This window comes from Bos indicus x Bos taurus, chromosome 21 (genome assembly GCF_003369695.1).
Source record: "Bos indicus x Bos taurus breed Angus x Brahman F1 hybrid chromosome 21, Bos_hybrid_MaternalHap_v2.0, whole genome shotgun sequence".
Taxonomy (NCBI): domain Eukaryota; kingdom Metazoa; phylum Chordata; class Mammalia; order Artiodactyla; family Bovidae; genus Bos; species Bos indicus x Bos taurus.
This window is the reverse complement of record NC_040096.1, coordinates 21,882,622-22,026,800: the sequence shown is the minus strand read 5'-3', so window position 1 is coordinate 22,026,800 and position 144,179 is coordinate 21,882,622. Positions and strand designations below refer to the sequence as shown.

The window sequence follows — 144,179 nt, the reverse complement described above, 5'->3', positions numbered from 1 at the left end:
AATAAAGTCTGACACTGTTTCCACTGTTTCCCCATCTATTTCCCATGAAGTGATGGGACCAGATGCCATGATCTTCGTTTTCTGAATGTTGAGCTTTAAGCCAACTTTTTCACTCTCCTCTTTCACTTTCACCAAGAGGCTTTTGAGTTCCTCTTCACTTTCTGCCATAAGGGTGGTGTCATCTGCATATCTGAGGTGATTGATATTTCTCCAAGCAATCTTGATTCCAGCTTGTGCTTCTTCCAGCCCAGAGTTTCTCATGATGTACTCTGCATATAAGTTAAATAAGCAGAGTGACAATATTTGGCCTTGACGTACTCCTTTTCCTATTTGGAACCAGTCTGTTGATCCATGTCCAGTTCTAACTGTTGCTTCCTGACCTGCATATAGGTCTCTCAAGAGGCAGGTCAGGTGGTCTGGTATTCCCATCTTTTACAGAATTTTCCACAGTTTATTGTGATCCACACAGTCAAAGGCTTTGGCATAGTCAGTAAAGCAGAAATAGATGTTTTTCTGGAACTCTCTTGTTTTTTCGATGATCCAGCAGATGTGGCAATTTAATCTCTGGTTCCTCTGTCTTTTCTAAAGTCACCTTGAATATCTGGAAGCCAGCACATCATAGGTACCCATAAATATTAAGTTAGTAAATTGTGTCCATGAAGTCCCTTCCTACAGTGAACAGGGCTGACTGGTGTGACTAGTAGGGAACTGTGGAAGTGGCAATGTATGACTTTCAAGCCTCAGTGGCCATGGCTAACAGCCTCCTCCTTTGCCTGTTCCAATTTCAGGTTTCAGAGAAGAGGAATCCAACCGGCTTATGTTGCCTATTTGTACCAAGCCATAGATTTTCAGGACGCCCTATAAACTGGGGGCTTTGGGGAGAGCTGTTTGCCCACTTGGATCATTAGAAAGGACTATGTCTATAGTTAACAGTCTAGTGCAATGGGATCACATCTTACCTGAGGGCTGGACTCGAAATCTCCAGGTAAGGCTTTATCCCGGATAGTCACTGTTGTTCATGTGTGCCTGCGTAATGTGTTCAGTCGCTCAGTCGTGTCTGATTCTTTGCGACCCCATGGACTGTAGCCCACCAGGCTCCTCTGTCCGTGGGATTCTCCAGGCAAGAACACTGGGGTGGGTTGTGATATCCAACTCCAGGTGACCTTCGCTACCCAGGAATGGAACCCGAGTCTCTTACGTCTCCAGTATTAGCAGATGGATTTTTTTTCCCCTGGGAAGCCTTAGAGTTACTCATGAACATCTCTTACGTTACCCTTAAAATTCTCCACCGTCTAGTACCACCAATCAAAAATCCAGTTCAGCCAGTTTTTTCCTTTAACTGGGAAGATACCTGTTTCTTTGGTTGTGCACACGAAGTAGCTGGTTTACCTTATGGGTCTTATTGTATGAAAAGCACATCTTTAGACTTTTAGGGTCATGATGAGATGATCACATATAAGGGGCACACGGGACCCTAGATTCTTGCAGAAAACCACAGTTTCCGGTCACATCAATCTCTGCTTATTATGGGGTATGTGCTGTCTGAGTAGAAAGAGAGGCAGAATCTCCAGCAGTTTTAAAATCATCCTCTCTTCTCCCCTCCCTTCCTCTCTTTTCTGATTACTTCTCTCTCCTCACTTTTGAATGAATATATACTACAAGGTTTAGTGATTACAAAAAAAAAAAAAACCCATCCACTTGCGCTTATTGGATTTACACATGAATTGCAAGGAAGTCTGGATATAAAAGGCATAAAACTAATCTGATCCCAGGGAGAAAAGCCCCAAGCACGGAAGTAAAAGAAGAAAGCAGTGAAATTGTACTGATAATCCTGTTCTCTGAAAGGGATCACTCACGTGAATTGAAAGAAGGTTTTAGAAAACAGCTATTACCTATTCTCAGGGCAATCAGGCAAGGACAGTGCAGGGCAAGGGGGTGCCCGGTCACGTTAGCTTGTCACTGGAACCTGTGATTAATAGGGTTAGAGGAGGTTGGATTATTAAATGAGGTAGGTTAGAGAAACCTATGTGGCAAGCAGGAGAAATGCATGGAGAGAGGGAAGGAAAGCTAGAGGAAAATGCTGGCCATTTAGGATAAAGTGTGAAGATTTAATGTGGGGGAAAGAGGCCCTGAAGGGAATTCCCTGGAGGTCCAGGAGTTCAGTTCAGTTGAGTCGCTCAGTCGTGTCCGACTCTGCGACCCTGTGAATCGCAGCACGCCAGGCCTCCCTGTCCATCACCAACTCCCGGAATTCACTCAGACTCACGTCCATCGAGTCAGTGATGCCATCCAGCCATCTCATCCTCTGTCGTCCCCTTCTCCTCCTGCCCCCAATCCCTCCCAGCATCAGAGTCTTTTCCAATGAGTCAACTCTTCACATGAGGTGGCCAAAGTACTGGAGTTTCAGCTTTAGCATCAGTCCTTCCAAAGAAATCCCAGGGCTGATCTCCTTCAGAATGGACTGGTTGGATCTCCTTATAAAGTGTGAAGATTTGATGTGGGGGAAAGAGTCCCTAAAGGGAATTCCCTGGCTGTCCAGTGGTTAGGACTCCATAATTCCAGAATAGGGGATACAAGTTCGATCCCTGGTCAGGAAACTAAGATCCCGCAAGCCACCCTGCACGGTTAAAAAAATGGTCCCTGAAATGTCTAAATAAATCAGTGGAACAGAATCAGTATTCAAAACATGTCTGTTTTCTCTCTTCTTCTTTCCCTCTCTCTCCCTCCCTGCCTCTCTCTCTCTCTCTGTCTCACTCACACACATACACACATGGGCAGAGAGTTTTTTGTATTTCCTTCACTGCTGTCTCCCCAAAACTTAAAACAGTGCCTAACAAGTAGTGGACCCTTAATATTTGCTAAATAAATGGTTATAGTGAACTGAGATGGGTCATCTTGTACCTATCTAAATGAGAAGCCAACTTGACCCTAAGATACATCCTGGTGAAATTCCTAAACTTGTTGGAAGTGTGAAGATTTAATGTGGGGGAAAGAGTCCCTAAAGGGAATTCCCTGGCTGTCCAGTGGTTAGGACTCCATAATTCCACAATAGGGGATGCAGGCAGAGGATTTGAAATTTTAGGAGTTGAAATCCTAAATTTCAAGCAGAGGGATCAACGTCAGGTGACTTTCAAAAATATTGATAATCAGGACAGCTTTGAACTTCACCGGGCAACACTCACTGCCAGAGACAATAGAGTGAAGACTATAGAGACCTTAGGGGATGAGGGCTCCCCAGGACTCCTGAAGCCAGGAAGACAATCAAAGGAAATCTAGGACCTGGAAACCCAAGGAAATGGCCTCACGGGCCATTGGCAAAACACAGAGACTAAAGGACACCTCGAAAGAGAGAGCCCTTTCTCACTCTGCTGATGCTTACAGGGTACCATCAACACAGCAGTCTTTTCATGACCCTAAACTGTGGGCCACCTGCTCTTTCTCCCCGGCCTTGGCTTCTTGCGAGAGGAGACAGTCAATGAACAACGAAAGAACGATGGAATCAGCACAGGGAGAGCAGGGTTGGACCTGCTGCCTTAACTTGGCCCAGCTGGTGGGGGCAGCCTCAACCCTCCCTGTGGGACAGCTGGGAGGTCGCAGCCCAGCCCACCACTGTCACAGCTCTGTGACACTGCAGGTGCTTTGACCCTGGGTGATGACCAGAGGGATAGTCTTCCTAGACCCCACCATCCCGCTGCACCGATGGGAAGGGCTTGGCCTGGACACTCTCCCCACAAAAGAACTGCAGAACAGGCAGGGACATAGGAGGCCATGGAGCCCAGACCAGCATGTTTGTTGTGATGAGAAAAGGGCAGCCCAGGTCCCTCTCTCAAATCTCCGGGGCTCCCACCTTTGTGAGCTCCACCCTGAAGCTGCCTTTAGTCCTTTGCCACAAGCCAGACCAGAAGGCAGCGAGCTCATGCCCATCTCCTCCTGAGCCTTGGCCCATCGGGGGCAGGCACAACTCAGGACTCTCCCCAACTCCATCCAGGTGGATGAGTCACATGGCAGGAAAGGCAAAATCAGGGCCCACTTGGAAATGGGGGAGACCCTGAAGGTCAGGACCTGGCCCTCTGCTCTCTCTCCTCCTCCCACTCCTGGGGCCCAGTTATATCCATGGTACTTGTTTGTGTGTCTCCGCCCTTTCCAGGATTGATTACCTGCTACACACTGCAAGCTGGTGGAGATAACAGCCTCAAAACCCGTTGGGACTTCCCTGAGAGTCCAGTGGCTGACTCTGTGCTTCCAATGCAGGGGACCCAGGTTCAGTCCCTAGCTGGGGAACTAAGATCCCATGCCGAAATTAAGAGTTCACATGATGCAACCAAGACCCTGGCACAGCCAAATAAATAAACAAATTGATAGATAAATAGTTAAACATTAAAAAAACAAACAAACAAAAAAACCCTGTTGTTGTGGAGTTTTTACTCCACAGAGATGACAAGGCAGAGCCCTACATGGATCACCTGTTCCCAGGTCTTTGAAGCTCTGGAGTAATCACCTTGGACATCTCACCCCATCAGTGCACAGTAAGAAAGGAGGTAGGAGTTTTTGTACCTTGGGGACAAAAATAAAAACCAAGTCACTTAAGTGTCACTCTTACAGCAACATAGAGTTCATGACTGAAGACAGAGGGAAAAAAAAAAAACCGTTGTCTGAACAGAGACATATGTAGTCAGTTTTAATTCCCATCCCTTTGGGGGGGGAAAAAACATACTGAATGCCCCCTCCCCCAAATAGGATAAAAATAAATTTCCAGAACAGATACAAAACAGCAGCTGACTGCCTTCAGTACCAAGCATTGTCCAGTGGCTGAATCACCCAGACTTCAGATTATGCCCAGTGGACAGCAAAGGTGGTGATTTACCTCCTGGGCAGGGAAGAGGCGGATGGAAGTGCAGGGACGTGGCGGGGGCCAGGGTGTCCTCTCCCCGTCCCTTTGTCTTTTGGCCTATCCCTCTGTCTTTTTTTCTTACTGTGTCCCGTGTCTATCCTTCCATCAGTCTTGCTGGTTGTCAATGTCCTGACCTCTGTTGATCTCTGCCTGCTGACCTGTCTCTCTCAGAACATGAGATCTCTCATCTCTGCTTCCCAGTACATCCACTTTTCTCCTTCTCTCTCTCTCTTTGCCTCTGGACTGGCCTTCTCATCTCTGCTGCAACATGGCAGTCTTTTCATGACCCTGCACGTCGGTGCCTGTACTAACTGATCCTGTCTCTAAGTGACCCAATTCTTGATACCCAGGGCAGGGAGGGGATTGGCTCAGCCTCTGATATGCTTCCTCTGGGTGGCCCACCTCTCTGTTCCATGGCTCTGTGAACATGTGTGTGTGTGTGTGTGTGTGTGTGTGTGTAGGTGGAGGGCATGGTCCACTCTTGAGAATGGCCATGGATGTGAAAGTTCTCAGATAAAGAAACAAACCCTGGGGACACAGCTCAAAAAATTCTATGTTGCAGACAGGTGTTCCTGGAAACTCCTGGGACAGACCCCACATGTAACGTTCCCTTTTGCAGATTTTATACATATATAAATCCCTAACGCTTGAAAAAGTCATGTATCACATATGACTGAGATAAGAGAGTAACAATAGATTTCTGTTCTACAGGATTCAGGCTGAAAGGTTTTCTAAATGCAGTAGGTTGCGTTAGCATCTTCATGCAGGCTCTTTCTAATTTGAAGATACTATAATTATATACCATGCATTGACATTGCTAGAAATCTGTGTAAAAACTTGGCCCAGGAAGGACCTAACCAAGATAAGCAATTTCCTTGATTTAGACCGGCCGAGATTGTGTCTGAAAAATTCCACACATTGTCAGAGACACTTCTGTGAACAGGGCTTTTCCCTACCTGCTTTATCAAGACCTCCTCACAGCTCTATGAAGGACCAGGAAGGTATATTTTCAGGAGAAAATATCTCAAAAAGACGCAGCCCCTTTTAAAAAATTTTTTAACACTGGAAACATTTTGTAGTGGCATATAACTGATGAAAAACATTGTGGTGATATCAGGTGAACAGAGAAGGGACTCAGCCATAAATATACAGGTATCCATTCTCCCCCAAATCCCCTCCCACCCAGGCTGCCACATAACATTGAGCAGAGTTCCATGTGCTATACAATAGGTCTTTGTTGGTTATCCGTTTTAAATATAGCAGTGTGTACATGACCTTCCCGTAGTCCTTAACTATCCCTTCCCCCCACCAACCATAAGTTTGTTTTCTAAGTCTGTGAGTCTCTGTTTTATAAATCTGTTTGTATCATTTCTTTTTAGATTCCAGATATAAGGGATGTCATATGACATCTCTCCTTCTCTGTCTTACTTCATTCAGTATGACACTCTCTGTGTCCATCCGTGTTGCTACAAATGACATTATTTCCTTCTTTTTGATGGCTGAGTAATATTCCACTGTATAGACGTACCACATCTTCTCTATCCATTCCTCTGTCGATGGACATTTAGATTGCTTCCATGTCTTGGGTATTGTAAACAGTGCTGCAATGATCATTAGGGTGCACGTATCTTTTCGGGCCATGTTTTTCACTGAATATATGCCCAGGAGCAGGATTGCAGGGTCATATAGTAGCTTTATTTTTAGTTTTTTAAGAAACCTCCATACTGTTCTCCACAATGGCTATACTGATTTACTTTCCCACCAACAGTGTAAGAGGGTTCCCTTCTCTCCACACCCTCTCCAGCATTTGCTGTTTGTGGATTTTTTTTTTTAAGATAGCCATTCTGACCGGTGGGAAGTGATTGTCTCACTGTAGTTTTAATCTGTGTTTCTCGAATAACTAGCGATGTTGAACATTCAAAAAGATGCTTCTTAAATGGCAGGAGGCTGGGGGTGGAGGAGGCAATGACAGTTCTTAGGTTGCAGGCAATACAGCCTGGGTGGCGAGGGGAGGGAGGGAGGGATTCTAGCTTCTTCAAGATTCTGAGTGCTGAATAAACTACCAAAGGAGATGTCTGCGTTAGCTTCTCTATAGAAACTAAATACGGCAAAATTCTCTCACCCTGAATCACAGAAAGCCTAATTGTTGTTTAAGCGGCTGTTTCTCATCCAAGGCATTTGGCAGCTCTGTCTTGTTTCCCAGGAATTTCTTGAAACCATGGTTTGTCTAGTTTCAAATTATGCTGTGAGCATGCCAGGGATGGGCTGGGGCCAGGGTCTGCCCTCCTAGCCCATGCAGAGAGACTCTGGTTTGATCTGTTATTTATTTTCCTAATTTAATTTTTATTTGGTCAGTTATACAATAAACATTGTTTGAATAGCAACAGTTCCCTCATCCTGCCCTGCAAAGTTCAAACTCTCAAGCCAGTTCTTTTGGTATTTACCTCCCTAATTCTCAGTTAATATGCATCTATGATTATTGACCGATTTTTTTTTCAATGTAAACCATCATCTATCTACTGATTTCCATCCCCCTATTCTCAAAGATGAAGGTGAAGCTGGCTTATCACTCACCTCTCCGCCTGTACACTCTTGCACCCACACACCCCACACTTGCCTTTTTCTTTCCTTATCTTCCTAAGACCGTTCATCCCACTTTTAACTAAATCAAGAGTGTTTATATTATTATGACTGCAGAAGAGGCTACTAATGCCCTGTCCATCAAGGGGAGGGCACCTGACTCTAAGTGAGGATCAGGAAAAGATATCTGGAAGGAGTTACAGATTGAAGTGACTTCAAGGGATTTCCCTGGAGGTCAAGTGGTTGAGACTCCATGCTTCCATAGCAGTTGGTGTGGGTTCGATCCCTGGTCGGAGAACTGAGATCCCACAAAATTTTTAAAAATTAAATTAATAAAAAAAGAGAGACTTCAAAGACTAAGCCTAAAATAGCAAGGGGAGAAGGGAGCCTGGGTAGGAAGTGCTCAGGCCTAGAGATGGAGGGAGAGTGTGGCCCACCAGGGAAGCCAACAGAGCCCGGTGGGCTGGATCAAGGCCTGATGGGTGGGGGGCAGTGAAGGATGAGTTCGGGTGTCAGCAGAGGGTGGGAGCCACTGGGGAATTTGATGCAGAGTAGTGTCAGGATCAGATTCGCATTTTAGGAAGATGCCTGTGGCTGCCCTGGGAGGATGAATGGAAGGGGTGTGCCCAGAAGCAGTTTATCTGGGCAAGAGACGGCCCTGGCCTGGAGGAAGTTGTCTGGAAAAGCACAGACACCTGGTCGAATGAGGATGTCAATCATGAGAGTCAAACAAAGGAGAGACTGGCTTAAACGGGAGGGTGATGCTTTCTCTCTGTTTCGGCATGTTGAGTTCAAGATGCCTGTGGGCTTCATGGGTCTGGAGCTAGGAGAAAAAAAGCCAGGGCTGGAGCAAGATGGATAAATACCTTTTTAAATTAATAGTTGGCTCGGTAATTTCTGTTATAAATCATGCTAAGGGCTTGTTTTAGAAGGTGACATACCCACTCCCAGGAAGGCCTGGGTGTCAGTAGGTCTCAAGATTCAGAGGAGCGGGGAGATGCTTCAGATAATGGGGAGGCAAGTTTTGTGGTTGCCATGGTGAAATGAAAGGTAAAGAGGATAGCGGAAGGCTAACATAGCCTCCCCCACCCCACCGAAACCTGTGGCAAAGTCCAGGAACCCCACAGTGTGGTGCAAGTAAGTGTCGTGAGGGGAGCGAAGAAGAGCGCAGGACTGAACAGATTCCACGGCTGGAGTGACACGGAAGGTGGGGAGGTCCCAGCGGAGCTGCCTCATGGGCGCCGAGACCCGGCAGAGCAGAGGCGGAGGGAAAGGAGACAAAGAAGCAAAGCCCCGAGTGTAGACGGCACCAGGTGTAGACAACGCTCTACACTTCAGACTCTCGGCTCTGAAGGCGCTTCAGGAGCTCCGTGGTTAAATTCTCCTCCAAAGGCCTAAAACCCCTTTAATACCACCAGTAACCTATGTTGTTTTCTTTTCTTTCTAGAAAGAAGAGAGAGAGAGAGAGAAGAAAATTGTGACTGTTTTTTAAGATTCAAAGGCTCACCGAAACCTGTGTTCCTCTTTCACACAAAGACATATTTGGACATCAGCGGTCCAAAATGAATATGGAGTGTTTTCAGAAGTTCCTAGTGAAATTCTTGTTCCCAAACTGTGCCAATTACTGCACAGAGAGCGGCCTGCCTTGATGAGGAACTGGGGCTTCGATCGGAGTGTGACCCCCCTCTCTGAAACAGGTTGATTGGCTCTGGACAGTCTGGGGCAGCTCCCCTAAAAAGTTGGGGATCCAATTCTCCCTGGATTATTTTTTTCTTTTGCTCTCCTTTATTTTGTTCTTTTAGATTTCATTGTTATTATTAAAGTACAATTGCTTCACAAGGCTGTGTTCGTTTCTGCTGTATAACAGAGTGAATCAGCTATATGTATACGTTCCTCTCCCTTTTGGATCTCTTGACCACGCCCCCCAACCCTCTAGGTCATCATGGAGCGCTGAGCTGAGCTCCCTGCTATACAGCAACTTCCCACTAGCTATATCTAGCTATACGGTGGGGTATATATGTCAGTCCCCATCTCCCAATTCAGCCCACCCTCCCCGTCCCCTCCTGTGTCCACACATCCATTCTCTACATCCGCATCTCTGTTCCTGCTCTGCAAATATGTTCATCTGTATCATTTTTTTAGATTCCACTTGGATGCTTTATTATATGATGTTTGTTTTTCTCTTTCTGACTTACTTCAGTCTGTATCTCCCTGGATTATTTTTAAGTACACCAAAGTGAAGACTGTACAACCAAATCTGCATGGTGTTGTTTAGGGAGAAAAGGGAATGTAGAATAAACCCTTTGGACGGCTCTCTAGGTGTCTTAGTATCTAGATGTTTTCAAGTCATTTCTTATTTTAACAGAACTAAAAATTAGACTGAGTGTAGAAAAGGGGGATCCTTCTTGCTTATGTATTGATATAAGGAGAACAGCAGAGTGATTGGAAGGAGCGAGAGGAGTGGGAGGAGACAAAGGGGAGACCGATGGGAAAGATCTGAGCTTGTTTAAAGGCTAATGAGAAGCACACAGGGAGTAAAGAGGCTGAAGACAATGAAGGGTACTTACTGGTTTTGAGGTTGCAGAACCAAGGGGAAGGAATGGGTTGAGAGCTCAGGAGTAGGGTCTGGCCTTAGAAGGGAAAAGGTGGGTGTAGGTAGAGAGAGGTTGCTGAAGGATTGGGTTGGGGTTGAGGGGGAGCAGGAGGTTGAAAGAAGTCCTAGCTGAGTTCTCTTTGCTCCTCAAAGCAGGAAGGGAGGCTGTGTGTTCAGAGTGGCACCAGGGAGATGGAGGCGGTGGCAGCGGTGGTGTTGGAGGTAAAAGCTGACATGGGCAAAGAGAGTCAAGAGTTGACCAGGGAGGCACGATGGGGTGTTCTGATAGGGAGTGGGGGCCCCCCAGAATGCATTCCCCCTTCTTCCACGGTGGTAGAAGGCTTAACGGTCAGCCAAGGGCCAGGGAGCCCGCCTCCCAATGCAGGAGACACGGGTCAAATCCCTGGGTTGGGAAGATCCCCTGGAAAAGGTAATGGCAACCCACTCCTCTATCCTTGCCTGGGAAATCCCATGGACAGAGGAGTCTGTGGGCTACAGTCCACAGGGTCGCAAAGAGTTGGATACGACTGAGCAACTAAACAACAACACGAACCCAGTGTAAGGGAAGCAGAACAAACATACAAGGAGAGATGAAGCCCCTGGAGTGTCCTGTCTGACTCCATCCCCCCAGCCACCAGCCTCCAGGCCCCTGGCACCTTGAATTTGGACTGTATCCCTCGCTCTCCACCATGGCAGCCCAGTGTGGTGGGTCACGTTGCAGGTGGATGAAGCAACTGCATCATAGCACTGCCCTGACAATTAGGAAGAGAGATTGTGGGAGCAACAAAACTCTCCTTTAGAGATAAAAATAGAGGAGTTGCAGGAGCAGAAACCTGAAGCAGTCTGTCACGGATACATCAGCTCTGACACAAGAAGCGACGAGTTTAGTGAGTGGCCATCTTAGGACACAGAAGCCTGCGAGGGGACAACCCACAGGACGATGACACGGTTAGGGATCTGACCCCTCCCAGCTACTCCTGGCCAAGGGTTCCCCAGTACCCAGGTGAGAGGAGTGACCATTTAATAGCAGGATGAAGTGGCAGCCAACTTGGCTGAGAGGCTGGTAAATTGCACTCAGTCCATCCCATGCTAAGGGGTTATTACTAATAGTTTTTCCTAACAAGTCAAGACTCAGATGGTTCTCCCCACCAGGCTCATGTTTGCATCAGGAAAATAAAATGGATGGTTGGGCCGTCTTGGAGCATTTCCTAAGGGACAGATGAGCGAGAGGCTGTTGGTTGACATTTAACTGTAGCTCCAAATTTGTCAACTTCTCCTTGCAATATGTCCACGTCAGCCTGGAACTAGACTGGACTTGGAGGCATGAGGAGCTGCCTGTCCTCCCAGCAGTGCAATCAGCACTCTCCCTCATCCCATGCTGGGCACAGGTCACCTGCTTGTATTATGGGGTCAAGTGCCCGAGCACCTACCAAGGGTGGTTCTCTGTTCAACGCGTCTTTCTCCTCTCTTAGTCCTTGGTATGGGTCACAAGGTAGCACAGCTTGAGCTGCCATAACAAAATACCATAGATGCGGTGCCTCAAAAACAGACATTTCTTTTCTCACAGTTCTGGAGGCTAGAAGTCCAAGATCCAGGTGCCAACAGGTAGGTTTCATCCTGAGGCCTCTTTTCTTGGCTTGTAGAGGATGGCCACCACCTCCCAGGTACTCACCTGACTCCTTTTTAAAAATGTTTACTTCCTTCCTGGCTGTGCTGGGTCTTAGTTGCTGAGCCCGGGCTCTCTCTAGTTGTGGTGTCTTGGTGCACTGGCTCAGCTGCTCCGAGACATGCAGAATCTTCCCAGACCAAGGATGGCAGGCGGACTCCCACACACTGTACTACCAGGGAAGTCCCTCACCTGACTTCTTATTTGTGTGTGTGAGCAGGAGGGGGCTAGAGAGAGAGCTCTGCTGCTGCTTCTTCTGATAAGGACACTAGTTCTATCAGATTAGAGCTCCATCCTTACAATTTAATTAACCTTAATTACATTTTGCTTGCATGCTAAGTTGCTTTAGTCATGTCCGACTCTTTGCAACCCCATGGACTGTAGCCTGCATGGCTCCTCTGTCCATGGGGATTCTCCAGGCAAGAATACTGGAGTGGGTTGCCATGCCCTCCTCCAGGGGATCTTCCCGACCAGGGATCGAACCTATATCTCTTTTGTCTCCTGCATCGACAGGCGGGTTCTTTACCACTAGGGCCACCTGGGCCTCCATCTCCAAATATACACACTGGAGGTCAGGACCTCAGCATATGAGTTATGGGAAAACACAGTTTGGTTCACTACATGTGAATACCCAACCACCTGCTCATAATCTGATTTTCAGTGCCACAGAGAGTGGAAAGAGTAGATTTTCTGTAGGTGCTGGAAATGGTCTGTGTGGGTGATAGTTATATAAGGCTGTGCGTGTGTGTAAATTCTTTGACGTGTGTGCTTAATATTTGTGTACTTTCATTGATTTCTTCTATTCTGTTTTCTATCCGTTGACTTCTTCTTTTTTGGATTTATTTCTTTATTTGGCTGTGTCAGGTCTTAGTTGTACCACTCGAGCTTCTCTCGTTGCTGCGCTTGGGCTTAGTTACCCGCTGGAATGTGGGATTTTAGTTCCCCCACCAGGGATCGAACTCGAGTTCCCTGCATTGGAAGGTGAATTCTTAACACTGGACCACCAGACAAGTCCCTGATTTCCTCTTTAATCTTTGTTATTGCTTTCTGTTTCCTTTCCGTAGACTTAACTTACTCATCTTTTTCCAGTTCTTTAGAGTAGAAGTTGAGATCAGTGACATGGGATCTTTCTTCTTTTGTAACATAAGCATTTAATGCTATGAGAACACAGGTCCTTGATGACATTGCTGACCACCGGATCAAGCCTCATTTGAGGCCAGCCTAAATCCAGACTGGGCTTCTCAGGCGGTGCTAGTGGTAAAGAACCCTCTTGCCAATGTAGGAGACACAAGCAACCCGGGTTGGATCCCTGGATCAGGAAGATCTCCTGGATGAGGGTATGGCAACCCACTCCAGTATTCTTGCCTGGAGAACCCCCATGGACAGAGGAGTCTGGCAGGCTTCAGACCATATGTTTGCAAAGAGTCGGACATGACCAAAGTGTCTTAACATACACATACTCATTAAATTCAGACCAACAGTTCTCAACTCTTTCAGCATTAGAACCACCTGTGCCTAGACCCCACCCTGGGCCAATGAAGTAAAAATCTCTAGGAATGAGCTTCAGTGTGACTAGTTGTCAAAACTCCCCAGGTGAATCTAAGGCATAGCCAGGATTTTGAATCACCACACTAGACCAGTGCTTCTCGAACTGTCTTGATAAAGGCAGTTTTGGTTTCCATTTCCAGTTTTATATTTCTATTATCCCATTGACTGATACTTTCATAACATGCAGCAAAAATGAACCATATGGTATCTAGATGTTTCCCTTATGAAAAGTATTTCCTTTGCCTCGGAAACTCAGGTGCTCTCACTATTCTTTATCATTATCAACAATAGAGGAAAAGAAGTTTGTAGAAAGATGACATAAGGGAACTTCCCCAGTGTTGCAGTAGTTGAGGGTCTGCCTTCCAATGCACGTTCAGTCCCTGGTCAGGGAACTAAGATCCCACATGCCACAGAGCAACTAAGCTAATGGGCTGCAACGCTCGCCACAACGAAAGACCCCACGTGACTCATCGAAGATCCTGAGTACCACAACTGAGATACAACGTAGCCAAATAAATAAATTTTTTTAAAAAGTGATGGATGAACTACAGACTGTTCAAGATGGCTGTTCTCTTGCTGTCTGTGAATCTTCTGCTTGACCAGTCCCTGCTTCATCTACACCCTATTCACATGACCGTCCAGTCCTCTTAATCATAGGGCTTAATCAGTAACTGCCTTCATGCTTGCCCCCTCAGCTGCTGGTTTCCTTGGTAACTGATGAGCCAACCTGATGTCAATTTCCCCTATAACCAGTAACCTCCCCTCTCCCTGCTGAATTTCAAAGACTGCTGCTGTGTCCTGCTCGCCATCTGCTATACATGGTGGGGTGTTGCTCCAGGACTTTGCTTTGGACGCATAAGATACCCTGTTCAACCCATCACTGAAGTCTCTGTCACTGTCCCTGGGCTCTTTCTTCGGTCTCGCACCTGGGCAATTACAAGGCTTGCCGGCCCGCCGGGTGCAGCCGAACAGATGACCGTGCATGTAGTTGCTTTGGCCGTGTAGTTCTGTCTCAGGACTTCACTGGCAGTCCAGCGGTTGACTCTGCACTTCCATTTCAGGGGGCGAGGGTTCAATCCTGGGTCGAGAAACTGTGATCCCACATGCCACTGCAGTGTGGCAAAAAACCAAACCAAACCAAAAAAAAAATGTAGTTCTATCATTGTGGACCATTTGAGTCTATGTTTTTAGGAGTACTGTCTAGATCTCTTGGTTATGAGTCAATAATTGCTTTGTACTGTTTAAACTTACTTGAGTTGGGTTTTCAGTTATAAGAGGAAGATTCCAACTGAAGCACCCTACCATAGACACATCCATCCATTCTGCCATCACTTGCTCACACACTATTCTCTCTTTCTAACTCTCTTTCCCACACAAAAGATGAAACCATCCCAGACAATGGCTGTGCTTTCTTTGAAGAGGACTGTGTGATCACTCTGTACCCTCACCTTTCTGGAGCAGCTTTCCTACAGGACATGAAGTGTTAGTCGTTCAGTCGTGCCCAACTCTTTGTGACCCCATGGACTGCAGCCCACCAGACTCCTCTGTCCATGGGATTTTCCAGGCAAGAATACTGGAGTAGGGTGCCATTTCCTTCTCCAGGGGATCTTTCCAACCCAGGGATTGAACCCGGGTCTCCTGCATTGCAGGCAGACCCTTTACTGACTGAGCTATGAGGGAAGCTTACAGGACCTTAGCCAAGGCCATATAAACTTCCTTTCCTCCACTGTTGATAATGCTAAAGAAAAAGTGAGAACACTTAGGTTTAATAAGCAATGGAAATATCATTTTTTAAATAAAGAAAATCTCTAAAAGCTGCACAATTGCAGATACAAATTTTGGCACATTTGCATTGTTCCTTTTGATGTTTGAATTATCCCTTATGTAACCACAGGGAGCCTCTTCAGGTTGGCTCCTGCGTCCTTTTAATCCAGCCTCATGGTCTCTGACACCTTCCCTGCTCATCTGTCCCAGTCCTAGAACTGCTGTTTCTTGGGAGCCCTGGTTCCTTTCAGTGGAGAATGCTATTTAGAGACTAAGATCTAGCAAGATAGATACACTTTTTAAACACAGAAATTACATGAATTTCAAAAGATCTGTTTTTTTTACCATAACCAGTGGTCTTTTCATTGTCAGTTAATGACCTGAAATCATCAGGTCACTTGGGATCTAGGGTGGGTTTGGATTAAAGCAGTTTCTCAACCACAAAGCTGGGAAGTGCTTTACTGCGGACACAGTCCTGAGCCTTGTAGGGTGTTCAGCAGCATCCTTGACCTCTACATACTAGATATCAATAGGACCCTCCCAGTTGTGACAACCAAAAATGTCCCCAGACTTTGCCAAATGCCCCTTAGGGTGACAAAATCATCCTCCATTAAACATACTAGATGCAATTCTAAAGAAAATAAGTCCTGAATATTCATTGAAAAGACTGATGCTGAAGCTGAGGCTCCAGTACTTTGGCCACCTGGTGTAAAGCACCAACTCATTGGAAAGGACCCTGATCCTGGGAAAGATTGAAGGCAGGAGGAGAAGGGGGCGGCAGAGGATGAGATGGTTAGATATTATCACCAACTCAACGGACATGAACTTGAGCAAACTCCAGGAGAGAGTGAAGGACAGGCAGCCTGGAGTACTGCAGTCCACGGAGTCTCAAAGGGTCAGACACAACTTAGCAACTGAACAACAGCTATAACAAAATTCTAATTTCAGTGAATATAGCAATTCTACTTTAATGTATTTGGAGAAAATCAGTCTATGCCTAACATGTAACTCACCCCACCTCAAATCAATTGTAAGAAATGTTCTGTCAAAGAAAAATAAAAAAGAACCACTGAATGGCGGCTGTGGCCTGTGGCTTCTACGGAAAACATCCCGAAACAAACCAGAGAATCTGGCCCCCAGTGTGACATGCTTGACACCTTCCTGCCTCTATTTCCCCATCTGTCTTTTGGGACACAGGCTACAGGAATAAAGCAACACATTGTGGGAAGCAATTTGACTGGCAAAGACTCATTGGCGTAAAAGTGAGGAGCAGACATTACGTCATAGACACCACCACCCCGAAGCCGCATGTCGGGTTTTTGCCAAACCTTGCTGAGACGGTACAGCTTTCTGATTGAACTGCCTGGAGTCCTGAAGATTGCTCAAACTCTTGTGTTCCCACCAGGCCTCTTTTTAATGTCAGCCTTGTTTAAGACCTTTCATTTTACTGTCACCGAGAGAAAGTCCCGTTTAATTCATACCAGATGCTGAGTGAGTCGTCATGAATCAATACAACATCATCCAAAACCCACCAAAATGAATCATAAGGACAAACAGGACTTTTTCTCCCCACAAAACAGTGACTAAAATAGTGTTTTGCCCTTTTAGAAAAAAAAAGAAAAAGTAACAAGGTTAAGATGAGGCTTTGGGCCCTGCTTGTGTAACACACGTGTCCGTGGGTGTGAAGTGGTTAAACTGTGTGTCTCCAGCAAGACAGCGTTTGGGGCCTCCAGCCAAGCCAGACAGAGGCTGGGGAGAGGAGATGAGACTTGGACATCAGGGGCTCTAGACGGGGGGTCCAGCGATGCCCAGAAACTGTTACATAATCCTGTCTCCATCCAAGTGGCAAGGGTGTCCGAGACTCAGAGTTTAGGAATCTCTATCATGGAATGGGGCTCTTGGGAACTGTGGAGGGTCTTTCAGGAAATGAGCATCTAGAATCTTCTCCTGGCAGAGCCCACTCGATCCCTAACCCTTGTTTACTCAGTCCTGCCTGTTCTCTGGATTCTGGGAACAGCAGTTGGATTACCTATGGGAGTCAGAGATTGTGTCTGTCCTTCTTGGGATGGGAGGGGCTGGGCCCACTGAGGCACTTTCTCCTGGACTCTGACCCTTGAACGGAGAAAAGCAAAAGCAGAGAAGATGCGGGGGCTGACACACCCCCGTAGTGGCTGGATGAGACTCTCAACTGGGGCCTGCTTCTGTCCCCAAGACTTCCCTGGCTCCTGTCCTTTGCAGACTAGGTTCTTCAAGTTTCCTCTTTTTTATGGGTTGTTGTTCAGTAGCTAAGTCATGGCCAACTCTTTGTGACCCCATGGACTGTAGCCTGCCAGGCTCCTCTGTCCTTGAGATTTCCCAGGCAAGAACACTGGAGTGGGTTGCCATTTCCTTCTCCACGGGATCCTCCTGACCCAGGGATTGAACCCATGTCTTGTACACTGGCAGGTGGATTTTTTTACCACTGAGCCACCTGGGGAGCCTTTTGTTATAGGAGGGACTCCTACCCTTCCAATGGATTTCCTTTGTGACAAGGTCAGTGACTGTTGCTTAACCAACACAGCACCAAGTCACTGCTGTCAGAGGCACTGAGGGCTTCGTGTCCCACTCCATATCTTGAAGACTCCTTCGGGAGCCTGAGCACACAGGCTGCAGAGCTGTGCTCGACGATATTCACAAGTTACAGTCAGGTCTCCCCTCAGTGAAGGCAAAATGAGAGTGATGGAGGCCGAGAGCTCCCTGCAGTTACCGTATCAACACTGATCGAGGAAGTGAATCATCACATGATATCACATATATGTGGAATCAGAAGCAGACTCACGGACACAGAACAGACCTGTGGCTGCCAAAGGAGAAGCGAGGAGGAAGGGGTAGACAGGAGGTTGGGGATTAGCAGGCGCCAACCACCACATTTAGAATGGATAAACTGCAAGGTCCTCACCGGGAACTGTATTCAATAGCCTGTGATAAACTGTAACAGAAAAGGATGCAAAAAGACAAGGCATATTTGTGTGTCACTGAGTCACTTTGCTGTACAGCAGAGATTGGCACAAACATTGTAAATCAGCTATACTTCAATTAAAATAAATAAATAAGTAAAATTATATTTATCAAGATTTTTATACTCAAAAAAAAAGGAACTGAACCATTGATGCGGGTGGGTGAGGGACTCTGAGGTGGACTGCTGCTGCTGCTGCTGCTATGTCGCTTCAGTCGTGTCTGACTCTGTGTGACCCCATAGACGGCAGCCCACCAGGCTCCCCCGTCCCTGGGATTCTCCAGGCAAGAACACTGGAGTGGGTTGCCATTTCCTTCTCCAATGCATCAAAGTGAAAAGTGAAAGTGTAGTCGCTCAGTCTTGTCTGACTCTTAGTGGCCCCATGGACTGCGGCCCACCAGGCTCCTCTGTCCATGGGATTTTCCAGGCAAGAGCGCTGGAGTGAGGTGCCATCGCCTTCTCCGCTGAGGTGGACTAGTGGACACCTAAGACCTGTGGCACCAGAAGAAGAGCAGAGAGCCCCTGGGGCCCTCCGGCAGTGCTCCGTGGAGGAGGCTGGGCACGCAGGCTCTGCCGCAGGACCCCGAGCCCGTGTGCCCTGCAGGGGTCTGCCTGGATTGTGCCTTTGGACCCCTGCATTGTCTGGTTGTTGGCAACCCTACCATGTGTCGCCTAGCTCCCCACTCCTACAAGGACTATTTCCATTCTTCATTCTTTCAAATCTCCATGGCCCTCCCATGCGTCTCATTCCCAGCAGAAGGTGAATTTCTAACTCCACAGAAAAAGTTTAGACCATCATATGGGGACTCTTTCAACTTCCCAACACCAAACGTGCACGGTCCTGCCCTTGAACTTGCCCTGACCTGTGCTGTTTTGGATATGTAGCAGCATGCCTGGCCTTGTACTAGATGAGCCCTGCTTGTAGCGCCTCCTAGAGGTGTTGATCAAGCACGTCTCCAGACATTGCCAAATGTCCCAGGGGTATTAAGTCATCCAGGTGAGAACGCTTTTTGTTTGTTTGTTTTTAAATATATATATTTTTTTATTTGGCCGCGCTGGGTCTTAGTTGTAGCATGTGAACTCTTGGTTGCAGCATGTGGGATCTAGTTCCCTGACCAGGGATTGAACTCAGGTTCTCTGCATCCGGAGCTCAAAATCTTAACCACTGGACCCCCAGGGAAATCTCTAGGTGAGAACTCGACCCAGAACAACCTCTAGCTGCTCTGTCTCGAATTTGTAGCCCACATCGGCCCCACAGGAAGTGCACACATAGAACCGACCTTCACCTGCCTCTCATATAGAGCACTTTGTAAAAGCCAGGCCACTGACAGCCAAGCCCCCGATGTAGACCTCCTCCCCTGGCTCTAGGGACCACACTTCAAGTTCTCCAGTTCGTCCTCTAGTTGATTTCAGAAAACAAGAAGTACACCACCCCCACCACCCCCACCACCCCCGCTTCTCTCCACAGTAAAAGCCTCTCCTCCAGAAATCTCCCTCAGAGGGTCTGGTCCTCTCTGGGGCTTTCCATTAATCCTCTTTATAAGCTGGAAGTGGGCGGTCAATATAGTGACTCAGAGCTAGTTCTCAGACATTTCCCTTTCCAGTCCTGCTGAGGTGGTCTAGCATCCCACGTTGGAGCAGTGGAGAGGCTGCCTTCCTTGTGGGGACCTCAGCCAACAGAGTGGCAGAGAGCTTGTAATAGGTTTAATATTATTATTAACATCCGTGTGTTCCTTAGAAATGCCTTCTCTCTTCCTCTCAGGATCCTTTCTCACTTCGATTTATTCAACCTCTCCTTCCTGATTGGAACCTTCCCACTGACATTTAAACAGGTTTAAGTCACTGCCATTAAAAAAAAAAAAAAAATGCTTTGACCACAAAGCTCCTTGCAGCTACCACTCTAATTCTCCTCCCCTTCAAAGCCAAACTAGTGGAAAAGCTGTCTACACCCACCGTCTCCCTTTCCTCACCTCCCACTCTTTCCAGTCTGGCTTCCACCCTCATCAGTCCCCTGAAACAGCTCTCGCCAGTGTGGTCAGCAATTTCTGCAGAGCTGAGCTGAGGCTGGAGTGCAGGAGGCTGACCCGACCCCACTCAGGACACTGGCCATAGGACCAGTGGCAGGGGACAGTTGGTGGTTGGCATTACCCAGGGGGAACCACAGATGATAGAGCGGAACTTCTGAGATGTTCCAGAAAGAACATCGGGCCATGAGTCCTGGGAAAGTGCCCCCACCTCCTTGCCCTCTTCCATTCACTTGGTCTTGACTGAGTACGGCTTGAGTCAGGCCCTGAGGCAGGCACTTATGTTACGCTTTGAAGGATCCAGGTGTGGCCTCTACCTTCACGGAGATACCCATCTATTTAGGGGAGTGGGAATTAGTCAAAGAGTCATGAGAATACCCCATGACAACCTAGACATTTTATAGAGATACACAGTGTGGAATGATAGGATCTGATCTCACTGGAAGAGAGATTTCGAGGCTGAGATCAGATTGATGGGTAGGAATTAGCTAGTCCAGGCAGAAGGAGGAGGAAGACATTAAAAGCATTGGGAGAAACCAATACAACATGTAAAGCACTTATCTTCCCATTTAAAAATAATTAATTAATTTTTAAAAAGGTTTGGGAGAAAGGGACTTCCCTGGTGTTCTAGCGGCTAACACTGCACTTTTGAGGCAAGGGGTGCGGGTTTGATCCCTGTGTCAGGGAATTAAACCACACATGCCATGAGGTGTATCCAAAACAGTGTTAAAAGAAAAAAAAAAGTGTTGGAGGAAAGGAGTAAGAACAATGTTCCCCCCAGAGACCAGGGAATCACCTCCCCCAACCCAGAAACTGGAAGCGGGTGGGGGAAGGCGGTGAGACACTCTAGATAGAAATTAGATTTTTGTCTCTGCCTCATAGTCTTTGTGCCATGACCTTCTCCTGCCTCATTCTAGGGACTTTGGCCCCCTGGGCCCCCTATATGGTTAACCCCTTTTATTCCCTTTTAGCTCCCAAGGCTGTGTGTTCACGGCCTGGCTCCTGCCGCTTCTCCTATAACCTGAAAGTGGATGTTCCACAGAGTTCCACACAGGCCTTACCCTCATCCCCACCCACTTCTTCCTTGACACTGTCTCCCAGTTTTATGAGACTACCACTCCCAACACATCTCCAATCTCAGAAATCTCTCCCAGGTTTTCAGGGGGTGTTTTTGTTTTGTTTGTGGCTGCATTATTCAGCAGCAGGATTTGGCTCCCTGACCAGGGATCTAATCTGTGCCCTCTGCAGTGGAAGCTCAGAAGCGCTAAACACTAGGCTGCCAGGGAAGTCCCAGGTTTATAGTCTCATTTGCCCAATGGTCAACTCCATGCAGACACCCTGCCACCATTTCAAACACAGTGGATTGTAGTTTTAAAATGTAACCTTCACTTTTGTTGAACGACATATAGACAGTAATGTAATGTTACCTTTTTTCCCCAACCTGATTAATAATGTAGGAGGAAATAGACAGAACAGGCTCCATCTTGAAAGCAGGACTCCATCTCGGGCCGGACTGTGGACTTTGAGCTATATGCCCAGTATCTATGGAAACGACATACCAACTGGAAAACCAGACCTCCCGGATGGAAGAGCCCCAGGGCTCATACCTAGACTCTCCACTGCCTAAAAGAATACCCTAATTATCTGTGTAACCAAACAGAATCATAAATTCTATTATGCTTACTGGGGTATGACCACAGGCCCATTGATAACTGTCCACTGTTAACTACCTAGGCTTAAGGCATATGAATCACGGGTTAACTTTGATTGTATCCTTCTCTTCCTTTGTTCAGATTAGTTTCAGGGAATTTGGGGAGGTGGGTTTGGGCACGTACACTTAGGGTATATAAGGTTTTCACAAAATCTGGTTGGGGTTCTTGGCTAAGAGGAGACTCTGCCTTGGGCGTGCAGGTGCAATAAACGGGACTTCACTATCTGCATCGTCCTGAGTGGGTTTGTTTCCCAGAACACGTGGCTACAACAATAAGACAATCTTGAACAGAACTTGAGAATTTGACCCAGACCTACAGAAACTTGGTGCAGTTGTTGAGTCATGAATAGCCTTTCTTTACCACGATAAAGAAGCTAAAATTAAACAAAGAGCTTTGATTAGCTGATTAATCAAGTTGGAGCAAGCTCCCAGTAAAGCTAAATTTAACTGTATCCCAAACTGCAGACTTCTTCTTTTATGATTTCTTCCAACTCAGTGTAATTGGATCGCTCATTCTGGGTGCTGGTTATGTGAGGGGGACCGTTGTACTTTTCTGTGTATGTTTGAAATTTTTCATAGTAAAAATCTAAAAAAGAAATAATATCTCTCTATTAAAAAAAAAAAAAACAAAACTGGTCTTAACTGGCTGGTTAGCACTTATCTGAACGTAATCCTTAACCTCCTGGTTGGAGAGAATTGCCTGGACTTTCATGAGCATGCTTTTTGCAGGAAATCATGTGCTATGAAACATGGGACTGTGCACTGAAGCTGCAAATGACATCATCAATGAATTATTTTTCCTTGTGCTCCTTTTCTTTGTTCTTCTAACCATATGTGTATATAAATGTGTGTGTGTGCGCGCTGAGAATTTCTGAGCAGGAGGAAGTGGTTCAATCTGCTTGTCTCTGAGCAGCTGTTGGCTTTCAGAATAAAGAAGTGACTCTGCCTCCTTTCTGATTCACATGCAATATGAAATTTGCTTTCATCCACATCTAAATTTAGATGCCTGTCTTCTCCCCCTCTAAAACTTAATCCTCTTCCCCATAACACTGTAGAAAAAACCCCTGGCTTCACCATGGTGTTTAGGTTAAAGATACAAGAGGAGTTTAAGTGTTGAGTGCAAGAAACATCAAGGAGAGAATGCAAACTGGCATGGAAACCTGATGCAGAGAAAACTGCATATTATAAAGACACTGCACAGCCTCTTCAGGTCTCAGGGTTAGAATGGCAGAGCTCTAGAGCCTAACAGTTACGGGCATCGTTATGATACATCTAAGAACTCAGCCCTCCCATTTCTTCAACCATTCTTTCCCACACCTTCCCCACTCCTAGCTTCATTTTCACAGAAAAAGACAATCTCTCTTGACCAAAATCTGAATTTTTTAATATTATCAGTTTGCACATTTCACCCACTTTGTTTAAAATTTTATTTTGACACAATTTGAAACGTACAGAAAACCTATGAAAACAGTATTAAGGAACCACGATATGGCCTTTACCCTGGTCTTACTTTTATTTTCCCTCTATTTTTCTTTATTTCTAAATCTTGCTGATTTTATCGATTTCATTAATCTTTACAAGGAAACTTTTTGTTTTTCTCTTTTTTTTATTGGCTTTCTCTTTCACTGACTTCTGCTCATTTTTATTAAATTTCCTTTCTGCTACTTTTTTTTCTTTAAAAATTTTTTTTATTGGAGTATAGTTGATTTACAATGTGGTGTTAGTTTCAGATGTACAGCAAAGCGAATCAGTTATACATACACATAAATCCATTCATTTTTAGATTCGTTACCCACGTAGGCCATGACAGAGAATGGAGTAGAGCTCCCTGTGCTATATGGTAGGTCCTCGTTAGTTATTAATTTAATATATAGTAGTGTGTAGAAGTCAGTTTATTCCTGTTAATTTGGATTTAATTTGTTCTTTTTCTAGCTACTTAAAGTGGAAAGTTAGATTATTGTTCAAAACTTTTCTTCTTCTGTAATATAAGCATTTAAAGCTATAAATTTCCCTCTAGGAATAGCTTTAGCTATATCCCACATATTTTGATATGTTGTAGTAGCTTCCGGTTTAAGATATCTTAAAATTTCTCTTATGATTTTTTTATTAGTAGTGTGTTATCTGATTTCCAAATACTCGGGGCCTTTCTAGATTTCTTTTATAACATATTCCATCAACTATCAGTGCTTTAATATTTATTTATGTTATCATCCAGCGTATGGTCTATCTCAAGGAACATTCTTGTGTCCTTGAAAAGAAACATCCGTATTCTGCAGTTTTCGGGTATAGTGTTCTAGACACAGACATGGACAGAAGGAAGACGATGTTAAGATACAGGGAAGACAGGCTCCAGAGGGAACTAACACAGCCACCACCTGGATATCACACTTCCAGCCTCCAGAACAATGAGAAAATAAATTTTTGTTGTGTAAGCCACACAGTCTGAGGTACTTTGTTATGGCCCAACTAACCCAACTTGCTAGCAAAGTTATATAGCTTACTGAGTGCACGTATTTAGGATTGTTAGATCTTCTTGATGGATTGACTCTTTAATCAATATGAAATTTCATCTTATAATGTATTTTTCCATCCTTTTACTTTTCCTTTATCAGTGTCTGTATGTTTAAAGTGTGTCTCTTCAGACAGCAGAGATTTGGGTCATTTGTGTCCAATTTGATAATCTCTGCCTTTTAATGGAAGTGTTCATTTTACAACTAATATAATTATTGACATGGTTTGGTTTAAATCTACCATCTTGCCATTTGTTTTATATTTGTCCTACCTGATTTTTGTTCTTCTGTCTTCAATTAATTAAATATTTTTAGTAGTTTATTTTATTTCCTCTATTTGCTTTTTTAGCTCTTCCTTTTTGTATAATGTTATTAGTTTAGCTCTAGGGGATTACAATACATGCTCTTAATTCATTACATTCTGCAAAGCCAAAGACTTCTTTTCAGCGATGTTTCAGTGACGTTTTTTGCTGGTAAACTTTAATGTGTATCCCAAGTTTCTGTGGCAACATGGTTTATCAGGGTGGTTGCTTTCTTAAGTTGGGTTCCTAAAAGCACATGTTGAAACAGGAGGGAGGTACAAATGATTTATTAAGGAAGTGTTGCCGTCCAAAATCTTGGCTTTCTTTGCCCACTGAAGCCAAATGAAAAATACAGAGACAGAGTTTAGAGGAAATAGAAAGGTGGCTTTTATTCTCAGCCAGTGGAGAGGGGAACGGGGTAGGCCCGTGCCTTGAGAACTGTGCCCTCTGCCATGAGGGGTTTGAAAGTGAAAGTGAAGTCACTCAGTCTCGTCCAACTCTTTGCGACCCCATGGAGGGTAACCTACCAGACTCAGCGGTCCAAGGGATTTTCCAGGCAAGAAAACTGGAGTGGATTGCCATTTCCTTCTCCAGGGGATCTTCCCAACCCAGGGATCGAACCCGGGTCTCCTGCATTGCAGACAGACACTTTACCATCTGAGCCATGAGGGGTTTAGGGGTTCATATGAGGCAAGGGCTGGCAGTCAGGAGTTGGTGATGAGAAACAAAAGTGACAGGATCTTGATTTCTTCCTCTTGCATTGTTTCAATGACAGTCATAAACTGGTGTCAGCTTACTCAATTACAGCAACCCGGTAATTGAGTCTGGCAGTTCAGTGGCTCTGCCGCCTTCCTTTTGATATGTAACTACAGGGGGAAGGGTGTTGTAAGGATAAACACCAGATAGGGGGTGTATTTAGCAAAGAGTCAAGGGAAAAGACGTGTGAAGTGTAGCTCCTGCAGAGTTAGGAGGCAGAAAAGCAAACTTAGTTATAGACATGCAGAGTTAGAAGCAGTTAAAGTAAAATAAAAAGAAAGCTAGGAATGTTCAGGCCTGCTCACTGTTCTCTTATATTCTTTGTTCTCAAGAAAGGGAAAGAGAAAAACCCATTTCTTTTTTTTTCCTTTTCACTGCAACAGAAGTGCTCCAGGGAAAACAAGGAAAAAATGGGGAAAAGAGGTATAGAAAGGGAAGCAGCCAGGAAGAGGATGATGTTGGCCAAGCCCCAGCTTCGGCCTGATCCAGGGGGCAGTTCTGAAGGGTAAATTATACCTCACGTAGTTCATCCTTCTTAAACAAGAGATCTGTACTTTCATACTCCTGAACCAACCAGTAGCATGAACCCAGTAGGGAGAAGAACACAAACTCTCAGGGAATTCCTGTTCTGTTTGTATGATGATGTTCAAAGTAGCTCCCATAGCCCAAGGGAGATCCTCTGAATGAAGTCGCAGATATAAGCCATTAGAAACCCAAGGCATGGAAGCTAAAGAATGACAAAATAGAAAGGGTGAAAGGAATTGATATTGTGATTTATAATAAGAAATATATATTTGGTCTTTGACCCTGTTCCTGGCGTAGGGCTCCTAAAATCCTTGGGACTTCCTATGTGATAAAGACACCATAAAGGTTTCTTTTCAAGTTGTGTTAATGAAGTGACTTGGGAAGCTGTTGGGTCATCTAAGGATGAGCTAGTTGCCAGGGGAACAAACCATGTGATTAGAGGTTTCGAACTTTGAGTTCCACTCCCCTGACCTCCAGAGAGGGGAGAGGGGCTGGAGATTGAGTTCAATCATTCAATGACCATTCAATGGTCAATGATCTAATCAATCATGCCTAGGTAATGAAGGTTCCATAAAAACCCCCAAAGGACAGGATTTGGAGAGTTTCTGGGCTGGTGAACATGTGGAAATTCAGGGAGAGGTGCTCAGAGAGGGCATGAAAGCTCTGCACCCTGCCCACACACTTTGCCGTGTGTATCTCTTCTGACCGTTTCTGAGTTATATCCTTTTATAAAACACTGGTAATCTACCAAGTAAAATATTTCTCTGGGTTCTAAGCTGCTTTGGCAAATTAATGAAATCCAAGAAGGGGGTCATAGAAACTTCCTATCTTGAGTGGTTGGTCGGAAACCCAGGTGAAAACCTGGAATTATGATTGGCATCTGGGGTGGGGGAGAGTCTTGTAAGATTTAGCCTTAAACTGTGGTTATCTATCTTTAGGTAGGTAGTATCAGAACTGAGTTGAATTGTAGGACACACAGCTGATGTGGAAGAATTGCTTGATATATGGGGGGAGAAAACACACATCAGAATTAGAATCAGAGGTACCCAAGGGGATGTAGGTGAAGCACCAACAGCATTTGCTGTGATAGGACAGTTATGAACGAAAGGCCCTGACAAAATTTCCAAAAAAATGCGTAACTTCAGTAGAAAGTCAGTTAATATGATTTCTTTTCAGTGTGTGCCTGTGAGAACATAGTGGGATGTTTCATGGGCCAACCCATTAATATATCAAGATGAGAAAGTCTTGCCTCTTTGATAACCACTCATCTTATACTCCCAAGAACTAAGGGCAATATCTAGGCCATCTGACTCAGGTTCCTGCGTATATATTGGCCAACATAGTTTTTAAGATACTTTTTTATCATTTTACCCCCTTGATGAATCTACAGTGAGAGTTGACAGTTAAGTTCTTGCTGTTTCTGAAAGACTTCCAGTTTGACCAATGAAGTGTGTGTTCCATTATATTAAATAATAGCAGTATTTCAAATCGGAGTGTGGTAACTTTTCACAGCTCTTTGATGATGGGAGTATATGATATTTTGCATGTGGTGATATTTTTGTATTTCCCATGAATATGTATTTATGTGATCAGTATTTGTTCATCTGGATGAAACCAAACAGAATGATTCTATTGTGGATTTCCCCCTCCCATTATATCCTTAAAAGTGGCTGACATGACAGTATTACCACTAACGAAACATGTTGGAACACACTGATACCTTTTATGAGACCTCCTTTATCATAGCCCACCGCTTAATTCACGTGAGCCATCCCCACCGGTCTTGCCACTGAAGTGAAGATTCTTGGGCGCCATCAAGTGGCCATCTGGGGAATGAAGGTGAGCTGGTTGAAGACCATTTGGCCTCAACAGATGTCCCTGTAAACTTGCAGCCTGGTTTCAGAGCAGAACAGCATTCAAGAAAGTTAAAGTTTCAGAGGAGCCAGTTGAAAGTGAAGGAAATAAAGTCATGGCCCGAGAAGAGAGAAAATGGTTGCGGTAGCCATGGCATTTTGACTTGGAGCACCTCATGACTTCTTTAGAAGAAGTTAGAAGGCGGGGAAAGTCATTAATCTAAAGACATTTGGAGACTTCTTTTCACTTTGTTGCTTTCCAGTTGGCCACAAATATGAGCAAGCCCAAAGTCAGCTGGAACAAATAAAGACATTGGCAGATTTATATGAAGGGTGTGTGTTTTGAGGAAAGCAGTCAGTGACCTATGCAGACGTCACACATCTAAGGGGAACATCGAAGGGGAATGACACTGAAACCAATGAAGAGATCCATCTGTGTAAAAGTCGACAGTAAGATGTCCTTCCGTCTTTCTCCTCTGCCCGCCTCAGCCCAGACCACCGTCACAAGAAGGTGGCTGCAGCTCCGAAAGAAAACGACTCTGTGGGGGTCTGTGAGGGGGAGTGAAGAAACTTTTCTCAGAAGTTTCCCCAGGAGATTCCTCCCCATATCTCACTGGCAGAACTGTATCCACACTGGATCAATCCCTGTTCGGGGGAATGGTACGCAATTAATCAAGATTTGCCCCTGGACTGGGAAAAGTGGTAGTTTCTAGGGGAGGAGGGATATATATAGAGATGTCTGCAAGAAACCAAGATTCTGTTAACAAAAAAGAGGGGAGAAGGGTTGTATAAAGGCAAACAGATATGTTTTCAAAAACAGTAAGACAAATACGAGGTTTTGAATATATTGGAGTTGGAAGTGAAATTGTTGGATTTAGTTGGGGACGATGTGTAAGGGTAATATGACCAGCCAAGATGAGTGAAATGTAATACTAACATACTTGGACAGTAGATGGGAATTGTATTTTGGTTTTCAGAGGGAGTGCTGTACCTGAAGAGGAGCAGACCTCTCCCCATTTAGAGGTAGTCATGGACAGATGTGAGAGTTGGCTCATAAAGAAGGTGGAACACCGAAGAATTGATGCTTTCAAACTGTGGTGTTGGAGAAGACTCTTGAGAGTCCCTTGGATTGCAAGGAGATCAAACCAGTCAATCCTAAAAGAAATCAGTCCTGAATATTCATTGGAAAGACTGATGCTGAAGCTGAAGCTCCAGTACTTTGGCTACCTGATGGAAGGAGTTGACTCACTGGAAAAGATCCTGATGCTGGGAAAGTTTGAAGGCAAAAGAAGAGGGCGGTAAAGAATGAGATGGTTAGATAGCAACCCCAACTCAATGGACATGAATTTGAGCAAACTCCAGAAGATAGCGGAGGACAGAGGAAGCTGGTGCGGTACTGTCCCTGGGGTCACAAAGAGTCTGACATGACTTAGTGACTGAACAATGAACAACAACAAAGACAAAAACAGAGGGAGACTCCAATGAGACAGATGTCCTGGTCACTGGCTGTGGCTCTAGACAGAACAGAGTCCAGAGGCACATCTGGTGCTACCAGTTGTACAGAGGATTATAACAGCAATGGAAATTGTCTCCATCAGTCTTTGTACAACAAACGTAAGTATTGCTTTTTAATGGCAGAAAAGAGTGTATTGCTTACTGCAGAATCAAGGGTACCTAATGCACAGCTGACAGGACTTGTTTAAGGGAAGAAAATCCATTTAGATTTTAAGACCTAGGTAATCATGTAATGTGGTTAGCTTGAGTTAGATGCAGTAGAGGTTTTATATTTGAAGCATGATTTAATATTTACTGTCAGCAAAAGCCAGACATGTCCAAGAAGGTATGCATTTGTGAGACTGTGGTGAGCCCAGGTCCCTTGAGGATGGCTACTTCCCTAGAAGAAAATGAACGTCTTTTTTTTTTTTTAAACTGATTTGTCGTGTCCAACTAATGGGCTTGGGACAGGCATAATTGTAATTAATTTTAGAGTCTTTGTGGCCCTTGACAGCACAAGAAGAAAGAGAATAGGAAATCTCATTTGGGCCTTTTAGTGAGGAGGAGGCCAACAGAAGGCTGTTAACATATTGGATGAGAACAGTTTCCAGGAAACGTTACATTATTTAAATCACTTTTAAGAACTAATACAGGAGTTGCAGGCTGAAACTGCAGATTAAACATTCACATCTAGATTCATTCCCTCTAAAACTCCTGCTAAAATCATAGTAATTTTTTTAAGCTACAATATATCTACAAAGATGAGGGAACAGAGAAGACAGCAGTAACAAAATTTTGGAAGTTAGCAGAAGAGGAATGGTGACTTTTAGCAGATCCAGGAAGAGACAGGTCCTGGACTAGTAGTGGGCAAAAGTGAAAACCAACCCAGTTAATATGGAATTCTGAAAAGGCACAGCCACTGACGGAACCAGGAATCTCTGGAATTGGGAGTAAAGAAGTGTATAAATTAATGAGGAGTGGGCAAAAGCAGTTTGAAAGATCCCTAGATCCCCCTACCCCACTGCATGCATTTGGGCTGGATTCCCCATTACTTCACTCCTTATGACCATATTTTCTTTTAATTCCTTGAACACATTTTGTTTTAGGTTTTTGAACATATTTATAATGATTTCCTTAAAGTCTTTGCTAAATTCAGCATCTGGGCCCTCTTGCAGTCAGTTTCTATTGACTCTTTTTTGTTGTTTTTACTATGGTTCACATTTCCTTGTTTTTGTTTTTGACATATGTAGAAATTTTAGACAATTTAATGGCCACTGTGGCTGGTACATTTTAGAGGCTCTAGATTCTGTTATCTGCTTGACTTCTAGTATCTATTTTATCCTCAACTTAGTAGGAGCCTCTCTCTGGAAAGCCTCAGGTGGTCTTCTCTTATACATGTGCATCCCAGACCTGAGCCAAGTGTTCACAGGGGACCCCCCACACATATAGATTTTTGCCTCCCACACTTCATAGCAACATCTTTGTCAGCGCCATGACCTGTAGACTGTAGCTGTTTCAACAACCCTGAACTCTGATCTCTGTCTCTTCAACTCAGCAAGGCATTCCTACTCTGCTAGGACTTCAGCTTGCTGTGCTATGGTTGAAAACTGTTTCCCAGCAGAGAACAAAAATGATTTGGGGGCACATCTAATGAGTTTCCCTTCTCTCAAGGATCAGTGGCAGGTACTGTCTGTTGTCCAAGGCAAATGAGAATGGTTGCCCATATTTTTTTGTCCAGTTTTATGGTTGTTTGAGGCTAATCTGGTACCAAAGTTTGTATCATAGCTGGAACCCTTCCTTACCTGATACACTTTAAAATACATATTTCTTTATTTGGCTGCACTGGGTCTTAGTTGTGGCAAGCAACTTTACCTGTGACGTGCGAACACTTAGTTGTGGCATGCGGGATCTACTTCCTCAACCAGGGATCAAACCAAAGCCCCCTGCATTGGGAACACGGGTTCTTAGTCACCATACGACCAGGAAAGTCCCTTACTTGATACACTTTTATTTCTTTCTTTTATCATCCCTTCCCCTCCACTTCATCAATTTAAGTCAGTTCTGTGTTTATTGGCTCAGAGGAAAGAGAAAGTGATAATGAAAGTAGAAAACAATAGTCCAAAAATACAGTTCAAAAAAACTAAGCCTATTGAGAAGGTAGGGTTCTCTAAGGAGATCAGATAAGAGCCCCTTAAGCCTTAAGCAGGGAGAAAGAGGAATGAGAGATTGATTTCTAATAGCAATGATGAAGTGGGTTCAAGAAAACAAAGTCCTGGGCTTCCCTGACAGCTCAGTGGTAAAGAACCTGTCCGCCAATGCAGGAGACATAGGTTCAATTCCTGGTCTGGGAAGATCCCACATGCCATAGAGCAACTAACCCCACGTGCCACAACTACTGAGCCTGTGGTCCAGAGCCCAAGAGCCGCAGCCACTGAAGCCAGTGTGCCCTGAAGTCCGTGCACTGCAACAAGAGAAGCCTGAGCACTGCAACCAAGAGTAGGCCCCTCTCGCTGCACCAAGAGAAAGCCCAAGAGCAGCGACGAACACCCAGTGCAGCCAAAAAGAAAAATAAACAAAAGGTTTGTAAAAATAGTCAAGAGCACCATCACATCTCCTTATGAGAGCTTTACATCCCTGATTTCATTTAAGCTCATTTCATTTAATGAAAGTCCTTTACCTCATACTCCCTCTGATGCTTCTTCTGACATACAGATGTACCTGCTTGAGGAAAAAATGCTAATAAAAGTGTACATTTACTCTGTGCCAGGCATTATTATGCTAAGGGCTTTATGTCCCTTAATCTTCATGCTAAAGCTATGAGATATATACTATTACCTTCATTTTGCAAATATGAAAACTGGATTTTAGAGTTAGACAATGAAGTGATTTTTAGATTCAAATCCACTAGAAGCTTTACTTTATATTACGTGCAATCTGTGGAAGAAAACTAGGTCCAAGAGTCTAGTAGGAATGTCTGCGATATGATTCCCAAAGTGAGTTTACTTACAATTTAAGTAAACAAATTCCCTTGTATCTGCTACAACAAACATTCGAAGATGAAATGAATAATCTTCTTGGCTAAATATTGTATGCTGGGAAGACATCAAACAAAAACTTTGTAGTTAGCATTGTTCTTTCTATTCCTTTATCTTTCTGTACTTTAGTTTGGATATTTTCTATTGGCCTGTCTTCAAGTTTACTAATCTCTTGCCTCTGCTGCGTCTGGTCTGTTGCTCAGCACATCTGAATGCTTCCTTTCAGATATTGTTAATCCTAGGATGTTCATTTGGTTTTTATATATTTACATAGTCTCTGTTGAAATTTCATAGCTTGCCACCATTTGTTCATTGATCCTCCTATTTTCTTTAACATATTTCAATAGTTATTTCATTGTTAAAATTTATTTTATTGAAGTATAGTTGCTTTACAATGTGTTAATTTCTGCCATATGGCAAAATGATTCAGTTTTATGTATATACATTCTTTTCCACATTCTCTTCCATCATGGTTTATCACAGGACATTGAATATAGTTCCCTGTGCTGTTTATTCATTGTATAAATAATAATTTGCATCTGCTAATCCCAAACTCCCAATCCATCTCTCTCCTATCCTCCTCTACCCCTTGACAACCACACATCTGTTATTTATGTCTGTGAATCTGTTTCTATTTCATAAAAGTTTATTTGTGTTATATTTGAGATCCAGCAAAGGTCCGTCTAGTCAAGGCTATGGTTTTTCCAGTGGTCATGTATGGATGTGAGAGGTGGACTGTGAAGAAAGCTGAGCGCCAAAGAATTGATGCTTTTGAACTGTGGTGTTGGAGAAGACTCTTGAGAGTCCCTTGGACTGCAAGGAGATCCAACCAGTCCTTTCTGAAGGAGATCAGCCCTGGGATTTCTTTGGAAGGAATGATGCTAAAGCTGAAACTCCAGTACTTTGGCCACCTCATGCGAAGAGTTGACTCATTGGAAAAGACTCTGATGCTGGGAGGGATTGGGGGCAGGAGGAGAAGGGGACGACAGAGGATGAGATGGCTGGATGGCATCACTCATGACTCGATGGACATGAGTTTGGGTGAACTCTGGGAGTTGGTGATGGACAGGGAGGCCTGGCGTGCTGCAATTCATGGGGTCGCAAGGAGTCGGACACGACTGAGCAACTGAACTGAACTGAAACATAGGTGATATCATACGGCATTTTCCTTTCTTTCTAACTTACTTCACTCAGTATGATAACTTCCTAGTCTATCCATGTTGTGGCAAATTGCATCATTTCATTCTTCTTTATGGCTGAGTAGTATTCCAGTGTATATATATGCCACATCTTTATCTGTTCATCTGTCAATGTGTGCTTGGTTGCTGCCATGTCTTAGCTATTGTACATAGTGCTGCAATGAACATTGGGGTACATATATGTTTTTGAATTATATTAATAGTTTTTTTCTGAATATGTGCCTAAGACTGTGATTGCAGGATCATATGACAACTCTATTTTCAGTTTTTGGAGGAGCCTCCTTATTTTCTGTAGTGAAAACACAGCTGTACCAGTTTATATTCCCTTAAATGGTTATTTTAAAGTCCATGATATCCAGATCAGATATGGGTCTGCTTCTATTGCCTCATGTTTCCTCTTGATTATCAGTCACATTGTCCAGTTGTATTAGTTTCCCACTACTAGTTAATAAATTACTACAAATTTAGAAGTCTAAGACAGCAGTGATTTATTATCTTATAGTTCTGGGGGTCAGAAATCCAAAATCGGTCTCACTGGGCTAGAGTCAAGGTGTCAGCGGGGTGGGTCCCTTCTGAAAACTGTAGGGAAGAATCCTTTTCCTTGTCTTTTTCAACTCTGATGGCCACCTGCTTCCTTAGGCTTGTGGCCCCTTGTCCACATAACTCCAAACTCTCACTTCTATCCTTCCACCTACTACTGACTCTGACCTTGTGATTTTATTGGGCCCCCCTGGATAAGCCACAATACTCTCTCCATCTCAAGATCCTGAATCACATCAGCAGAGTCCCTACAGGTTCTGAGAATTAGGACAGACACATCTTTGGGAGGACATTGCTCAGTCTACCATAGTGGCTTTTTCTATGACTTGTAATTTTTTAATCATATGCCAAATATTGTATATGAAAGAATCACAGACAGTGAAGTTAACCATATTCCCCACTAGTGTGTGTGTGTGTGTGCTTGGTTGTGTCGGACCCTTTGTGACCCCATGGACTGTAGCCCGCCAGGCTCCTCTGTCCATGGGGTTTTTCAGGCAAGAATACTGGAGTGGGTTGCCATTTCCTGCTCCAGGGGATCTTTCCAACCCAGGGGTCAAACCCACGCCTCTTGCATCTCCTGCATTGGCAGCAGATTCTTTACAACTGGGCCAGCTGGGAAGCCCATTTTCCCCTAGAGGGTGGATGTCTCCTATGTTAGACAATATATCTTAAAGGGATGGGTGCCTCAGTGAAATCAGGAACTGAGCTGAGTTGGGGTGAGCTGCAGCCTTAGTTGGATTCAGTCCACCTCTGATTTAGTTATCCTGAGTGTGAGATCTATCTTGTGTTTTTGCAGGCTCTTCTCCCCAGTGAGACTCCACCCTCCAATTACCAAACGACTGCGGACCTTGTGCTACCTTTCCAGCCCAGGTCCCCAGCCAGGCCCTACCCCGGCCCCACCATCATCACCCCTAGTCTCCCCTGTCACTCACCAAATATCCCATAGGAAAAAGAGCCTCGCATCTAGATTCTAGTCTGTAATAGGAGCCTGAATGGCTTCAATCGTTCACTGTAAAGCAAACCCAATCTTCAGCACGGCAGTGACTCGGAAAAAATGACCAACAATCTCAGCTCATCTAGAATGAGATCTTCCTGCTCTGTTCCTACTGCTCTCTGAAGTCTTTTTTAAATTTTATTTTATTTTATGTATTTTGGCTGTGCTGGGTCTTCGTTGCTGCTTGGGCTTTTCTCTAGCTGCGAGGAGCTGTGGCTACTCGCTAGCTGCAGTGCGCGGACTTCTCGTTGCAGTGGTTTGTCTTGGTGTGGAGCACAGGCTGTAGGGCATGTGGGCTTCAGTAGTTGCCACACGTGGGCTCAATAGTTTCTGCTCTTGGGCTCTAGAGCACAGGTCAATAGTTGTGGTTCACAGGCTTAGGTACTCTGAGGCATGTGGGATCTTTCCACTCGAACCCGTGTCTCCTGCACTGGAAGGTGGATTCTTTACCACTGAGTCACCAGAGAAACCCTCTGATGTCTTTTAAATTGTGAGTTTTTTAATTTATCCTTTTTTTTTTTCTTTGCAATTGTTACCACACAAATGAAGACCTACTGATACTGACTACATCCTACACAGAAGCAGGAGTTCTTTATGGATAACACTGAATATTCTGAGAAGAACTTTGTAGTTACCACTGGATATCTCAGAAAGCTTCTTGCATCTCCTTAGCAAACATAACAAAAGACAGACTATGCATAGCTTTAAATTTAATTAAGATCTTTTCCCATCTACTTGGTCTCTTGACTTTGTTCTGTTTACTTTGCTCCCAAGTGGTTAGAAGTATAAATATACTTATCTTACATACTTGGAACATTTAATGTATTTGGTATAATAGGCTTTGTTCTTACTAAGGCTTATACAATACCATTGCAACCTCTAGCTTTTTATTTTAAATTATGTAATTAATACTATTAAAAGGTAACAATCCCAAATGTACAAGTGTAAAAAGATATGAAAGGATATACGGTGAAGCTAGGGAAGCTGCTATTTTATGCCTAACATGTGTAGCTGAGGCCACACATGGCCCCTAGCACTGGCTGCTTGGAAAGTGCCCCTAGGTGGAGAGGGGTTGCTGTTTTCTTAGACTCTACATTTATCTATTTAATGTCTACTAATCACAAGGCCAATTGCTACTGCTGCTACTGCTAAGTCGCTTCAGTTGGGTCCGACTCTGTGTGACCCCAGAGACGGCAGCCCACCAGGCTCCCCCGTCCCTGGGATTCTCCAGGCAAGAACACTGGAGTGGGTTGCCATTTCCTTCTCCAGTGCATGAAAGTGAAAAGTGAAAGTGAAGTCGCTCAGTCGTGCCCGACCCTCAATGACCCCACGGACTGCCTTGGGGGCTCTCCGTCCATGGGATTTTCCAGGCAAGAGTACTGGAGTGGAGTGCCATTGCCTTCTCCGACAAGGCCAAACTAACAGCCAAATTTGTCTAGCTCTCCTCTGGGATCTACATCAAGGCCAGGTACCAGACTTTTAGGGACAGCTCCAAAGCCGTAAAGTTCAAAAGAATTCTTTAGACTAACTGATCCTAAACTATTGGGTTGAAAGTTTCTTAGAACTTCTTGGCTAACCCCATATTTTCCCTGATATACCTGCCCTTTCCTGAAGAAACCCTGGTAAAGGCTTTGACTGGGGCATCCCCTTGTTCCTTTCTGACTCCTGACCAAACCTGGTGCTTCCCCATATGGCCCTATGTGGTGTTTCTTGGGAAACATAAGTAATAAGTTCTTCTTCGAATGCCATGACTTCTTTCCATGCCATCACTCAGTCACTTCCAAAAATTAAAATTCTGCACTTATAGTTGAGACAAGAACTGCCACTGCTGAACACCAGCCTTGTGCATATATGTGTGTGTGTTAAAGCACATGTGATATAAACTTTACTACACCGACCACTTCTAAATATACAGTTCCATGGCATCAATCACATTTGCATTGTTGTGCACCCACCACTACTGTGCAACTGAAGAACTTATCACCACTATTAAACAGTAACTCCTTATGACACCCCTCGCCCCCAAATCCTAGTAACCATTATTCTACTTTCTCTCTCTGAATTCTAAGTACCACATATAAGTGGAAACCATAAAATATTTGTCCTTTTGTGACTGACATTTCATTTAGCATAATGTTTTTGAAGTTCATTCATCTGTTCAGTTCAGTTGCTCAGTCATGTCTGACTCTTTGCGACCCAATGGACTGCAGCATGCCAGGCTTCCCTGTCCATCACCAACTCCCAGAGCTTATTTAAACTCATGTCCATCAAGTCAGTGATGCCATCCAACCATCTCATCCTCTGTCGTCCCTTTCTCCTCCTGCATTCAATCTTTCCCAGCATCAGGGTCTTTTCCAATCAGTCACTTCTTCACATCAGGTGGCCAAAGTATTGGACCTTCACCTTTCAGCATCAGTACTTCCAATGAATAGTCAGGACTGATTTCCTTTAGGATTGACTGGTTGGATCTCCTTGCAGTCCAAGGGACTCCCAAGAGTCTTCTCCAATGCCACAATTCAAAAGCATCAATTTTTTGGCACTCAGATTTCTTTATAGTCCAACTTTCACATCCATACATGACTACTGGAAAAACCATAGCTTTGACTAGATAGACTTTTGTTGGCAAAGTAATGTTTCTGCTTTTTAATATGCTGTCTAGGTTGGTCATAACTTTTCTTCCAAGGAGCAAGCAAGCGTTTTTAAATTTCTTGGCTGCAATCACCATCTGCAGTGATTTTGGAGCCCCCCAAAATAAAATCTGTCCCTGTTTCCATCGTTTCCTCTTCTATTTGCCATGAAGTGATGGGACCAGATGCCATGATCTTAGTTTTCTGAATATTGTATTTCAAGCCAACTTCTTTCACTCTCCTCTTTCACTTTCATCAAGAGGGTCTTTAGTTCTTCTTTGCTTTCTGCCATAAGGATGGTGTCATCTGCATATCTGAGGTTATTGATATTTCTCCTGGCAATCTTGATTCCAGCTTGTGCTCCTTCCAGCCCAGCATTTCTCAAGATGTACTCTGCATATAAGTTAAATAAGCAGGGTGACAATATACAGCCTTAACGTACTCCTTTTCCTATTTGGAACCAGTCTGTTGTTCCATGTCCAGTTCTAACTGTTGCTTCTTGACCTGCATACAGATTTTTCAGGACGCAGGTCAGGTGGTCTGGTATTTCCATCTCTTGAAGAATTTCCCACAGTTTGTTGTGATCCACACAGTCAAAGGCTTTGGCATAGTCAATAAAGCAGAAGTAGATGTTTTTCTGGAACTCTCTTGCTTTTTCAATGACCCAACAGATATTGGCAATTTGATCTCTGGTTCCTCTGCATTTTCTAAATCCAGCTTGACCATCTGGAAGTTCACGGTTCACATACTGTTGAAGCCTGGCTTGGAGATTTTGAGCATTACTTTGCTAGCATGTGAGATGAGTGCAATTGTGCAGTAGTTTGAGCATTCTTTGGCATTGCCTTTCTTTGGGATTGGAATGAAAACAGATCTTTTCCAGTCCTGTGGCCACTGCTGAGTTTTTCATATTTGCTGGCATATTGAGTGAAGCACTTTCATAGCATCATCTTTTATGATTTGAAATAGCTCAACTGGAATTCCATCACCTCCACTAGCTTTGTTCATAGTGATGCTTCCTAAGGCCCACTTGACTTCACATTCCAGGATGTCTGGCTCTAGGTGAGTGATCACACCTTCGTGGTAATCTGGGTCATGAAGATCTTCATTGTATAGTTCTTCTGTGTATTATTGCCACCTCTTCTTAATATCTTCTGCTTCTGTTAGGTCCATACCATTTCTGTCCTTTATTGTGCCCATCTTTGCATGAAATGTTCCCTTGGTATCTCTAATTTTCTTGAAGAGATCTCTAGTCTTTCCCATTCTATTGTTTTCCTCTATTTCTTTGCTTTCTTACCTCTCCTTGCTATTCTTTGGACCTCTGCATTCGAATGGGTGTATCTTCCTTTTCTCCTTTGCCTTTTGCATCTTTCTTTTCTCAGCTGTTTGTAAGGCCTCCTTAGACAACCACTTTCCCTTTTTGCATTTCTTTTCCATGGGGATGGTCTTGATCCCTGTCTCCTGTACAATGTCATGAACCTCTGTCTACAGTTCTTCAGATCTATCAGATCTAATCCCTTGAATCTATTTCCCACTTCCACTGTATAATCATATGGGATTTGATTTAGGTCATACCTGAATGGTCTAGTGGTTTTCCCTACTTGTTTCAATTTCAGTCTGAATTTGGCAACAAGGAGTTCATGATCTGAGCTACAGTCAGCTCCTGGTCTTATTTTTGCTGACTGTATAGAGCTTCTCCATCTTTGGCTGCAAAGAATATAATCAATCTGATTTCGGTGTTGGCCATCTGGTGATGTCCATGTGTAGAGTCTTCTCTTGTGTTGTTGGAAGAGGGTGTTTGCTATGACCAGTGCATTCTCTTGACAAAACTTTGTCAGCCTTTGACCTGCTTTGTTTCATACTCCAGGGCCAAATTTCCCTGTTACTCCAGGTATCTCTTGACTTCCTACTTTTGCATTCAAGTCCCCTATAATGAAAAGGACATCTTTTTTGGGTGTTAGTTCTAGAAAGTCTTGTAGGTCTTCATAGAACCATTCAACTTCAGCTTCTTCAGCATTACTGGTCAGGACATAGGCTTGGATTACTGTGATATTGAGTGGTTTGCCTAGGAAACGAACAGAGATCATTCTGTCATTTTTGAGATTGCATCCAAGTACTGCATTTTGGACTTTTCTGTTGACTATGATGGCTACTCCATGTCCTCTAAGGGCTTCTTTCCCACAGTAGTAGATATAATGGTCATCTGAGTCAAATTCACCCATTCCAATGGAAGTCAAGAGATACCTGGAGTAACAGGCAAATTTGGCCTCGGAGTACAAAATGAAGCAGGTCAAAGGCTAACAGAGTTTTGCCAAGAGAATGCGCTGGTCATAGCAAACATCCTCATCCATCTTGCCTTTTGAGATGGCAGAGTAGAAGGACATGTGCTCATCTCCTGGGAGAACTCCAAAATTACAACTCGCTGCTGAACAACCATCGACAGGAGAATGTTGGATCACACCAAAAAAGATACCCCATGTCCAAGGGCAGAGGAGAAGCCCAAGTAAGACAGTAGGAGGGGCAAAATTGCATTTAGAATCAAACCCCATACCCACCAGAGATGATTGGAGGGCTCTAACAAACCTGGTGAGCACCAGGACACAGAGACCCCATAGAAACTGAGCCAGAACTGTGTTTGAGTGTCACTTGTGGAGGTATGGGTCAGCAGTGGACTGCTGCAGAGGCAGGGGCTCTGGGTGCTGTAGACCTGGGTATGGCATACGCCCTCTTAGAAGTTGCCGTTAACCCCACCATAGAGCTGCCAGAACTTACACAGGACTGGGGAAACAGACTCTTGGAGGGCACAAACAAAAGTTTGTGCACACCAGGACACAGGAGGAGGGAGCAGTGCCCCGACAAGAGACTGACCCAGGCTTGCCTGTGAGTGTTCAGGAGTCTCCAGCGGAGGTGTGGGTTGGTGGTGGCCTGCTGTGGGGTTGGGGGCACTGAGTGTGGTATTGCATGGACCTTTTGAAGAAGGTCAACATTATCTTCATTACCTCCACCATAGTTTGGCCTCAGGTCAAACAATAGGGAGGGAACACAGCTCCACCCATCAACAGAAAATTGGATTAAAGATTTACTGAGCATGGCCCCGCCCATCAGAGAAAGACCCAGTTTCCCCCTCAATCAGTCTCTCCCATCAGGAAGCTTCCATAAGCCTCTTATCCTTATCCATCAGAGGGCAGACAAACTGAATGAAAACCACAGTCACAGAAAACTAACCAATCTGATCACATGGACCACAGCCTTTTCTAACTCAATGAAATTATGAGCCATGCTGTGTAGGGCCACCCAAGACAGACGGGTCATGGTGGAGAGTTCTGGAAAAACGTGGTCCACTGGAGGAGGGAATGGCAAACCACTTCAGTATTCTTGCTTTGATAACTCCATGAACAGTATGAAAAGTTCAATTCATGTTGTGGCATATATCAGAATTTCATTCCTTCTTAAGATCGAATAATATTCCTTTGCATGTATAGACCACATTTGTTTATCCATTCATCTGCCAATGGACACTTGGCTTCTTTCCACATTTTGGCTATTATGAATAATGCTGCTATGAGCTTTGGTATACAAGTATCATTCTCTACATAAAAGCCAGAAAAAATTTTCTAAAATGTAAATTTACTCAGTCCCTTCCTTCATAAAAACCTTCTCTGGTAACGGTGAATTGAACCACAATGAGATACCACAGAATAACTACAGATAGCTAAAATGAAAAAGATTGACCATTCCCAGTGTTGGCAAGGATGCAGAAAGTAAGAAACTCATATGGTGTTGGTGGGAGTGTAAAAAGTTACACTTTGAAAACAAGTCTGTTTTCACCAAAGTTACTCCATGACTCAGAAATTCCATTCCTAGATACTTACCAAGAAAAATTAATGCATTTATTCACAAAAAGATTTATACAAAGGCATCCATAGCAGCTTTATAATAGGCAAAGGGAAAAAATTAAAATGTCCATCAGCAGATGAATGGATAAATAAACTGTACTGTGTTCATACAACTGCACACTGTTGTTAAAGAATAATTTTAAAAATCTAGTTTAATCAAGCTCTCACATAGATATAAAATGAATGTATCAAAGGTTTTTATTAATATTTAAGTCATTAATTATTGAGACCCAGGAAGATATTAATACAAAGTTCAAAGAAAAGTTCAAAGTACTGCAGGCAGGCACATAATAAATGAGGAATAATGAAATGTTTTACAAATAGATGCAAAACCTGGCAGAACTGATCGAACCCACAGTGCAGTAATAAAATACATTGCACTGAACACAATTTGCATTTCTATACACAATAATAGATCTTTAAAAACACTAAGTTATTTCCATGATGATGAAAGGTATGGAACACTCAAGTCAAATATCAAGTCAGGTATCCCAGAAGGGTGTGCTAGCAGCACCATGGTTTCACTGGATACTCAATTTTTAAACCATTTCAGAGCTCATGTTTTTAGACCATTTCAAAATTTTTCAGTTTTCCTCTACATTACACAGTAATAAAAGAGAATGAACTACTGGTACACAGACAGGTGAAGCTTGAAGATACTATGTTCAGGGAGAAAAAGGGTAGAAATTAACTCCGCAATGGAAGTTCCACAAGAGAATCTTATGGGGTGCTGGAAATGGTATATAACTTGAGTGGTGAAGATACATTTATTTATATATATGTATAAAGTGATATACATATATTTAAAATCATTGATTTTACCTAAGAGTAGTACACAAACGTCTCCCTATCTCTCTTGCCCCCAAAACCAACAATTGTTATTTGTCTTCAGAGTGAAGTCCAAACTGAGGTGTGTCATCTGTTTCCTCTAATATGTAATTTCTATTTTCCCCTTTTCTGATAGTTTCTTAAAGCTACCTTACATAGTTTTTCATCTCCTGGCCTCTGCCTACAGATCATACATGCTATTTATCACTCAGCTATCAGCACACCTTTTGAAATCCTCACCTAACCTGACAAATCTGCCCTCCTAGGTACCTCTGTAACATAGGTCAGCATTGTTAGCGCTTGTGTTGTTGTCATAAAGTGTACAAGTGTCTGCCTCCTCAAAAGATGTCTAAAAGAATGTATGCTCCTCAAGGACACTCTCCAGGGCCTGGCACAATGCCTCGCACTGGAAAAGAGCACAAAGTTGAAAGACAGTGAAGAAAAAAGCAAAGGAGAATTCAGGCAGTGTGTGGTTTAGGTGATTTCAGCTGAGGGTCAAACTTTATTGAATTCTGAGAGAGGATCCTACTTGTGGTACCCTTTGAATTTAAAAGTTAACGCTTTATTCTTTTGGTAAATTATTCACTCTTTGTTCTTTATCCCTATCCTGCTTCCTGTTTGATCATTTTGCTATTAAAAGTCTGCTTAGCTGACTCTGCTTTTGCTTTTTTTTCCTAGAGTAATTCAACAGCGATGTGTTCTGATTGTCCCATTAGGCTTTGTTTCTGAACATTTGAAAAACAGATTTAGATAGCTAAAGGGAAGCTGCTGTATCGCATAGTGAGCTCAACTCTGTTCTCTGTGATGACCTAGAGGGGTGCAGTGGGGGTGGTGATGAAGGAGGGAGATTCAAGAGAGAGGGGATATATGTATACATACAGCTGATTCACTTCTGTTGTACAGCAGAAACACAACATTGTAAAGCAATTATACTCTAATTTTAGAAAATGGAAAAAAACCTAGCAGATTTCAATCACAAAATAGGACTGAAACAGATTTTTCAGTTTTTTTTTTAAAGGACAAATAAATTCATTTCTTTAGGGAGTAAAGAAAATCTGGCATCAGAAGGCCCACAGTTTCCTGATGAAAAAAATCACTTGGAACCTCAGCATGGGTTTTCACTCAGCTACTGCACATATCCCTGCATGCATCTGAGTTTGACACCCTTTTCTCCATCAATAACAATTTCCAGTTGCTCACTTAGAACATACTGTGTGGGGTAGAGGCCAGCGTTACCAAGCAGGTGGAGAGGACAGGAGTTCAAGTCTCAGAGACAGAACCAAAAAGACCGGGGCGCAGAGCCTTGGCGGGGCCTATGGGAACTCAAAAATCTCAGGCTCCCCTTAAACGCGGGGGTTTTCAATTCAGCCACAGTCGTGTTCCAGGAGCCTTTCTCACTGACAGCCTTTTGCAACACACTTTCTAACTCACTAAAAACAAAGGACTCTGCCAAGGCCGGAAGCCCGGGGGATTAACTGTAGTCACCTGACCTCGAATTCCGGGCTTTGATTGGGCTTTGCGAATACGTGCCCCTCTCGGCCCTGTACGCGTATCCTGCCCCAGCAGCCCATGGGGCGGGGGACAGGTGCCACCGAGGGACAGTATTGGTCGGCTTCTTCGGGACGCAGCCAATCGGAATCTGTCGGCTTCCGGCGCGAAATGAGCTGGCGCGCGGCCCCGGGGCTGTGGCAGCGACGCGGGTAGTTTAGATCCTGGTTCCACCCGCTTCCAGACTGTAGGAGAGGTGAGTTCCCGCACACGCCGACTTACGGGTTGTCCGCCTGGCCCAGCTCCGTTCCTGGCCATCCGGCCCAGGGATGGAGACGGAGGCCTCTCCGGTTCCTTCCGTTGTTTCCCTCGGTTCGGCTAGGCCAGAGTCCGGAGTCCTCCAGTCCCGCGAGCGGCATGAGAGAAGATCCTCAGATGCGGAAACAGAGGCCCGGGGGCGGGGGCTAACTTTACCAGGCTGTCCCAGGGCGTCGGGGGCAGAGCCGGCCTGGCACCCACTATGTTCTTGTTCGTGTGCTCCAGTGCCTGCCCTGATGCCTGGCACAGAACGGTCAACTGTCTAGATTCCTGGCACTACCCCGTTTCTCTACCGAGGGAAAACCAAAACACTGTACGTTTCTAAATGGCCTTCCACAATCATGAGCCAGGCAGTGGTGTTTTGAGTGCTGTGTACCACGTGCCCGGCACCCCTTTATCTTAACTGTAGCTTACCTCCAGCAAAGGGAAATGGTTAAGGGCACAGACTGTATCAGATTTCCTGAGTTCAGATGCCAGCCTCTGCACATACTAGGTCTGTGGCTCTCCAACTCATAAAGTACCTCAGTTTCCTTCTTACATGAAGGAGATGACCTATTTTACGTCTTGGAGTTTTTGTTAGTATTGAACCGACTTAATGCTGTATATGCCAGTAAATGCTTCATAGAGTACTTACTACTTAGTAAGGATTCTTTTATCACCACCCAGAGAACTAGGTAGGATTGTTCTCACTTTAGCCATTGAGACTAGAGCACAAACACGTGTCTTTGTGAAAGGGCATTTGTAAATGCTAGAGATAGGATTTTAATTAAGAACTGCCAGACCCCAAAACACCTTGTACAACCGGGGGATTCTTCATGTACCCCTTACTTGCCCTTAGGTTACTTGCAACTTTGGATGTCTAGTGGCCTGAAATGGTACCTGACAGCTTGGGCTTCCCTCGTGGTAAAGAATCTTCCTGCCAATGCAGGAGATGTGGATTTGATCCCAAGATTGGGAAGATCCCCTGGAGAAGGAAATGGCAACCCACTCCAGTATTCTTGCTTGGGAAATCCCACGGATGGAGGGGCTTAGCTTGGCGGGCTACAGTCTATGGGTTTGCAAAAGTCAGCCACAAGTTATGGAGAAAAACAACAGCCAGCTCCTGGTGCCACCAACATGGATAAATAGCACTCCTGTGCCCCTGTCAAGAGTAAGGAGCAATTTATGTAACTGATTCACTTTATTGTACAGCAGAAACTAACTCAACATTGTAAAGCAATTAGACTTCAATTAAAAAAAAAAGGTTAAGGGACATAGTGAGAAAGCCAAAATTGGAGAAGGGAGAGGCAGAGTATTCTGTGTGAAATAATAAGTAGAATTAAATTGAAACAACATTTAGTTAGCCAGGCTGCTAACTGTCAAAAAGTAACTTATAGTCTAGTAGGAGGAAAGGAAATTTCTGGATCTTGAATCATTTTCAGCATCAGTCCCCATGATAACCACTTTATGCATAATATTTCTCATCCTCCCAGCAACCGGAAGCTATTGCCTTCATTTTACTGATGAGGAAACCCAGGATTTAAAAATTGGAAAAAGACTGTAGTGTTAGATGTGCAGTAAAAGAATAATGTGCAGGGAAATTATACACATCCACTTTAGGATAGTCACAGTCTCTGGAGAGGAAGATAGGGGAAGTGAATAGGATTTTAAATATATCTGAAACGTTTTATGCCTTTAAAAGAGAAATAGGATAGAGTTTGGACTTTCTTGGTGGCTCTGTGGTAAAGAATTCGCCTGCTAATACAGGAAATGCAGGTTTGATCCCTGATTCTGGAATATTCCCCTGGAGATACCTACTCCAGTATTGCCTGGGAAATCTCATGGACAGAGGAGCTTGGTGGGCTACAGTCCATGGCTTCTAAACAACAACAGGACAGAACTTAGAAATTCTTAAATTTGGTTGGTGGGTACATGGGAATTGTTCTATTTTCTGTACTTTTCTGTATGTTTGAAATATTTTAAAAAAGTTTTTAAAGGAAATATATAGTACAAAATTAAATATAAACACTATATTAAATATAGTAGTACTAGTTGGAGAAGGAAATGGCAACCCATTCCAATACTCTTGCCTGGAAAATCCCACGGATGGAGGAGCCTAGTAGGCTACAGTCCATGGGGTCGCAAAGAGTTGGACACGACTGAGCGACTTCACTTTCACTTTCCTGCAAGGAAAGTGCAGAGTCTTAACCACTGGACCAGCAGGGAATAGACCTGTTTGTCTTTCTCTCCAAGCAATAATTTATTATTTTTCTTGCATATGTTAGTAATGCCCTAATTTACTTCTAAGGTTAGGAGAGAGACCTTTGATGTAGATAGTAGGTATTTTGGAGAAGGCAATGGCAACCCACTCCAGTATTCTTGCCTGGAGAATCCCAGGGACGGCGGAGCCTGGTGGGCTGCCGTCTGTGGGGTCCCACAGAGTCGAACACGACTGAAGCAACTTAGTAGTAGCACTAGTTAACTATATATTTTAACATGTAACATTTTCCTTTGAAGTATAGTTGATTTACAGTATTGTATTTGTGTCAGGTATATAGCACAGCAATTCGGTATTTTTGCAGATTATACTCCATTAAGTGTTATTGCAGGATAATGGTCGGAGTCCACTGATATCGCTACAAATGGTGGAATTTCATGTTTTTTATGGCTGAGTATTATTTATTTGTGTGTGTGTGTACACACCACATCTTTTTTATTCATTCATCTGCTGATGCATTACTTTGATGTTTTGGCTGCTGTAAATAGTGCTGCTATGAACATTGGGATGAATGTATCTTTTTGAATTAGTATTTTCATTTTTCTTAGATGTATGCCCAGAAGTGGAATTGCTGGATCATATGGTAGTTCAGTTTTTGAGGACCCTCCATATTGCTTTGCTTGCTGGGTGCACCATTCCCATCAATAGTATACAAGGGTTCTCTTTTCTCCACTTTCTCTCCTATATTTATCGTCTGTAGGCTTTTTGATGACAGCCATTCTGACTGATATCTTGAGTCAGATATCACTAATATTATGAGGTGTTATCTCATTGTTTTGACCTGCATTTTCTCTCACAATTAGCAGTTTTGAGCATCTTTTCATGTACTTGTTAGCCATCTGTATGTCTTTGAAAAATGTCTGTTTAAGTCTTCTGCCCATTTTTTGATTGGCTTTTTGTTTACTCAGCACACTTGTTGAGGAAACTCTTCTCCGTTGTATATTGTTGCCTTCTTTGTTATCAATTAATTGATCACAGGTGTGTGGGTTTATGTCTGCGCCCTCTATCCTGATGCACTGATCTATGTGTCTGTGCTTATGCCAGTACTGTGCTGTTTTGATTTCTGTGGCTTTGTAGTATAGTCAGAAGTCTCAGAGAGCAATACCTCCAGCTTTGTTCTTTTTTCTCACAATTGCTTTGGCAGTTTGGGGTCTTTTATGATTCTGTATGAATTTTAGAATTATTTGTTCTAATTCTGTGAAAAATTTCATGGGATTGCATTACAGCTGTATGTTACTTGAGTTGTATTTTGTATTTATTCTGTTTAAGGGAAGAAAGGATAGAAAAAGAGGTCCATGGGTAACTGCAGAGTATTTTGGGGAGCAAAATGGGAAAAGCCATTGTGGGTCTCCATTGCTTGTAGCTCAATACATGAGGCCTTTGAACAGTCTCCTCTAACCCTTGCTAGTCCACACCAGTCTTTGCACAAATAGTGCATTGACTACTCTTCACAACTTCCACCCTGTTTGAAAGGTTCCAGTTGTCCTTCAAGATCCAATTCAGTATTCTTTGGAAAGCTGTTCTGTGATTTTCCTGAATTTTACCTTCATCTGGGAAGTCATAAGACTTGTAAGAAAAGACTTTACAAGGACTTTGTAGGACTTACCCCATTCCATTATAATTATTTATTGGCATGGCTATTTCCTACTCATCTAGAAGCTCATTGAGGGTAATAATTATGTCTTGCCTATCTCTGTCCTCTAGTGCTTCCTACAATCTCTGGCACAGAGTGAAAATACAAGTTAAAAGCAGCTAGTGGAAGTTCTTGGCATTATGACATAGGGACTTTGTTCTTAAAGAATAGCAAGGAACTATTGAGTTTACTTTATCTAAAAAGTCCTATATCTTAATGAACCATGTTCTCAATATCAAGAAAAAAATTTTGCAGTCAATCTGTCTTTCACTCACTTCAGCTGTTTTTATTTTCTCATGAAATTTAAATTTTAAAATTTCTAAATAACCTTTGTGTATTCATAATTTACTGTTTTTTTCCCCAGTTTTAAGTTATTCCACGTAGCTTCTCAGTCTTTGTGGTTGTCATTTATCTTATAAATTATCACAGTATTCCATTCTTCTTCTTGTTTTAATAGGTGTGAAATGTCTCATGGTATTAATTATTAGAAAAGTTGAACATTTTTCCATAAGATTATTTTGTATGTGTATATTCTGGTTAACTGTGTATTTATACTCCCTGATCATTTGTTCTTTGGAGCTTTATGTGTTTTTAATATTAATGCTTTATTTGTTATTTGTTGCTGTTTTTGCAAAAAAAATTTGTGTGTGAAAGTAGATACATTTTTTAAGTACATTGTGTGTGTATATATACAATAAAGAATATCGAGTTTAACTATAAATTAAAATTATGTAAATGTAAAGAATAATTATAAAACTGTAATTACATGTAACTGTCACCCAGATGAAGAAATATAACATTATCAGTACCCCCGTACCCCCTGTCTGCACGTGTAAGTAATGCAGTTAATTCAGTTTTGCCTGGTTTTGAACTCAGTAAATGGCTTGATGGTTTGTTTCTACTTTGTCTTTCTTCTTCGATTCAATGTTACGTTTGTGAGACTCTTCCATATTGTAGATACAAGTTTTCCTTTTCTTCTTTAATTTTTTGGCCATGCCCTGTGGCATGGGGGATATTAGTTCCCCCAGGGATAACTAATAGGAACCCTTTAGCCCCAAAACGTCAGCTTCTCAGAATAAAAGCAAGTGTTAGTGCCCCACATAGGCAGAAGGACCTTATTAGCTTAAGGGATCGCACCTGTGCCCTCTGCAGTGAAAACATTGAGTCTTTACCATTGGCCCACCAGGGAAGGCGCAGATATAGGTTTTCTAATTTTTTAAATAATTTAATGATTTAGAATAAAAGCTTATTTTGTTGCCATAGAATATCCTGTTGTCTGATTGTGCCTCAGTTTATCCACCCTGCTTTTGATGGCGTTTGGGCTGGTTTCAGATTTTGGCTATTAATGTTGCTCTGAATGATCTTGTATATACTCCTGCTGCACACGTTCTTTAGTTTGTATATAACTAGGAGTAGAAGCACTGGGTCTAAGGGTATGTTTAGGTTTTACTTTTTGATCTGAAGCCAGATGGTCTTCAAAAGTGGTTGCACTCCTACGTGTATTAGACTTTTCATTACCCCACATCCTTTCTAATATTTGATACTGTGATTTTGTTTTTTGCCTGTCAAGTACGTGTATGTGTTTTCTTATGGTTTTAGTTCCTGGATTACTAATGAAGTTGAGCACCTTGTATTTATGGACTGTTTCCTCTTTTAAAGTGACTCTTCAAGTATTCTGTCTTTTCTGTGCAGTTGTCTTTCTTGTTTTGTAGGAGATATTTTTACATTCCACATAGTTTTTATTTGTTATACATATTGCTGATATCTTCTCGTCTGTGGCTCTTAAAAGTGGATTTAATATAATTTTAGTCAATTATTTTTAAACATTTTTATTATGAAAATTTTTTGACTTTTTATTTTACATTGGAGTATAGTTGATTAACAGTGTTGTGATAGTTTTAGTTGTTCAGTGAAGTGATTTAGTTATACACACATGTATCTATTCTTTCTCAAATTCTTTCCCCGTTTAGGTTGTTACTTAACATTGAGCAGAGTTCCCTGTGTTATACAGTTTGTCCTTGATGGTTATGCATTTTAAATACAGCAATATGTACAATCCCAAACTCTAAAGTTCCTCTCCTCCACCCTACTGTGAAATAATATACATTATATTTCATGGGGAAAAGTGTAGAAAACATCCATATAAACTGTGTTGTTGTTTAGTCGCTAAGTCATGTCCAGCTTTTTTTTGTGACCCCATGGACTGTAGCCCACCAGGCACTATCTGTGGGATTTCCCAGGCAAAAATACTGGAGTAGGTTGCCATTTCCTTCTCTAGGGGATCTTAACAACCCAGGGATCGAACTCGCATCTCCTGCCATTAGCAGGCGTATTCTTTACTGCTGAGCCACCAAGGAAGCCCATAAGCTTTGTGGGAGTAGTTAACATAGTAGGCCTGAGAATTATCCTTAGACCTGCACGCAAGATTGGCCCTTGACTGGTGTCTAGGAACTCTTGGAACCTTTTGGAACCTCTCTTAAGCTAATAAGGTCCTTTTGCCTACGGGGGGCACTAACACTTGCTTTCATTCTGGGAAGCTGACATTTTGGGGTTAAAGGGTTCTCATGTGACCAGCCCTAGATAAAGACCCTAACCATTGCATCTCTGGTGAGTTCCCTGGGGAAGAACCATTGTGCACATGTAGCTACGCTTTCCTTGAGAGAGAGCATGCTGTCTAGTAGGGAGAGAGTATGTAAAGCCAGCATGGATTCCTAGAGACTGGCGTGTCTTTTCCCCTTGCTGATCTGATGGTGTGTCTTTACCGCCTGTTGTAATGAAAATTAGCTGTGTATTGGGACTGTATGCCTGGGGGTCCTTCATCACTGAACATGAGGGAGTGGTCTCTGGGGACTCCACCAACAGCATGTTAATGACATGTATCAAAGCAAACACCCCTGTACCCATGTCCCAGGTTAGAACATTGCTAGCACCTTCAAAAGCCTCCTCTCTGCCCCAGTCTCATCCTCATCCCCAAAGAGAACAATTATCCTAATTTGTGTGCTGATCAGGACCTTGCTTGCTTGCTTGTGCTTGTTTCAGTCGTGTCCAACTCTTTGCAACCCCCTCTACTGTATCCCACCGGCTCCTCTGTCCATGGGATTTCCCAGGCAAGAATACTGGAGTGAGTTGCCGTTTCCTCCTCCAGGGGATCTTCCCAACACAGGCATCTAACCTGAGTCTCCTGCATCGCAGGTGGACTCTTGACCACTGTGCCACCTGGGAAGCCCAATCAGGATCTTATTTTTCTTTATTTTCAGATGTCAGGTCCTGAAAGTGCAAGTCGCTCAGTCATGTCTGACTCTGCAACCCTATGGACTGTAGCCTGCCAGGCTCCTCTGTCCATGGAATTCTCCAGGCCAGAATACTGGAGTGGGTTGGCATTCCCTTCTCCAGGACATCTTCCCAACCCAGGGATCAAACCCAGGTCTCACATATCACAGACAGATTCTTTACGGTTTGAGCCACCAAGCAAGTTATTTTAAACTAGTTGGCACACAGAAGATTCTTAATTAAAATGACAGTTCAGTTTTTCTTATCTTTATCTTTTTTGTTAGTGCTTTTTATATCTTGTTTGATAAATCTCTTGGTGATTATACAATTATTCTGTATTCTTTTCCAGAAACTTTATTGTTTTGCCCTTTACATTTAGAGCTGCAGTTCATTTGAAAATGATTTATGTGTGTGGAGTGAAGTAGTGTTTAAATTTCATTTCTTATGTAGATATCCAGTGCCCCAGCCCCATTTACTGAAAGACTCCTTCCCTAGCGTTCTGCAGCGCCACTTTTGTCATCAGTTAAGTGTCTGTATATTGCCTTGCTTGTGGATTCTTTAGTCTCTTTAGACCAAAGAGAAACTGATCTATTTGCCTATCCTTGCATCAGTATCTCACTGTTGTTAAAGTAGGTTTTTAGTAAGTCCTCATATGTCTGCTGGCGCTAGTCTTCTGACCCTGTAGGTCTTCAAGAGTGTCTTGGCTATTTTTGGAATTTTGTATCACCATATAAACTATACATTCATCTATTAAATTCCTTCAAGGGAAAAAAATAGAATTTTGATTAGAGTTGCATGAAGTTATACATCAGTTTGGGGAGAATGGACATCTTGATAGTGTTGTTGTCTTCCAGTCATGACTATGATTCAAATATTTGTTTACTCCTTGTGGGCTTTCTGGGTAGCTCAAACGGTAAAGAATCTGCCTGCAATGCAGGAGACCTGGGTTTGACCCCTGGGTTGGAAAGAGTCCCTGGTGAAGGGCACGGCAACTCACTCCAGTATTCTTGCCTGGAGAATTCCATGGGGTCTCAAAGAGTCCTTTGATTACTCCTTAATTTCTCTTAATAATTGTTTATAATTTTCTGAACAGAATCATAGACATAGTTTGGTAGATTTATTTTTTGGACTTTAAAATTTTTATGCCATTGTAAATGGTAAGCTTTCTGAAATTTTCTGTTTATTGGTGATATATAAAAATAGAATTAATTTTTGTATACTCACAGTCTGCCTAAACTCACTGCATTTGTTTTCTGCTGTAACAAGTAACCACAAATTCAGTGGCTTGAAACAACACAGATTTATTATCTTACAGTCTGTAGTCCCAAAGTTGAATGGGTCTCGTTGGGCTAAAATCAAGGTATTGGTGTTCCCTGTGTTCCTTTCTGGAACCTCTACGGAAGAATCTGTTTCCTTGCCCTTTGCATCTTCTTGAGGCTTTCCCCCTCCATTAATCTGAAGATCTCCTAGTCCTTCTATATACACAGTGTGTCATTTGTGAATGTTAATGTTCTTGCTTCTTTCCAGTCCTCCTGTGCTGTTTGTTTACTGTTCTTGCTGTGCTGCTTTGGCTTAAACTTCCGGTGCACATCGTATGGAAGCAGTGAGAGTGGGCATCGCTGTAGTATTCCTGATCTAAAAGGAAAAGCTTTCTAAATTTCATCCCACTGGATGGAGACTTGTTTATTTTGTAATTGTATATCCCCTCTAGGGTTAGGGAAGTTCCCTTTTATTCCTTCTTTGATAAGAGTTTTCATAAAGAATGGATCTCATTGTGAATGGATATTTATTTGATTTTACCATATGCTTATTCTGCAGCTCTTGAGAAAAATCATAAGATTCTTCTGCTTTAATAATTTGATTTATTAATGTTGCCAACCATGCATTCCTGAAACAGTGCGACTTGGTCATAATATATTTTATACATGACTGGATTTGGTTTGCTAACATATTGTTTGGGATTTTTTGTGGCTACATTCATGCATGAGAATTGACTTGTAATTTTTCTTGTTAACTGCCCTTGCAGAATTCTGTACCAAAATTATGCTAGTTTCATAGAGTTGGGAGGTTCAGTCTTTCTGTACTTTGGAATCATTCTAAAATTTGGAATTTTAAATAAAGTATTTTATAATTAGAATATTCTATTGTCATAAATGCTCAGAAGAATTCACCAGCTCTTGGGTGATGATAGTATCTTTATGGGTAGATTTTTAACCACAGATATTTCTTTAATTGTAAGGCTGTAGGCTTTCTGTCTTTTTGAATGAGTTTTGATAACTATGTTTGTAAAGAAATTTGTCCCTTTCATCTAAACTTTAAATTTCACTGGCTCAAAGTTGTTCATAACAACCTATTATATTTTAATGTCTATATTATATGTGATTGAGTTTCTTCTTTTAGTCCTGATAGTGAGTTATGCATGCCTTTTCTCTTGTTTTTGATAAGTCTTTTCACAGAACAAACCTTGTTTACTGACTCTATTATTTGTTCATTATTTTGGCTCTTTATAATTTTCTTCTTTCTATGTTCATTGGACTTATTTTGTTTTTCATTTGTGAAAATGAAAAACATATGAGATAGAATAGTTAAGGCTGTGCATTTCCCTGTAAGTGCATCTTTAGTTGCAGAGCACAAGTTTTTATATGTAAACTTTCATTATTGTTCAGTTCAAAAATATATACTAATGCCCATTCTGTTATCTTATTTGATGCATGCTTTTTTAATAAGTATATTCCTTTATTTCCAAACATAAGGATTTCCTGGATCTCTTTCCTCCTTTCTCTATCTCTTTTTTTTACTTTGAAAAATTAAAGTAATTTTTATGGGAAAATTGTAGGATTAGTCCAGTAATAATGTATCTACTCAAGTGTGCATTTTATATTCATAAAAATAGTTCATGTTATCAACCTAAAAAATAAAATAGTTATTTTACTGGCAAAATGAACTTATTCAGGAATGGCAGAGGAATTGCAATTTAGGACATGCAAACTATAGCAAACCACAGGTAAGCCCAGAAAACATAGGAGAACAACCTTACTTTATATGGAGAAAGAAGTTGGAAAGGGATGCTCTGAACCCAAGACCATTGGAGGAAAGCAAGAGTTCAGAGTGGCTGAGTTGCAGATCTCATCGACTGCGCTGTTGCTTAACAAGGAGAAAATCAGGTGATAAAGTAAGCTTCCTGCCCAGGAACGTAAAGCAAGCTATGAAAGAAGAACATGTGAGGAGAGCACCCCCTTCAAGACTTTGCAACTGTTCTCAGTGAAATTTCTCCCTTTTTTAATTTTTGCAATATGTTTGGTCACAAAGAAAACATTAGTATTTCCCCAAAAGTACAAATATTTTGAACTGTTCTTGTCATTGTACAACAAAACTAGAAATTTAGAATGTTTTTTTCTTTTTTTAAAAAGGCAAAGACTCTTCATCTAGAAAATTAAAAACTTTCTATTAACATACTGTCAGACAGAAGGGAAATACAGATAGAAATAAAGGATTCTTGAAAATTAATGAAATGAAAACAACAAATCAGATTCTGTAAGACACATAATGAAGTGATGAAGGGGGGAATTTATAGCTTTAAAGCCATTATAAATGAAGGAAAGAGAATAGATGAACTAAATTGCAAGCTTGGAAAGTTAGAAAAAGGACAACAAAGTAAACCAAATGAAAGCACAAGAGGCAAAAATATAATAAAGACAGAGAAATTACTGAGATAGAGAACTGAAAAACATGATTAATCAATCAAAATCTTGTATCTTGAAAAATTTAGCAAACTAGCAAACTACTGCCTAACTTAAGAAAATAGGCGGGGGGATTGGGCTTCCCTCGTGGTCCAGTGGTTAAGAATCTGCCCGCCAATGCAGGAGACACGGATTTGAGCCCTAGTCTGGGAAGATCCTACATGCCACAGAGCAACTAATCAGTGCACCACAACTACTGAGCCCAAGCCCTGGAACTGCTACTACATGCCTGGAGCCCGTGCTTCACAACAAGAGAAGCCACTGCAATGAGAAGCCCACGCACCGCAAGGAAGACAGCCTCTGTTCACCCCACCTAGAAAAAGCCCACCTGCTGCAACAAAGACCCAGTGCAGCCAAAATAAATCAAGTTTTAAAAATTAAAGAAAATAGGGGGAAATCGCAAATACAAAATGACAAATGGGGAAAAACTCACTGATAGAAAAGAAACTCTGGGAGTTGGTGATGGACAGGGAGGCCTGGCATGCTGCCATTCATGGGGTCACAAAGAGTCAGACATGACTGAGCGACTGAACTGATGAGATTAATTTGCATACCTCTAAACATATTTGAATATTTATATGAAATGGGTTCAGTTCAGATCAGTTGCTCTGTCGTTTCCGGCTCTTTGCAACCCATGGACTGCAGCACACCAGGCCTCCCTGTCCATCACCAACTCCCAGAGTTTACTCAAACTCATGTCCATTGAGTCAGTGATGCCATCCAACCATCTCATTCTCTGTCATCCCCTTCTTCTCCCGCCTTCAATATTTCCCAGCATCAAGGTCTTTTCAGATGAGTCAGCTCTTCACATCAGGTGGCCAAAGTATTGGAGTTTCAACTTCAACATCAGTCCTTCCAATGAACACTCAGGACTCATCTCCTTTAGGATGGACGGGTTGGATCTGACTCTCAAGAGTCTTTTCCAACACCACGGTTCAAAAGCATCAATTTTTCGGTGCTCAGCTTTCTTTATAGTCCAGCTCTCATATCCATACATGACTACTGGAAAAACCATAGCTTTGACTAGATGGACCTTTGTGGCAAAGTAATGTCTCTGCTTTTTAATATGCTGTCTAGGTTGGTCATAACTATTTTTCCAAGCATTAAGCGTCTTTTAATTTCATAGCTGCAGTCACCATCTGAAATGGGTAGAGAAATAGAATTTGATAAAATGGATCCTCATAAAGATTACAAGTTAAATAGTTCAATTTCCATAGGATAAACAGTTTTGAAAGAACCATTTCATTGAAAACAAAAAGCATTAGGTGCAAATGGTTTCATAGGGAAAATTCTACTAAACTTCAAAAGTCTAGGTAACCACAATGCTAATAAATTGTTTCAGACCAATGAAGGGAAACTTCAAAAACATCTTATTGGGTGCTTCATATTACTGTTATTGATTTAGTCATCTGTCTCTTGTGCTCGTGCTCAGTTGTGTCTGACACTTTGCAACCCCGTGGACTGTAGGCTGCCAGGCTTCTCTGTCCATGGGATTTCCCAGGACAGAATACTGCCATTTCCTCCTCCAGGGGATCTTCCCAACCCAGGGATCGAACCCTCGTCTCCTGCATTGCAGGCAGATTCTTTTATCACTGAGCCACTAGGGAAGCCCCAAGTGTTATCAAACAGCTAGAGTGAAGTAAAATTCAGTCTTCTAGAGATGCTCCTTGAGTTTGCCTTTTTTGAAGCTGTTTTGTTGACCTATAATAAACTGCACACATTTGAGTTATGATTTGATCAGCTTTGATACATATATCATCACCACAATCGGGTTAGCGAACATACCCATCTCTCCCAAAAGTCTCTGCATGCCCCGGTGTCATGCCTCACTCCTGCTCCCTTTCCCCCAGTTCAGAATCTATTTATATATAATCCATATATGAAACAATTAGAGCATCACCATAAATAATGACAGGATAGATTACAACCCACTGAATAAATGAAGAATCTTTACTGATAGAAAACAAATAGGGGAGACAGGAAAGTTCTTGATAGTGGAAGGCCAACTACTAAATGGTAATGCCAGCTGCTAAAGAATGGGATTAGAAAAGCCTTCATTATATAACCATATTATTTATTCAGGTATGAATTATCAATGGATATGAAAACAGTTTTTTTTTTCCTAGTTATCTTTTTATTGCTGATTTCGGGCTTAATTACAATTGGTTGGAAGCATGTCATTATTATTCAGTCCTTTGAAATTTGTTGAGACTTGCCTTGTGACCCAGTACAGGGTTGGTTTTTGTACATGTCTGTTCTTGAAAAGTGTACATGGTGTAGTTGTCAAGTTTGTGTTATTCAAATTTCTGGATTGTTACTGATTGTTTAGTTACTTGTTCTGTCATTTACAGAGCACTAATTTTAAATCTATAATTACAGGCTTTTTTCTGTTTCTTGTCATTCTATCAGTTTTGCTGCATGTATTTTTGCAGTTATTTTATGAGCCATACCAATTGAAAGTAGTGAATCTTCCTGGTGAATTGAATTCTTTATCATTATATTCTTTATCTCTACTGAAGCTTTATGTCTTAAAATTTATTTTCTTTGATATGAATATAGCCATCAGCTTTTTTTGGGCAGTTTTTGTATATTTTTTCCATCTTCTTTCAACCTTCCTATACACCTAATTTTTTACATGTGACTCTAATAATCTGCAAATATTAGATACCGTTTATTCAGATTGTAATCTTTTAATCAAGACAGTCTGTTTACATTTATTATAATTTATAAATTTTTGGATTTAAATCTACTACCTTATTTTTTCCTTTGTATTATTTTTTTCCTCTTTTATGTAGCTTTCTTACAGGTGAAAGTTTTTTTGTTTGTTTGTTTTTAATCATTTTTCCCTTCTAGATTTTAAGTTACATACTCTGCTTTTGTTCTTTGGTAGTTACCCTAGAAAGTACAAATGCATATTTATGCTCTCAAAGTTTTAAGCTTATCAACACTTATTACACTCCTCACAGACAAGACAAGGGCCTTGGAACACATTCACTGTCTTTGCCTCCCTCATTTATGGGTCATCTATTGTTGGGTGTTTTACCTATTTTTTTAACCCCACTGGACACTGTTATTTTGTACAGTCAAGGTTTGCATAGATTTAACCGAATGTCCGCCACTTTCTTTGTCCTTCAGTCTAGCTGTCATCCATCCAGGCTCACTTTTCTGCTACATGAAAGTACATCCTTCAGAATTGCATCTAATGAGAGTCTGCTGGTGGTAAACTCTTGGTTTTTGATTATCTGAAAATATCTTTATTTTGCCTTGATTATTTTTTAAAGATTTTTTTTTTCATGTGGACCATTTTTTTTTAAGTCTGTATTGAATTTGTTACGATATTGTTTCTGTTGTCTGTGTTCTAGTGTTTTGACCACCAGGCACATGGGATCTCAGCTTCCTGACGGGGGAGCAAACCCGTACCCCGTACATTGGAAGGCGAAGTTTTAACCACTGGACCACCAGGGAAGTCCCCTGTCTTGATTTTTAAATAACAACTTTGTTAGCTGTAACTCACATACCATAAAATTCACCCATTTTAAGTATAGAATTCAGAGGGTTTTAGTATATTCACCGGTGCAGCAGTTGTCACACTGAATCTTAGAACAGCTTTGTCAGCCCAAAGAAAAACACCACACCCCTAGCCATCAAACCACAATCTAACCAGCACCCCTGCCCCAGGCAATCACTAATTACTCTATAGGTTTGCTTATTTTTGACATGTCATATAAATGGGGTCATACCATATGTTGTTCCTTGTGCCTGGCTTCTTTCTCTTAGCTTAGTATTTCAAGGTTCATCATCATTGTAGCATTTATCGGTACTACATTCCTTTGTATGAGCAAGTAATATTCCATTATATGGTTATCCACATTTCCTTTATCCATTCATTCATCAGTTGATGGGCATTTGGGTTGTTTCTAGTTTGGGGCTATTATAAATAATGCCCCAATAAGCATTCAGATACAAGTATTTGTTTGAATACCTGTTTTCAGCTTTTTTGAGTGTATATCTAGCAGTGGAGTTGCTGGATCATATGATAACTCAGTGTTTAACTTTTTGAGGAACTGCCAGACTGTTTTCTAAAGTAACTGCACCATTTTACATTCCCGCCAGCAGTGGATAAGGGTTTCACTTCACATCCTCACCAGTACTCTGTTTCTTTAATTATGAAAAGTGAAAGTGAAGTTGCTCAGTTGTGCCCCTCTGTCCATGGGTTTTCCAGGCAAGAGTACTGGAGGGGGTTGCCAAATGGAGTGGGTTCCATTTCCTTCTTTCATGATAGCCAGTTTAAAAAATAACAGCCTTATTGTGATGTAATTTACAATTCAGCCTCAATTTTTGAACGCTGTTTTTGCTGGGAAAAGAGTCCTAGCTTACTTTCAGCAGATTGAAAGATGTTAATCAATCCACTGTCATTGTCGAAAGTATAGATTTATAATGTTGTGTTCCATTCCACTGTCTTAAGATTTCCAATTTTACTGAAGAGAAATCTATCCAAAAGTCTATCCAAGTATTGTATGATTAGGGGAAGTCCCTGGCAGTCCAGTGGTTAGGACTCTACACTTTCAATGCCAGGGCCCAGGTTCAATCCCTGGTTGCAGAACTAAGATCCCATAAGCTGCTTGGTATAGCCAAAAAAGAAAAGGGGGGAAAAACACCCCACAAATTTTGCAGTTGATATATTTTGGTGTGGATTTATTTTTATCTGTCTTGCTCGGAATATATTTCCTTTCTTGAATCTGAAGATTTGTGTCATTCATTCTGGAAACGTTCCAGCTGTTATGTTTTTAAATATTCTGCCCCAGTTTCTCCTCTTTCTGGAGCTAGATTTATGTTAGACTTTCTTACTCTATCTTTCGTGTCTTTTAACTTCTCATATTTTCCATCTGTTTTCTTTATCATTCTGTGTATGCATCTATTAAGTCAGAAACTATGAAGGATCTTAAATTTTACCCTGTTTTTCAGCTCACAAGTTAGCCAGACACATACAGAGGTGCTTAAACATGTACTAATGACACAGACACCTGGGGAGGGATACAGGTGGTTTATTATGGCAATACCTTGCATCCATTCCCTACACCCTAATTCCTACAAGGTGATGTGATAAGAGTTACATGATACCTGTGCATACAGTTGTGTGCATCCCAGGAAAGGAACCCCAAAATTCAGAGACTGTGAGCACTTGAGGGTTTCTGGGATATCTTCCAGAGAGATTACTTTTTACCTTGAGATGTAGGTAAATCTCCCCTGGCTGAGAGAGGAAGGGACCTTGAGATTTGTTATCCTGAATGTAGGGAAGCGTCTCCAGGGAGAGAAAAGAAAGGGCTTTATCTTTGCTACTGTGATATATCTCTGGGGAGTGTGTGACCCCTAATTCCTCCAGAGGAATACAGCCACCAAGGCCATTTGCTACTTAACATGTCCTTTGCTCAGAAGGCTTGGACCATGCAGAAGTGTGAGAAATCCATGGAGACAGATCCTGGACACTTTCTTCTGGTTTTCCCCCCAGGTTACTAATTTCCTCTTCTTCAGCTTTGTGTTGTCTGCTGAAACAGTGTACTGGTTCAAAATTGGGAAAGGAATACATCAAGGCTGTATATTGTCACCCTGCTTACCTAACTTACATACAGAGTACATCATGCAAAGTGCTGGCTGGATGACTCACAAGCTGGAATCAAGATTGCTGGGAGAAATATCAATAACTTTAGATATGTAGATGATACCACTTTAATGACAGAAAGCAAAGAGGAACTAAAGAGCCTCTTAATGAGGGTGAAAAGGAGAGTGAAAAAGGTGGCTTGAAACTCAGCATTCAGAAAACTAAGATCACGGCATCCGGTCCCATCAGTTCATGACGAATAGAAGGGGGAAAAGTGGAAGCAGTGACAAATTATATTTTCTTGGGCTCCAAAATCATTGTGGACGGTGATTACAGCCACACATTTAAGCTGCTTGCTCCTTGGAAGGAAAGCTATGACAAACCTACTGTATAGTCTGCTTTTTCTGGTAGTCATGTACAGATGTGAGAGCTGTACCATGAAGAAGAAGGCTGATCACTGAAGAATCTATACTTTTGAATTTGGTGCTGGAGAAGATTCTTGAGAGTCCCTTGGACTGCAAGGAGATCAAACCAGTCAATCCTAAAGGAAATCAACCCTGAATATTCATTGGAAAGACTGATGCTGAAGCTCTAGTATTTTGGCCACCTGATGCTAAGAGCTGACTCATTGCAGAAGACCCTGATGCTGGGAAGGATAGAAAGCAAAAGAAGGGTGTGGCAGAGGATGAAATAGATAGCATCATCCACTGACTCAGTGGACATGAATTTGAGCAAACTCTAGGAGACAGTGGAGGACAGAGGAGCCTGGTATACTGTATAGTCCATGGGGTTGCAGAGTTGGACACGACTGAGCAACTGAACAGTCTACTGTTCTACAAAGTCTATCTGTTGAATTCTGAATTTTGGTTGTTGTAGCTTTCATTCCTAAAAGTTCTGTTGACAAGGTCAATCTAACAGTTGTGTTTACTGCAGATATTTTCCAGCTTGTCTTTTATTTTTGTAAACGAGGTTTAATAGCTTTATACTGCTATGTCTGATACTGTTTATTTCTGTTACAACTAGTTCTCATTCCTGGTGCCTTGTTTCCATTTTGTGCTTGACTATTTTTGTTTGCTACACATTGTCTCGTGGTAACTATTTAAGGCATAAGATAAAGGGCTTGTCCTCCAGAGACATTTTTGCATTTGTTTCTGCCAGGTGCCTTGGGGTTAGGATTGCTTTAATCTAAATTCATGACTTGAATTTTTTTTTAAATATGTGATTGATAAAATTGGGTTGAAAAGATTTTCAAAATTTGGGCTTGTGGTTTCAGGGTCTTTCCCACTCAGCACCTCACTGATTGGTAACTTTATTTGTAGATACCTGGGGATAGAGGTGGGGTTTAATTTTAGTTTACCTTTGCCCAAATGATAGAGCCCTTTGGGGTGACAGTTTTATGGGGAAACAGTTCCCACCATGGTTTTGCCTTGACTTTGATTCTCTCCATCTTTTCCCTCCAAGGCTAGCAAAACTGATGTTCAGATTCTCAGAATTAGACAGCTGTCCTCAGGACAAAAATAACTGTCAGTATTCTCCTTACCTCTCTGGGTTCTCACTTTTGACTTGATCATTTTATCTTCTTGTCAGAGATTCACTGTATATAATCATTTCTTCTTTTTTTTAACTTTATAAAAAATTATATTGAAGCATAGTTGAATAACAGTGTTATGTTAGTTTCACCTGTACAGCAGTGATTCAGTTATACATACATCCACATGCATCCCTTTTCAGATTCTCTTCCCTTTTAGGTTACCACAGAGTATTGAGTTCCCTGTGCTATACAGTAGACCCTTGTTGGTTATCAGTTTTAAATAAAGCTGTGTGTCCATGTCAGTCCCGAACTCACAGTCTATTCCCCCCCACCCAATACTTAATAATTTCTTATTTTATCCAGCACTAATCTAGTAGGATCAATTGTCAATAAGCCTTTTCTGTGAGGGGCCAAATAGTAAATGTTTTAGGCTTTGCAGGCTAGACATTCTCTGTTGTAACTTCCCAACCATGCAGTATGTGAATAAACAGGCATTGTTGTGTTTCAGTAAAACTTTATTTAAGAAACACAGGCTGCAGGCACGTTTTGGCCTACAGGTCATAGTTTTTTCAACTCCTGATCTAGAATATATTGTGTGTTCATTATGTTAATAACATTTGTTAAATATTGGTTACTTTCCTTATTTTGTTATGTTTCTCTCATTACACACTAAACATATTTTGGTTTTTCTTTTTCAAAGTTGAGTACCATGCTGTTTAAATTAGTTACACTTAATATGATTATAATATTTCTAATGCTACTTCCCATCCCATTGTTATTTTGTATTCTTGCCTCATGCTTTTGTCAAATGAAGTGTTTTGGTTGAGTTTTGTGAAATATTCTTGTGGTATTTTAATTGGAATTTTATTAAACTCACTAATATAGAACGAAATATCTCTGCTATATTTAAACCTTTCTTTTAAGAACATGAAATATATTTCTTGATCCAAATCTTTCTTTATTCTTCCCAGTAATATTTGGTCATTTTCTTTATATCATGAAGACGTATGTCTTTTGTTAGGTTAATTGGTAGCTTAATGTTTTTCATGCTATTGTTAATTGAACACTTTTTTAAAATTATATGTTCTAGTTAGTTATTACTATTACATGAAAATACATTTGACTTTTGTGGATTTATATTTATCTTTTATTTACCCACTTTCCTGAAGTTTTAATTGTCTATTGTTAATGACTGATTTTCTTTGGATTGAGTTAGTAGTATATAATCAAATTGTCTACATGTGATGATATTCTCATCCTTTCTAGTATATTTCTCTTTTTGCATATTTTTGCATTAGCAAGAATGTCCAGCATGAGAGTGAAAATAAGAGAACAGTCTCATTTTTGCCCCTGTTTTTAATGGGTTCACCTCTATTATAAAATATAAGATATTGTATTGGGTCTTGATTTTAAGTACTTCTAATTTCATGTTTTAGTGTACCTATTAGAAATGATTTAACAGACACCATTTCAAATATACATTAATAATACATACTGTGTGAATCCATATATACGAATCAAGAAATTCAAGAACAGGCAAAACTAATCTATGGTGATAGTCAGATAGTGGTTATATATGGTGTGTATCAACTGGGAAAGAGCATGGGAAAGCATACTAATGTGCTAGAAATGTTCTGTACCTCTTCTTAAAAGCATTACTGCTGAAGGCTGGTGGCATAGGAAAATTATGTCCTTGCTGCCGTGCTTCAGAATATAACTGACTAGAGGACGCCACCCTGTGAGGAATAACCAAAGAGCAGTGTAGCTTGAAAGTAGGGAAGGATACATTAAGGTTGAGATGGTAAAGAATCTGCCTGCAGTGCAGGAGACCTGGGTTTGATCCTGGGTTGGGAAGATCCCCTGGAGAAGGAAATGGCAACCCACTCCAGTATTCTTGCCCAGAGAATCTCATGGACACAGGAACCTGGCGGGGCTGCAGTCCATGGGGCTGCAAAGAGTCCGACACAGCCGAGCAGCGAACACTACTACTGACTGCGTGCTAACTGTGAATCCACGATCTGTCACTGCAGTTACAAAATACTTAGTCAAACGTAGGTACTACCAAGATGGTCAAATATACACATCAAATCGTGCCATGGAATAATGTTAGAAATCTTTATTACGGACTACTGTGGCTAGTTTTGATCCAAAAATCAATAAAGTGTGAAAATTTTGCAGCGGGATGAGACAGGAACAGTAAAACCTGAGAAGGAATGCTAGGAAAGGTTGTGTAATGATGCCGTGGACCTTTTGTCCTGCTTTGTCTGAAGGCTGAAGGGCTGTGTGCCTCTGTCTCCGCGTCATTGGTGGAGATCAGTAGTGTGGCTTTATTCTGTGAAAAACTTCCATGTTGGACTGGGCCTTGGAGAAAACATACTTTGGCAAAAGGCCGGTGCTTTTAAACTGGATGTAAAATGGGGAGATGCCTTTGGATATGCAGGGAATGATGGTCTTAAAATACTCTCCACTGAGACTCCCTTGGTGGCCTAGTGCTTAAGACTCGACCTTCCCATGTGGGGAGTGTAGGTTCAGTCTCTGGTCCAGGAGCTTAAGATCCCACATGCCTTATAGCCAAAAAATCAAAACATAAAATACAGAAGCAATATTGGAATAAATTCAATAAAGACTTTTTAAATGGTTCACATAAAAAAATCTTTTAAAAATAAAAAAATATATACCTTCTCCACTAAAAAAAAAAAATCAGGGTGGGGAATTCCCTGGTGGTCCAGTGGTTAAGACTCTGCTTCCACTGAGCGGGATGAGGATTCAATCCCTGGTTGGGGAATGAAGATCCTATATGTTGTGCAGCATGGCGCACACACACACATACACACACACAAATCAAGGCTCTTTGGAGAGATGCCTGATTCTGAGTCTGGGGCAAAAAACTGCCTCAAGAGAAGTCTGGGGCATCTTTTTATTCCAAATAGTAAAGAAGCTCTCAAAGCCTAACTTTATGTCAAAAGGACTGAAGAGCCAGTCCTGGTATCTGAGTGATTCCCTGGGCCCAGCAAAGGAACCAAGTTTCCAGAGACTTGAAGACAAGGGGTAACACCCCAAAACATGGACACATTTTCCACTCTACCTTCATTGGCTGAGCAACTGCTAAGAACAAAGGCCGCATCTCCTGATAACCTGGCAAACAAATCCAGTATTGCCTCACAAATTGATTGCTTCTCTGAGGTACTGACTGGTGTATTTAGGGAGAAACTTCAAAAACAAGTTGAGGAGCATCTGTCCTTCTGTGAGACTGGAGAAATTCCACAAAAGAATCTGGGTGTCATGACGGAGGCAATGGTTCAGGCAGAGGAAGCGGCTACTGAGATTACTAGGAAGCTAGAGAAACAGGAGAAGAAACGCTTGAAGAAGGAAAAGAAAAGGCTGGCTGCAATTGCCCTGGCATCTTCAGAAAATAGTCGTGCCCCAGAGGAGTATGAGGAGACAAGTGAAAGACCCAAAAAGAAGAAAAAACAAAAGCCCCAGGAGGCTTCCTTGGTGGTTCAGATGTTAAACTGCTTGCAGTGCAGGAGACCCGGGTTCGATCCCTGGGTTGGGAAGATCCCCTGGAGAGGGGAACAGCTACCCACTCTAGTGTTCTTGCCTGGAATTCCATGGACAGAGGAGCTGGCAGGCTGCAGTCCATGGAATCACAAAGAATCAAACACTTAGCGACTATTACTAACGCTAACAGGAGGCTCCTCTGGAATATGGAATGGAAGACCTGTCTGTCTCTTTTTCCAAACCCAAGGAAAAAAAATCTTTTTCCAGGGAGGAGCTGGTCAGTAGTGATCTTGAAAAGAGGTGGCACTGGAAATCTTCCCAAGAGGAAGAAATCTTTCCCCAAAAAGAAACCAGTTAGTGACCCCAAGAGTCAGGAAATAAGAGAGTCCCCAAGGAAAAGAGGACAGAGAAGGCAATGGCACCCCACTCCAGTAATTGCCTGGACAATCCCATGGATGGAGGAACCTGGAAGGCTGCAGTCTGTGGGGTCGCTGAGGGTAGGATATGACTGAACGTCTTCACTTTCACTTTTCACTTTCATGCATTGGAGAAGGAAATGGTAACCCACTCCATTGTTCTTGCCTGGAGAATCCCAGGGACGGGGGAGCCTGGTGGGCTGCTGTCTGTGGGGTCACACAGAGTCGGACAAAGAGGAAATTGTCCTCCAAGGAGGGGCCTCTCAGCAGTAGACCTGAAGAGGCTACTGCCAGCAGGAGCAGTGGCTCCAAGAAAAGAAAAATCCCAGGGAAATTAGAATGGGCGTCTCCCTCATGGGGCATAATGTGTGGAGGTATTTCCCAGCCCATCCTCTAGAGCCCAATAAAAATCAAAACTAAAGAAGTAAAAAGGACTGAAGAGTCAAACTGGAAACGCTCCCTCTGAACAGTTTTGAAATAGTTTGAAAATCAATAAGGGTGATAATTATATTGAATTGAAACATACCTAATGTTTAATCCATGAATTTATAATGATACTGAGAAAAAAAATTGACCAATAGAGGTTACCAGAGAATTAACTCATTATTTTGAAAACTAATAAAGGGAAAAAAAATGCAACATTTATCCTGTCTTTCCTATGTGAGCTGTGCTGCTGGGTAAAAAAATAGTAGATCAGAGTACGTTTCTCTTGGTAGAAATAGTCCAGCTAATGAACAAAGAAGGAATGACAGAATTAAAATATGACTATTTTGAGAGGTTGGCTTCTGGAATGGTGAAGTGGGGACCCTGGGATGTGTGTGCAGATGAAACAATATTGGATGAGTTGACAGTTTTTGATAAATGTTGATAATGAGTACATAAGAGTTCATTATACCCTTCTGTCTACTTTCTGGTGTTTGCTGCTGCTAAGTTGCTTCAGTCGTGTCCGACTCTGTGCGACCCCATAGACGGCAGCCCATGAGGCTCCCCCGTCCCTGGGATTCTCCAGGCAAGAACACTGGAGTGGGTTGCCATTTCCTTCTCCAAAGCATGAAAGGGAAAAGTGAAAGTGAAGTCTCTCAGTCGTGTCCGACTCTTTGAGACCCCATGGACTGCAGCCTACCAGGCTCCTCCGTCCATGGGATTTTCCAGGCAAGAGTACTGGAGTTTATTTTGTAACAACTTTATTAAGATATAATTCACATAGTTATTCAGTGTTTATTAATTGGGCTTCCCAGGTGGTATGAATGGTAAAGAACTCCTGCCAATGCAGGAGACATCAGAGACATGGGTTTGACCCCTGGGTGGGGAAGATCCCCTGGAGGAGGGCATGGCAACTCACGCCAGTATCTTGCCTGGAGAACCCCATGAACAGAGGAGCTACAGTCCATAGGGTCTAAAGAGCTGGACATGACTGAAGCGACTTCTTGTTTAGTCGCCAAGTCGTATCTGACTCTTTGTGACTCTGTGGACTGCAACACACCAGGCTTGGACATGACTGAAGCAACTTAGCATAATTAGTTATTTTACTGAAGGCATTTGAAAGAGGAAGAAAAGGCAAACATCATTTTTTCTTCCAGGGAAGGTGGAACAAAATCAATATTGTAATCATCTTCATCAAGCTCAACACATGAAGATTTCTTCCACTGCACTTGCTTCAAAGTTCTCCTTTTTTCACTATTATCTAAAGACTTGTTAAACATAATTTAATAATTAGTGAGTGGACTGTGATACATGTAAAACTTCATATTTCCATGAATATCATTTGGTATTGTTAGCCCTTCCTCCTAAGCTATATGGCATAAAATAAAAGAAGATCTTTGGTAAAGATAAAATGAGAAAGAAGGTTATATCTCTTTGCTCAAATAAGAATTGATTACTGTCCATATATTCTGCTATTCCATCCTGATTTGGCCCCAGTAATTTTTAAAAAATTGTTTACTTTTAATTGGAAGATAATTGCTTTACAATATGGTGTTGGTTTCTGCCATACATCAACATGAATCAGCCATAGGTATGTATACATGTGTCCCCTCCCTATTGAATTTCCCTCCCACCTCTCACCCCAGGCCTCAGTAATTTTTTAAAATTTTTATTTATTTGGCTTCACTGGGTCTTAGTTGTCGCATGTGGGATCTAGTTCCCTGAGCAGGTTTTGAACCCAGGCCCCCTGCATTGGGAGCACAGAGTCTTAGCCACTGGATCACCAGGAATGTCTCCGGCCCCCTTAATTTTAAGACGGCTTAACCTACACATTGATGGTTAATGCTTGCGGGGGTGGTGCTCAGTTATGTCCAACTCTTTGTGACCCCATGGACTGTGGCCTGCCAGGTTCCTCTGTCCGTGGGATTTCCCAGGCAAGAATACCGAAGCAGGTTGCCATTTCCTCCTCCTGTAGATCTTCCCAACCTAGGGATCGAGCCCGCATCTAATCTCCTGCATTGACAGTTGGATTCTTTACCACTAGCACCACCTGGGAAGCCTCTAAGCTACATATTATCCCAGGAATTAGCTCAGCCGTGTCACAATTTATATGCTTGGTAAAAGTATTCTTTCAGGTTGAGACCAGATGATTCCAAAGCACAGCATCTTGCTGGTAAACCATTGCTCTCATTGACAGTGCTCATCCTTCTTTTCCGATTTCCCCTGGGGCGGAGAACTCAGTTATTCCTTTGTTCTTTGGATTTTCAGTGTGCTTTGATCATTTTCTCACACTTCTCTCCCCATTTGCCTTCCCTCTATTCTTCAGACCTAGGCCAGGTCCCCTTTTTCTGCAAGCCTTTTCCTAATAAGCCCTTCCCTAAAAATATCTTTTGTGCTTTTTTTAGCATTGGGGGAAAACCAGGTCATTTTGCTATAAGTGAGCTTTCAGTTAGTTAAAGATTATGTATTTCAAATGTCACCTGTTTTAAATGTCAAAACAGTTTTTTGTCCAAAAAAAAGTCTCATTACTCTGGGCACAGTTGGAACAGTAAATATTGTGATTAATGCAAAGCGTGTAATTCCACTGATATTTTTCTCCCTCATTTTTCAGGATCATGGCTGCTGTTCCTCAAAATAATCTACAGGAACAACTGGAACGTCATTCGGCAAGAAAGCTTAACAATAAATTGAGTCTTTCAAAACCGAAATCTTCGTAAGTACTTTAGTTTGCTTTCATACAGGCACCAGCACTCAAGTGAAAAGAAACATCTCTTACAACTCTTTCATTGTAGAGATGAGAAAATGAGAGGGTCAGTGGTTTTCCCACTTGCAAAATAATAATAGAGCATCTTTTAGCAACACCAGGTAATGAATTGTTCAGCACCTTTGCACAGTTTCTAGCACGTGATATTTGCTCAATGAATATTCGTTGAGTGAACAATGAATCTTGTAAATATGAGCAAATTGGTATTTTTTATTTAAAAAAAATTTTTTTTGGCAGTGCTGGCTCTTCATTGCTGTGTGGGTTTTTCTCTGGTTATGATGCATGGGGGCTGCTCTCTAGTTGCAGTACACGGGCTTCTCCTTGTGGTGACTTCTCTTGTCGTGGTTCCTGGGCTCTAGCGTACAGAACCAGTAGTTGTGACAGCCGAGCTGAGTTCCTCCCTGGCACGTGGGATCGTCCCAGACCAGGGATCGAACCGATGTCTCTTGCATTAGTAGGTGGACTCTTTACCACTAAGCCAGCAGGGAAGACCCAAATCGGTGTTTTTAGTATCTTAATATAATTTTATGTCCTTTTCGAAAACCATCTGTAAGGAAACTATAGCTCTCCAGTTCTGTTCTTTCCTTCAAGCTGTACTCCAAAGTCCTTCTAACAGACCTAATGATGTAGAGCCCTCATTGTGCCCTTAGCAGGTTCTAGGCACATTCTTTGTGCTTGACTTTAAAGTTACCATTGACCTTCATGTCAGTAAAGCCAGCAGATGTCCAGGGCCCTTGCCCCTTTCACTTGTCTTTCAGATTTCAGCAGAGCTGGAAGTTTTTAATTCTTTTCCCCATAAAACTTTTATCAGAGTCGCAACAAGTAGTCACATTTGCGTCTTTTCTCTTCTTTGCTTCTGCTTTCCCCCTCTCTGGAGAGGTTGTTAATTAAGGACTATGAGCCTGAGAGGCAAAGTAATGGGAATGGCCTGGATAGTCTCAAAGCTGAGTAATGAGCTCCTGAATAGGAAGGATCAGAGCATACAAAGCATAATGTAAGTTTCCTTACATATTTTAAAGTCAGAGAGGCATATAGATTCTTTGCTCATTTGGGATACAATGAAGGTAAGTCATTATATAAATTAGTAAAAAAAAAAATCAGAGTTTTGTATACTTTCTGGGTTTGTTAAAATGAATCCTTCTAATTCAGTTTTTCAATTCTTTTTCAGAGGTTTCACTTTTAAAAAGAAAGTGCCTTCAGCCAACGATGTCTCTGTAACTAGTGTGTCAGTGGCAAAAACACCTGTGTTGAGTGATAAAGATGTTAATATCACTGAGGCCTTTTCCTTCAGTGAACCTTTACCCCACACCACCAATCAGCAGACGGGGATCAATGACTTTAAAAGTGCTCCATCCGGACCGCAAACTAAGAGAGTTGGTTCAAAACCATTATTGCCAAGTTTGTCGCAGGTTCCCCAGGAAGTTTCATGTACGGCCCAGAACACACCGGTTATAAAGCAATCCCTCAATGCTACTTTCAAGAAATTAGAATTTAGTTCCTCATCAGATTCTCTTATTGCCTTCAATGATTGGGATGATATGGATGACTTCGATACTTCTGGAAATTCTAAAGCATTTGTGACACCATGTAAAAACCACTTCGTAAGAGTAAGCACTGCTCAGAAATCAAAAAAGTCTAAGAGGAACTTAGTAAAAGCGCAGCTTAATAAAACACATACAGGGGAGACTGATTTGGCTCCCTTCTCCTCTGAGAGCAAGCAGGAACATTTGACTGAGAAACAGAAGGATGACTCAGAATGGTTAAGTAGTGATGTGATTTGCATTGATGATGACCCCGATCCCGAAGAGCTGATAAATGAAGATACTCAGGAAAATCACTCGTTAAAAACTCATTTGGGAGCGGAAAGAGGTAAAAATTATTATTTCATTTCAAAAGGTTGATTGTATTAGTTTATTCAAAGCTAGACATTGGGAAGAGTCACAAATATGATTTAACTTTTGTCCTTAGGATATATAGAGGTGCTTATTGAACCATCTGTGGGCCACGTTCTTGCATACTAAGGAAATGAAAGATTTTATTCTGCTAATATAGTTTTTATATTAGCAAGGATAGTTCTGTGATTTTAAATACAAAGAAATATGTAGAGAATATAATGCTTAATGGAATAAGTCAGAGAGAGAAAGAAAATTACTGTGATATCACATGTGGAATCTAAAAAATAATAAAAATAAGTATACAAAACAGAAGCAGGGACATAGAAAACAAACTTATGGTTACCAAAAGGGAGAGGGAAGTAGAGGGGGGGACAAATTAGAAATATGAAATTAATAGATACAAACTACTATACATAAAATAGATAAGCAGTAGGGATTTATTGTGTAGCACAGGGAGTTATACCCATTATCTGGTAATGTCCTGTGATGAAATAAAATCTGCAAAAAACTGAATCACTTGGCTGTACACCTGAAACTAACCCAATATTGTAAATCAACTATACTTCAATAAAAAGAAGAGAAGTTTCCATAGAAGTTCAAGTGGCTTCATGATGGTGTGCTAACTAGTTGGTAGTAGAATTGGGATAAAACGAAGCCTTTGTGTTATGATTCTTTTATGATTTGCACTGCCTAATACTGATGAATAATACAATATAATCATGCTATTCAAGTATTATAAATTACATTCAAATAGTTTTCTGTTTAGGTCTCATAGTTATTAGATGTCTAGAACTTAATAGCTGAGATCAGCCATATGTGGAGGTACCCACATTATGAAATAATTGTAAATATGAGACTAATATTTTTAAACACCGAATCCCATCAAGGTTACTGCAGGGTAAGAGGGGACTGAAAAGTGACTGATTATAAGCAAGACTATAGTCTAATCAAATGTGTTATTATTTATGAAGAGAAGATTTGGCAAAAGGTAAACTAGAGAGCAACGATTTGGCACTGTTTTCCCACATAGTTGAGAGAGACATGTATTCTGGGAGACTTAAATAACTAAGACGCCTTTGGGATAAGGCAGACATAGTTTATCTGTATCAATAATGGTACTTGTATAACCCTCAGGCTTATTTACTGTACTTTACCCTTATTTAAATATGAATGAAAAATAGAAATGAAAGGACTGATACTAAATATGAGTTTCTTAATTTGACTGGAGACAGTCATGAAAATCCTTAAGCAAATCATCAGCCTCAGTCCAGCTTCTGGTGGACTTAATCCAGTTGATTCAGTCCTCTTCCATGAAGAAACAAGCCAACATCAACGTGTGAAAGGAGAGAACTCATCAGTACAAAGTGCTGCGAATGCTTTTACCTTGTCCAAAGCACTCACTTTTAAGCGCTCACACCCTGTTCTTTCTGGCTCGTTAATATTAAAATAACCTACACTTATCAACTATTTTACTTTGTTTTTTAAACTTTTTATTTTGTATTGGGGTGTAGCCAATTAACAGTGTTGTGATAATTTTAGAGGAACAGTGAAGGGACTCAGCGATAGACATCCATGTATCCATCCCACCCACCAACTCCCCTCCCATCCAGGCTGCCACATCACATTGAGCAGAGTTCCCTGTGCTGCACAGTCGGATCCTGTTGGTTGGGGAGTTTGGGGTGGCATGTACACACTGCTATGTTTAAAGTGGATAACCATCAATTGTTTTACTTAGGTAATTGTGAAAAGAAGAAAAACTTGGAAGAAACAGAATTACGTTCAGTGGAGAAGTCTTCATGTATTGAGCTTGACGAAGATGATTATGACATAGATTTTGTCCCACCTTCTCCAGAAGAAGGAATGACTTCTACCTCCTCATCCTCTTTAAAATGCTCTAGGTAAAATAGTTTTATTAATTAATAAACATTGTTTCTGAGATAGCTGAAATAATTTTAGTTGTGTAATGTCACCTCAGAATTGACTAATTTCATGCTAATGCAGTTTGTTTTGTATTCAAATGAACACATCAAGAAATTCCTATTTATATAAATTTTATTTAATTGTTGGCATTCTAAAACTATATAGTCCAATTATCATTAATTACATGGCACCTCCAAATGGTTTTATGTAGTTGATCTTGATATGTGGAATGTAGTCCTAAAGATACTGATTTCCTAGACCTGAAATGACCCCAAACTAACACCTTCTTTGCGAAGTGACTTTTACTAAGTGTCCTTTCTTCTTCTTTTAAAAATTTTTCTTAATCCAAATATTAATAGAATTGACCATTGGTATTTGTTATTCAGTGAATTTTGATAAATTTGTGACATGATTGTGATTAATTGGTGGTGTTATGGCAAAAGAGAGAATCCACATAGTTCATTAATAGCTTAAAATACTAATAGTCGTTGTTACTGCCATACTGGCTCCAGCCTAAATCCACTCAGTTGAGAGGTCTGTTACATACTATGCTGCTAACCATATTTTGATGAGAAACAAATCCCTCTAGTACATCACCTGAAGGAAGGAAGGCAGACAGGAAGGAGGTGTTTGTCTACATAAGCTGGTTTCTCTGGGTTTTTGTTTTAACAGGTGGGTTGAGATGTTTACAGAGGTGGGAGAGGGTGAAGCGTGATTGCTATTTGACAACAAAACAGAAAAACTCCAAAAATTCCCCTCTTTCATGTCCCCCATAAAAATGCAGACAGAGTTGTGGGGAAAAAACTCAGCAAAAGTTCACATAGCATTATTCAACAGCATTCTTATTTCTCAGGTGAAGGAGTTGAAGCCTAGGGAGGAACAGGGGATTGTCTAAGATGACGTCATTAATGGCAAATGGGCTAAGATCCAGTGTAGGGTTATTTCAAGTGTGTATTGCACAGATAACACTGTAGCCACTTTAACAGGATATTGACTGATAGTCTTAGAGTCCAACAAACCAAACATTTTCTTTATCCACATTAAGTTTATTTATTTATTTATTTATTTTTTAAATTGCAGTATAGTTGATTTGCAATATTGTGTTAGTTTCAGGTGTACAGCATAGCGATTTAGGGTTTGTATTTTTCTTTTTCTGATTATACTCCTATATAGATTGTTAAAAGATATTGAATGTAATGCTCTGTGCTATACAGTAAATCCTTGTATGTTGTCTATTTTGTATATGAGAGTGAAAGTGTTAGTTGCTCAGTCATGTCCAGTTCTTTGCGACCCCGTGTACTGTACTGTCCATGGAATTTTCCAGGCAAGAATAGTGGAGTGGATAGCCATTCTCTTCAGGGGATCTTCCCAACCCAGGGATTGAATCGAGGTCTCCTGAGCTGCAGGCAGCTTTTTTATGAGCCGCCAGGGAAGCCCAGTTTGTATTTGCACCCCGTCCTCCTGATTCGTTCCTCCCTCTCCCTGTCCACATTGTTTTGTTCCTTCTCTATACGTGTGTATGATTTTTACATTGCCATAATCAACATGTTGCTGTCATTTTTCAATCTGCTTTTCTTTTGACATTATTTTTAAAACGTTTTCCATATTGCCGCATAGTCATTATTTTTATTCCTCTTAATGGCTACATAATTTATTGAGTTGTCATACCACAATTTAGTATATTTTACCTAGATATTCAGCAGTTGGAAAATGGTTCTTTCTAAGGTGGTTTCTGAGATAAATTCTCTGTATATATTTTCAACTGCAACCTTGTATACATATTTGTATATATTATAAAACTAAAAGAGAATTTTCACAAATGCTTTATGTGCAGTGCACACTTACATTTTGTTATATTTTATTACATTTTAAAGTGCTGGTTGTGACTTCTGAACTTATTTCAGAGATGTAATGGTTAGAAAATATATAACAAAAAGGAGAACATATTTTTGTATCTCCTGTATTCCTATACCTCTTTAGATGGCCCTCAAAATCCTCTCTCTGCAGACCCCAAATTGTCTTTACAGCTTTATCTCCAGTTATGTTCCTATGGTAACCCTGAGCTCTATTGCCTAATGAGAGTAAACTGACAGTCTCCCTCCTTCATAAGCTTTAGCTTTCTTCGGATTGCCACAGTATCCTCTCTCTAACACTTAGTTAATACTAATTTATTTTGTTACTTTAAAGTATTTTTTATATCCAGCCCGAATGACCATGTTTATGTGTGTTAATATCAGGGCCAAAAGATGGCAAACTTTGAGGGCCAGCTAGGGCTTCCCAGGTGGATCAGTTGGTAAAGGACCCACTTGCAGTGCAGGAGACGAGGGTTCGATCCCTGGACTGAGAAGATCCCTTAGAGAAGGAATGGCACCCACTCCAGTATTTTTGCCTGGGAAATTCCATGGACAGAGGAACCTGGTGGGCTACAGTCCATGGATTCACAAAAGAGTCGGACATGACGTAGCAACTAAACCACCACCTAAGAGGTTTTACAATAGAGACACAGAGACATGTTTCTCTTTTCTGTTACATAGTGTCTAACCAGTTGTGGGAAATATTAGAGGGAAAAGTATGCATTTGGTCTAGTCTGTACTCTGATCAGTTTAATGTTTTTTTAATTTGTAGTATGTTGAAGGATCTTGACACCTCTGACAAAAAGCATAGTCTTAGCACATCAGAAGACTTGTCAAAACTCAAGGAAATGGCCACACAACAGCCTAATCAAGAAACCAGCACAAGCTGTGAAGGTACAAAAGAATTTTAGACGTAACACATGTTGTAGCTGCTTACTTTTGAAAACAAAGTAAGGTTGTATTCTCAGCCTGTGACTGTATAGTATAAGATGATGAATCTGTAGTTTCTTTTGATCTAATAGTGAATCATTCGTAATAACCAACCACCAGCATTTGCTCAGATAACTCTGAAACTCAGAAACTTGTTTTCTCACCAAATGACTCTCTAATAAGTAGTGTTTTTAGAATAGAGGAGGAATTTTTTTTCTCATACTGCACCAAAATTTTGCCTTCCTGTAGCTTTAATCTTTGTGAGATAAATGTGAAGTGCCTAGAGCTAAATATTAGATCTTTTACCTCTTTTTTATAGGTACTGATTTCTAGACCATCCTCCAAGTTCTCTGGGTTCGGTGTTCACTTAAAGTTTAGTACTTTTTGTTTGCTTGATTTATTTCTAATTCATTTTTAAATTTTCTATTAAATATCTAGTATAAATAATCCAGTAGCACCTAAAGGCTTTGAAAAACTGCTTTGTCTCCTTCCCACTCCTGATTTCTGTTTCCCAAAGGCTTTTTCAGACTAGAAATTTGTTTCCTTCTAGTCTGAATGGAGGAGCCTGGTGGGCTGCAGTCCATGGGGTGACCCGCTAGGAGTTGGACATGACTGAGCGACTTCATTTTCACTTTTCACTTTCATACATTGGCGAAGGAAATGGCAACCCACTCCAGTATTCTTGCCTGGAGAATCCCAGGGACGGGGGAGCCTGGTGGGCTGCTGTCTGTGGGGTCGCACAGAGTCAGACATGACTGAAGTGACTTAGTGGCAGCAGTCTGAATTTTTCCTGGTATTATTTCTTTTTGTTTTCTTCTTTTTGTTTCCTCTTTTCTCTTTCACTCTTCCCGGAACTTCAGCTATTGGACCATTAGACCTCCGTTAATTAACTTTTCTGATTTTTATCTCTTGCCTTTTTTGCTTTCTGAGAGATGTCCTCGGGTTTTAAATTAACTCTTGCATGGAATTTTTCATTTTTATCAGATTAATTTCCAACAGCTGCATTGTAATCTATGAGTATTTCTGTAATGTTTTCTATTCTTATTTGATGGGTATTATACTTAGGGGGTATGTGAATGTGTGTTTGAGAGTTGCTGTACTTACGGTGTGTGTGTGTGTGTGTGTGTGTGTGTGTGTGTGTGCGCACATACATGTGCAGTGGTCTCTTGGTGTGGTTCCTGTTTCCTCTGGATTTTTGTTTATTTTCGTCTCTGAATTTATTGTTAAAGATGCTCCTGAAATACCTGATGTAGGCACTCTTCCAAGTGCATTACAACATTAATTAATTTAATCCTCACAATGATCCTTTAAGATAGTTTCTGTTATCCCATTTTACAAATAAGGAAACCAAGGTACGAGGTACCAGAGAGCTAAATAATACTCATGGTCATAGAGTTAGACAGCAGCAGAGCTAGGATATGGACCCAGCAGTCTTGAGACTCTTGAATTTGCACTGGTAGCCACTGCACCATACTGCTCCTGCATCATCAGGTTTCACTGATGAAATGGTTGGCTAAGACGAGAGCAAGGACAGAGTCCTACACAATGTCCTTAGCGGCCTCCCTCTCAGCTGACAGCAGTCTGTTCATCACCACCTCGTGTTCATCTTGTTACAAATCTGCCTTCAGACTGTGTTTCTCTCCCTTGTCCCTGGGGATACGAAAGACTCGCTCAATTGACTCCAGAATTTGAAAGTCTGAGGCAGCGAGAGGAAAAAGGTGGGCCACTGGCTCTAGAGCAATGCTGACCTTGTGTGCAAGCCTCCCTCTTCCCACTCCTGGCTGGTGACTGTGCCAAAGTAGTTCAGCCTCTTTGGACCGCAGTTTCTGTTCCTTCTGTTAAATGAGAATAGTATCTGCCTTGCCTGGTTGTTGTCAGGGTTCAAGGTAAAGTGCCCCTTGCACTGCGGGCCTTCAATAAATGGGGGCTTCTGTTATCTGCCAGTCTAGTGATCCTTTCAAAAAAGGAACTACGTTGAGATGGCTGTTGTATTTTTATGAACTCTTGCGAACTCTGTAATTGTTTCCTCTTTTTCTTAGAGCTCACAAAGCAGCCATTTGATAACATGTTCTAGAATTTTGCCTTGAATTAACTTTAAGAACGCCAGCCTGTAGCTTTTGGCATCCCTTTAGAATTTTTTTGAAAATTAGAACAATGTTTGACTGTCTTCACTCTCCCTTCAACTCTCCTATTAACTAGACGCCTCATGTATTAGTGAGATTTTCTTTTGCAGGTTTCGTTTGTACTCTGAGGTGTAATCTGTCTAGACAAAGAGACTTGAGCTCCTTTCCAATAACTGTATCTCTGAGCCTGTCTTGGTTTTCATTTCCTTTGGACTGTTGTTTATGCTACTCTTTCCAATCCAATGCCCGTTCTCCTTCCAGAGAAAACAGATGTCAAACAGGAGCGCGGTGAGTGCACTTGTACCACTTCATACTTCGGGACCCTGTTTACGTCAGTCACTAGTGAAAGTCCTCACTCCCACATCGTTTTCACATGGACATGCGGGTCCCCTCACCAGAGTCGTGTCCACACCCCCATGCTCATCTGTCCTCGCTTCCTCTCCTTAGACCCATCAGCTGGCTCCCTTGCTCAATAATTTCCCAGTAGCCGCCGCCTCTTCTCTGATTGTCTCTGAGAACACTGTTGCCTCTGTAGCTGCCTAAACTGTTTATTTCACCTGAACACCTTAGGCCCCAGGGGTCGGTAGGCATGTTTCTTGCTTCCCATTGCTCCCCTAACCCATTGTTTTTCCTTTGCCTCATCTAAAGCCATCCCTCCTCTATCTATTTCTTAGTTATACAGCTGAAATGTGAAAGTGTGGAGTGGGCTGGCTGGATCCACATGTCCGTACGGGTGTTAGCAGGCATCTCTCTCTCACACCTGCCTCTCACGTCTCCCCATCTCAATCTTCCGTTTCCCTCCATCTCTGTTTTCTGCTTTCCCTTACCTTGGCCTTATTTTCAAGCTTGTATTTTCCCTCAGGGTGGCAGAGTTGGCCACCTGCAGCCAGTCCAGCTTGTTGAAGAGAGAGGTCCTCTTTTCCATTCAGTCAAAAAACTCTCAGATCTAATTCTCATTGAACTGCCTCACGTCACATGCCCACTGAGGAGGTAGGGGTTGGGGTGGAGGGTGGGAGTGGTCTCCAAAAGGAAAGTGTAAGTGCCGTGCTGTTAGGAAGCTCTGGTTGGCAGGCAGACGAGAGCAACAAGTGGAGTTCTTACCTGTCCAAACTGTATGACGTATTCTGTGTGGGCATGGTGAGATTTACATCTGAAAAAGTAAAAAAAAAAAAACCCATAAAACTTTACTATCTTACCGCAACCTTGGTTACCTTATAAGAATTAGCAGGAAATGAAACGATAACAGTTTTTAGCTCTCATGATACAGATTAGAGCCAGTCTGATTTCAGATGATTTCAGAGGCAGATAACGGAGAATATATTATTGTTCAGAATCCTGTTTTTAAACTACTTCAGGTGTTACATGCAGGGCTTTCAAGATTTTAAGTCTTTTTTTGTTGGTGGTGAAAAATATTCATAGCATAATTACTTTACAGCTAGACAGACAAGTTTACAGCAGCAGCTTATCCGTGTGATGGACCGAATCTGTAAATTAGTTGATGCTGTTCCTGATGATGAGCTGAAAGCTTTGGATTGTGGGAACGAGCTGCTCCAGCAGCGGGACATAAGGTATCTTGACTTTTCTCCTTCTGGATCTGATTGCATTTCCACCGACATTGTAAGTGTCAAAGATACAGGGCAAGATTTCCAGGCATTCTGCCCCACAAATGGTGTAGCATACTTATCACTGTCATTTTTTTTTTTTTAATTCTATGATTGGAATATAGTTGATTTACAATGTTGTTAGTTTCAGGTATACCAAAAAAATGACTTAGTTATACATATACATGTATCTATTCTTTTTCGGATTCTTTTCCCAAATACGTTATTACAGGGCTTCCCAGGTAAAGAACCTGCTTGCCAGTGCAGGAGATGTAAGAGACATGGGTTCAATCCCTGGATCGGGAAGATCCCCTGGAGGAAGAAATGGCAGCCCACTCCAGTATTCTTGCCTGGAAAATTCCATGGACAGAGGATCCTACTGGGCTACAGTCCATGGGTTCTCAAAAAGTCAGACATGCCTGAGCAACTGAGCACACACATATGTTGTTACAGAGTATTGAGTAGAGTTCCCTGTGCTCTGCATTATGTCTTAATTTACTTTTTCAAACTGTTCCTTTAGCATTTGTATTCAGATTTTTAAGGTTGGAAATATTTTGCCAGTTCGGCATGAAAATTAAATATAAACTTGTGTGTACCCTACCATTGCCAGCCTGTTGTTGTTTAGTTGCTAAGTAATGTCCGAATCTTTGCAACCCCATGGACTGTAGCCCACCAGGCTCCTCTGTCCATGGGATTCTCCAGGCAGGAATACTGGAGGAGGTTACCATTTCCTCCTCCAGGGGATCTTCCCCACCCAGGGATCGCACTTGTATCTCCTGCCTGGCAGGCAGATTCTTTATCACTGAGCTACCAGGAAAGCCCACACCATTGCCAACTACTCATTGTTAATTTGGCATCCTGTGTTCTCTCTTCAGAAGGAAACTCCTAGCTGAAGCGGATTTTGATCCCAGTGATGCCAGTGTTCTTAGCGCCATGTGGGGGTGTAGGCCTGATCCCCTGGAGAGCCCTGTGAAGGACTTGGCCTCTGTTTCCTTACCTTACGCGTTTCGGAAGGGTGACTCCTGTCTTGCAGGGAATGCTGTGAAGGAGTTTACTCTTCCACACCTCCCCTCAAATTCCATGTCCACCCGGGAACGTTTACTGACTCCTCCCCTAGGAAAGACAGGAGTCTTAGCCACCACAAAGAGTCCCTTTGAAAGACCGCTATTCAGTTCCCATTTACAGAAGTCCTTTGTAAGTAGCAACTGGGCTGAAACACCGAGGGCAGAGAAAAGAAATGAAAGCCCTGATTTCCCAGGAAATGTTCTCACAAGCACGGCTGTGAAAGATCAGAATAAATATACCACCTCCATAAATGACTTGGAAAGAGAGCTCCAGGCTGCTTGCGAGATTGACAATTTTGACATAGATGACTTTGACGATGATGATGATGACTGGGAAAATCTGATGCAAAATTTAGCAGCCAGCAAATCTTCCACAGCTGCCTACCCACCCATTAAGGAAGGTCGACCAGTTAAATCTGTGTCAGAAAGACCCTCTTCCGCCAAGACAGACTGCCTTCCAGGGGCATCTACCACTCAAAATAAAAACTTCTCAGAGTCAATTCCGAATTACCCTGGTAAGTTTACAATAAATGGAATGCTTATATTTTCTTTGACAACAAAACTGTCCAAAATAGGAATTGTACAAGAGAAACCATAGCAAATCATCATTGCCTGAGAATGACATTGTTTCTATGCAAATTTCTGCTGATAATATGCATTACAAATCACAGTTTCAGAAGCAAGTTGCTCTTTGTCTGGGTACCAGCTGTAGTTTTATAAAATGTGTAATTATAACCTATTGTAGTAAAGCTCCAAAAGTCGTTACAAATGTGCTTTGCCTTTAACGTTTTTTAGTCCCTAAAACAATAAAGCTCAGGAGGGCCAACTTTTAACAATTTGGGGGATGGATAAAAAGCAAAGCTGAATTTATATGTTAAAAATGTCGTTGCGTGTATTTTTAGAATCCTGGATTGATAAGAAATAATGTTTATAAAGCTGTGGAACAGGTTTTATGTCAAAATACTAAAATTTACAGCAACCTAAGAAACCTAAGAAGTCAGAAATTTCTTAAGTCAGTCAAATCATTTTTTTGGTCTAGGATCATTTTAATCCGCTCAGCAAATATTTCCTGAGTGGCCACCATGTGCTATGCTCAGGTCCTAGTGATAGATGGATAATGAAGAGTTCCTACCTGCTTGGAGCTCACAGTTTAGTGAGAGAACTTTTTGGAATAGTGAAATTAGCCATTGTAAAGGCTGCAGAGAAAAGCCAAAATTGATTTTAAAACCTTTCATTGACCTTATAAAGTTATCAAAAGGTGGTTTTCTTTTTTAAGTTTGTATGTGTATGGTGTAAAGTGCATTCCTCCCTATTTTTGCCATTGATGACTTAATCCCACAGAGGTTGTTCTTACAGCTATGCTATTGACCTTTAAAATAACCATTAATGGATTTATTTCTATGTCATGTTTGAGTGTGTCATGCCTGGTGTTCGCAGTTATCTTTGAGACAGTTGAGGGCTGGGGTAAAAGGAACTGCCAGAGCTGGAGTGAGCACTTTTTGCACTCTGTGGGCACCCACCCAGAGTTGCGACAGCGAGGGGGCGGAAGTGGGGGCAGAGGCGAGTGGCATGATGGAGGGAGATTCATAGGGAGCTAGGATGACTCTGAGCTTTCAGACCCGGTAACTGAGAAAGCTGTGACACCGTGAACAGAAAGAGAAGTCAGGAGGCAGAGGCAGATTTGGAGCAGAGCTGAGGAGGGCTATTTTAAGGCTTGCTGAGCTTCAAGTGTTGGGAAGTCATTCAGGTGGAAGTATCTTGCAGACAGTTGGAGGTGCGTGCAGCCCTGGGACTTAGGAGGGCGTCAGTCTAATCTTGAGAAAGAGATCTGGGCATTCTGTGCACATCAGCGATGTTTAAGGTCAAAGAACTAGGAAAATTCCAAAAAAGAATGTCTACTGAGCCCAGTCCCAAGTGTCAGAGACTCCCACATTTCAGGGACAGATGGAAATGGAGCCAGGAAAAGGAAGTTAAAGTGAGTAGAAAACCCAGGACTGTCTTTTTTTTTTTTTTTTTAATCTGTATGTATGTATTTGACTGTTCCATGTACATGCATTGCATGGGGGTCTTAGTACCACATGCAAACTCTTAGTTGAGGCATGTGGGATCTAGTTCCCTGAGCAGGGATAGAACCCTGACCAGGGATAGAACCCCGACCCCCTGCATTGGGAGTACAGGGTCTTAGCCACTGGAACACCAGGGAAGTCCCCCCATGATTGTCTTGAAGTTCAAAAGAGAAGGAGGAGAGAATATATAGGAGGGGTAGGTGCTGTAAAAAAAAATCAAGGAAAAATTTGAACTTGGCCCTTAGGAAGTCTCTGGTGGCCTTGACACTGGGCAGCAAGGAGACCCCGATAAACAGGTAAAGAAGGGTGTGCTGTGGCAAACCGCACACCAGCGCTTCTGCAGGGCAGTGGGCTCAGATGCTAAAGCTTACTGGTTACAATAACGCCCCGATTTCTCTTAACATTGATTATTTTCTTAGACAAGATGGAGCAGAATTTAGCATCCAGAAATCCGAAACATGAGCGTTTCCAGAGTCTTAATTTTCCTCATACAAAAGAAATGATGAAGATTTTTCATAAGAAATTTGGCCTGCATAATTTTAGAACTAATCAGCTAGAGGCGATCAATGCTGCACTGCTTGGTGAAGACTGTTTCATTTTAATGCCCACTGGTATGTATTTTTAGATATGAATTGGCAGGAATCCATTGGCAGATGTTAAATGAAAGCCCTTTAATAGAAATAAAAAGAACACCTACACCATATTTCTATCATTTAGGGGCCTCTGATCCTCCCATGCCACAGTTGGGAAAGTATATTATTTCATATCCTCTGTTCTGGTTGTTGACATGATAACATTTATTGCCCTTTAAGATCCTCACCTCAAAGCTCATTGTGTTGAATTGATCAAGGATTTTCCTTTGGGAATTTTTCTTTTTTTCTAGTCTAAATTAGCCTGGAACAAGAACAAAAAAATTACTGTCAGAGACCACAACCCCTTCTGGCAGTTTATTTGGCACAACCTCGTGTGGCCTGGTGGTTGAAATCATTGGCTCTGGAGTGATGCCCTGGGCTCAAAGCACAGCTCTGCCATTTATTAACGGTGTGGCTGTGAGCAAGGCACTTCATCCCCCAAACCCAGGCTCCTCGTTTGTGCAGTGGGAATAATACCAAAGCACCCACTTCACAGAGTGTCATGAGGATTAAGTGAAAAGCCTGGAACATAGTTCTTTCTTGTCTTCAGTTTTGAAGAGATCCAAGACTTTTCATTGTGCTGTTAAAGTGTATAACAGCTGTCGAGTGATTGATGTACAGTCATCCAAATAAGAATATTAAATTAGCCATTAGGATAAGAAGCAGGGGAGCATTGTAAATCACCTATGCTTCGATTAATGAAAAGAAAGCACGCGGCAATGTGGGCGGTTGGGGTTTCATTACCAGACGAGTCTTCCCTCTGCCTCTTACTTGCCTTAGTTGTGACCTCCAGCAATCAGGTGTCGCCATCGTCATTAGCAGCATTGACTGGGCGTCTGAATTTTCTCACACTGACCTTACACTGTAGATGCTGTTGGTTTGGTTAGTCAGCAGCTTTCCATACTTCTATTGCCGTTCAGTGTGTGTCTTCTGTTTTGACTCCAGTTTGGCACTGCAGAACTAAAGCTGGAGAGGGAGGGCCCTGGCATTCTCCTCGTCCAGCAGTCTGAGGCATTGGCAGTTCAGTGGTGGAATTCTCACCCTCCTCATCCAGCAGTTTTCATTCAAGGCTTTCCAAGACCCTCTAGGGTTTCGAGGGGGCATTTTTCGGGGTATCCTTCTCAAGCAGACTTTTAAAGTATTTCTGATGCATTTAAGTTTCCTGCCCTGATGCTTGCTTTTGCTGTCATGTATACCTATGTAAGATTGTCCTAAAGATAATTTTTATGCATTTAAGTTGCCCACATACTTTGGCTCATTCAAATATGGCGTATTTTGGCACCGTGGAGAATATCACTTGGTGTCCTATTAGTTACTTTAAATTTTATATGTCATTTGCATTGTACATTTTGCCTTCATGCTCTCAACATAGAACTTGACGGATTTTTTTTTTTTTTTTTTTTTTTGGTCATTTCCTTTAGGAGGTGGTAAAAGCCTGTGTTACCAGCTTCCTGCCTGTGTTTCTCCTGGGGTCACTATTGTCATTTCCCCTTTGAGATCACTTATAGTAGATCAAGTCCAAAAGCTGACTTCCTTGGATGTAAGTTAAAACACTGCCAATTATAATAAAAATACTAAGAATAGCATAACTTAAAAACAGTTATATTTTAGTACTCTGGGTAACCTTTTTTATTAAATAGTTCATGAACTATATGACTAAAGCACAGCAGTTATATTAGGTTGTTACATTTAAGTACAAGTCTTTGGGAATTCTGGTACAGATGACTTTCTAGAGTTCAATCTGGTTTTACTCTGGAAGAACACATTTTAGTATGAACCTTTAACCTGTATTGCTGATATAAATTTGTTTTTTCTAATATGGAAGAATTTCTTTTTATACTACTGTCAGATCAGCTTAGTTCTCACTCCCTTAATATCTTAAAATGCACACACATGTGCATGCCTACACACGTATGTCCTTTTTCCTCCTGGCTGAGGTTAAGAAAAGTTTATGAATGCAGTCTATTAAATCCTACATACTGTGACCAAACAGAACTCTTCTCAGGGTTATGAACCATCACCCCTCAACAAGACCACTGCTTTGATTTTTCTTCCCAAAGATGATGTCTCAGTACAGAGATGGTAGCCATTGTTCAGCCATTCATGAGGTTGTGGTCCTTTTAGTGTCGTGGTGCGTTAAAACCCAAAAGATGCGTTTACTTGAAAAAATAATATGGCCATACATTAGAATTGGAATCTCTTAGATGATGAATTCACATTTATCTTCCTTACAAATCTGAAGAGCTAAGAAAGTAAAGAAACAGGGAAAAAGAAAAGGAAATAAACAGTGGGAAGACTATTTGACTTACAGTTAACAAGGGTTTGTAAAAAATATGTACTGATTATTATGTTGAGATTCTCTTTTCCTTTGACAGGTTTGATATGTGACTTATAAAATATTTATAAAACCTAAAGATAAATGTAAGCTTGAGTCAGATTAATGTGTAAAATTTAATTTGTTTACTACTTTTATGCTTAGATCCCAGCTACATATCTGACAGGTGATAAGACGGACTCAGAAGCTACAAGTATTTACCTCCAGTTATCAAAAAAAGACCCAATTATAAAACTTCTGTATGTTACGCCAGAGAAGGTTTGTATTTCTATCATTATTTTAAAATATGATATTACAGCTATTTTAGAAAAACAACCCAGTTCTCCTTTACCAAGTGAGGAAATACTGAGTCTTTCCCTCCCGTGTTTCTCTCCTTTACTTCTCACATAGAATATTACACGCTAGTCAGCAAAGATACGGAGGTCTTTGCTTCCATCAAGTTGTCCTCTGTGACACCAGCTAGGGGTCCTACAGTTTAACTCAATTCTGACACTACCTACCCAGAGATAGTGTCGGACCCCACAGGTTAAGGGCTCAGTCTCTCGAGATTACCACCCTGCTCCAGGTGCCAAGCCACAGGTTACCCACAACTTCCGTCTGACTTAGCTGCAAATCTGAGGTTCCTGTGACCTCCTCCTGCTTGAATTCAGTGACTTGCAAGAGCAGCTCACAGAACTCAGGGAGACATTTACCTACATTCACCAGTTTATTGAAGGCTGTGGTAAAGGCCTTCAGATAAACAGCCAGATGAAGAGGTATATGAGGCGGGTCCTAAGCACAGGAGCTTCTGTCCCTGTGGAATTGGGGTGTGTCAGCCCCCAAGCACGTGGATGTGTTTGCCAACCTAGAACTTCTCTGAACCCCATACTTTTGGTATTTTATGGAGGCTTCCTCACATAGGTATGATCAATTATAGTCTCCATTTCTACACTGACTCCCTTCTCTGGAGGATGGGAGTAGAACTCAAAATCCCAAGCTTTTAATCCTGGTGTAGTCTTTCTAGCGACCAGTTCCCACCCAGGAGCCCAACCAGCGTCGCCTCAATAGGATCAAAGGTGCTCCCAGTGCTCTTGTTGTTCAGTCGCTCAGTCATATCCAACTCTTTGTGACCCCACGAACTGTAGCCCGCAGGCTCCTCTGTCCATGGCATTTTCCCAGGCAAGAGTACTGGAGTGGGTTGCCATTTATCCTCCTCCAGGGGATCTTCCTGACCCAGGAATTGAACCCCTGTCTCCTGAATTGTAGACGGATTCTTTACTACTGAGCCACCAGGGGAGCCCCAGTGCTCTAACCACTTAAGAATTTACAAGGGTTTCAGGAACCCTATTCCAGGAACTGGGAGCAGGGACCAGTATATTTTTTCTGTTATCTCATTAAAGCCCACTAAAACACATGTTTTTAAATTTTTGACATAATTTCTGATGCGTGTAGTGTAAGAATTCCTCTATAACTTTCACTGAGAAACCCACATGGTAACGTTTTATTGTAACTGCTCTATTATTCTTTCTCTGTTTTTCCCTTAAACATTTCAGAGTAAGTTGCAGACATGATATCCTTTCAACCCTAAATACTTCATTGCATGTCCTAAAAACAAGGAATTCTCAGTATAATTAACAAAATTGGAAAATATTAATTGCTACAATACTGTTACTTTATGAAACCTTATTCTAATTTCACTAGTTATCCCAATAATATCCTTTATAGCAAAATAAATTCCTACATTATCCATTTTCTTCATGTCTCTTTAAACAATTTCTGTCTTTCATGATCTTGACAGTTGAGTGAAAACCAGTTGTTTTGTGGACTGTCACACAATTTGATTTTATATTTCCTCTTGATTAGATTTGCATTGTTCATTTTGGGGAGAATATCACAGAAGTGGTGATATGTTCTCAGTGCAGCTTATCAGGAGGCATTTGATCAATTCATTCTATTATTGGTATTGTTAACTTCGATCATTTGGTTAATATGGTGTCTGCCAGATTTCCCCACTGTAAAATTACTTTTTTTGTTGTTAATTATTCATTACAAGAATAAATGTAATTTTTTTGTAATTGTAGATCTCTTATTGTGGAATATTCTGAAACTGTGTACATATCCTATGTCTGGTGAGATTTTGACTTGAGTTTTATTGTCCCCACCAGTTGTTATTGTAGTGAGTGCCAAGTGATGATTCTTCTAATTTAATTGGTATTCTCCTGTAAGGACAAGCTTTTCATTTTACCCACATATTTATTTATATCAATATGAAATCATGAATTCTTAAGTTAATCAGTGGGTTATAATCAGTTACCATTGTGTGTTTTGATGTTTTAATTGTTCTAGGTTTGGCCAGTGGAAAAGCTCCATCACACTGGCTTCTGTGTCCTTCCAACATGTCTGTCAAGACATGGGTGCCAGATATGGTCACTGCTACTGGGATGTCATTGTTTCTAGACCCAGTTATGGACTGAGCTATGAAATATACGTACATACAGGCTTGTACGTACAAGCCATGCATATACAGGCTTCCCAGGTAGCACAGTGATAAAGAATCCACCTGCCAGTGTAGGAGACATGAGACGCAGGTTCCATCTCTGGGTCTCGAAGATCTCCTGAATGAGGAAATGGCAACCCACTCCAGTATTCTTGCCTGGAAAATCCCATGGACAGAGGAGCCTGGTGGTCTACAGTCCATGGGGTCACAGAGTTGGACTCGACTGAGCATGCACACATGTGTGTATATATTGTACATATGTTTGTATATGATTCCCCCAAACAACATGCACACATGTAACACGTCTGTAACACTGTCACCCATATAAACCTGTGGTGGCTCCCAGATACACTGAGGCAGAAAAATTGTTTTAGAAGCACTGACCTAATACATAACTGTTTGCTAAATGTGGGTGAACATTCTAGAATGTCTCATCTGCTATTTTCTATTACTTTTTCTAATTCAGTTCATAGATTGAAATCAGAACCAATTTTATGTGGTTTTAATGCAACTTAAGTCACAGTGGAGCTTAAAGACAACCAGATCCTTACGGTGATGTGTTCAAATGGTTTTAAATGTCTGACTGACATACTTCCCGTCTAGGTCTGTGCGAGTAACAGGCTGATCTCTACTCTGGAGAATCTGTATGAGAGGAAGCTCTTGGCACGTTTTGTCATTGATGAAGCGCACTGTGTGAGTCAGGTAAGTACCGTTCTCTACATCTTGACATACCAGTAAATACATACCGCCAACAGTATTTAGATTTTGAGTGCCGAGAGAAGAAATATTGATTGAATTATTCTGCTATGTCACTGAAGAATAATGTGGTTCTTAATATGTGTATTAAGTGTATGCTGTATATAAAGAAGATCCGAGTAATCTGAAAAGCAGTAGTGTTTTGTTTTGTTTTTTTTTTCCCCAACTAGTGGGGACATGATTTTCGTCCAGATTACAAAAGAATGAATATTCTTCGCCAGAAGTTCCCTTCTGTTCCAGTGATGGCTCTCACTGCCACGGCCAACCCCCGGGTACAGAAGGACATACTCACTCAGCTGAAGATTCTCAGGCCTCAGGTGTAAGTTGTCAAAAGTTATTCGTTTTAAAACCTGGGGGCCATGGTTCCCTGATTGTTGCACAATAGGATCATTTGTGGAGTCTTCAAAAATCCCAGTGCCTGGGGTGCATGCGTGCTAAGTCACTTCAGTTGTCTCTAACTCTTTGCAACCCTATGGATTGTAGCCTGCCAAGCTCCTCTGTCTGTGGGACTCCCCAGGCAAGAGTACTGGAGTGGGCAGCCGTTTCCATCTCCAAGGCGTATTTCCATCTCTAATGCCAATTACATCAGGATTTGAGGAGCTGGGAGCCAGTATGTATTGTTGTTGTATTTAAAAAAATTTTTTTTTAATTCTCAGGTGATTCCAATGTGCAGCAGAATTTGGGAACCAAGACCCTGGGGCTTTTAGTCAGTCACTGAAATTAAAACTCTCATCCCAGTACCAATTTTGGAAGTAGGGATAAAGTGCATGCCATACCTGTTAAACCTTAGGATGGTCTCAGAAATAAATTAGCTTTTATTTATCCAATTTTGGCTCCTGTGTATTCTAGAACAGGGGACCCCAACCCGGGGTCGCAGACTGCTACTGGACTGTGGCCTGTTAGGAACTAACAGGCTGCACAGCAGGAGGTGAGCCGTGGGCAAGCAAGCAAAGCTTCATCTGTATTTACAGCCACTCCCCATCGCTCCCTTTACCTTCTGGGCTCCACCCCCTGTCAGACCAGCGGCAGCATCATAAATGTAATGTGCTTCAATCCTGAAACCATCCCCGCCCCCCAGCTCCTGTGGAAAAATGGTCTTCCAGTCGTCTTTTCTGGCACAGTCCCTGGCGCCAGAAAAGTTGGGTGGGGACTGCTGTCGTAGAGTGTATATAATGAAAGGGACAGATGATACTGCTTTGTCATTTTCCTCTGAAGTCCCAACTATATCCAGGATGTTGAAAGCAGTCCAGAAAGTGTATGTAGCAGCTTTTTTTTTAACTTTGTTTTCATCTCAACAGCAAAGTGCTTCTCTTGCCACCATTTGACCATAACTGTTCAATAACAAAAACTTCTATAAGAAAATATCCCCAGTATAGGTTGCACTGAGTTGTTTTGTATCTCTGTATGACTTTGTAAAGACAAGTACATTCTCTCACAGGTTCCATTTACTCAGCAAACATTTACTTAAACAGCTGTTGTCTACCAAGGTTAATGTATTTTTTCCTTCTGATTTATTAGTGGGTGCTTTGAGGAATATCTGAGGGAATAATGGCTGCTAATGTATTGGGGTGAATTTTTAAAGCTTGACTCACTTGGAAATAAAGAAAATAAGCTGGCTCTGTAAATATTATGATCAATAAAGACAACAGCAGCATTTTGGTGGATTATCAGAAGAACTCTTTAAGTGCCATATGTGGGGACGGATGTGAAGATGGTATTAGTCACTCAGTCATGTCCGACTCCTTGCAATTCCATGGACTGTAGCCAGCCAGGCTCCACTGTCCTTGAAATTCTCTAGGTAAGAATACTGGAGTGGGTAGCGTTCCCTTCTCCAGGGGATCTTCCCAACCCAAGGATCAAACCTAGGTCTCCTGCATAGCAAGCAGATTCTTCACCATCTGAGCCACGAGAGAAGCCCTAGTGTGAAGGGGTTTGAGATTAAGATAGCTTCAGAGACCTTTTGCAGATTAAACTGGCATTCATAAGCCCAAGAATTTTAGAGTCTTCAGAATTTTGTGCAGGTAATCACAAAAACTGGAATGCAATATTTTAATTTCACTTGCAGAGGAGTGTTTATAAAATTTGGGAGAGAAAAAGATTGTTTCTTCCATAACTGATTTATATTACAACATTTTATATTTAAGATGTCTTATAAGTTTAGGTTCTAGTGAAGAACCCACATGCTGGAAATTTGTTTCTGCAAGTCTTCCACTGGTTTAAAAAATCCCTTTTAAAAATAGGCAGTGTTTTTAGCATTTTTCCATCAATAGATATCAGATGCAATCTACTATTCTTTTAAATCAGTAATATTAATTACCAAACGTCCATAATTAAGAGAAGTGATGCAAATTCAATTCACCTTTTGAATAGCTTTTTGGAAGTATCGAATCTGTGTTCTTTGAGTAAGCATTGCACATACAGGCTCAGAGGTAGACACCTCTAATATGTCCTCCCAAGGATGTGTGGGGGAGATCTTGGAAAAGTCATGGATTGTACGTTCCCTGAGTCTAGCATGTGGTGCCCTGTGTATACTTGGCACTCGGTAAGAATGAATAAATGAAACGTATGGAAGAATTTTGGTAAATGTGGGTAAAATATGAAAATTTGGGCAGGTCTGTTGACTCCTTTAATATATTTGGTGCTTCTATATTTGGGAGAATTTAAATCCCTGAGTTGAAAGTAAAAGATTTTAACCCCCGGCTGATCCAGGGTATTCGAAGCGGGGACGGCGTCGGCGACCTATTTATTTAAATATTTTATCAAAGATATAAAGAGTAATAGGATGAGGATAGCTCAGTAGGAAAATTCAGTGGAGAAAAGAGGCTGAGTAGCTTGGTTTACGCGGGAGACCAATAAAACTTCAAGACAAGAAATTTGCACCACTTACGTAGGCCGCAGGCGTCCTTCCGTTCTCCCGAAGGAGAGGAGACACTGAGGCCTCCCCGGTCGGATCTTAGAAGCCCAGGCATAATTAGTAAGCATGGCGGGTTCCACGCTCCAGTTGGAGACTCAGCCAGAGTGGGAGAGAGAGCGACATGGGGAGACCAGTCTTTCGAGAAACCGATCCCAATTCTTTATTTTCCATGGTCTACTTTTATACACTGAGATGTTATGCAAAAGTCACGTGGGGTCAGCAGTCCTGACTTATCAAAGTCAGGTGCTTCATACAAATGTATACAGAGGTCTTAGGGGTGTTACATCATCTTCTGGCCAGGGGGACCTGCTGACAATTTATGACCCTCTCCTTGTGACAGCGGTCAGTCAACCAGGACACTTATTTCTCCAGGGGTGATTATTCTTAAAACAGACGCCACCCAAATAAAGTTACATTCCTATAGGGTGAGGGTGTAGTGGGTTTTAGTTAAGGAAAGAATTGACTTAGCCTAAGGTCTAACGTGATTAATATCAAAGGTTAATACTTATTCCTTCTATATATTCATTAATGTGTGTAAGGGCAGGAGATATGGAGACTTAGCAACAAACATTGGCTCAACAAATGAAAAACCCTTCACCAACACAATTTCTAATTAGCCCACTATACTTATAGTTTTCTAACTTCTCTAAAGAACCTGTTTTTAGAGGGTTTAAAGCATCTCGTGCCTCTCACGGTTGGGAGGCTGTGAGCAATCACATGTGGCCCGACGAGCCTGTCAGGCAGGCTAGAGAACCTTCAGAGGAGTTTGTAGGTTAAAACACTCTTGTCACACCCAAGAGTTTTTATTGACTGGAGCTCTAGGTTAACTCCTTCTCCGAAAGAGGTGGTGGGGGACAGCCCCCCGTAAAGTCAGAGGTGTAGGTAAGAGCACAAAGTAGTAAAGTAGGCAGGCTCTGGTTATGGGGGTAGACGCTCGAGGATTTCCAGGGGGACTCCTGAGGCTCTATCCCGCCTTTGCGTATGTCGAGCCTCCTTCCTCATGACCTTTGCCATGGGCGGAGTACCTCACTCTGGCCCCCAACATTAACCAACATTTTCTGTTACTTTTTTTTTTTTATCTTCTTTTCTGTCCATAGACCCCTTGTTTGGATTAAATTTCCCCACTGCTGTGGTGTCATGGCCCTAGTGAAGACAGGTGCCCCTAGGGTTGAAGCCACGGTCCCTGCTCTTCTCTCCTCCTGCCAGTCTGTGATAACATTCTTTGTCTTTGGGAAATATGAGGATGGAAGTAAAATTGATTGGCTTTATCCCTTTTCTTCAAGGCCTTATAATATGAACCGAGAAAGAAAAATAAGAGTTAGACATTTATGCAGTTAATATAAAAAAGAATACTGTTTCTCTTTCAATTTCCCCATAGAATTTTACCCTAAGGTAATGTATTTTTATGCATGAAGTCTTATTGCTTACTCTGTCATATTTACCTGAAAGAAAAACATATATATAAATTAATTGTTTTTTTTTTAATTTCCTATAGTAAAATTTTCTTCCTAACTGAACAAATGAATTATATATAACATTAGTAGTACATGACTGACAGAACAGCTTAAATACATTTTTGAAAATAATTCTTAGGGATAAATTTTGATGGGGAATGTGTAACTTAATGAGCTAGGACTTTTTTCTCAGTACATTTATCTATGGATCAATCAAGTCAGTTCATATTTCTTATTTTTAGAGGTATATTTTATAGCATTGAGAAATGTTGCTCATATAAGCATGTAGATAGGAATGGAAAGCATTTTATTCTACATTAATGCTCAGTTATTTGAATTCCTCCTGATATATATGCCAAAATTATATAATGATCTGTCATTGAAAATTATTTGTAATGATCTCTCAGCTGACATCTCAATTAAGTCCTCCAAATTTTGTGAAAAGGAAAGAATTTGGAACCATTTGGCAAAATAAGTCAGGTCATTATTTATTCACTTTACTTTTTCTGGGAAATATACCTTTAAAAATATGCTTTACCAAACTTTTCTAGTGGCTATTAGATATCCTTGTTACTCTTTTCATTCAAATGATTCCTTTATCCAGGAGTTAGGGAAATCAAAATACTATTAGCTTCAGTACATCTTTTCTAGTGTATTTTTGACATGTTTTTATTCTGTGATATGCTTTTAAATAATAGTTTTGTCAGAACTTTATGGCTGCCAATTAGCTCTTTCAAACAATGAGACATGACTACCATGAAACCTAATTGGCAAAGCCAGTTTTCATTGCCAAAACAATTGGCCAAACTAGACTTATTTTCTTATATAAAAAAAAAAAATTCTGACTTTGTTTTTCAACTCACATAAACTACTTAGGACACATGCCCATGATGGTGGCTCGGTTCCAGAAGCAGAGCCGAGCACAAACTGATCCCATTTCCTAACGTCACTTAGCATGGCTAGAGCTTGACACCCTGGACCTAATAATACTTACCATTTCAGTGTCTACACCAGTATTCCCTCGGTGAAGATATTTTGGGATCCAAAGCTTTTTAAAAAAAATATTGAGACACATTTGACACACCACCGAATTCACCCATTTCAAGGTTAGAATTTACTGGTTTGTTTGTACTTTCACAGGCTGTGTACCCATCCCCCAAATCTAAGTTTAGAACATTTTTATCACCCCAGAAAGAAACCTAGTACTCAGTAGTCACCACCCATTCTCTCCTTCCTGTTTCTGCCCTGCTTCTTTCACTTGTTTTCAGGGTTCATCTATTTTGTAACATATATCAGAATTTCATTCCTTTAAAAAAAAATCATTTATTTTACTGTGCCGGCTCTTAGTTGCAGTATACAGGATCTAGTTCCCCAACCAGGGATTGAACCTAGGCCCCCTGCATTGGGAGCACAGAGTTTTAGTCAGTAAACCACCTGAAATTCCTTCATTCCTTTTTATGACGTAATAATCTTTTTTGAATAGGCATTTCACATTTATTTATCCACTTATCAACTGATGTGAACTCTAATTAGAGTATCTGTTAATTCCAAACATCCCATTTCCAACAAGCCAAGTAAGATTTGTTATATGTGATGAACTCTTTAAGAGATTTAACTTTTTCATTATAACAAATTGTGTGAATACAGTGGACCCTTGAGCAACATGAATTTGAACACAGGCATAGTAACTTCCCATACATGTTTTTGTGTGTACCTGTGTTTTCAGTTCTCTTGGGTATATCCCCAGAAGTGGAATTGTTGGGTCGTATTGTAACTATTTTTAACCTTTTGAGAGCTTTCCAAAGTGGCTGCACCATTTTTCATTCCCACCAGTGATATAGTGGATTCAACAGCATGTGCTTTTATCTCCCCTTTTTTGACCCAAAACTTTTTTGCTTAATGCATAAAACACCGTTCTGAAATTAAATGTAATGTGTAAAATGTAGGGGAAATCAGTAAGGTCATTCTTGTGTATAATCATTTCAGCATTCCTAGGGAGACTCACAGAGAAGGCGATGGCACCCCACTCCAGTACTCTTGCCTGGAAAATCCCATGGATGGAGGAGCCTGGTGGGCTGCAGTCCATGGGGTCGCTGAGGGTCGGACACGACTGAGCGACTTCACTTTCACTTTTCACTTTCATGCATTGGAGAAGGAAATGGCAACCCACTCCAGTGTTCTTGCCTGGAGAATCCCAGGGATGGGGGAGCCTGGTGGGCTGCCGTCTATGGGGTCGCACAGAGTCGGACACGACTGAAGCGACTTAGCAGCAGCAGCAGCAGCAGCAGCAGCAGCAGCAGCAGGGAGACTCACATGGCATTCCCAGCTTAAGCCCAAATCATACAAGTTTTTAAATTATCTACATCATTTGTATTCCTGGGCAATTCTTTTTATGCCTAAATTTTATCAAGACTGCAGTTTCCTTTGCTGTGGCAGTGATTATAAATAATTAATTGAGAACAATCAGAATAGTCTGTGGGTGTATCAAGTCTCTCATCTACCGTCTTGACGCAGTCTGCCACACATTCTTCTGCCATCTCAAGCTCTGAAAGATCTCTGAGTGCTTTGTACGTACACATGGTGTCTTAAGAGGAGTGGATTCTCAGTATGGTTTAGCAGTCATCTCACAAGACGCTGTGCATAATGCATCTCATGACAATAGGAATGAAAGCGGCCAATGTCATAAAGTGAGCATCAGCTTCTCTGCCGCCACTTTCCTGTCAGTGTATCTGAAATCAGATCATCCCAATAAAGGCCACAATACTTTTTTCCTGATGTTTACTCTTAACAGAAACGTGTAAAGCACTGAGAGACAGGAAGCCCCACCCGGGGTCTCTGGTACTTAGATTAGAGAAAGTTGTACCTACACCCATACTGCATTTCAGTCGTTTTGTTGGGAGGTTTTTACGTCTGGAACAATGCACGTGGTAAGTTTAGAATGGCTGAAAAGTAAAGTTTGTTTTTCAAAAGTGAGAGACAATTGTAAAAGGGAAAAAAAGGGGCAGGAGTATCGAGCAGAAAGGGCTTCCCTAGTCGCTCAGCGGTAAAGACTCTGCCTGCCTTGCAGGAGATTTGGGTTCTATCCCTGGGTTGGGAAGATCCCCTGGACAAGGAAATGGTAACCCGCTCCAGTATTCTTGCCTGGAGAATCCCATGGACAGAGGAGCCTGGTGGGCTACAGTCCATGGATTCGAAAAAAGAGTCAGACACAACTTAGCAACTAAACAACGATGAGCAGAAAGTCCTGATTACCAGCATTCTCAGATCCATCTTTTCTTGATTGTTTGTCTTTAATATTTGTTTATATATTTGGCTGTGTCAGGTCTTAGTTGTATCATGCAGGATCTTTTGTTGTGGTGTGCTAGGGCTCAGTAGTTGCAGCTCAGGGGCTTAGTTGCCCCACAGCATGTGGAATCTTAGTGCCCCCACCAGGGACTGAACCCATGTCCCCCGCATTGGAAGGCAAATTCTTAACCACTGGACCACCAGGAAGTCCCTCAGATCCATCTTTTAGGGAAAAATTCATACATGTGAAAACAGGATCTGGAAATTGATTCCTGTAAGATTATCTTCGCTCATGTACCTTGAGAAAATCTTTGTGAACCCCTAGGGGTATACATCAGAGAAGGCAGTGGCACTCCACTCCAATACTCTTGCCTGGAAAATCCCATGGGCGGAGGAGCCTGGTGGGCTGCAGTCCATGGGGTTGCAAAGAGTCGGACACGACTGAGCGACTTCACTTTCACTTTTCACTTTGATGCATTGGAGAAGGAAATGGCAACCCACTCCAGCGTTCTTGCCTGGAGAATCCCAGGGATGGGGGAGCCTGGTGGGCTGCCAACTGTGGGGTCGCACAGAGTCGGACACGACTCAAGTGACTTAGCAGCAGCAGCAGCAAGGGTATACATACCCCAGATTTAGACCACTGATTTGGAAGAAGTTGAACAGTGGTTTAGAACTCTGAAAAGAGGTCTAAGGTGGGAGTGAAGTTGGAACTCGCAGGTATGATATTTGGATGCTGTTTAAAGCAGTGAGAGTGCAGTCCCTGAAGAGGATAATACAGGGGAAGAAGAAAAGAGCCAAGCGTTTCGGGAGCTGATTCTCCTGTAAGTGGGGAGAAACCCCACAGGTAGAGGTTTTGGTAAGACTAGCAAACAGCAGACGGTGACAAGAAAAGGTAGGAGAATGAGGTCTGACAGAAGACCAGGCAGATACCAGATGCAGTTGATTTCTGCCGCCTGCTGCGTGGCCATCTTATCTGCATAGCAGTCCCCTCAGGAACATGCCCGCCTCACATGTGAAGCATTCTTTAGTCCTAAAATTAAGTGTGTATCTTGATATCAATGGCAACCAAACCTGGACCCATCTAGCTTGAACTTAGATACAAAGACAGAAAGGCAGTGGTTTTAGTCCCCATCTTTCCTTCCTCTGATCCCTACCCGCTGTGTATAGACCACCTCCTTACCACAGGTTATTGCAGTTCACCATCTTCGTTCCCTTCCATCCACCCAGGCACTGAGATGTCTTCATTCTCTAACTTTAACTCCTTACTTCATGTTCTCACTCCTTCCTGGGGCCATGTTGGAACCTGGCACAGATTCAGGGGCTCCCCAGGGCCAAGGACCCTATAACAATTCCATCATCCTTCTCCAGATTCTCAAAGCTCTGATAAAGCAATTTTGGTAGAATGGTAATGCCAAAAGCCAGCTGGTTGGGGGCACAAGAAGATTCTGAGAAACCTGCCTTTGGAGGGAGAGAACAAAGTGGGACGCTAGCTGCAGTGGAACGTATGATGGGTCAAGAGAAGCTTTTGTTGTTTTCAGGATTGGAAGGTCCAGGTACCTACACAGAGATAAAAGGGAAGAATTCACAAAAGAGACTGGAGCACAAGAAAGGAGATAATGGAGAGGCAGAGCTCACAAAGGAGATAGGGGACGTGGGGGACCAAGAGCGAAAGGCCAGAGGACGAAGAGTGTATCCATCTCAGAGTCAGTCACGCCCCCTCTGAGCACAGAGCAAAGGGCAGTGATCAGGGTCTGCAGACTTCACCTCCTGGGGCCTTGCAGCCAGCTCTCCACTCTTTGTGTGCATGCGTGCCTAGTCACTTCAGTTGTGTCCGACTCTTTGCCACCCCATGGACTGTAGCCAACCAGGCTCTTCTGTCCATGGGATTCTCCAGGCAGGAATACTGAAGTGGGTTGCCACGCCCTCCTCCAGGAGATCTTCCTGACCCAGGGATCGAACCCACGTCCCTTGGCATCCCCTTCATTGGCTGGCAGGTTCTTTGCTACTAGCACCGCCTGGGAAGCCCCCACTCGTCTGTGCACAGTTAGAATTGGGGGATACTGGTAGCCTAAAGTTATGTATGGTTTCTCTATGAATTTCTCATCTTTTACATAATATTTTAACCATCTCTGCTTTTAATCTACCTTGTTTTTGGAACCTGGACTCCTGTCTTTTCTGCATATTTTTTTCTTTGGCCCTCCTTCTGATTGTCATAGTCCCATAGACATACCTTCCTTATCACCATCCTTAATCTTTAACCTAACTTCCAGCTGTGTTTTATTATGTAAGTTGCCAGTAGTTATATTCACTTTAAGACAACTTGATGATTAGGTTTGCATTGTAGAAAACCAGTGCTTAATTTTTTTTATTTTATAATTTTGTTCATTTACTTATTTTGGCTGTGCTGGGTCTTTGTTGCTGTGAGAACTTTCCTCTGATTTCGGGGAGTGGGGGCAGCTCTCTAGTTGTGGTGTGCGGGCTTTTCGTTGCAGTGGCTTCTCGCTGTGGCGCACGGGCGGGCCCTCGGGCGCCTGGGCTTCTGTAGTTGCAGTTTCCGGGCTCTGGAGCACAGGCTCAATAGCTGTGGTGCACGGGCATGGTTGCTCCGAGGCGTGTGGGATCTTCTGGACCAGGGATCAAACCGTGTCTCCTGTATTTGCAGGTAGATTCTTTACCACTGAGCCACCAGGAAAGCCCAATCAGCGTTCAGTTTTTGAAGGTGGCTAAACCTATATTTTCTCATAATAGTGAAATTTTTATGTTTCTGACTTCTTTTAGGTTTAGCATGAGCTTCAACAGACACAATCTAAAATACTACGTGTTACCCAAAAAACCTAAAAAGGTGGCATTTGATTGCTTAGAATGGATCAGAAAGCATCACCCACGTGAGTACAGCCTTGTGATGAACTATGTCTAGAAGTGATGAGTAAATGTCTTTTTAGTACCATGGTTGAATATATAAAATCGCCTATTAAGCATTTCTTTTCTCATCATGGTAGCACTAACTTGCTGTTTATAGCACAGAATATTGCAACTCTCTCAGTTCTGAAAATTAGAAAACCTCATTCGGTTTGCTAGCAATAACCCCTAATAAAAAGCATATTAAATACCGCCTCCTACACACCTGTATTATTCGTGGTTTCAGTCTTTCTTCTGGCTGCTATCAGTGTGTGAATTATGCAACTCTGTTCTAGTGCCTTCTCCCAAGTGTGTCTGCCTTTGAGTCCTGTTAACTAGAATGAGATTCCGAGATTCATGGTAGTTTTCCATGTAACCTCTTAGCTACTTTTCCATGGAGCATTTGTTGTTGTTGCTGTTAAACATCTCTATTTTATTTTTTTTAATTTGTATACAAATTTGTTTCAGTAAATCAGACAATACAGAGATAGATCAAAGAAAAAGTCAGTAATTTCCTTTCCCATACCCCCACCCCCAGCCCCCGCCACCCAGGGAGCTAATATAAATAGCCTTCTGTGTGTACCTGTATCTTTGGCCCTTCCACAGAGAGATGTCTTTTTCTTTACTGCCTTTTATTGTCCGATTTTTAAAAATAACATACATACAAACAGCAGCAAATATAATACAGTGAAGAGAATTTAGAAAGGAAGGGAAGAAAGAATCAAAGGACAGACCTTACCATAGGACAAGTTAAGTTACTCTTACCATTTTGGCTTATTTCCTTCCAGTAATTTTTGTGTGTATTTTTCTTTCCATTAGCCTACTGTATATACAGTGTTTTCTACCCTTTACCTCTTTTAAATCTTAAACATTTTCTCGTGTCTTTTTAAAAACTTAGAAAACACTGAATGATTGCTTATAATTTTCTTTCTTAATTATGTCCTATGTTGGCCCTTAAATTTTTTTTTTTAATCTTAAAAACTATAGGGCCTTCCCTGGTGGTCCAGTGGTTAAGACTGTGCACTTCCACCTGCAGGGGGCCAGGGTTCAGTCCCTGTTTGGGGAACTAAGATCTTGCATGCTGCACAATGTGGCCAAAAATTATAAACAGAACTTGTTAAATAAGTCCTTGGGGCACTTTATTTCTTCGATTTGTTTCCCAGAAGGAAACTGAGTCAAAAGGAAGGAGAATTTCTAAGGCTCTTGATACATATCACCATATGCTTTCTACAAAGTCTGTGTAGGAGTGCCTTCCTATTGTATAGCAGTGAGAAACGGAGCCAGGGAGCCTCCAGGTCCATTTGGAGGAACAGGATTGCAAGTCAAATCTTGTCATTTCCAGCACATGTTACTCCTTGCTTGATTTATTCTACCTATGTGATTCTCCTCTGCTGTCAGAAAACTGAAGGTTTGTTTACAGTTCAGACAATTCTGAGGACATCATGTAAGTCATGTCGCCGTTTATGTTACGTGTCCTCATTTCACAAGACTGTCTTGGTTTCTTGGCAGATGACTCAGGGATAATTTACTGCCTCTCCAGGCGAGAATGTGACACAATGGCTGAAACGTTACAGAACGATGGCCTTGCTGCCCTGGCTTATCACGCCGGCCTCAGTGACTCCGCCAGAGACGAAGTGCAGCACAAGTGGATTAATCAGGATGGCTGCCAGGTAACATCTCTTAACATAAAGGAAACAATGCTTTATAGTATATAAGCCACCTTGGGTGGAAAATTGTTTTTACCTTAAATAGTAAACATCAAAAGAAGGCGGATCTAAAAGTAGATCTTTGAGACATCTAAAGTTGCTTTTTCTTTCTTAAATTAAAAAAAAAATTTTCTTATTGGGATGTAATTCGCATACCATAAAATTCTCCCTCCCAGAGTTTACAAGTCAGTGGTTTTTAGTATATTCACAAGGTTGTGCAACCATTACCACTGTCTAATTCCAGAACACTCCATCATCCCAGAAAGAAACCGCATATCCACTAGCCATCACTCCCCACACCCCCCAACCCCCAGTTCACTAATCTATTAACTACTATTAATCTGTCTCCGTAGAGTTTCCTATCCTGGACATTTCATACAAATGGAATCATACAGTATGCATTCTTCTGTGACAGATTTCTCTTACTTAGCATGTTTTCGAGATTTATCCACATTGTAGTGTGTATCAGTACTTGACTCCTTTTTGTGTCTGGATAATATTCCATTGTATGAGGTACCATATTTCTTATCTGTTCATCAGTTGGAAGGCATCTGGGTTGTATCCACTGTTTAACTCTTATGAATAGTGCTTCTGTGCAAGTTTTTATGTAAACATACGTTCAGTTCTGTTGGGTAAATACCTAGGAGTGGAGGGACTTCCCTGGTGGTATGATGGATAAGAATCCCCTTGCCAGTCCAGGGGACACGGGTTCCATCTCTGGTCTGGGAAGATTGCACATGCCGCGGAGCAACTAAGCCCATGCACCACAACTACTGAACCTGTGCTCTAAGCCCTCAGACTGCAGCTGCTGAAGCCCTCGAGCCTAAACCTGTGCCCCACAACCACAATGAGGAGCCCAAGCCCCACAGCGAAGGACAGCTCCTGCTCGCCACAACTGAGCACGGCAACAGAGGCCTACACAGCCAAAAGTTAATTAATTTATAAATAAAAAAATACCTAGAAGTAGAACTGCTTAGTCATATGGAAGCTCATTGTTTAACTTTTTAAGGAACTGCCCGTTTTCCAAAGCAATTATAAAGTTAGACATTCCAGCAATGTATGAGGTTCCAATGCCTCTACTTCACCAACACTAATTATTGTCCTTTTTTTAAGCTATATCCATCCTGGTGGATGTAAAGTGGTATCTCATTGTGATTTTACTTGCATCCCCTAATAACTAGTGATGCTGAGCATCTACTTCTGATATGACAGATTTGTCACCCAAGTGGATCAAGAAAGAAGCCGAGAACACTCTAGGCATCCCATATTGTCACTTGGATAGATCCCTCTACATACAAGGATGAATCTGAGAATGACTAAACTTTTTTTTTGGAGCCCATGAAATTTTCAGCTCATAAAAAAAGAAATCATTACCCTGAAGATTCAGAAAGAAAATAACTTTTGAAATTATTTTCTGAGGGAAAATAAAAGGAAGTCTTAGAGGATATCAACTTAATATCCTTAGAAAGATTTAAGAAAACTTGTATGAACTAGAAACAGTTTGCCATAAGAAGATGATATGAAAAGGCTGACATGAAGGGGAAAATAAAAATTCCATGTATGCAAACAAGAAAATGCAAGAAAAAACAAAACAAATAGAATTATATATCAAGACACACACGGTTCAATTCAATGCAGACATTTGAATCAATGATGTAGTGAATAACTTCAGACTGTAAAGGGAAAAAGAAACATATGAAAATTGAAGGAATAAAAAACAAAGAAAGTGTGGGGTTTTTTTTTGCCAAACAGAAAAATGTTTGGCAACAGGGAGTAATATTCAGCCTAAAAATAATAAGTGTACCCAAGAATGAAATCGGGAGAGTTGAGATTGATAGAATAGTCAAATGTATTATAAATAAATACATAATAAATATATAAGAAATTAAGAGTCATCTCAGAATCACTAGGGAAAAACTTAGATAATTCAGAATATTTGTTTGATTTACAAAGTTGAAAGATTTAGGAAGCATCACTACAAACAAAGCTGGTGGAGGTGATGGAATTCCAGTTATTTCACATCCTAAAAGATGATACTGTGAAAGTCCTGCACTCAATATGTCAGCAGATTTGGAAAACTCATCAGTGGCCACAGAACTGGAAAATGTCAGTTTTCATTCCAATCCCAAAGAAAGGCAATGCCAAAGAATGCTCAAACTATCGCACAATTGCACTCATCTCACACGCCAGCAAAGTAACGCTCAAAATTCTCCAAGCCAGGCTTCACCAATATGTGAACCGTGAACTTCCAGATGTTCAAGCTGGTTTTAGAAAAGGCAGAGGAACCAGAGATCAAATTGCCAACATCTGCTGGATCATGGAAAAAGCAAGAGAGTTCCAGAAAAACATCTATTTCTGTTTATTGACTATGCCAAAGCCTTTGACTGTGTGGGTCACAATACACTGTGGAAAATTCTGAAAGAGATGGGAATACCAGACCACCTGACCTGCCTCTTGAGAAACCTATATGCAGGTCAGGAAGCAACAGTTAGAACTGGACATGGAACAACAGACTGGTTCCAAATAGGAAAAGGAGTACATCACGGCTGTATATTGTCACCCTGCTTATTTAACTTATATTCAGAGTACATCATGAGAAACGCTGGGCTGGAAGAAGCACAAGCTGGAATCAAGATTGCCGGGAGAAATATCAATCACCTCAGATATGCAGATGATACCACCCTTATGGCAGAAAGTGAAGAGGAACTCAAAAGCCTCTTGATGAAAGTGAAAGAGGAGAGTGAAAAAGCTGGCTTAAAGCTCAACATTCAGAAAACTAAGATCATAGCATCTGGTCCCATCACTTCATGGGAAATAGATGGGGAAACAGTGGAAACAGTGTCAGACTTTATTGTAGGGGGGCTCCAAAATCACTGCAGGTAATGATTCCAGCCATGAAATTAAAAGACACTTACTGCTTGGAAGGAAAGTTTTGACCAACCTAGATAGCATATTGAAAAGCAGAGACATTACTTTGCCAACAAAGGTCTGTATAGTCAACGCTATGGTTTTTCCAGTAGTCATGTATGGATGTGAGAGTTGGTCTGTGAAGAAAGCTGAGCACTGAAGAATTGATGCTTTTGAACTGTGGTGTTGGAGAAGACTCTTGAGAGTCCCTTGGACTGCAAGGAGATCCAACCAGTCCATTCTAAAGGAGATCAGCCCTGGGATTTCTTTGGAAGGAATAATGCTAAAGCTGGAACTCCAGTACTTCGGCCACCTCATGCGAAGAGTTGACTCATTGGAAAAGACTGATGCTGGGAGGATTGGGGGCAGGAGGAGAAGGGGACGACAGAGGATGAGATGGCTGGATGGCATCACCGACTCGATGGACATGAGTTTGGGTAGACTCTGGGAGTTGGTGATGGACAGGGAGGCCTGGAGTGCTGCGGTTCATGGGGTCACAGAGTCGGACACGACTGGGCGACTGAACTGAACTGAAGAAATTGTATTCGTTAAGATAAAGAAATAGGTTACTCTACAAAGAATGAGAAACAGATTTGCCTGAGGCACTGTCACTAAATTAAAAAAACAGAACCAGACTATCTCTAGAAGGCTGGGACTGAGGGGCTTCATGCTCAGCTTATTGTTATTTATGTTGAAAACAATGGAACGGCTTTCTCAGATATTTAGAAGTTCAGAAAATACTGGTTTGTCTTCACAGACATAACTATAGATGGCATTCTTTCCGAATTAATATTTAACTAATAAAAATTGCAGTTTTTTTTTCCTTTGATGAACTTTTTTGAAAGTTTGCCTGGATGAACATTCAAGTGAAAATAACCAAAAGAATTTGGCAAGAAAATGATAACTCATGAACACTGCCTTTGCAATACATTATAGATCAATGAAACATAAATCCAAAAATAGACTAGAAACATGTAAAAACAGTATATGATAAGGAAGGCATTTAAAATTAATTTGGGAGCTTCCCTGTTGGCTCAGTGGTAAAGAATCCGCCTGCCAGTGTAGAAGACATGGGTGGTCTCGGAAGATCGCACGTGCCATGGAGCAGCTAAGCCAGTGTATCACAGCTACTGAGCTCCTGTGCTGCAGCTACTGAAGCCTGCATGCCCTAGAGCCCATGCTCTGCGGCAAGAGAAGTCACCACAATGAGAAGCCTGTGCACCGCAACAGGGGAGTAGCTCTCCTCTCCACCGCTAAAGAAAAGCCCGCACAGTAGCACAGACCCAGGATAGTCAAAAGTAAATAAATTAATTAAAATTTAAAATTAATTGAGAAGCCCCTGGAGAAGAAAATGGCAACCCATTCCAGTATTCTCACCTGGAGAATTCCATGGACAGAGGCCTGGCGGGCTATAAGTCTATGGGGTCGCAAAGAGTCAGACACGACTGGGCACTCAGCACAATCAGGAAGGGAAGTTTATTCAACTTGTGGCACTGGCTACCTGATGGGGAGAATTATCCCGAGTCCTCATATCAAAATTAATTACAGGTAGGGACGTCCTTGCTGTCCATGTTGAGACTTCATGCTTCCAAAGCAGGGAGCATAGGTTCAATCCCTGGTCCAAGAACAAAGATTCCACATACCACGTAACCAAGAAAAAAATTACAGGCAAATACAAGTACTGATATTTTTAAATGTGGAAGAGAACCTAAGCTTAGAAACAAACCCGACAGGAAGTAACTGCTCCAAATGATTAAAAACCTAAACAACTAAACAGTTCTGTATCTATAACAAAACCGAAAGGCAACAGCAAACTGGGAACTATATCTTCAAAAATAAAACATAATGAAGACCTTGTAAAAATGTAATAAGAGAAGCATGAGTCTCAAATAGTCAATTACCTGAGGCTGTCAGGAGACTATCGGAAAGGAAGAAACCACAGAGGGCTAAATACAAATTTATTTTAAGTGCAACTTTACTAATAATCGAATTAACATTTAAAACAGAGATTTTTACCTTCTGTATTGGCAAACATTTGTTAACTGACGGGAACAGCTTTGTGAGAGGCAATTTCCTATAGTAATCCTGAGACCTTTTCTGGAAAACAATGTGATGGACTACACTCAAATCTGAAACAGGTGTGGAATTTACTTTAGTGTTATTTTTAATAATAAATGTTCTGAGACCATGATTGGTTATATTGCAGTACATTCCTGCCATTAAAAGTGGTTTATGAAGAATTTTTTAATGGTATGAAAATGTTGGAATGTTAACGATAGATGAATGCAGGAAAAAATATAATTCAAAAGTGTGTAATCTCAACCATAAAAAAATCGGATAGAAAACTGATAAGAAAAAAGAAGTAAGTCAATTTGTTTAATTTCTTTAATTCTTTATATATATGTACGTGCTCAATTGCTCAGTCATGTCCCACTCTTTGTGACCCCATGGGCTGTAGCCCGCCAAGCTCCTTTGTCCATGGAATTTTCCAGCCAAGAATACTGGAGTGGCTTGTCATTTCCTACTCCCGGGGATCTTCCCAACCTAGGAATCGAACCTGAGTCTCCACCATTGCAGGCAGATTCTTTACCACTGCACTACCTGGGAAGCCCCTTTATATATAGTATATTCTACAGTATACATGTTTTTATATTTAAACACTTTGATCAGTTAACTCAGTTTTTTTAATCTAATTGTTTCTGCCTCAGAGCAGCTAATCCTCATAGTCAAGGTGTAATCACCAACTGGGCAGCCTTGATCTTAATAGATTTGTGGGACAGAATAAAACTTGGTTGTTTTTCTTCACAAAGAAATGATGGTTCCCTGAAATTTTGAAAGCCACACAGATATAAAGAAGGAATTATCAGTTCAGCAAAGCCAGTGTTCCCAGTTACTAGAAGAAGAGAGGCTCAGGAGGAGTTGGGGTCACTGTCACCTTATGAGCCTGCGGGCTCCCTGGAAGGGCTGTGCTCAGCAGACCCTGGGAGGTGCACCCAGGCTTCCTGGAGACCTGTGGGCTGGCACAGCTCGCTCCACAGCCTCTCCACCTGCTCTCCCACCTCTCTAGGCTGCGGTAGACCTTCCCTTTCCAGGGGATTCACCTTTGATCACAGTGCCGTAAATTTCAGTGGATGGATAAGCTGAAGTACAGCCATCAGTGCTCCTGGTATGGATGAGCACCCTGTCTGCCATCCGTGTGCTCCGTGCTGTGCTCTTCCCGGGTCTGGTACTCACAGTGACTGAAATCATGTCATTAACCTCAGTCTGGCTGCCACATCGTCCAGTTGTTTTTTGAAATACTCTTCTTGAAGTTGCAATTCATCTTTTTAGGTCCTAAAAAAAGACTTGCAGCTTTATTTGTGTAACATAATTTTGCCTGGAGATACAGTGTCTTCACCTGGGTTATAGGCTCTAAATTTGCCACTGAAACAGATAGGCTTGAAGGTGATTTTTTACCAAAAACTGATTTATCAGGCTCCTGAAATTTAAGTGCCAGTTTGCTTCCACTGAGTAACTTGATAGACAAAGATCCACAGTCTCTAGTCTTTTTTTCTTTTTTAGTATAAACAACTCTCAGACTTATTGCCCATCTGAGTTCCAGTAAAAAAATTCACAAATTTTGACTCTGAAACCAGCTGATGAATATAAGGAACCGGTGTGTGATCAGCTGGAAAAATGGTTAGTAAGCCCTGGAGTAGGTGAGAACACCACTATTCCTGAGCCATTGGAAAAGCTAGCAGCAGTGACCCCGACAGCCCCAGCCCTGGAAATACCCAGAGCTTCAGAGCAACACGGTTATCCGGGCATTATGGATATCATGGCTGTGTGAGCACCACTCTTGCACATCCATGTCAAAAAAATGAGAGAGCAAATAGTGGCAACACATCGAGAGGCAACTGCCATTGGCCTTGGCTCCCGTGGTGATAACACTTAGTCACGCAAGCAGGGGCCTGCCACACCAAGCTTCTCCCTGCCTTCTTGGGTCTGAACAGGGTTGCAAATTAACAACATGAAAATCTCTAATTCAGTTCAGTTCAGTTCAGTCACTCAGTCGTGTCCGACTCTTTGCGACCCAGTGAGTTGCAGCACGCCAGGCCTCCCTGTCCATCACCAACTCCTGGAGTTCACTCAAATTCATATCCATCGAGTCGGTGATGCCATCCAGCCATCTCATGCTCTGTCGTCCCCTTCTCCTCCTGCTCTCAATCCCTCCCAGCATCAGAGTCTTTTCCAATGAGTCAACTCTTCGCATGAGGTGGCCAAAGTGCTGGAGTTTCAGCTTTAGCATCATTTTTTCCAAAGAATGCCCAGGACTGATCTCCTTTAGAATGGACTGGTTGGATCTCCTTGCAGTCCAAGGGACTCTCAAGAGTCTTCCCCAAGACCACAGTTCAGAAGCATCAATTCTTCGGCACTCAACTTTCTTCACAGTCCAACTCTCACACTCATACACGACCACTGGAAAAACCATAGCCTTGACTAGACGGACCTTTGTTGGCAAAGTAATGTCTCTGCTTTTCAGTATGCTATCTAGGTTGGTCATAACTTTACTCCAAGGAGTAAGCATCTTTTAATTTCATGGCTGGAATCACCATCTGCAGTGATTTTGGAGCCCAAAAAAACGAAGTCCGACGTTGTTTCCACTGTTTCCCCATCTATTTCCCATGAAGTGATGGGACCAGATGCCATGATCTTCGTTTTCTGAATGTTGAGCTTTAAGCCAGCTTTTTCACTCTCCTCTTTCACTTTCATCAAGAGGCTTTTGAGTTCCTCTTCACTTTCTGCCATAAGGGTGGTGTCATCTGCATATCTGAGGTGATTGATATTTCTCCTGGCAATCTTTGATTCCCACTTGTGTTTCTTTCAGCCCAGTGTTTCTCATGATGTACTCTGCATATAAGTTAAATCAGCAGGGTGACAATATACAGCCTTGACGTACTCCTTTTCCTATTTGGAACCAGTCTGTTGGTCCCTGTCCAGTTCTAACTGTTGCTTCCTGACCTGCATACAGGTTTCTCAAGAGGCAGGTCAGGTGATCTGGTATTCCCATCTCTTTCAGAATTTCCCACAGTTTATTGTGACCCACACAGTCAAAGGCTTTGGCATAGTCAATAAACAGAAATAGATGTTTTTCTGGAACTCTCTTGCTTTTTTGATGATCCAACGGATGTTGGCAATTTGATCTCTGGTTCCTCTGCCTTTTCTAAAACCAGCTTGAACATCTGGAAATTCATGGTTCACATATTGGTGAAGCCTGGCTTGTAGAATTTTGAGCATGACTTTGCTAGCATGTGAGATGAGTGTAATTGTGCGGTAGTTTGAGCATTCTTTGGCATTGCTTTTCTTTGGGATTGGAATGAAAACTGACCTTTTCCTAATTAGTCACGCTCAATAATGAAATCAAGTTATTAGAATCTTGTATAGAGTACATTTCAAAGTAAAAGAGAGGAAGACTTCCCTGGTGGTCCAGTGTTTAAGAATCCACCTGCCAATGCAAGGGACACGGGTTTGATCCCTAATCTGGGAAGATTCTATGGGGCAGCTAAGCCCCTGCGCACCTACTGAGCCTGTGTGCCATAACTACTGAGCCCGCATTCTAGAGCCCAAGAGCAGCAACTAGAAAAAGCCCAAGCATAGCCATGAAGACCCAGGGCAGCCAAAAATAAATAACAAAATTACTTTTTAAAAAATTAAGTAAAATAGAGGATGAAGGTTTTCAAAGCATCTATTATTAAAATGTTCCTTCAGATGCATTAAGAGCCTCACTGGCTTTCGCTTGTATGGCAGGTCATCTGCGCGACAATCGCCTTTGGAATGGGCATCGACAAACCGGACGTGCGCTTTGTGATCCACGCCTCCCTCCCGAAGTCCGTGGAGGGTTACTACCAGGAGTCTGGCCGAGCCGGAAGGGACGGGGAGATCTCTCACTGCATACTCTTCTACACCTACCACGACGTGACCCGGCTGAAGAGGCTTATCCTGAGTAAGCTCGGCTCCCTGGGGGACTGTGCTGTCCCGCTCAGTCCCATGACTGTCGTCCACCCCTGCAGTCATGGTGCTTTTGGTCCAGTGTTCTTAAAATAGAGATGCTTACGTAGATATGGAAGTTTTATTTTAGGTCATCTTTATGATAAAGATGTTGTTCAACATGTTGAAGACTAGAAAATTTCCAAACCAGGCCTTGTATACAGTCCAATCCTAAGAAATAACTCCAGTTACTAATTTCCTTTGTATCCTTCTAGGCCCATTTTCTGCCTGGATCCTTGTATATAATGTATATTTCAGACATGCAAAAAAGTAAAATGGAAAAACTAATAAGCTATCGTGTACCCCCATCCAGGTTAGGAAATAAACTCCCTATAGAGCCTCTCATATCCCATCTCTTGACTTCCACATTGGAGTTAAACAGTATCTTTTTATTTTTAATAATTTTTTAAAAATTGGGGTGTGATTGCTTTAAATTTGGGGCAGTATTTTATATTTGATATTTACGTTCCCAAATGCAGGTATTTCACAGGTATAAATGCTATTATGTGTGTCGTCCCCCCCCACCCCCACCCCGCTGAAGTATTGTTGAGTCATTCAGGTGTACAACACAGTGATTTAAAGGTTATACTCTATATATGTAGTGAAAGAAAGTCAAGTTGCTCAGTCATGTGCGACTCTTTGTGACCCCATGGACTGTAGCCAGCAGGCTCCTCCGTCCATGCATTTTCCAGGCAAGGGTACTGGAGTGGGTTGCCGTTTCCTTCTCCAGGTGATCTTCCCGACTCAGGAATCAAACCCAGGTCTCCCGTATTGCAGGCAGATGCCTTCCTTACCCTCTGAGCCACCAGGGAAGCCTACTCTATTTACATACAGTTATTATATAAATGTGCTTTTTTAAATATATATGTATATTGACCAGATTTTTTTCTAGTCAACACCAGGGTGTGACTATGATTCCAACAAGTACACATAGCTTGACTATATAGAATTCTATAGAATCATATTCCTTGTTTAATGAACCAGTTCCCTTTTAATAGATAAGTAAACTTGCCTGTTTTGAGACCACTTTTGAAGGAACTCTGGCAAAGATACTGAGTGCGTGAAATGACGCTTACCAAGTTCTGTGCCAGATAATGTTGACCTGTTTTGCTCGTAACCGGTAGCAAGGGCAGGGTCCTAACCATTGGACCGCCAGGGAATTCCCAGCCACTGGCTTTAGAGATAGAGTCAGTCCCAAGAGAAAAGTGAACTTCAGAAAAGTTTTATAACTTGCTCCCAATAGCAGCAGCAGCGGTAGCAGGGGGAGTTGTCATGGTAATGATAATGTTTCCTTAGCACTTACTTACTGTATGCCACTGTCTGGAATGCTTTACGTACATCACTTAATGTTCACAAGATCCCTAAGAGACACTACTCTTACTCTTCTCATTTTACAGAAGAATTTCCTCGAAATACAGAGCTAGATAAGTGGCAGAGCCCTGGTGGAATCCAGGTTCATCTGAATCCAAGATTCACCTCCCTTGCACTATACCAAGATCATTCTCAGTGAAAAAATGCAACTTTTAAACTTAGCGTGTCCAAAAAAGTGAAACTTTTAAACTTAGTGTGTTTTTGAAAAGAACCTATATTAAGTTAGGTCCAAATAATTTAGTAAGTATTTAAACCCTAAATACTTAGAAGCCATCTGAAAAAAATAATACTCATAAAGCAGAAAAAAAAATTTTTTTTAATTTCCTTTTTAACGAACCACAGTTGCTTATGAATGAAAATTATGAACATGTTGTTCTCAAACCTTGGAATCAGAGTACACGCTACCACCCTCATTTCCTGTTTCAGGTTGATTTTTTTGGAGGTAAAGACATTTGAAAAGACCCTGATGCTGGGAAAGATTGAGGGCAGAAGGAGAGGGGATGACAGAGGATGAGATGGTTGGATGGCGTCACCGACTCAATGGACATGGGTTTGGGTGAACTCCGGGAGTTGGTGATGGACAGGGAGGCCTGGCGTGCTGCAGTTCATGGGGTCGCAAAGAGTCGGACACAACTGAGTGACTGAACTGAACTGAGCTGAATTGTGTTCATGATAGCAACTGCCAAAATTTTAACTTCACAGTGGCATTTAGAGGGACTTCCTTGGTGGTCCAGTAGCTAAGACTCTACGCTTCCAATGCAGGAGGTGAGAGTTCGATCCCTGGTCAGGGAACTAAGATGCCGCATGCTGCCTGGCACGGGCAGGAAAACAAAAAAAAATTAAATAAAAAACAATAACAATGTCATCAGAAGAAAAGTAGCACATCATGAGGGCTTCCCTGGTGGCTTAGTGGTAAAGAACCCACATGCCAGTGTAGGAGAGGCAGATTCAATCTCTGGATCAGAAAGAGCCTCTGGAGAAGGAAATGGCAACCCACTCCAGTATTCTTGTCTGGGAAATCTATGGACAGAGGAGCCTGACGGACTACAGTCTGTATGGTCACGAGAGTTGGACACAACTTAGTGACTAAACAACAAGCTCATTGTGAACTAGCTCAATCAAGTTGTGTATGTGGAGTTCAACATGTGTTAGGTGTTGCTGTGTTTCGCTTAAATTTAAAATACCGACCAGCAGCCGTGTGCATTCATTGCAGCACCCACCCTGGCCCAGGAGGTCCTTCGCACACAGTTTCAGAACCAATGGCTTCACCACTTTGGTCCCAAATACTCCAGAAGATGCACAGCCCACTGCCACGGCCCGTCTCTGCTCACTCTGGATGCTAGGTTTAGTTCATGCTTGTCTTGATAAATGTAGTAAATATAGTTGAGATAGTTATCATTAGGAATAATGAAGATATGCAAAATGTTTTCAGCTACTCCTGACAACCTGTGTTTATTCCCATAAAACTAAATTCTTGGTTGTTGTTGTTCAGTCCCTCAGTTGTGTTTGACTCTTTTCAGCCCCCTGGACTGCAGCATGCCAGGGTTCCCTGTCCTTCACCATCTCCCAGAGTTTGCTCAAACTCATGTCCAGTGAGTCAGTGATGCCACCCAACCATCTTGTCCTCTGTCATCCCCTTCTCCTGCTTTCAGTGTTTCCCTGCATCAGGGTCTTTTCTAATGAGTTGGCTTTTAGCATCAGGTAGCCAAAGTATTGGAGCTTCAGCTTCAGCATCAGTACTTCCAATGAATATTCAGAGTTGATTTCCTTTAGGATTGACTGGTTTGATCTTGCTGTCCAAGGAACCTTCAAGAGTCTTCTCTTGAGATAAATCTTGGAGATGAACATAAACATTCAGTTAATTATAATATAAATATTTAGAATTTTAGGAATCTGTTTGAAATACTTCTGTGATATATTCAACTTTTCTACTTTAATAAGTATGTTTTACTATGTTCTTCATCTCTTTTAGTGGAAAAAGATGGAAACCGTCATACACGAGAGACCCACTTCAATAATTTGTATAGCATGGTACATTACTGTGAAAATATAACAGAATGTAGGAGAATACAGCTTTTGGCTTACTTTGGCGAAAATGAATTTAATCCTCATTTTTGTAAGAAATACCCAGATGTTTCATGTGATAACTGCTATAAAACAAAGGTAAAATAAGCAGGTTTTAAATTCTTTGTAATAAGGAAATTGCCAAGATTTTTTTTTTTTTCTTCTCTTAATTTAGAATAGTTAGATATAGGTTAGACTGCAATCAAGTCGGCCCTAAGGAGTTTAACAAGGGAACAGTGGCTTCCTCCCCATGTTAATTGGAAATAGAAACATTTTGATAATAATTCTGTGACATACCCTTAGAATTCGAAGCCTGTTTAAAAAATATATACTGTACCTGTTTCAGCAATTATAGGATACTTTAGAAATGTCGTTAATCTATAAATTTCCAAAAAGATCCAATATGGGCAGCTAGAATAATTTCCATTCAATTGTAGTTACATTTAAGCATCCCATTCTCAAAAGGGTTATAACTAGTATACTTATATGTTTGAATTCAGATCAATTAGATTACTCTGTAAATTGGTTTTAAACTATAAAGAATAATGGCAATAGCTTCAAGATGAGTTTGCTATCAATTTTCGTAAAAACAACCTTGGGAGGTGGTTAAATTCAATCCTTGTCTTCTCTACTTCACAGTTTATGGAGCATTTTCTTGTTTTATGTATTACTTGAAATGTCTGTGCAAGGTGCTAGGGATTCACAGACAGGAGAGAAAGACATGTTTGTATTCATATCATTGTGATACTGTGTTATAAATCCAGTTACAGATAGGCAGCACTAGCCGAGCAGACAGCAATTTACTCTGTCTCTGTGGATTCCCAGCCATCTCCACCCATCGCGCCCCACTCTGTAGATGTTCCTAATCTGTTCACTCATTCAACAAATATTTGTTGAGTGCCTGCTCTGTGATAGACACTGTTCTAGGAGTTTGGGATATATCACCGAGCAACATATGAAGATCCCTAACTCTTGTGGAGCTCACTTTCAAGCAGAGGAAGGCTGAATAAAGACAACATACGTTATAAGTACATGTGAAGAGGGAAATTGTTGCTGTTCAGTCGCTCAGTCATGTCTGACTCTTTGAGACCCCATGAACTGCAGCATGCCAAGTTTCCCTGTCCTTCACCATCTCCTGAAGTTTGTTCAAACTCATGTCCATTGAGTTGATTGTGCCATCCAACCATTTCATCCTCTGTCGCCCTCTTCTCCTCCTGCTCTCCATCTTTCCCAACATCAGGGTCTTTTGAAGAGGGAAGAGCCTTGGTGAAAAGTACAGCAGTATAAGGAGTCAGGAATGATAAATGAGATTTAGGAGGCAGTGGCCCTAGGAAGTCCTATTACAATGATGTTCAATTCAGTAGCTCAGTCATGTCCGACTGTTTGCGACCCCATGAATCGCAGCACAACAGGCCTCCCTGTCCATCACCATCTCCCAGAGTTCACTCAAACTCACGTCCATCGAGTCGGTGATGCCATCCAGCCATCTCATCCTCTGTCGTCCCCTTCTCCTCCTGCCCGCAATCCCTCCCAGCATCAAGTCTTTTCCAGTGAGTCAACTCTTTGCATGAGGTGGCCAAAGTACTGGAGTTTCAGCTTTAGCACCAGTCCTTCCAAAGAAATCCCAGGGCTGAACTCCTTCAGAATGGACTGGTTGGATCTCCTTGCAGTCCAAGGGACTCTCAAGAGTCTTCTCCAAGACCACAGTTCAGAAGCATCAGTTCTTCGGCGCTCAGCCTTCTTCACAGTCCAACTCTCACATCCATACATGACCATAGGAAAAACCATAGCCTTGACTAGATGGACCTTTATTGGCAAAGTAATGTCTCTGCTTTTCAATATGCTATCTAGGTTGGTCATAACTTTCCTTCCAAGGAGTAAGCATCTTTTAATTTCATGGCTGGAATCACCATCTGCAGTGATTTTGGAGCCCAAAAAAACAAAGTCTGATACTGTTTCCACTGTTTCCCCATCTATTTCCCATGAAGTGATGGGACCAGATGCCATGATCTTCGTTTTCTGAATGTTGAGCTTTAAGCCAACTTTTTCACTCTCCTCTTTCACTTTCATCAAGAGGCTTTTGAGTTCCTCTTCGCTTTCTGCCATAAGGGTGGTGTCATCTGCATATCTGAGGTGATTGATATTTCTCCAATCTTGATTCCAGCTTGTACTTCTTCCAGCCCAGCGTTTCTCATGATGTACTCTGAATATAAGTTAAATAAGCAGGGTGACAATATACAGCCTTGACGTACTCCTTTTCCTATTTGGAACCAGTCCAGTTCTAACTGTTGCTTCCTGACCTGCATACAGGTTTCTCAAGAGGCAGGTCAGGTGGTCTGGTATTCCCATCTCTTTCAGAATTTTCCACAGTGTATTGTGACCCACACAGTCAAAGGCTTTGGCATAGTCAATAAAGCAGAAATAGATGTTTTTCTGGAACTCTCTTGCTGATGTGATGAGACCTCAGCAAAAACTTGAAGGGAGTTTAGCTGAGCAGCTCTCAAATATGGGTATTCTTGGCAGAAGCCAAGACAAAAGGCCCTGAGGTGGGGATGTGCCTGTATGTTTGAGAGATAGCAAGGGAACTCACAAGCCTGCCCTGGGCTAAGAGTTAGTCAGGGGAAAGGTAACAGCCAGCCATAGCATTATCTGGAGGGCGGAGAGACTGGCCAAGTAGAACAACCCTCAGCAGAGGAGACCTATTGGCAGGGAAGATCAGGAGTTCGGCCTGGGGCACAGTGAGTTAGACACTCTTATCTTAGATTCAGGAATTCTGGAAGGAGGCTGGTGATACCATAGCTGGAAGTGCTTGGCCCGGGGGTTGAATTGAAAGTCATAAAAGCAGGTGAAACCTTCAGTGGTTTCTGTTTACATGGAAGAAAAGAAAATGAAAGACCGAGCCCTGGTGCTTCAAAAGCCTGAGGAGAAGAGGGAGAATTAGGAAAGGAGCCCAGGAAAGAGAACAAGTGAGGTAGGAAGAAGAGCAAGGCAGCTAAGTGTGGAAGAGCTTCAGGGAAAAGGGAGTGCTGCCTGGTCATACACTGCTGCCAACCCCATATCATAAGGACCAAGACGTCCCCACGAACGTAGCCCTACAGAAATACGGGACCTGGACATGACCAGTTACAGTGGAGAGGGGCAAAGCTGGAGGCAGTGTGCTTATGGAAAATTCTTTCAAGTTTTGTTTCAGGGATGAACAGAGAAACAATATCTGCCAGGAGAGCTGGAGTCAAGAAAAGATAGGAGAAATGCTGTAGTTGTGTGCTGAAAGGAACACACCTACAGAGGATGGAAACTGATGTGTGAGGACAGGAAGATGTGCTGCAGCAGGGTCCCTGGGGTGGCGAGGGGGGCTGGGAGCTCGTCGAGGGCACCAAGATGGGTTCAGACAGTAGCCTGGATAGTTCATCTGTAATAACAGGAAGGAGGAGAGAAAATGTGGGAGAGGCGCTGGTGACAGATGTAGTGGAGGGAGTTTGCGAAAGTTGCTTCTCATCGATTCACTGTTCTCAGCAAAGTAGGAAGCAAGGTGTGTGCAGGAAGCAAGAGTGTGAAATCAGACAGGAGTCCACAGGCTTACCTTACAGGGCCAGAGAGCAGACATTCCAGGCTTTGTGGGCAGTCTCTGTCCCAGCTACTCAACTCTGCCATTTTAGCCCAAAGGGGGACATAAAGCACAATAAATACATCGATTTTCCGTGGTCGTATTTTGATAAAATTTGATTTACAAAAGCAGGTGTATAGCGCATGGGCCATAATTTGCTGACTCCTATTCTAAGAGAATGGAGGAAGATAGACCACACACCTGTCATGATCACCAAAGGGTGCACTTGAGATCTGTGGCCCTGTGTTGAAAGTGAAAGTCAGTTCTGTTCAGCAGTCGTGTCTGACTCTTTGAGACCCCATGGACTGCAGCACGCCTGGCTTCCCTGTCCATCACCAGCTCCTGGAGCTTGCTCAGACTCATGTCCATCAAGTCAGTGAAGCCATGAAGTCGAAAGTGAAAACAGCTCAGTTGTCCAAGTGTTTCTCCAGCCAGGTGTAGCTACAAAGATACAGGCATGAAGTGGTGGAGAATGGGATGTAATGTGTTTGTCAAACTAGGAGACATAAGGGCAAGGGAGTTGAAGCTGTTCTGTGAAAGGTGGTGTTACAATTTTTTTTAAAAAGCGAGAGATTGGCTCTGGGATATCAACTGAATATCTTAGTACTTAGAGAACATCTAAGAGGGTGGGTCAATGGCTAGGCAGTCCCAGAGGATTGTTGGAGTCAGCATACTAGCTGGCCTGATTTTGAAAGGTAGGAGGTGATGGTCAGAGAACAGAGTGTTGCTGATATTAGTAAGACTAAGGTAGTGGGCGTGACCATTAGAGTGAGTGGCCACATTTGTGGAGAATGGGATCACTAGAGCACAGGAGATCAAGTTGCCCAAGGCCAACATGTGGGAGAATCATTTCTGTGTACTAAGTCACCAAGAATTAAGACAGGAGTCAGGTTGGAGAGAGCAATGGGGGCACTCTCTCGTGACAATGCCAGGTAGAGCCTCAGAATAACTACCAGTTGTTAGTATAGGATGAAAAACCCACCTGTCTTCAGGACTGTGGGGGTTGAGCAGGGATTAGCAGGTAGAGGGACTCATATACAGAAGCACGATGCCACTTCTGAGAACTGCAGGTGCTCAGCAATCCTGTGATGTGATGATAGTAAAGCATCACATAGTAATGGGGACTTCCAAGAGGAAGGCAGAGGGACTTCCCTGGTGGTCCAGTGGCTGAGTCCACCTGCCAGTGCAGGAGACTCGAGTTCAGTCCCTGGTCCAAGAAGACCCCACATGCTGCAGATCAGCTAAGCCCGTGCTCCACAGACACTGAACCCTTGTGCTGCAACTACCAAAGCCCACACGCCTAGAGCCTGTGCTCTGCGACAAGAGCAGCCACTGCGATGAGAAGCCAGCACGCTGCAATGAAGAGGAGCCACCCCCTCACCAAGCACAACTAGAGAAAACCCACAATGAAGACACAGCAGAGCCAAAAAAGAAAATAAAATAAAATTCAAAGAGCAAAGGAAAAAAATGGTTGGCAGAGTTTGGAGACACCTGAGGGCTAAAGGCAGAGGAACCAGCGATCAAATTGCCAACATCCGCTGGATCATGGAAAAAGCAAGAGAGTTCCAGAAAAACATCTATTTCTGCTTTATTGACTATGCCAAAAAGCCTTTGACTATGTAGATCACAAGAAACTGTGGAAAATTCTGAAAGAGATGGGAATACCAGATCACCTGACCTGCCTCTTGAGAAACCTATATGCAGGTCAGGAAGCAACAGTTAGAACTGGACATGGAACAACAGACTGGTTCCAAATAGGAAAAGGAGTACATCAAGGCTATATATTGTCACCCTGCTTATTTAACTTCTATGCAGAGTACATCATGAGAAACGCTGGGCTGGAAGAAGCACAAGCTGGAATCAAGATTGCCAGGAGAAATATCAATCACCTCAGATATGCAGATGATACCACCCTTATGGCAGAAAGTGAAGAGGAACTAAAAAGCCTCTTGATGAAAGTGAAAGTGGAGAGTGAAAAAGTTGGCTTAAAGCTCAACATTCAGAAAACGAAGATCATGACATCCGGTCCCATCACTTCATGGCAAATAGATGGGGAAACAGTGGCTGACTTTATATTTTGGGGCTCCAAAATCACTGCAGATGGTGATTGCAGCCATGAAATTAAAAGACGCTTACTCCTTGGAAGGAAAGTTACGACCAACCTAGATAGCATATTGAAAAGCAGAGACATTACTTTGCCAACAAATGTCTGTCTAGTCAAGGCTATGGTTTTTCCAGTGGTCATGTATGAGTGTGAGAGTTGGACTGTGAAGAAAGCTGAGTGCCAAAGAATTGATGCTTCTGAACTGTGGTGTTGGAGAAGACTCTTGAGAGTCCCTTGGACTGCAAGGAGATCCAACCAGTCCATTCTAAAGGAGATCAGCCCTCGGATTTCTTTGGAAGGAATGATGCTAAAGTTGAAACTCCAGTACTTTGGCCACCTCATGCAAAGAGTTGACTCATTGGAAAAGACCCTGATGCTGGGAGGGATTAGGGGCAGGAGGAGAAGGGGACAACAGAGGATGAGATGGCTGGATGGCCTCACCGACTCGATGGAGAAGAATTTGGGTGAACTCCGGGAGTTGGTGATGGACAGGGAGGCCTGTTGTGCTGCGATTCGTGGGGTCGCAAAGAGTCGGACACGACTGAGCAACTGAACTGAACTGAGGGCTATGATAAAGGAAACTGACTGGAAATAACAAAAAGGATTGACTGTGGCACCAAAGACCCAAAGGACATCAGAACTCATACATTTGCATGGTTAGACAGTGTTTTTCATTCCAGAGGTCACCATACAGTAAGTGACAGAGAAAATATGAAGGATTTTGGGGGAAAAAAATGTTTCTACCCACAGAGTGCTCTCCGGTAACAGTCTGTGAAACTAATGAAATAGAGCAGACTGCTAGTTGTTCTAGACACAAGATTAATATAAAAACTTAGAAAAGAAGGACATTTGCAACTTCCTTAGTTTTTGCTCTTGGTTTTAGTGTGGGAATGGCGTGTTGTGGGACTGTTTCAGTTAGTATTAAACCCTAGCAATCTAGGTATTGTTATCTTAATTATAAAGATAACAGTAAAAGCTAATAAATATAAAAAGGTAATCTCTTTTTATTCATAGGATTTTAAGACAAAAGATGTGACTGAAGATGTGAAAAATATTGTAAGATTTGTTCAAGAACACAGTTCATCTCAGGGAACAAGAAATATAAAGCATATAGGTCCTTCTGGGAGGTTCACTATGAACATGCTGGTTGACATTTTCTTGGGTAAGTCAGCTGTTTTATCGTTTGAATTACATCAATTAAATTTGAACATTAAAGAAGTCATTACAGCTACATAGAAACACCTCTATTGTCGCTTTCTTAAAGAATTTAAGGGCTTTAGAATAAAAACCTTTTAGAGTAATAAAGGAAAAGCCATTTTATGCATTATAACAGTTATTTTTATAGAATTTATATAAGTCACTAAAATCCGTTTTCACAAATGAAAAAAAAGAAAGCTCACGGAGTTTCATCTGAGTGAGTGAGCTTCTAGTTTGGGACGGCAGCTTGAGCATTAAGTATCTGTCTTCTCTTTTCTTCCTTGAGGCCCTTTTTAAATAGTAGCAAGGAAATAGAAGGAGGGTTCAATCCATAACAGCATAAAGAGCCAGGAAGAGACCATCATCGGATTAGAAGTTTTAAAAATCTTTTACAAAATGGATGAAAGCATATTGATGAATGGAATGAAATTCAATAAATCACAGAGCAAATAAATGTAGGAGAAAGTTACAGCCAAGGGACTGTCAACCAGGCGGAACGCCATTGTCCCCAGGCCCCGAACCTGGAGTCCTAGAGACCTAGGGGTAGAAGTGAAAGCAGGGGAGCTCCAAATAGGAGGGGACAATTGGAAGAAAGTCTGCTCACAGAAGAACTGCATGGAGTACCAGCCTGCAACTCGTTCTAGAACAAAGATAAACAAACTGCTTGAGGAGCAGAAAGACAGCCAAGTTGGGGGCTACCAGCGCATTTACCCTAAAACAAACCTGATAACTGGACATTACATTTTAAGGGAGAAATTTGGGGGGAAACAGACATTGATACAAAATAATAAGAAATCCACTTAAAAAGTTTAATCTGGTCCCTGAAGAGTAAATATAAATAGACGATCAAGAAAAGACCAGAGACTTCCCTGGTGGTCCAGTGGCTAAGACTCTGTGCTCCCAGTGCAGGGAATCCGGGTTCGATCCCCGGTCAGGGAACTAGAGCCCACTGCCCTAACTAAGAGTTTGCGTGCCACAAAGAAAAATGAGAGAAAGGCCAAAGAAGTAACATATTTGATCCTGGGGATAGAGGTAATTTAGAAAGTAGGCAGTACTTCTGGGGAGACAGGAAGGGGAACTCTTCATTAGTATCTTCACAAAGACAAACAATAATAGAATGTTACGGTGTCTTGGATGGTAAAGAATCCACCTGCAATGCAGGAGACATGGGTTCAGTCCCTGGGTTGGGAAGATCCTGTGGAGGAGAGCATGGCAACCCACCCCAGTATTCTTACCTGGAGAATTCCATGGACAGAGGAACCTGTTGGGCTGCAGTCCATGGGGTCACAGTCAGACATGACTAAACAACTTTCACTTGTATGGAAAAGAAACAAAGATGGAGAAAGAGCTTTTAAAATTTTTAAATGATTAACAAAGTAAATTTAGCAGAAAGGCTGGAAGATAACATCAAGAAAATTTTCTGAAGACCTCAGCAAAAATATATGGAAAATGTGAGAGAGAAAATACAGATCAATTCTTAGGAAATGTAAAATCTGACAGAATTTTGAAATAGGAAATAAACCAACAATAAAAGGAAATTTCTCCGAAAAGGAAAAAAGCCTTAATTGCCCACTGGGGGAGTTCCCTAGTGGTTAGGATTCAGCACTTTCACTTCCATGGCCTGGGTTCAATCCCTGGTCAGGGAACTGAGGTCCCACAAGCTGTGTGGTGTGCCAAAATTTAAATTAAAAAAAAAAAAAAAAAGCCTGCTTAATGCCAAATAAATGCTTTATAAGATGAGGTTTAAGAATACCAAGAGTAAAGCCATGTTAGGGAGGAAAAGCCTTTTCTCTTGTAGTTAGGGGAGGCAGATTAGCAAGAGAAAGGACAGATTTAATCAGATATGTAATGGGAATTCATGGAAAATGTGACTCAAAGGAGCCATTAGAATCTGAGGCTTAGCTACCATTTTAAAGGGGAAGGAGAGGCAGGAAGGGTTAGGAGGAAACAAATGATGTGGAGGGGGGGCATCATAGGGCCCTTAGGAGAAAGATGGCGGGGGAGGGGAGGGGAACACGTGGTCATTTTTGTAACAGTGTCTGGGTGTTGTATGGAAAGTTCTCATCTCCGATGATGTGAGTCAGTCTTCTGGTTGCTCCGGGGCTGGGGCGGGGGCTAGGATTTAAGACAATTGAGTTCTTTGGGGAGTGTCTGCTTTTTGGCAGATAGATTTCAGGAGCTCAGATACCTTCTGCTCAGAATAGTTTTGATGCCATTGTGGCATATTCTGAACCCCTTCAAAGATACTCCCAAAAGCTTTGGAAAGAAAAAGACAACCAAAACCAAAGGACATCATATTAATACCAGCAACCCTGGAGACTTGTAGGCAAAGAAGATGATGTGATCTATACCATAAACAGGAACAGACCCATGGGTCCAGGGAGAAGAAATCCCAGAGTCACAGTAAGCAGTCTTTACATGCATGCTCAGTCAGTCAGTTGTGTCCAGCTCTTTGCAACTCTGTGGACTGTAGCCCTCCAGGTTCCTCTGTCCATGGGATTCTCCAGGCAAGAATACTGGAGTGGGTTGCCATGCCCTTCTCCAGGGGATCATCCTGAAGCAGTCTGTAGAAATTATTAACAGAAAGTCGGAAAAATAAGTCCCACGCAATATAGAGAAAGAACAAGAAATGAATTTTTTTTTTTTTTCTTTTTGATGACAGAAAAGGCCACAAATGTTACTTCTCAACAACAAAAGGAGAAAGGCACTTAGAAACTCCGGGGAAAAGATTATACAAGAGAGCGGAGGTCAACTAGAAAATGAAGGAAGTGGCCACACCGTGTTGCGTAATTGATAAAATGTACAAAATAATCTGTCTGGATACAGTGAACATCCTCCTTAGTTGCACAAGAGTCAGGAGTTCTGAGAGGGAAAGGAAGCTTGTCCTAATCTAAACACTGCTGATAAGCAGCAGAGTCAACTTATAGACTTAAACGTGGTTAGAGAACAGGACAGGATATAGTGGTTAATCCTGGTGATATAAGAATGCAAGTAGAATAAGTAAAAATAGGGATTTCCCTGGTGGTACAGTGGGTAAGAATCCACCTGCCATGGCAATGCAGGGGACATGAGTTTGATCCCCGATCCAAGAAGATTCCACATGCTGTGGAGCAACTAACTCAAGCACCACAACTAAACCTATGCTCTCGAGCCCTCAAGTTGCAGCTATCGATCCCATGTTCGCTAGAGCCTGTTCGGGCCCGTTAGGGCGTAGGTTCACCTAGAGCCTGTGCTCCACAAGAGAAGTCACCACGATGACAAGGCCATGCGCTGCAACAAAGAGTAGCTCTGCTCGCCGCAACTAGAGAACGCCTTCGCAAAACCAATAAACAGATAAAAATAAAAGGGGAGTATACAGATGGCTTGAAATGACAGCAGAAGTGTGGGTTCCATGAATGGTAACTACCAGAAGAGCTGAAAACAAGCCATTTAAAAAGTGATTGCCTTGGGATTTCCCCGGAAGTTCAGTGGTTAAGACTCCACGCTTCCATTGCAGGGGGCAGGGGTTTGACCAGGGATTGGGGAACTGAGATCCTACATACTGCATGGCACAGCCAGAAAAAAAATTGAAATTTTTAAAAAAGCGATTGACTTGGAAAAGAGTGAGACTAGGGAGGGGAAGGGTACAATAGAGGAATGTTGCTTTTAATTACAAACCCTCCTGTACTGTATTTTTCCCTATGTGCATGTATTACTTTAATTTAAAATCTAAAGCAATTAAACCACGAATAGCCTCCACTGGGGAAGGGAGGTGGTTTGCTCAGTTTCTAAGCTGCTGCTTCTGGATCCACACATTTCTCAGGACAAAGTAGCTTTTAATGCTGGACCCCCTTTCTGGATTCTTGCCTTCTAGTTTGGGAGCACAAAGGGTTGTAGGTTAAGCAGTTTATTATAAGAATGATACATAATCATTCTACATTATTACATGTAGAGAACTGAAAAATACAAACTCCAGAAAAAAAACTACTAATATTTTAATGCGTTTGCTCACAATTACATATTTATCATATTGAATGTATAATTTCTATCATTTTTATTTAATAATATAAGCACTTTAAAATTTTTTTACTCTCTTGAAGTAGTTTTTAGTTTATATTTTATCAGGTTGATGAAATATGTTTTAATAGCTTTATTGTAGGACATATTGGGTTGGTGAAAAAGTCTGTTAGGGGTTTTCCGTAACATCTTACAGAAAACCCCAAGTGGACTTTTGGCCAACTCGCTGTTTTCCTATTCTGTTTTCACATTCTGTAGAATGTGTGATAAATAGCCTTTTAAGTACACCTTCATCTGCATCTCTGTAGCTTTCACGTAGGGTCCTAGAAAGATCGCTAAGTCAGACATTTTTCTGACACATACTTCAGTTTCTTATCAGCTCTCGTATGTTTTTAAGAAAACTGTTTATGTTCCATCCAGCTTTCTTAGTTACCCTCAGCACTAGCACTGGGTCCACGTCACCAAGGCCTTTACCAGAGCAGTAGTCCTTTATGTCCAGATCACTTGAAGAAGTAAAACTTGCATCATTCAGCATCTGTGACCAGAAGCCATCTGAAATTTACAGTAACATAACTATTTGGAGCTCTTACAATAGAGCTAAAGCCTTACAAAATATAGCTGTTAATTCTGATTATAATCAGTGTCACCAACCTTCTTAAGTGGTGGTGGTTTAGTTGCTAAGTCTTGTCTGACTCCTGCGATCCCACGGAACTATAGCCCATCAGGCTCCTCTGTCCATAGCATTTTCCAGGCAAGAATACTGGAGTGGGTTGCCATTTCCTTCTCCAACCTTCATAAATAGATTGCTATTAAAGAAAAAAATAACTGCTTATGATTTAAAAAAAAACAGACACTTGTCATCACAGCAGCTGGGATGTGAAACCAAGTATCCAGCCTTCTGTGGAGCTCTCAGTCAGCCCCCTGGGGGAGGAGGGAAGTACATGGCCTCCTGGAATGCTGTGCTCTTGTTTTGGAGTTTATATAGGTTTCATCTGTGAGGATGACAGAATGTGTAGACTTAAATGCTTTGATTGTAAAGGAGTAGCACTTTCATCACAGGATCAGAGATATTTATAAAGTTGATTGTCAAAAAAATTTTTTGGAACCAGATCAACAATACGTAGTTATCCTAATACAGCAGCAGTCATGTGAAGCTATTAAAGTTGACATAAACTTTGTCTTTGATTTGTTTGCTGTCATATAATTTTATAAGCTGTACAGGCAGCATCCTAAAATGACCAACTGAATTTTGTTGCTGTGTTTGGTCAATGCCTGTTATATAAAGAGAAGTACATGAAATTATTTTAGAATTCTACTCAAATATTCTTACTTGATGGAAATGAGTGTCTGTTTGTGCCATAGGTTTTCCTGAAGAAGAGTTGTCTATCCCTTTATCCAGACCTGTCCATAAATGACTTTTAAATATATATATATATATATATATATATATATATATATATATTTGGCTGCATTGGGTCTTAGTCGTGGCCTGCAGGCTCTTGATTGTGGCTCATGGGCTTCGTTGCCCCATGCCATGTGGGATCTTAGTTCCCCACGCAGGGATTGAACCCATGTCCCCTGCACTGGAAGGCAGCTTCTTAACCAATGGACCATCAGGGAAGTCCCCATAAATAACTTTTTTTAGCTTCTTTTGTTACAGTTATGGTGAAAGGGAAAGTTGTTCAATCATGTCTGTCTCTTTGGGACCCCGTGGACTGTAGCCTGCCAGGCTCCCCTGTGCATGGAATTCTCCAGGCAAGAATACTGTAGTAGGTTGCCGTTGCCTTCTGTAGGGGGTCTTCCCAACCCAGGGATCGAACTTGGGTCTCCTGCCTTGCAGGCAGATTCTTTTCCATCTGAGCCACCAGGGAAGCCCTCAGTTATGATATACCTATATTTACTAGTCTAACTTCTTGTACCTTCTTGCCAGGGAGTAAGAGTGCAAAAATTCAGTCAGGAATATTTGGAAAAGGATCTACTTATTCAAGACACAACGCCGAAAGACTTTTTAAAAAACTGATACTTGACAGGATTTTGGATGAAGACTTATATATCAATGCCAATGATCAAGCAATTGCCTATGTGATGCTCGGAAGTAAAGCACAAACCGTACTAAATGGGCATTTAAAGGTATGATTTTTTAAATGTTGATTTTATTATCTCCCAAACAGTAGATAGAAATATATTACTGTGAGTTAAGTGTCTTTTCCTAAGCTGATGAGCTGATGGACATTGAACTTACATGTACTGCCCTATATGAACATATTCTGTTCTTCTTAGTTTAGAAAGAGATCTTAAACTTGAGCCCAAGTAATGTCATACTTGTCAAAATGAATTATATGGGCTATCAGATCATTAGATCATCATATATTCATTAAGTAAACATTTATTAAAAAGCTTTTCTGTGCTCTCACTGGAAATGTGAAGATGGAGAATGGACAGCCCCTGTTCCCAAGAGACTTACTATCTACTTGACATAACAGAAATACCCCTACCCTGACCCCAAGAAATGTAATTAAGCATTAAATAAAGCCTCTGTTTGGCTACAAGTATGCACACACCCACTCTTGTGCTCTGTTTTTCTCTCACAAAGGTAGACTTTATGGAAACGGAAAATTCCAGCAGTGTGAAAAAACAAAAAGCGTTAGTGGCAAAGGTGTCTCAGAGGGAAGAGGTGGTGAAGAAATGTCTTGGAGAACTTACAGAAGTCTGCAAATCTCTGGGGAAAGTTTTTGGCGTCCACTACTTTAATATTTTTAATACCGTCACTCTCAAGAAGCTCGCAGGTTGGTATGTGTGTGTCTCCTGCTGCACAGCATAAATGAATGGGCCAAAGTTAATCCTGATAAAGAACTCATCAAGAGCATAAGTGTATCTCAGTCTTTTTCATCTCTGAATTGAAAGCTCAAACAATTTTAAACTCATTCTTGAAATAAAATATATTCTTGAAGATAAACACAGTACTTTGTTCTTCAGACATATGGTATTAATATAATTTTAATCTTATACTTTGGTTTAATGCTCCATGTTAAGATATGGATAATTGTAATTGCTAATACCAGGTGTCTCTTACTTTGTGTGCATTACTTGCCTGCCTTATTTTTAATGAATTGTGCACACGGTTTGGTTTTGTTTTCGTGAGGACCTTAGCTTCACATTCCTATAACATAAGTTCCTTATGAAAAGAGATTTTGTTTTATGTTTCTCCGAATCCAGACCTAGCACATGGCTGTGTCTTAAGTATTTTGTGATAAATACTTGCTGACCTGAATTATCCCCATGGCTTCAGATAGCTCCACCCAGAATTCTTGTAGTAAAGTCCCTGGAAAATAAGTTGGCCAGTAGTTGACTGATGATGAGTGTACATTTCCTTCCATGCTTATCCTTTATAAAAACCCATAATCACCACCTTCCCTCTTTCCCATTCCCACTCTGGCCACCATAGGTCATTATAGTATCTCATCAACTCTAAGATGCCACATTGTTATTTTATGGACTATTGAGAAAGAAAAAAATTCTGCTAATTAAATTGTGACACAGTACTTTTATTGAAAGAGTTGTATTCTAGTTAATTTAGATTTTTAACATACATAACTGTGCCTCTGTGGAAAAACGCATAAGTCAAAGTAGGTTGATTTAACTACTTGTAAAAATTCACATTCAAAGCCTGACTCTTCTGAACCTTTTTTTTGACTCAGCTGTCACTGTTTTTCCCTCATGTCATCAGGGACGTTAGTGATACAGCCTTTTTAGCATGTTCCACTATATCCCCCAAACTTTTATCAAAATCCCCATCACCCCTTCCAATGTGATGGTGGTGTTTTCTTAATGATACCAGGAAGTTGTCCACAGATGGGCACGCATCTCTTAGCAACACAAGTCATGTAAAGCACTTGGTTGTTGCCTACAAGAAACTATGAAATTGTCATCTCCTCCAGAACAAATCATTTGCTTTGTTAATGCCACATTTATTCCCCATTACTCCGTGTCTGAGCTTTTTTGCATTCACAGTCGTTTTCTTTTTTTAATTATTATTTTTTTCTTTTTGGCTGCCTTGTGTCTTTGTTGTGGCTCAACCCCACAGCACGGGATCTTAGTTCCCTGACCAGGGATTGAACCCATGTCCCCTGCCTGGGAAGGTGGATTCTTGACCCCTGGGTCACCAGGGACGTCCCCACATCATTTTCTCAGTGCTCATCCCAGTCTAGTCTTTTTGAAGACAATTCATGTGCAGTTAAACTCAACTTGTGAGGAACCAGCACTGCAGTGGTGCTGTTGACTGATGCTGTGACTATGTTCTCACGTGCACAGGCGGTGACAGCCGCTGGACAGCTGCCATCTGACCATCTGCACTGGTAAGACGCAGCTTGACCTCAGGAATGCCAAAATGCAAAAAAAAAAAAAAAAGTGTATGTCTTAGAATCAATAAAATACTGTATTTCGTTCCTAGGTTCTCACTGAAGTTTCTTAACTGGACTCCTTAACTCCAGATATAAACATGATACTCATTTTAATCTTCTAAGTACTCTTTAAAGCTCCAGCAGTTCTTCAGATAAAGTACAAACTCTATCAGGGATTTGCATTTCTTTTTTTTTTTTTTGGCCACACCCCGAGGCATATAGGACCTTAGTTCTGTGACCAGGGATCAAACATTAACCACTGGACCCCCAGGGAACCTGCAGGGATCGGCATTTCTCCTTGCCTCCCTAACTTTATCTTCTGCTAACCCCCTGGTCTGTCCCACAGGTCTGTTCTTTTTCCTCTAAATGTAGAAATGATGCGAGAATCACGGATTTGAAATCCACCCTTTGCTCAACTCAAATATGTGGGGAATACTCACTTGCTCCCCATAGCCAGTGCATCAATAAATCCTACAGACCTAGCCTCCAAAACATGTCTGAATCTGCTGCTTCTCTCCATCTAGTTCACAGTATCCTCACTTGCCCCTGAGCAGCTTCCTCAGGGCTCCAGTTTCTCCTCTTTCCCTTACAGTCCATTTTGCATACAGCAGCCAGAGTGGTATTTACAACGACAGACTTGTCTAGCTGTAAGACTCACGTGCCTTCTGTGCTCAGAGGACTCTTAATGGCCTACTTGCCTCGCCCATGTGCAGAAAGGCCAGAGGAAGGACAGGTTTGGGTTGAGGGGGGAGTGAGAATTCATTTGAGGCCTTACTGATCAGTGGATGCAAGTCAGGAGTGCAGGGGAAAAGTCAGAGGTGGAAGGAAGCACACATGTTGGCCTTCTCTGCAAACAAAGGATCCCCATAATTGCAACTAGACTCGTCTTTGTAATGTGAACAGTGGATGAGAGCAAAGACCGGATACCCCCCTACTCTGCTCGCCCCAACGTCCTCGACCCCCTCCTATTCTCTGCCCTGACCACACACCTTTGCTGCTGGAATGCGATGGTGGGCGCCTGCCCTCTGGGCCTGTCTGCTGCCTCTGTTGGCATTAGCTGCCTTTGTAGAAAATTGGCCCGTGTACCCAGCGCTCTGCAGTCAGTTGGCACTTAACACACAGGCGCTGAATGGGTGAATGAGCATAAATCCAGTGGGTTTTCTCTGGGTGGTAATTTAAATTTCTAATTTTATGCCCCTGTACAGAATCTTTATCTTCTGATCCTGAGGTTTTGCTTCAAATTGATGGTGTTACCGAAGACAAACTGGAAAAATATGGTGCTGAAGTGATTCCAATATTACAGAAATACTCTGAGTGGACATTGCCAGGTTCAGTATACAGCCAAATACGTGTTTTTCCAAAAGCCTCTTTTAATGTTAAGCAGTGCCTCTCACTGGATGAGAGTTGTGTGGTTTCTGGGTTGTGTCACTGCTTCCTACACTTCGTCACACTGACATCCAAGTGCTCCGAGCAGACCCCGGTGGGGTGCCAGGCACTTCATAGAGAACACTGGTGCTTAGGTCCCCTGGGGGTGCCAGTTAGCAGACCTGCTAATAGGACCCAATGGAGGGCCTATGGGCCCAGCATTTGTTGATTCTGTTAAAGCAAGCGCCTGAGGACCCTGGAGCCCCCAGGTGCCGGTTGCAGATTGGTCAGATTGATCCCCCTGTGTGATCCTTGGCAGGCCACGAATAACCTTTTTGTGTTTCACTTTCCTTATCTGAGGAAGGAACGTGTTATCCGAAAAGCATGTCTAAAGATTAAGTTGAAATGTTTTGGAAAATGAACATGTAACTGGAACGCGAGAGCCTCTACTGTCGCTAAGCGTTGAAAGGCGCTGCCTGAGCGAGTGCATCCTTATGGACGTTCCCAGAGGCTGCGTGAGGCCTGTCGTGTAGCACCTCTGATAACAGAGCTCATCACGATGGAAAGTGTGGATGCAGGGAAAATGGAGAACAAAGACTGCTGTGGGCGATAAGTCAGGTGCAGGAGTCAGGTGCCTGCCTCCAGGGTATCGTGATGCATACGAGCCAAGAGAACTGTTCTGTGACTCCAGTCCTTCCCAGGGCTGAGGGGAATGGTAGTGGGATGAGAAACGAGCGAGTCGCGTTCTGTCTCTCCACAGTCGTTTTTATCCCTTGGCACGAAGAGTCAGGTTCTCGTTAATTCTTCTGTACGGTAATTATTCCATAAAAGCCTTACTTCAGACACATTGAACTCTTGGTGGGAACTTAACGCTTGGTTAGTGTAGCACCTTGTTTGGGAGGGTATTTACCCACGTCAGACAGGGCAGCTGTGCAGAAATCGCCGTGATGACCACCCCACTTACTGAGGGAGAGATGCTAAGTGAAGAGCTTCGCCCGTTTGGTGTCATTCAGTCCTTCCTGTTTTATTTTTGACCACGCCGTGCAGCTTATGGGATCTTAGTCCACTAAGCAGGGACTGAACCCAGACCCACGGGCAGTGAAGGGCAGAGTCGTAACCACTGGACCGCCAGGGACTTCCCCACACCCAATTTGGAGGTGGACAGGGGCGAGGTTTTTCATTTTCCTAAAGTCCCACAGCTGGAAGGACTGAGCTCTTCGCCCTTCCCAGCACGCAGTGAGGCAGGGTAGCCCGAGGGTAAAACCAACCAGGCCAGCCCAGAAGTACCTTCAGAAATGAAGACCCAGTCACTGTTGGTGGGGAGATTTCAGGCTTTGGGAGTGCCTTGGCTTGCAAATACCTATGGAAATTACCATCTTCTTTGCAAATGTGTGCTTTGTACAGGCCCATTTCCTGCACAGTATGTAAACCATTCACAGCTATTATGCAAAGAAAAGTAAAATACAGTCTAGAATTTTCCGACACTCACTTCTAAGTAACTATCTCTCTGAAGATGTTCAGCATATGTAAACTAATAAATTGTCTTTTAGTTAGCACTTTCTACTTTTCAGAGAGCTTAATGGGATTAATGGCACAAACAATAGCAGGGACTTGGGCTGCAGAGAGTGAGCTAATAAACCTGACTCTGGTTATTTTCTTCATGAATTCTGACCCCCCATTCTTTAAAACTGAATTGCCATTGATGACTTTGGGGCTTTCTGAAATAAAAGAAGAGCAGGTTCTTGTGGGATGGTTGAACCCAAGTGGCAGGGTGCTCCAGGAAAGCAGCAGGGCCTCGGCTGAACTGCGCCCTGTGCTGTGCGTCTGCACGTAGACTGTCAGCGCGGCATCGCCAGTAAATGTCTGTATTGTCCTTTGTAGCTGAGGACACCTCCCCACGGAGAAGCCCCTCCAGCAGCAGAGGCACCAGAAAAAACACTCCTGAGGAGTCGGATGAGGGAGCACCCATATCTTCTCACTACTTTGCAAATAAAACCAGAAACGAAAGAAAGAGGAAAAGGATGCCAGCCTCCCAAAAAGCCAAGAGGAGAAGAACTGGTTTCAGTGGTTCCAGGACGAAAGGGTAGGTTCTGCCACCTTGTCTGCAGTGTCGGGTGGAAGGGAGGATAGAAGGGAGCAGGGCTGCCCTGCTTTGCTTTGCAGTGTTCACTAAAATAAGCCGTTGTTCAGTGTTGCCTGGTCCAACTCGTGGAGTCAGGATTAAGCTTTGATCCAAAACAAAAATTTTTTTTGTTGCGGATTTTTATATCTGCTCCTAGGTTGACTATCACTGAAGTTTTCTAGTTTGTAAAAAAGCTCCAATTTTGACCTTACCTTCAAGGGGGGAAAATTTTTTTTTTTTTTTTTTTTTTTACACTTGCACTGAAGAGACTTTTCCACCTAAAATACTGTAAACCATATTGTTGTTGTTTAGTTGCTAAGTTGTGTCCAACTGTTTGCAACACCATGGACTGTAGCCCGCCAGGCTCCTCTGTCCACGGGATTCTCCAGGCAAGAGTACTGGAGGTAGGTTGCCATTTCCTTTTCCAGGGGATCTTTCCGACCCAGGGATCAACCTGCATCTCCTGCTTGGCAGGCAGATTCTTTACCACTGAGCCGCCAGGGAAGCCCGTAAGTCATTCGCTAGCTGAATAAACAAAAGGCTCTTGTTTCCTCATGACTCTTATGATCCCGCCAGTACTTGCTACACTGCTTTTATTGCTGCAGCATCTGCAGGGCGTCCACCTGGAGGCCCCGCACAACCCCTGTCATTCAGTAGCAGCCGGGAGGCCAGCCTCCCGACCTTAGCAGGGTAGCAGAGAAGAGGTGAGGACTGGAACCCCGCAGAGGTCAGTGCAGCCCTGCCATCTCCCTGTTCCCACGTCTGCCTGGCCCCCGGGGCTGGGATGCCCCAGCACTGGGGTGCTGTCTGCTCACCAAGGCGGAACAAAGCACTGTCGTCAGGTCCGGGGTGATGATCTGAAGAGCGTTTTTGTCTCTTCATCATTGCCCTGCTCTTTCCCATCTTCTTCAAGAACGTCCTCTGCCCTCACCGTCTAGGTCAGGTCTGGTGGGATGGCGAGCATCCGTCGGTGTTGACAGAAACATAGGAAAAGGGAACTCAGTAAACTTGCACAGGCTATCGTGTTTTCCTCTTGCAGTTTTTCTACCTCTGTTCCTTCCGGGTTAATAAAGACCAAAAATTGAGTGGAGAAGAGAAAAGAAGGTAGTGTTAACAAGCTGTCATTTTCTGCTTAAGTCCGCAAACAAACATCTTGTATGTGCTAATCCTTCTGTCGGGGGACAGAAATTAAAGACATTAGTAAATATTAGTTTAACTTTGTGGGTTTTATTTCTCTATTTTAATTCTATTTAAACTTTAAACTTCACCCATTTATCCTACACCCCACCCCATCCATGCCTTTTGCAACCACCACACCAGTCTGTCCTCTGCATCTATGAACTTGGTTTAAATATTCATATGTATTTAGGTTCCATCTATGAGAGAGATCATAGAGTATTTGATTTATTTCATTTAGGCTCACTCCCTTGAGGTCCACACGTATTGTAACTAGCAGGATTTCATTCATTTTTATGGCTAAGTAATTTCTGTGGGTTTTGATGTGCAAGTGACCCACCAGTGCCCTTCCGTGGGGACGTTTTCTTAATTTCTTCACTTGTTTCCCCATTTGGGGAAAGACTCATTTGCTCAGGCACTCACACAGAGTAGAAGACCTTGCAAGGCCTTTGTCCCACTCCCTGGGACTCACGCTGAGGACACGGGGGCTTCCTGAAGCTTCCCCTGGGAAAGGCCTGTGTCCCCTGGCCTGGCCCCTGTCTCACAGGTGGGGCTGGACACTGGCTCGCCCAGGCCTGCCCAGAGCACTTGCACTGCTGCACGTGGCCCGCGGAGGTTCCATCATGGCCTCCTCTTGCTGCGCTTTAGAACAAAGCAGACCGTTGTCTCCCTTAGTGCTGTCGCAACTGTTGTTTTTCGGAGGGAAGCACTTTGCCCTGTGGCCTGGAACCTAAGCTGGTAAGGGCCTTCCCTGGTGGCTCAGTAGTCAAGAACCTGCCTCCAGTGCAAGAAACGCAGGTTGGATCCCTGGGTCGGGAAGATCCCTGGGAGAAGGGATCTCACTTCAGTATTCTTGCCTGGAAAATCCCATGGACAGGGAAGCCTGGTGGGCTACAATCTGTGGGGTGTCGCAAATATGCCTTAGTGACTGAACTCAGCAGCACAGAGAAACTCACACTTGTCCCAAAGCCAGCACAGTTTTGATGCTGGTTTTTAATTAGCCTGTGTGTTTCCGGCGGGGTTCTTTGCTAGTCCCTGCTGGCGAAAAGCAGCAGTTGTGTAATACTGCTTTACCCTGCAGCAGCCTCGCTGTCTCCGTGCCCAGTTCTCCACATTTCCACTGACCCACTCTGCAAGGTGGTGGCTCCCCACGTGTCCGGGCCGCTCACCTGGCTGGGGCCCCGAGCGGCCACGGGATCAACATGGCTCCCTGCCAGTGCCCTCACCTCCCCACCCTGCCCTCAGAGTTTCACATCTTCCGAACAACACACAATGAACTGGTTGTGTTCTGGGCCCTGAGTGGCAGTGAAATGGATGGCTCTGGTGAAAATGGAGGCTGCAGTTGGCAGATTCATTCTGTAAATCAATATCAGCAGCAGGTTTTCTCTCGGGGCTTAATTTCTCAGCAGGAAATCAGCATAGGGAGATTTAAGGCTGCTTCTCTGCTAGTTTTAGCAGATCTTTACCAGTTCTGCAGTAAAACTGCCCTCGAGCAAGAGTTTTAAAATGTTGAAAAACCACTTTTCACTCAGCCCCACCAAAATATCATCAGCAGACTGATGGCCCTGACACCGGGCCACTTGGGTGCCCTGATGACCAGAAATTAACACGGGGCAGGAATTCAGCCTGGCTGCAAAGCGACGGGAAATACTGGTTTAGGGACAAGCTTCTGTGGCAAATGCTGCCTGCTGTTAGCCTTGTAAACACACTGGCCCTGTGATTTTTTTTTAACAGTTTATTCGGTGGGGAGAGAAAAGCTGTTATCTTCAGATCAATGGGGGAAGTGAGGTGCTGGAAGGCCTCTGTAGTAGACTGTGGCAGGGGCTCCTCAACCTGTTTTAAAGGTAGCGAGTGGAAGGTGAGAGCAGGCAGACCTTGGAGTGTAGACAAGCGAGCGACCCACTGGCAACAGGGTCCTATGAAGACATGGCAGCCCTAAGCTGCTCCCGCCCAGGAGCCATGTCTGCAGCCTGCCTGAGACTGGCGGGCCCCCTGCTCCACGCCGCCTCCGCCCACCCACAAAGCTCCCTTCCTCTGGGCTGTGGGAGTGCAGTAGTCCCACCACGCCTGTCGTCCAGGCGCTGGGGCCTGAGACGAGGTGCTGTCACCTTTCTGTGTGGTTGGAGTAGGTGGGGAATGTGAGTCTCAGCTCAGATGTCTGGAGGGGCGGGTGGAAAGACTGGAGAGGAGAGAGAAGGCAGCTGGGGCTGGGCTCAAGTCAGAGAGGCCTTGACATTTTAGGAAGACACGTCTAGGACAAGTGTGTGTAAAGGGCAGCAGTCCTTTATTCCTTGAATTGCAAAGGAAACTTACCTCACCCCAGGGCCATCATAGGCCAGAAATGGAGAGACATGTCACACCAAGGAAAAGCATGGATTATACAGTGCATACAGGTTAAAGGGCTTCCTTGGGGGCTCAGTGGTGAAGAACCTGCCTGACAAGCAGGAGAAACGGGTTTGATCTCTGGGTCAGGAAGATCCCCTGGAGAAGGAAATGGCATCCCACTCCAGTATTCTTCCCTGGAGAATCCCATGGACAGAGCTGCCTGGTGGGCTACAGTCCATAGAGTCGCAAAGAGCTGGGACATGACTGAGCAACTAAATCACAATAATGCAGGTTAGGATAAAAATGACTGTTCGCTTTTGGTTTCATTTGACATTTTACTTCTCTTTTCTTTGTCACATTTTAGGGGGTCCAACACATGCCGAAGGATACCTTCTAAAACTAAACCCTCCAACATAATCGGACCCAGTTCCACTTCTCATAGTTCTCAAGCAGCATCAGGAGTCAGTAGGAAACTGGGGATTATGGCTCCACCAAAGCCTATAAATAGACCATTTCTGAAGCCTTCATATGCATTTTCGTAACAACCAAATCTCAATGTACATAGATCTCATTTCTTGTTTGTCAGCATCTGACCATCTGTGAATATAAAGCTGTTAGTTTCGTTATACCATTTGTAAATTTTTACCCATATCTATTAATATTTAAATAAATGCTCGGGGTGACAGTTCTGGCTTTTTACAATAAACATTTTCTTATTTTCTTTTGAAATACATGCACAATTTGCTGCCACTGCAAACGCTGTGGCCGTTGTTTCTCAGAATGTCTGAACCAGCAGCTGAATCATCTCATTGAGAGAAATCTTAAGCACGACATGAAACACAGAAGCCAGAGGGAAAGATTCAAACGGGACAGCTTGAAACTGTAAAACTTTTTGTAGAAGACAACATAAACAACATTAAAATGTAAATGACAGAAAAAAGGGAAGAAAACGCACCACACAGGGTTCATATCCATAATATATAAAGAGTACCTACAAATCATTAAGAAAAAAGACGAGCTAGTAGAAAAATGAGCAAAGGATGTGAATAAGCTGTTCTCAGAAGAGGAAATGCAAACAGCCCACAAATATGTGAAAAATGCTCAATCACCCTTGTTTAAAATATCAGTTAGAACAACAAGTTGCCGTTCATTTGCCTATGAAATTGTCAGCCCTAGATGATAAATCTGGGGTCTGCAAGAGAAGGGTCAGAAGTTCTGTGTGAAAACATGTATTAATACTGGTGTCTTCCTTTAGCATCAAAGAAGCCTTACTTGTCAAGACCCTCCCTGAACTGGCTGATCAGCCAGAAAGTCTTACAGTGGGATTTTGGCACCTCTTCTTGCAGTTCCAGCCCCTCATTTTTGGAGACATCTTTTCTCAGCTATCGTGTAATCTTGGTGACACCTGTTGGGTACCCCACTTCTTGTCCTTTGTCAAGAGGATAGAGCTGGGGAGCCCTTGCCTGGGCCAAACTTGTTAAAGAAGGAGTTGGCTGGGAGTCTGCGGCCTTGGCCCGAAGATGATGCTGAGGCCGACCCTGCACCCACCCCAAGGGGTCACCCTCGGAGCTCCATGCCTACCCCCTGCCACTGAGGCCTTGGGCCTTCGTTTAATGGAGGAGACTGGGAGGCAGAAGTCTGCTGAGGGCCATGCGCTGTTAGATCCAGATGCCTCCTGGAGCTGACCTCTTCAGAAACCACTTTTCTGGCAAGTCCTGATTCATGTGGCGGGAAGAGCCTCCTTGGGGTGAGAGGAGGAAGTGGAGAACAAAGTAGCCAGTGGTCTGGACTGCAGGGTTCATGTTGCTGGCCTGAGGCTTCCATGGAGAGCTGACCATGCACCTGGGCATCTGGCACCTTCCGCCTGCAGCAGCTCTGGCTTTGGGGACAGAGGGAATGTGGGGGCAGCCTCCATGCAGAGTGTGCCACACACTGGACTGCTTCCCAGCTCTGACCGCACTCATTCAGTCCTCTACTGGGCACCTCTGTCCAGACTCAGCTAATTGTCCTCTCCACAGTGCCCACTCTGCCTTCAGGGGCTCCCAGGGCAGTGGAGGGGAGGGGGCAGGCAGAGGTGGTGCCTGGGGGCCCTGGGGTGAAATGCAGAGGATTTGAGCAGGGCAGCACCACCCATGCCTGTCATCAAGCCCAGAGGAGGCACTCCCTGCAGGAACCTGGGGCCTGGAGACCTCAGGCTAGCCCGGGGTCAAGGGGCAGAGGCAGGTCCCACACCCACCTCGCCACCTCGTTCAAAATGCTGGGTTGGCACAGGTTCTGGTCAATTTCTCAGTCCCCAGGAGCAGCCGCAGGAAGTGCAGGCAGCCTCCTTAAATTCTTCCTGGACCTCCCAGAAAACAGCTGTGTTCATACAGGGCAACCTCAGAGAACAGAAGTACACAGGCTTTCTCAGCCAAAACTGGGACCTCTGGCAGAAAGCAAAGCCACTTCAGGCCAGGTGCTGGGAGGGGTCCTCCATGAGTACCAAAGACCACCACCTGGGAGGAGGGGAGGGGACAAGTCCACAAGGGAGTTGCCGCCTAGGACCCTTCACTGGCCCGCCGTCCCCAGGTACAGGTCGGCCTGAGGATGGGGCAGTCCTGGGGCCGCACTGTCACCCTGCGGGAAGGCACAGCGAAGACTGGAATCTGACTGTCCAGCTGCATGCACGCCTTCCCTGGCTGCTCCCCACGAGAAGTCCCTCCAGAGAGTGACAGGTCCCTGCTTCCCTCCGAGGACAAGGAGCCCCCTTCCTCTCTGAAAGAGAACAAACGGAGAGCCCAGTCTATGCTGAGGGCTGTTCAGGCATTTTCACATAACTTAATGGCCTCCTTCAATCCCTCAGCTCCGATACTGTGGCCACCTGATGTGCAAACAGCCTGATGCTGAGAAAGAGCAAGGGCAAGAGGAAAAGGGGACAGCAGGGGACGAGATGGTTGGATGGCATCACCAACCCAATGGACATGAGTTTGAGCAAACTCCAGGAGATGGTGAAGGACAGGGAAGCCTGGTGTGCTGCAGTTCATGGGGTCACAAAGAGTTGGACAGGACTTACCAACTAAACAACAACATTCCCTCCACCAGCCCTGGGAGGCAGGCACACAGGATCAGCCTTTATGCAGAAATTGGAATTCAGAGAGGTTATGTAATTGCCCAAATGCACACAGCTCAGAAATGCTAGTAAGTAGGGTAACATACGTCTCGGTTTGCCCTGAGGAGTCCCAATTGGTATCTGCTGCCCTGGTGTAATAAGACAACTCCCTTTCAATTCTTGAAAACGCTCCAGTTTCGATGCTAAATTATAAGGAATCCAGGTCTGTACTCTTTCCCTGGACAATCCAGCTTCCTCTCCCAGCCCGTTTTCCCTCCCAAAGCCCCAAGGACCACCCTAGGGCTCAAAACTTCAGAACCTTGGGGCAGGCTCGAGGCACAGAAGCAGCAGAGCTTATCAGCCAGCACAGCTGAACTGTGGTTTTTCTCCAGAAGAGAAAGCAGAGGCTGTGGTCCAGGCCCCCTCGTTCTGCTCAAGACACTGCCTCTCTTCCTACAGCCTGGAGCTGCTCGAAGCCCCCAGGGCCCACCCTGTGCCGAGAGGCTTGCTGGGTCCCCAGCCTGGCTTTCCTCTGAGCAGCAGTCTGGGTTGATGCTGGGGTGAATCTCAGTGAACTCTGGGGCTCCCACCCTGGTGGAGGCCTCTGAGCAGGGGGCCATTGCCCCTGGGCCCTCAGTGGAGACCCCAAGAGGCATCACTTTCCCCTCAGGACAGCAGTCATGTCCCCTACATAGCTGCACAGACAGGACTCGGAGAAGCAGGCCGGTGGGACACGCTCGGGGGACCCCAGCCTCAACCGGCCCCTGCTAGGTTCCCCAGGCCGTGGACCCAGCCCCGACTGGCTAGGCATCAAGGGCTCAGCTTCTACAGCTGTGCCAGGCATCACCAGAGCAGCTCGAACCAGCACCCTTGGCCTTTAGAAAGCTCCTGCTTTTCAAAAACCACTTACTCTCCTGTCCTCTCCACCCCCAGAACAGCTTTCCTCAGCCAGACCTATGTTCCCTGTCGGCGAGAGAGAAAGGAAGGAGGGAACAAAATCCCATAGGGGCTGGAGTGGGCCATGGGGCCTCTGTTCTGGGCAGAGGACAGAGGACAGGATGAGAGGCTGGGCAGAAGCGGAATCTTGAGTCCGCAGACCCTCGGGCAGGGAGGCGTTTCCCAAGTAGGGAGGAGGGTCTGAGGCTCGTCCTTGCTGCTCAGAGGTGTGGGTGATGGGGTTTTGGTGTCATAACAGCTCAGCTGCATGGGTGCCCCATCCCACAGAGGCTGTGGTGACCGTCAGTGACTAGGGTGGCCCCTCAGCCTACTCTGGATATGGACGCCCCCGCAGTGGGGCTCCATCTATCCCCCTGGGTCCCCCACACACGCGGCCCCTGGCAGGAGCCTCAAGCCCCCACAGAGGTCGGGGTCCCTGGCCCAGCTCTGGGCGGGAGCAGAGCACGCAGGTCCCCTCTGAGGGGCAGGAATAAGCCACACACCTCTGGGCACACGGTAGGCGACAGGACCTGGTGGTCTTCACTGCTCTCAGGAGGAGAGGTCTGGAACCCTAGCCTGGAAGGAGGCATGTCTGAGAAATGAGCCCTGTGGCTGGAGTCCCGCTCACACCCAGCACCCTTCCCCAGCAAGGGCCCCAAGCATCTTGTGACCCGAGGGACAGGGAACCCCATCAACCTCAAGACGGAAGTGTGAACGTCTGTGGCGGCCGTGGTTTGACAGTTACAGCTGAGAGCAGGCCGCCCTCGCCAGCCCCAAGGGCCGCCACCTGCAGCTGCACGCGCTCCGCCACGAGGGACCGTGGTGGGGGTGGGGGGCGGTGGGGGACCACCATCCACTCGTCACCGCTGGTCCCAGCTCCCAGCCCCGCGGCCCTGCTCGTTTCACACGCGCTGAGTGACCTTTGCAAGCCCCCTGGCCTTCCTGAGCCTCAGCTTCTCATCTGCATGGGAATCGTTAACAGCCGGCCCTGCCGCCCAAGGTGGTGATGGTATCCTCTGGTCAGAGGCCCCGCAAATGTTTGCCGGTCTGAAACCAGAGACCCCGGCATGGCCGTGGCTTTGGGCGATTTCACAATCAGAGAGGGAAGCCGTGCTCACTCACCACTGGGGAAGGAGAGGAGAAGCAGCACTGGGTGAACGGGGTGCCACGGGAGCCCCAAGGGAGACCTAGTCCAGCCTGAAGTTCGAGCCTTGGAGAATGAGTAGGAATTCAGAACAGGAGGAGGAGACCCCGGGGAGCCGCAGAGGTAAAGGCAGGAGGTGTGATGGAGCCTGGACCGAGAGGGGGCCGCCCTGGGGTGAAGGACGAGCCAATCAAGGGCGGGAGGTGGACGAGCCAGCCGCGATGGTCCTGGCTGAGGAGTGGGGACCTGTCCCCGGGGAAGGCTCTGAAGCCAGAGAGACATGATCCAATTTGTGTTTGAGAAATGACTCTGATCACAGGGTCAGAAACGGATTGAGGCAGGTGAGGCCAGACGCCAGCAGAGAGGCAGGAGGCTCATGCTTGTCCAGGAAGAGAAGCAGCAGTCCTCGGGGAAACAAGTGGCAGGAGAAGCCAGATCCCACCGGCAAGGAGGGGACATGGGGTGGGGACAGGGGCTGTTGACGTGCTTTGAAGACATCCCAGAGAGATGGTGCTCCCACCCAGGGACACCAACAGACCCTGCCCTTCCCAGGCAGGAAGAGGCTGTGTTGCCCGAGGGGTCAGTTTGGGAGCCCCGGGTCCACCATATCCTGCGAAGTATGGGGTGTGCCTGGTGTGCGCATGATGGTGGTCCGTGCAGCCCACGTGGCCTCCTCTGAGCTTGGCAAGTAATCCCCAAAGGCCACACCAGCACCCCACCAACAAAGCCAGCTCTGTGCTAATTTATTTTTTATATTTAAGAGCATGTAATGAACGCTGTGCTGATTGACCTAGAAAATCATTCACAGCACATATGTGAGGAGCCAAACAGGGTTCTATTGCTTTGCTGTAAGTCCCTGCCTCCGATTGCCCAGCCCGGGACCCCGGGTCCCTCATGGTCTGCAGGAAGGGCCATGTCATAGGCATAGCCCTCTTGGCATTGACATCTTAAACGACAGCTCGTTTTGTTTTTGTTTTTTTTTTTTTTAAAGCAGGCTATAGAACAACATCGCTAGTAAAGATTTTGTCACTTTATCTGTGTGTGTGTATGTGTTTAGATAAAGGGTTGCTCACCAAAATATTAACAGTTGGTGGGATTGAGGTGATTTTTACTTCTCTGAATTGCCTGATTTTTTACAAAAAAGCTCTGTATTTTTTTTTTTTTAATTTTGAGGCTTCCTTATTTATTTATTTATGGCTGGGCTGGGTCTTTGTTGCTGCACAGGCTTTTCTCTAGTTGTAGCGAGCAGGGGCTACTCTCTACTTGCAGCGCGCAGGCTTCTCATGCTGGTGGCTTCTCTCGTTGCAGAGCACAGGCTCTAGGCACACGGGCTTTACTAGCTGCAGCACATGGGCTCAGCTCCCGGGCTCTAGAGCACAGGCTCAGATGTTGTGGCACATGGGCTCAGTTGCTCCACAGCGTGCGGGATCTTCTGGGACCAGAGACTGAATCCGTGTCTCCCACCTTGGCATGACAGATTCTTTGCCACTGAGCACCACCAGGGAAGCCCTGTATCATTTTTATAATCAGAAGAAAGCAAGGGACACTTTGGGGTTCAGACACTCTGGGGTTCAGTTTTGCTCAGGAGGGCTGGGGATGGTGGGGTCGGAACCTCCAGTGGACTAGGAATGGGCCATGGGGCCAGGAACGAGCACGCCCCTGCCCAGGGCCGGCACCAGCCAGGATCAAGCAAAGCCAACAGATGTCAGTGAACTTTAACTTGCACAGGGTGCTGAGGCAGGAGTGGCCCCATGGCCTCCAGGCCGGGGAGCCCAGGGTCTGGCCATCGCCAACGGGGCCACCCTGCCCATTCCTGAACAGACAGCAACACTTCCCCACCTGGCCATCCTTCTCGCTTCTAGGGGACAAGTGCCTTGGGCTGGGTCTCCTGACTAGGTGACAACCAGGAGCACAGTGGAACTCTGGCTCAAGGAGAGGGTGGTGCCCAGGGGCAAGGAGAAGAGGACCCCAGATGGCTTGCAAGGACCCCCACCTACAAGTCCTGCCACCCCCCCATAGTCCTTAGCTGAGGTCTGTGCTTTGCCCCAGACCAGGGTTCTGGCTGAGAAGACCTGGCACACAGCAGGCGCCAGATGATATTCACGGATGAGTGGGCGAAGGGGCCGATACGAAGGCGCCTGCCCAGGCTCCCGTCCCCATGGTGGGTAAGATAGCAGGATGGGGACCGGGGCCTGGGGCCTGCTGGATCTTAGAATCTCGCTGCCCATTTGGCACTGCCAGGCCTGTGGGGACACTCCCCCCTCACCACGTCTGTTGGCTTCACCAAGTGAAAGCTGCCTTCCAGTTGGCTTCAGTGGCTTCCCCGGTGGCTCAGACAGTAGAGAATCCGCCCGCAGTGCGGGAGACCTGGGCTTGATCCCTGGGTTGGGAAGATCCCCTGGAGGAGGACATGGTAACACTCCACTACCCTTTCCTGGAGAATTCCAGGGACAGAGGAGCCGGGCGGGCTATGGTCCATGGAGTCAAGGAGAGTCAGACATGACTGAACAGCTAACACTTTCAACTTTTCTCAACTTTCTTGGCCTCGGTATTCACTTACATTTCCTTTTGTATGTGTGCGTTGTTGTTTTTGGCTCTCAGTGTCTTGTTTGTTCTCAGAAAACTAGCTGATTTCCCTGTTTACTGATTCGGAGGTGCACCATTCACTGCTTGCTAAGGTTCGTACAACCACCCGCGTCTGCTTCTAGCTCCCCATTCTAGCCTCTGCACGTGGAGTTTTCACTGTCTTATGGGGAAGGCTTTGGGGAGGACCACGATGCAGGGAGGGCTTGGAATTCAACCTTCAATCATCAATATGTGTGCAGAGCTTCATCCCAGCGGAGAAGGCAGAAGCCCAGGGCAGCGGTTCTCAAAGCTTCAGCATCCCTGGAGGGTGGGGTAAACACTGTTTCTGATTCAGAAGATCTGGGCTGAGAGGCCAAAGGGTCTGCATTTCTAACAAGCTCCCTGGTGATGCTGAGGCCATCAGTCTCCCCGGGGCCCACATTTTGAGAACCGCTGGCCTCGGGCAGAGGGAGAGCCCCGGGAGTCAGCCCTCAGGGTGAATACAAACTTCGGCTGCTGGAAATGTAGCTTTGGGCTGTGGGCAAGGCAACCTCTTTCTTATCTATTTATTTAGGCTGTGCTGGGTCTTCACCACTGCCCCTGAGCTTTCTC

The 144,179-nt window shown here is 43.0% G+C and overlaps 1 protein-coding gene and 1 long non-coding RNA gene across 6 annotated transcripts; one reads left to right on the top strand and one right to left on the bottom strand.

Annotated features, from left to right (window-relative positions):
* Positions 1-43,281: 43,281 nt before the first annotated feature.
* Positions 43,282-136,521, top strand: BLM (BLM RecQ like helicase). Of its 3 annotated transcripts, XM_027520933.1 has the most exons (23): positions 43,285-44,072; positions 69,116-69,217; positions 70,437-71,137; positions 72,899-73,061; positions 75,709-75,830; positions 78,251-78,277; positions 79,425-79,557; positions 80,466-81,169; positions 83,140-83,331; positions 84,774-84,892; positions 85,832-85,945; positions 88,767-88,865; positions 89,090-89,238; positions 99,351-99,457; positions 100,980-101,140; positions 109,871-110,066; positions 113,454-113,644; positions 120,268-120,415; positions 126,377-126,576; positions 127,040-127,232; positions 130,052-130,174; positions 132,093-132,294; positions 136,199-136,521. In XM_027520933.1, exons 2-23 carry the CDS (start codon positions 69,120-69,122, stop codon positions 136,374-136,376), a joined length of 4,320 nt encoding a protein of 1,439 aa, XP_027376734.1. In that variant the 5' UTR covers positions 43,285-44,072; positions 69,116-69,119; the 3' UTR covers positions 136,377-136,521. The 3 variants fall into 3 exon arrangements, with proteins under 3 accessions (XP_027376737.1, XP_027376734.1, XP_027376735.1); XM_027520934.1 differs by lacking the exon at positions 78,251-78,277 and having other exon boundaries at positions 43,286-44,072; XM_027520936.1 differs by lacking the exons at positions 113,454-113,644; positions 120,268-120,415 and having other exon boundaries at positions 43,282-44,072.
* LOC113879470 lies at positions 45,128-80,678 on the bottom strand. 3 transcript variants are annotated; one of them, XR_003507324.1, is made up of 3 exons: positions 80,588-80,678; positions 79,091-79,139; positions 45,128-45,275 (listed from the first exon to the last, which is right to left on the bottom strand). It is a non-coding gene; the product is annotated as an uncharacterized LOC113879470 (long non-coding RNA). The 3 variants fall into 3 exon arrangements; XR_003507322.1 differs by lacking the exon at positions 45,128-45,275 and adding an exon at positions 56,142-56,173; XR_003507323.1 differs by lacking the exon at positions 45,128-45,275 and having other exon boundaries at positions 77,077-79,139; positions 80,588-80,675.
* Positions 136,522-144,179: the final 7,658 nt, after the last annotated feature.

Coding starts and splice junctions, on each gene's coding strand:
- BLM (XM_027520933.1), top strand. CDS start 69,120: ATGGCTGCTGTTCCTCAAAATAATCTACAGGAACAACTGGAACGTCAT. Junction 84,893..85,831: donor AAAAGCTGACTTCCTTGGAT/GTAAGTTAAAAC, acceptor TTTTATGCTTAG/ATCCCAGCTACATATCTGAC. Junction 99,458..100,979: donor GATCAGAAAGCATCACCCAC/GTGAGTACAGCC, acceptor GTTTCTTGGCAG/ATGACTCAGGGATAATTTAC.